Source organism: Pecten maximus, chromosome 19 (assembly GCF_902652985.1).
Source record: "Pecten maximus chromosome 19, xPecMax1.1, whole genome shotgun sequence".
NCBI lineage: Eukaryota > Metazoa > Mollusca > Bivalvia > Pectinida > Pectinidae > Pecten > Pecten maximus.
In genome coordinates, this window is record NC_047033.1 from 13,437,033 (window position 1) to 13,581,211 (window position 144,179).

General features: G+C 35.7%; 4 protein-coding genes and 1 long non-coding RNA gene across 5 annotated transcripts in view; 2 read left to right on the forward strand and 3 right to left on the reverse strand.

Annotated features, from left to right (window-relative positions):
* Positions 1–4,455, forward strand: part of LOC117317543 (beta-1,4-N-acetylgalactosaminyltransferase bre-4-like) — a 13,803-nt gene extending 9,348 nt beyond the window's left edge. Inside the window, exons 3-6 of the mRNA XM_033872358.1 lie at positions 2,123–2,310; positions 2,957–3,079; positions 3,724–3,829; positions 4,046–4,455. Coding sequence (XP_033728249.1) covers positions 2,123–2,310; positions 2,957–3,079; positions 3,724–3,826 — 414 coding nt within the window. The 3' untranslated portion in view covers positions 3,827–3,829; positions 4,046–4,455. The remainder of the gene's footprint in view (positions 1–2,122; positions 2,311–2,956; positions 3,080–3,723; positions 3,830–4,045) is intronic.
* A 19,195-nt stretch (positions 4,456–23,650) lies between these two features.
* Positions 23,651–35,961, reverse strand: LOC117317545. Its single transcript, XR_004530195.1, has 2 exons — positions 35,608–35,961; positions 23,651–26,498 (listed from the first exon to the last, which is right to left on the reverse strand). It is a non-coding gene; the product is annotated as an uncharacterized LOC117317545 (long non-coding RNA).
* Positions 35,962–40,127: 4,166 nt separating this feature from the next.
* On the reverse strand, positions 40,128–40,553 carry LOC117317422 (putative nuclease HARBI1). Its single transcript, XM_033872232.1, has one exon. It carries the CDS (start codon positions 40,551–40,553, stop codon positions 40,128–40,130), a length of 426 nt encoding a protein of 141 aa, XP_033728123.1.
* A 16,548-nt stretch (positions 40,554–57,101) lies between these two features.
* Positions 57,102–67,306, reverse strand: LOC117317917. The gene is made up of 3 exons (XM_033872884.1): positions 66,743–67,306; positions 65,787–65,957; positions 57,102–58,330 (listed from the first exon to the last, which is right to left on the reverse strand). Exons 1-3 carry the CDS (start codon positions 67,086–67,088, stop codon positions 58,104–58,106), a joined length of 744 nt encoding a protein of 247 aa, XP_033728775.1. The 5' UTR covers positions 67,089–67,306; the 3' UTR covers positions 57,102–58,103.
* A 29,198-nt stretch (positions 67,307–96,504) lies between these two features.
* LOC117317888 (nidogen-2-like) lies at positions 96,505–108,161 on the forward strand. The gene is made up of 5 exons (XM_033872857.1): positions 96,505–96,619; positions 101,472–101,537; positions 102,855–102,944; positions 105,747–105,866; positions 107,243–108,161. Exons 1-5 carry the CDS (start codon positions 96,577–96,579, stop codon positions 107,500–107,502), a joined length of 579 nt encoding a protein of 192 aa, XP_033728748.1. The 5' UTR covers positions 96,505–96,576; the 3' UTR covers positions 107,503–108,161.
* The last annotated feature ends 36,018 nt before the right edge of the window (positions 108,162–144,179 follow it).

The following is a 144,179-nucleotide window of genomic DNA, read 5'->3' on the forward strand; positions in this document are numbered from 1 at the left end:
GTCGATGAAGTTTGGTCAAAATTTCAGAAGACTCGGGAACAGGAAAATTGTGATGAAATCGTTAAGTTGCAGAAAGGTTTATTTTTAAGGAAAAATCGAATAATTATAGGATTGTGTTTGTGTTTAAAGGGACAATTTAGTCAAGCATGCTTTTTATAATTCAAGCAGAATCGATAAAACATATACCCAGACTAAATAATCTGCGGTCAACAGTTATCTGCTACGTAGCCAATGTCCATTATGGTCAGTTTAAGTTTTAGGAAAGCCCACGTCAAATATAGCTATGCTCGAAATATAGTGCAACTTGTTGCGCCCTCTGGCGGGAACAGAGTTGGTTGTAAGTGACGACACGGTAGATCCAATGTATACTTATTTCTTTGGATTTCGATTTAACAACATGCGTGGCAAACAGTTGTTACATGTATTATAATTGATAGATTCAATAATGATTTATTGTTTTGACAATTCAAATCGACCAAACACAGGTTTATTCCATGGTCACCGAACGGGAATTCGTGTTCGTGTAATTGTGTACACACATGCATGTATACGGCCGATACGTATGCAGAAAAAAGATTGTATTTTCATTTGTGTACGAATGCAAACAAACGCTAACACCAATCTATTTGATTCATTTCATTCATGATGTAATCAGAACAATACTTATAACAAGTACGAATGGAATTATGATAATGGAAGTTGTACAGAACAAAAATATCGCACTCAACATAACTCCGTAGGCCGATCTAGGTCAAGTCTCGGCAAACCCGCTCGTAACTGTAAGAACTTCTTCATTGTTGTCGCAACCGTTCGAAAAACTTACATATGTTATATTCGTTACCTAACAGTAATTCTCCATATATTTTGTTTATCCATTCACTGTCTACGTTCGGTTCGATACCCGCAACCTATAGTTAAAATATCCGCTAACAGCTTCAAATGAAAACCAATGTTGTTTACAGTCACGATATGGGGCTGTGCTTGCACACATGTATACATAGTGTGTAGAGACGACTTGCTCATTTGCATATTAATCGTATGGTTATACGATTAGGATCCTCCTTACAATTAATTAAAAAAACGCATGAAAAACATAAACTTGTATCAATATATGACCAAGGATAGTTCATAAGGAGAACTGAAGTACACTTTCATGAAATAGTTTGTGAAATGATAAAAAGTAAACAAACTTGACTAAATTGTCCCTTTAATGGTCAAACACAACCGCCATTTTCAGCTCTGTTCATTTAGTCTGCAGTTAAGTTTTAATATTGAGATTAACTTAATAGATAGATGCTGTACAAAATGAAGTTTTGTATTCACAAAATCTTTGAATTTTAGTGCAATTACCAAGTTTTGTTTCAAATTCTTTTATGGAAGGGAACACCTCCTTCCGATTACTGTACATATTTTGCTTTATGCCCATCGTAGAGGTAGATCGATATACAGTTTATATTTTTTCAATGAATGCAAACAGTTTACTTTAGTAAGTTCAACAAAGCGGGTGACGTCAAAACGATGCGATAAACAATAGCCCTTCCCTGAGCGAACCTGAATGGGTTGTTTCCCTTTGATGAATGGTCATCATTTAGCAAGTTGCAAATAATCAAAATAAAGTATCTATGAAGTGTTTCAAGTATTGCGCATATGCTCTTTTGTATATCATAATATACTTTTTAAAGTTTGGAAGCTATTTCGAGCAAACATACTTGTTTCATGTTTTATGCTTGTGGTGTTAATAAAATTGTATCACACAAACAACTATTTCTCGACACAATGTATTTTGTTGAAATCTGGAAAACGGATACACATAATATCATCACTGTCACGGCGGCATGGTATAAGGACAGAAGCCTTTCTTTGGATGAGCTTTCTATATTTTCTTTCTGCTGTGTTAAGCCAAATTTCTGTATGAAGTTGATTATGTTGGAAACAAGAAGTCTCAAGGAGTAACCACTCTGCGGTTAAACATTTAAGATTCATGACACAGATTTACAGACTTACCATATACTTTGATACCTTGGAATACTGTTACTTATTAACCATCAATTAATACTTCATCTTTGTTAAAATGTTATTTATAAAGTCTTGTTATTCCAATATCCATCATCTTGCATTTCAGGCTGGGGACAACACATTCAACAGAGGACTTCTAATGAACATAGGTTTTGTCGAGGCATTACACTCTTATAACTTCACGTGCTTTGTGTTCCATGATGTTGATCTGATCCCTGAAGATGACCGAATATACTATGGCTGTGGTACAGGTCCACGCCACCTATCGGCGGCTATCGACAAATTCAGCTATAGGTAAGATACGTATAATTTGACCGAGTAATACATATTTTAACCATATTGATTCAAAAGGAACTGACTAAATTATCACAAAATCAGCAGTCATCGATAGAAAGTACATAGGTATTACATAGAAATGTATTTACTGACAAAATGTGCCACAACACAAAAAAAAAAAAAAAAAAAAACAATTTCAATAACGACAACAATACAACGGCATAATACAGAATGAATCACTATCTGAAAAATGGATGGCATTACCTATTGTACACAATTGCATAAACACTCGTACAGAAGTGGCGTAACCTCTTAATTAAATATTTACATATATGTGGTTTGATATAGTTTTAAAAGAACACGAAGAAGAGACACTGTCAAACCTCTCAAGTGTTATTTAAAGAAGATGTCATTCCATCAAATCTCTTTTATTTCTATATTTTAACCTTTTTTCTCCACTCTTAGTTTCCGTATGTCCCCTCTTCATTTCCACACCTTTCATCCAAACTTCACGGATGAGTTCTCGAAGGATAAAGCAGCCTCAGGGTACAGTTTCATAGACATTATTCATCAATCTATATTCATATTATTAAAGGTATGTTTTAAAAAATATTTTTTATATCTTGTAAAGTACATGTATTGCAAACTGTGCTTTCACTTTCAGGCTTCCGTATCCATCTATTGCTGGCGGCGTTACTCAATTACGACGGACTGATTTTGAAAAAATAAATGGTTTCTCAAACTTGTTCTTTGGATGGGGAGGGGAAGATGATGATCTCTCAACCAGGTATACCGAATGGAAATTTAATAACTGATATGATGTTTTGCTTCACTTTTCACGTCTAAAACTATGTTAAACTCGTCTTTAAGTGTGTCATCTATGTGCATTGTCTATGGAATAGCTTAGCAAATCACATCACATTGGATACTCTGATAATACAGCAGTATCTTGATAATTTATATATTATTTGAACTTTGTATTGGTATACAAGTCATTGGTTTGATAGCATTGTGTTATTTATATTTGTATCTCTGTTTTCTGCCACAGTAAGACCCTCGCGCGTTATAGAAGTTGACGTAACTTGTTTCGTAATTGTTATAAAATGAATAAGGTTTACATAGAATTTATGAATATTTCTCAATGTGTTAGCTTTCAATCTGCCTCACACGGATGTATGAACGATATGTGTTGTAATTGTCACCGGAAAAATGTTTTCTATCACTCAGTCTCTAGTATAGTGTGATGCTGGGAGAAAAAATCACTTATGATTCAGGGACATTATTAACCGAACCATATCTGAAAGCATGAAACAAGGTCAAAAGTGGCATATTGGATATGTAGTATTGGATATGTGAATGTGACTTTTTAACTAAATTGCACTTTAGATGAAATGTTAATTTCAATTATTAAATGTCTTTGGTTATCTGCAGGATGAGAGCAGCCTCTTTGAAGATGCAGCGATACAGTATGACGATTTCCCGTTACAAAATGATAAAACATCAACAAGAAAAGAGCAACCCGACCCAATCCTAACAGGTAAATTACTGGAAGCAATATTAGCTTAAGTATATTTTGACAGTCGGATATACACTTCTATTCCATCGGCGAAAATTGTATGGTCGTTATAGCTCCGTTTTTTCCTTTTTTGTTTTTTTTTTGTTTTTTTTGTTTTGTTTTGTTTGTTTTTTGTTTTTTTTTTTTGTTTTTTTTGCCTACATGTACTAATACATTTTTTTATATATTTAATTTCAGGATGAAATTATTAAGCAACTCCGGCAGCAGAATGACTACAGACGGAATTAATAGCCTGAAATATCACGTGTTAAGCAAACGCGAGACAAAACTCTATACCAATGTCAAAGTCGAGGTTAATCAAACAGAGTACGGACTCTAAATATAAACAGAGGAAACTTCTATACAAATGTCAAAGCTGAGGTGAATCAAACAGTATAACACAGACAGAGCGTTACTATATTTGAAATCAAAACATGATGGTGTACATTTAAAAGAAAAATAATCTTGATAGTAATGTAATATATGAGATATGCACATTTGTGATATACCATGCGGTAGGTGAGACGGTCTTAGACTCAGTGTAATGTCGTGTTATAGACTTGATAATTAAAGATTTTTTTTTTTTATATATCAAAAAAAAAAAAAAAGAAAAACAGTAAGCAAATGTGAAATTATGAGCAAAATAGTAAGGAATGTTTACGCATGTGACATCTTTTATGTCAGAATAATAATTAGTAGAGTCTTCTTAATATTCTTTTCTATGTTGTCATGGTTCGCGATAATGAGGGCAAATGCAGTATGTGGACAGTGAAAGGAAGGTCGCTAACAAACACGTCTGAATTGTTTACATGTCCTTTAAACAGTGTAGAGATCATTAGGAAATCTGTAATACCTTACAGTATGTCGAGTGCTTTTAATATTTTAAATTCAATATTGATTTGTAGGTTCCAATCGATTTGTGATGATATCTACTGTATAGTTAATTACATCAGCGGGGGTTTAATTTCTCTATATTTGTGGTCAAAAAGTATAGATATCACTGCTAAATGTTTACAATGCGTGGATGCGCGAAATTTAAAATACGCGAACTGGGTAGTATTGGGACCACCGCGAAATATCAGCCCCGTGAAATCTAACGACTACATTGTATACAGGTAACAGTCATTTCTTCATTGAATCCACTAAAATTTTCATTTAAGCATTGATGTCATTTTTTTTAGTTTCATCGGGGTATGAAACTAAAAAATAATTGACATCAACGCTTATAATTAATTCTTGAAAATGATTTTCTAATTTAAAACATTTTCTCAAATCAATACGCAACGTCAATTGTGGTATTGTGACGTCACATTTTTCGCGCCATTCTCGGAATTTCTTTCATAGAAGAATGACAAGAATTTTTCGACCAATCACATTTGAGTATTTACCATGAAAACAAAGAAAAATTAATTATATATCAATCCGAGTAATATTTACGTTATTTTTATTAGAAGTTTTTGTCAACATTCGATAATTTTAGATTAAATACAATACTGAAAATGTGTTTTGAAAATGTGTTTGTTGGTAATTATTTAAATTAGGAGTATGTATTAAGGTTTGTACGTCATCAGCCATGTCCCATAACACTGTCGTCTTATTTATGTGTTTATCTATCCATTCATTAATTTATTCATTTATGTTTTGTAGTAAAGCTACTAGAATGATAATCAGTTAGAAACAACATTAAACCCATATAAATTACACACTAAAGAGTCAAAGGTAAATTCGAACAATAATTTCAATGAAATCACTTGCTCGATCCAATTTTATTCCCATTCTGAAATCTTATTTTGTCCTTATCAGATTGGACCACAAATAGGAAAAATGATTATTTGAAAAACCAACAACCTGTTATTAAAGCGATTGTCAGAATTAAATATAATTGATATTATTAACAATATTGTATATTTAATTAATAACATAAGTCACCTGCTTATATATATAAATATATATAAGTAGGAGATAAGTGAGAGAAGGGCGTGTGTGAGTGTATAGAAAACTGGAACTAATTATAGAATTTCCTGAGTTTAATATATCCAACAGGTAATGTATGACTGTATTTATTTATTACATTTTCACATAACTGGTCAGTTCTGCCTGTCATGCTATACGGCAATGTCTAAAATATCAAGATTTACAAGATTTTTTTACAAGATTTTATTGGTTCACTCATGACATATATACATATGTAACAAGAGGTCATAAAGGGGAAAAAGAGAACTATTGGATGGACAAAGTAATCAATAGACAAATCAAGATAAATCATACAAATCATGAATTATTCTAATGTTCTTTACATACTTAAAAGCTTAATTACTCTTTGGATAAAACGACTTACTTTTACTTAACAAACCTGAATTACATATAGAGAACATTCCTTTCATTTTGCCACAATTAGGATTAATATAATAATATTTTGGTATATAAATTGCTCGTAGTGCTACAACAGAATCATTTTTACAGACATATAGATAGTGGCACTCATCACCAACACAGTTTGTACAGAGAGGACATAACCTTTCCTCGCGAGGAACGTTATTCCATCTCCCTGTCTCTATAGGAAATTTTAAATTAGAAGTTCTAAATTTACACAAATATCTTCGGTCGTTATGATTCAATTTCAATAGGTAATGTCTAAAATATCGTAGGACACATATGTAATAACACTATTGGGATGTTATAATGAGTAGGGGCCGCGGTGGCCGAGTGGTTAAGGTGTCCCGACACTTTAACACTAGCCCTTCACCTCTGGGTTGCGAGTTCGAAACCTACGTGGGGCAGTTGCCAGGTACTGACCGTAGGGCGGTGGTTTTTCTCCGGGACTCCGGCTTTCCTCCACCACCAAAACCTGGCACGTCCTTAAATGACCCTGGCTGTTAATAGGACGTTAAACAAAAACAAACCAAATAATGAATATGTCGCATGCTTGTCTGGGGTAGATGGAAAGGTCCAATCCCAGCCGGATTTCATCTGTCTTTTACAGAAAAAATACTTTTTTCTTATATTCTCTTAAATAGACGCTAAGTGATAAATGTAATATTACACTCGTGGCTAAGTCATAAAAATGTATCAAACTTATTTAATAGTTTGATGTGACACTAGCCGTAATGCTCGTGGCATATTGAATTATTTAACTCGTTTAATAAGTTCCATCTGTCATGGCCACTCATGTAAGATCATCTTGATATGTTATATGTGTAATGCTAAATATAAAAAAAAAAAAAAATTATTTGGACATATTCTATTTCCTTGTACAATTTGGCGTTGGGCGTTGTTTTATGCTTATTGTCTAGCGCTTCCAATTTCACCAACCTAGACAATGACACCCAGGTGCAAAGCAATGATACGATATAATGTTGACTTTTTAAAGGAAACTTGCATCATACAGATGTTGTGTCCTTTTAGGACTCGTTTGAGACAGTAGAGACACCAAACAACTGTGACGTCCTTCTGGGCCTCGTCAGTGATGTTAGGAATATCTTTGTTATTTCGTCCTTCTAGAGCTCGGCAGTAATGTTATGGACACAATACTACGGTATTGCCCTCCTTCTAGACTTCTTCAGTGATGCTAGAGACATCATATAGATCACCCAACCTTCCAGGTCTCGTCAGTGACATTAGGGCTCACAATTATGTAAATAAATATGAAATTGAACAGCCATAAATATAGACGTGAGTAAAGGAGACATCACAAGAATAAAATGTAACAAACCACCTCAGATGGACAGGGAAGTTAGAAAGGAGAAGAATAATCAATTCATCAATATCAGTAGTGTACCTAAGTTTACAATCAACTAATAGGCCATTAATTCAGTGGTGCGAGACCTATACTACCATCTGGATGATACTATGGTAACACCCTAGAGTGTAGGGGAAACTAGTGATCAATAGATTATGTTCTGCTTCTGTGAAAGTCGTCAATAACGGGACGGAAGGAAGTTAAGCGTAACGTTTGCGTTCTGTTTTACTGACGGAGCGTTTAAATATTTATTATGACCAGGCAGCAGGGTGGAACATTTAAATCAATTCAGTGTGTTTCTAAATGTAGCACATCACATAGGACTGCATGATACATAAATACACATTACAATTCATTGGAACAGATGACGGAGAACAACCGAAATAATTATAATTCATACCATCATACACACGTACATGTAGATATTTACTAATTTCTTAAAGTTTTAACATTTTTACTTGCAAATAATTCAGTTAACTTGAATACAGAGGGGAGCCGATAAAAATACGGCTTGGTAAAATCAACGGTACATAATTATGTAAAATGGGTTTCAACTTTTCTTCTATTACATAATAAACACAGTCTTTTGACTGTGTAAGATACAACTGCAATTCAGATCGATCTACAATATGCTGATATAGAATACATATAGAAGAATTTTCGAAATCGTTTCTCAAGTCTTGGATAAAAATATGTACAACTTTAGTGTAAAAAATGCTTTTCCTTTGGTACACAGCTAGTCAACACGAAACTACTTAACTCTTGCCTTACATGATACATGAAATTCATTTACCAAGTACATTTTTTTCAAGACCAATAAGTGTACTTTGTCTAACCGTAGTACCGGACAAATCCGAAAAACTTCACGCCTTTAGTTCAGTAAACGTGAAATGTGTTATAAATATGTGTATATTTAAACTATTCAAAATAACAGTAAATTCATTATTATAATTCAACATGAGACCAAATTGTAACAGGATTGATCTAAGGGTCAATGGGTTTAACTTAGTAATTCAAACATTCTTCTGTGTAAATCCTTTAACTTTTTTCTGAAGACAACTTTTTTTCTGAGTTTACCTCTTAATCCCTTCTTTTCCCATTGTTGTTTTTGTTGGTGTTTATTCACTTTAAGCCTTACGGCTCATAAGGATACATATACATAATAACATAATATATAATCAATCATATGAAATACTACATAATTCTATCATCAAATAATAAACATGATCTTGTACATTTCATGGACAATATAGATGTTCGAAAACAATTAAAGGTACAAGATAAGGAAATTAAAAACGTAGAGCATGTTTGGAAGGTCTTGTATGTCTTTTGAAAACAGTACAGTGTCGTCTACATACATTAAAATGAACAGGTTAATCAACTGCAGCTCATAGCTTTGACAATAAGAATTAGAAACTTCGATTCTATAACATTAATGAATAAAGAAAACAAAATCAAGGACAAAGAATCCCCTTGTAATAATCCGACATGTAGGTCAAACATTGCGGATAACTTACCATTAAGCTCAACACAAGATTTAACGTTATCGTATATGAATCTAATAATATCTAACAAACGACCTCTGACCCCTGCTTTCCATAATTTGAGCCACATTCTATGAGATATACTATCAAATGCCTTTTTGTAATTAACAAACACACAATAACGTCTTTTATTATTTTGTTAAGTCTCGGTAATCAAGGCATTCAAAAAAATGCGTCTCTAGTCCCACATTTAGGCCGAAACCTTGAATGGGGGTCGACAAGCGATTATTGGTGTGAAGTGAAAGTGAAACTTTTCAAGAGAGAAGTTAAAAGCTATATAACTTGTGATAGTGATAATGTAACGTGCCGGCGGGAGTCCTTACCAAGTTTTACTTGGGTCTCCTTATAAACGTACAGTAGCAATCACAGGGGCTTGGCACGATTTTCCAAATGATAGTCTATATATATATGTATATAGTATCAAGGGTAGTAACTACAAAGAGGGGGAAGACCAACGTATTTTAAAAAAAAATAATTTGTCGTATTCTGCGGGTCAAAAATCTTAGTGACACATACATTACCTTAAAGAGAAATGTTTTATCTTTCCAATGAGTGTTCGATGAACAAAATTGGCCAAGTATTATCCAAGTTATGACCTGACGAATTCGGAAATAGATGCTGAAATGGCTAGGTCGGAATCTCCCTGTCCGGTTGAATAGTCGCCTCGCCTCTAATGGGTACCTCAATAACCATTCAGAAATCGAAAAATCGACGCTTGCAGCGGTATACAGTAACCATAACTATGTCAATATAGGATGTCGGTTGGTTATGTTATCCGTCATGTGCCGTAGCCAATTCTATATTACATCACCGAGCTTACCGTCTTCAAAAAGAACGGCCATCTTTCCCTTCATTCGGAACGCTTCTTGGCTGTACGACCACTGTAACGACATAAACAAAGTCACGAAAGGTTAGGGAAAGATGGCCGTTCTTTTTGAAGACGGTAAGCTCGGTGATGTAATATGGAATTGGCTACGGTGTTGGTACACATGTATACGTTCCAGTAACCTGATGACAGTCTAATTCGTGATTCACTTTTCTTTTTGTTCGTCCAGATTTCAGTAAACTGACAAAAGTTAATCAATAAATAAGCATTTTGTTCTACCTTTGTGACAATTAATTCATTATTTAGAAAACGATACGATAGTGACGTTCTGTGTGAATCAATTTATGCCCCTCCCCCCTTTCCACTTATCGAAAATCTTATTCTCGAAAGATTGCAAAATTTGCTATAATCATTTAATCATTTCATTTTTCCGAAATTTTGTTCCGAAATTTTGGACCCCAGACCCCTCGCCAAAAAAAATTCGGCTCCCGCCTATGGCGCACGCATTACCACATTACCCACTGTCATATACGGTGCATGATTATAAATCATCGTTCATCGACGAAACTCTTCAAATAATCGTAAATTAGATGAAACTCATCAGCGAGCCGAAGCATTTTCCGGACAAAATGCATGCGGAGATGACCCCCAAAAGTACACCTGACGACTGACGATCATATAATCGCATGACCTTTGAACACCGTATGTAAATGAAGAATCTGGACAGGCTCAGGGAGCAGTTTGAGAAATGGCGTTCTGAGCGAGGAATTCGGCGATGTTTTCACGGATTATTGTGTTTTGGATGTAACAATTCGTATTGAGTGGCACGGTAGGTTAAAGATGAATGTTTTCTGATGACGGTCGCATATAGAGTGCGCCGTGTCAGTTAGAATAAAAGTGTTTTTTAGTCGATTGAAGTGTAGTGGTCTGCCGTTTCGCTCGTGGCGGAGTTTTCGGCCTTGAGCTTAACAGATTACACATACCACTGTCAAATAAAAAAAAATGAAAATCACATATTCTATGCAAGCGTCTGTGCATTAGACTGGCTCCCTGTCTCTAGAATATTAAAATTATAAATAAAATTGACCTTTATGATTTTGGTCACTAGGATATGTCTGATTCTAGTTTCAAACTAGGGGGAGATAATCTAGTATTAAATTTAGTGGAGTAGTTCTAACAAAAAACTTGGGGGCTGGTGACCAGTCTAAGTGTGCATGTACAACGCTAGTTGACCTAACACCACTAGCCCTTCCAACGACCTAATACTCTGAGCAACTAACGGCTACAAATGTAGTCGCGACTCACTTGAGCTCTAAGCTGTGAAGCTTCGACGATAGTCAAGCCTTGTCTGTCTCCGTCTACAATTAACTAACTCTTCTTTCTTTCCGTCCTCCATTTGACAGTGGAACGAACTTAGTCCTGAAATCAGAGATAGTGTGTTGTATCCACCCTTGAAAATTCCGTTAAAAACAGTACAATATTTCCAACTTATTATCTTTTTCGGTGACAGAAAATAAAATGTATTGCTTGACAGAACAAAAACTAAAGTCTGCACACTTACATATTGTAACAATGACCTATATAGAGTCAAATTGATTTATCACAGTTGCTGCCAACGTGATCAGCAATTCTGTGTTGTATCCTGGCCATCCAGATTTCAACTTCATTTGTGCCCGCATATTAACAGATCATCATGCCTTTTCAAAGCTAACGAGATATCCAGAAGGATATAATAATGCAAATAGTTTTCTTGTGTGTTTCCTTAGTGTTTTACTGTCTTGATACAGACCTCTCAGGGTCTCTTACTTTGTGTTTAGAGATAGACACAAAGATATTTGCATATTAAAAGTTTCATCAAAATATCTATATCATCATTTGAAAAACGAGAGATTGAAGATACATTCCAAATACAGCCATATCAATAACATTGTATTTGTTAATGGCGATTTCGAGATACTGACTACCTGCATTTATTGTTTTAAATGACAAAATTACTGGTCATGAAATTTATTGAAATTTTCACTAGATTAAGCAAACATATTGTGTCAAAAAATTGCAAAATATTTTGGGTGCACAAGAACCTGAAGTGGGTGCATTATGTTCATAAACAATTAAAAACAGCTAAAAAATCGCCTCAATATTTTGACAAATTTTATCTGAATATTTGTGCTATTTTCTTAATTTTTTTTGTGCGATATCTAGCTGCATATGTAGGATCAAAATTTGCATTAAATCATCCTCTTTAGAAAATTAGATTTATTTGACTAAAAACTATTGTTTTGCTAGTGTTTGGATGAAAAGGTGAACCAAGCCATATCCCACTGATGGACAAGTTTAGTTTGGCTATAACACAGGACCCTTAGACCTTTTTATTCAAAGTGTTCAATCTAGGGGTGCAAAAATAACATCTGGTTTTGGTCAAATTGGTTCGCGGGCAAAATTCTACATGGTTCCTGAAAGAGGTCTTTTCAGGACTGTCACTAAATATTTTTAGTGCAGTTTTTATTTTAGTGATAGAGCTTTGTTTGACACCATTTCCATGTTTGTTTGTGGCAGGACATATGGTGTTATAAGACTTGAGTAGCACTATTTTGAAATATTCCGGATTTACCCATAATATAGTGGGCTGGTCAAACTTAAATAGAAATATCTTTAGTAAATGCAGGCCGCGAGGTACTTTCAAGCCAACAGTAGGTTCTGCTTGAATAGTTCTACAACATGAAATAAAAACCAGATCTTTTTGCAAAGTTTTAAAATGTTTTTATTTTTATTTTTTCTTTGGTAGAATAAAGGGGGATATCAATTGTGGTCTGATGCTATAAAAATGTTTGATTGCTACGGACCCAAGAGAGACAACCAACATCTTTAAAGAAGGGGCATAACTCGTACATCCCAAATCCATTTTAGAAACCTAGCTACATCATGTATAAAGTCTGTAACCTGTATAGTTCTTTTCCTGAACGAAATCCTCGACGGAAAGGACTGATTACACTTTTTAACTCATACTTAAATGAAATATGATGTTATACAACATAAAACAAATCAATGTCTAAGTTTCTAAAAAAAAACACCTTTTATCACTTCTAAATTAATTCTTGTCTATCTTCGCAGTGCAATATTGTAATGACTTAAGAGTAATTTTGAGTGAGAACATATATTTGTATTAGGAGAGATCAAAGCTATGTTCTTCAGTTTAAAAGTATACCGTAAACTAATTAATTATTGCGAATTCCGCGGGAGATTAGAATTCGTAAAAATTAATCACCGCGAAATAGTCTCACTCACAGTAGGCCTTTTATGACTGTAAATCGCGAAATTGAATAGTCACGAAAAGATCGTTAGGCATGAAAACGCGATCTTCGATCAAGTTGCTGCACAATTAAGTTTAAAGTATCCAATTGTCCATCTCTCTAGGGACGTGTTCGTCTGATATAGATAATATTTTATTATTTGTCCAATTGTGAATTACTATTCATTTATTTATCAAAATACAATTTTTAGTTACATGGTTAAATGATGACGTGTTTTATAATAAATCGATCTCGTAATTATGCCCAATATTGATATAATAATTAAGATACCGAAAAACATTCAAAATCGTAGTGTCTTACTCTTTTACAAATAAGAATAAGGATAAGTTCGACGAAACTTAAGTTACGTCATTATAATCACAAATTACCGAGAAGAATTAAAAAAAAAAAAAAAAAAAAAAAACATTTGGATACAGATAGGAAGGTTGTCGTCTAATTGACGAGTCAAACTAATCATACCTGGAGTAATCCATTAATTTATGTATCTTAAAATATTGATTGACGTAATTTTCGTGTATCTGGAATTACATTTGAACATCTGTATTGTACCTTATTCAGTTTCAAGACTTTAGGATTTGTTAAATCTCCTTGGGGACGCATTTCAGACTGTTGCGGTTACAAGTATAGAGTAAATGTACATGTATATACATATTATGAATATGACTACAATTTCCGGATACAATTCAATTAAATATATGAAAAGCCTCTGTTTAGCAAGATATGGTGTATATGCGAAGGATGTTTGAAATATTCATATTAATCAATGCGGTGCTACCATTGACGGGCCTTTAAATCATACTGATGGTGATTTTTGTCACTCATTTTCCTTTCACGTCTTTGTTTAAAAATCCAATTTCGTATAAATAATAAAACAACAATAATAGAAAGTTCTTTCGTTTCCGTTGATAGCATTGTTATAATTTCGTCTTCGTCGCCACATTGGGCTATCGACCAATACTACGTAGTTTCGATCAACTCGCACGCCTAATTTGGCCCTAAACCAGAATATGTACTGTACAACTCTTATATTATCTATCTGTGATTTTCTATCAGATTTCTGTACATTTTTGTATGTCGTATTATCAACATTGACGTATTTTCTTGTTATCTCACATTCAATTTCGATACGAGTATTATTCCAACAGCTTTTACTTTATTTCTTTCAAAGTCAAGAACCTGATTATCACTGAGCCTGGTGATTGGTCATTTCCGGCGAAAGTTAAAAAAAAAAACATGAATAGGCCCGCATATTCAAGGCACGGTGTACTACAATGAGGGTCTTATAGGGCATCGAATAGACAAGAGGCTGGCTACTCAAGAGCACGTATGATCTTTACTGGGTATGATACCAGAATCCATTTAGAATCTACATGAATATCGGTTTATTCATAGAATCAATAAATTGAAGAAAAAAAATCCTGACCTACCGCTTTAGACCAGTTCAAAATCAAATCACATGCATATCGATTTCAACTTTTCAATACATCGCTCAATAATTTTAACTTTCTTGATTCAGTTTCGTCTGAAAGGTGGCCCTTATCATAAACAAACAAAAAATATAATTAATTACGACGGAAATTAAAGCGAATAAGCGACTGTAGATTTGTTATTTATTAAAGCGACTATATCTGTAGATTTTTTTTATTTATTAAAACGACTATTTCTGTAAATTTCTTATTTATTAAAACGACTATAACTGAAGATTTCATACTCATTAAAACGACTATAACTGAAGATTTCATACTCATTAAAACGACTATAACTGAAGATTTCATACTCATTAAAGCGACTATAACTGAAGATTTCATACTCATTAAAGCGACTACATCTTTAAATTTATTATTCATTAAAGCGACTACATCTGTAGATTGCATACTCAATATGCAGGTTCCATATTCCTTAAAGCGACTATATCTGTAATTTTTTATATTCATTAAACGGCGATTTCTTCTTATTAAAACAATGTAGCGAAATGAGTTTAAGAAAAAGCATAAAACAGAAAGTATATGTTTTTTTCGAGTTTTAAAGACAGCTTCCCTCGGACGATGTTTGTAAAGAATGGAGACTCGAGGTTGGGAAGACGAGTCCTTGCATAGCGTTCTGCTTACCAACGATAATAAATACATAATTGTAGGACCAACCGAATCGTAATGGTATTCTCCTCACTAATTTAAATATTCATACAACACAGTTGCTGACACTTTTGATTTTCGTCTTAGTTAGATGAAATATTTTAACATTTCCCAACAGTGATTTTTAAAGTTATACTCAATTTGATATACAATATAATTTTTTGAGATAGATATATTTAAAATAAACAATCTCGTCTAAGTTCGTAGCCCGGATGTTGCTGTAGTTATAGATTGTATTTTTTAAATAACATATAGATTTTAACTGGAAAGCATTTGATTCACAATTTGTCTGGATTGTCTATTTGAATTCAACAACGACACGAACTTGTAGCTCTAACCAAAACATTTTATATATCGACATGTTGGGTAGCATGGGTAGCACAATTGTACTGTATTGATTGCAGCTACGGCATCTATAATAACCATTCTGAAAGGACGACATTTTTTTTTTTGTCGTATACAATAGCAATGACCTCACAATTGTCTACACAGGGGGTCAACCCAGTGATGATTAAATCTATACCAGCAACTTTCGTTTCATTTCACAAATCGATATTCTATGTGCGCAAAGATTAATGTTAATGGATACAATTCAGGAAAAGTCATCCATGCATAAAACAATAGGTGGTGAAAAACTACCTTGACGACGGGACTACCTTACATACGATCAATATCATTCTTATTCCAGCACCGCTCTCATAATTCATAAAAATCAATACTATACTATGAAGAACATTCAGTTTATCGCATGGCATTCTTTTTGGCGAATGTCACATTACCGCGATACGTCTAATTATCATCAACAACTACGTGTACGTACATTGTTGTTTAAGAGCGACACCGGATATTGGTATTACACGATACAGTTTATCTCTTTTTTTCAAAATTGCACAAGGAATATTAAGTCAATGATAGTATAACTGCGCCAACAGATCAGGTCTAAAATATCAATTAAATATCAATTAAACATCAAACAGCATTGTTTTCATCTAATGCAGTGTGCGTTCATGTAATCGAAACAGAATGTAGTTCAATGCTTATATCTACATTTCCACATATAACTAGTAAAAAAATAAACGACCATGCGAACGCAGAATTTACAAAAACCCCGTCAATAATTCAGGACAGGACAGCTGATCAGCACGTAAATTATTCCGTCAATCTTTTTAGACATAGTTCTTAGAAAAAACTTACAGCAAACAAAGGGTTTTTAAGATGAAGAGGAAATCTTATTGCATTTATTTTTTCGTTTCATAGATTAATACAGTATCAACATACCAAAAAAAACGGCAACATTATTTTCATCAAGTCCATTTAAATGAAATATTTATGACGTATCGTGGCGGAGGAAAGTCACCAAAATTCAGAAGTAATTTGGCTACCGCGAAAACACGTGTTGACGTGCTGCTACTTATTGAATAAGAATGTGCAGTTGTTGAATGTTAAACTTGCGAAGAAAACAAGAGTTGACATGGTATAACTTAACTGTTGTATGCTGATGGACTAGGTCTAAAAATGGCGGACAGCGAGTTACTCATGCCTTGTTTTGTGAAGACACCATGGACCTATTGTACGGTCTGAAAGATGACTCATTTTGGTAGTCTGACATAAACAGGATATCTCTGGTTTGAAAATCCTCGTGGTCAAGATGTTCCACGGCAGTAACCCGAAAGCAGTGGGATGTGTATTTCTTCTCGACGCCCGCGGATTTTCTGTCAGCTGAGCCATTGCTATTTATACTCGTTTCAGTTCATGGTCTCATGAACTGAATCAGACTTTTTGATAAAATCCAATTGTTGCCTTGCTATCAACATTCTATCTGATCTATATATATAAATATATATATATATATATCTACAGGAATTTGAATCTTGTAAGTCAAGCAAAAATCATATTTCTTCATACTTTATCAGGCCGAAATAAGCGATACTTACCTGAGCGCTAAACATATAAGAAGTAGTCATGAAGCATGTTTGGTTATGATACCAGTGAATCGCAGACCACAGGGGCCGCGGTGGCCGAGTGGTTAAGGTTTACCAACAATTTATCACTAGCCCTCCACCTCTGAGTTACGAGTTCGAAACCTACGTGAGGCAGTTGCTAGGTACTGATCGTAGGCCGGTGGTTTTTCTCCGGGTACTCCGGCTTTCCTCCACCTCCAAAACCTGGCACGTCCTTAAATGACCCTGGCTGTTAATAGGACGTTAAATAAAAACAAACCAAACGCAGAGCAACGCTATTGATTATAGCAGGGAGATAACTCTTCTTAAATTGATGAAAAAAACCCACAATGATGTGTTGTATTATTTTTATTTTTATTGCATGGTAAGGTCAAGCTGTTCCCCCATAATCTACTATTTATCATAATATCATGATCATTTCCTGCAAAAATTGTTTATGTTTTGTTGTTGTTTTGTTTTTTGTTTTTGATTTTTTTGTTTTTTGTTTTTTGGCTTTTGTATAAATTCCCATATTTGTGAAATTATTCTTCCTTGTAGGTAAAGTTTTTTAATTAGATTAGCATTCTCCTTGTAAACACCACTGTATACTAACTCAGTACTGACGGAGAATTAAAGAATTGTGGTATTTTTTCATCATTCCTTTGAAATAGTCGGATTTTTTTTATATCATGTTCTGTCCATAAAGTCTAGATATCGAGAAAATCAGCATGAAAAGGCATTTTTCACCAAAGCGAATGGTGGTCCAAAGATCATTCATTTTAATTAACATGTCAATCGGTTTATTATTTCCTGATCATCTCTCGCATAATAATCAGGATAAGAGAAAATTTCTTTCGTTTTTACTTTTCACATTATAACAGACGACGTTTCCGTGCGGAAATAAGGTAGATCATATGCGGTTGTGTGCCGCTATCGTATCATATAATACATAGCTCATTCTTTAAACAATTTACCCATTGAGGACTGATATATAATGCATTAGCTGATTAAACAAAGTCTAGACTGCACACGGACGAAATGAACTCTATTGTTTGAATGCCCACTGCACCTATTTTATCTGAATTTATACGAAACTAATCGCACCGCACAATTTGGAGCTATTTTATACGAAACTAACTACACCAGGTAAACCTGGACACAATTATCGCATGTCACACGTCACGATTAAATCTAATTTGTAACACAAGAAGGAAGTTGAAACGCATTATTACATTGCATCTACAGGTATTCATAACAATCAAAAGTTCATCAAGTGCAGAAACCTAAATAAGTTACACGCGAAATATCTGAAATATCAATATATGAAATCTAAATGTAAACACAAACCTCCATAACTCTTCGCGTTATTGATATCAAAGGAGATATTTAAATGTGTTATTGATATTTGTTCAGACGTAACAAAGCTGCTGCGTTTGCAGGCATCGGTAACGTATTTGGATCAAACTAGATGTCAAATCAGATGTGTGTACAATGTATATACACACGGGATTGGTATTGTTAACTTTATTTATTTTACAACAATTGTTTAATTATATAGATCACGCTTGTTGGCCCGGACGGAAGCACACGAGGAGTGTTACTGCGGGAGGAAACCGGAGTACCCGGGCAATCTTCATGTGGTTGGGCAGGTGACCCCATACATTTTCACGTCTAATCGGAGAACCGATACCCGGTCGCCTTGGTAATATGCAAGTGTGTTACCACTGTCCCACCCGAACATCCACGCTTGATATTGATATGTGCGTGTGTAAAAAACGGAAGAGGATAAAGTGAAGAGAAATGTTGTCTAGATTTATAGATTGTAGTTCCATATGTCATGAACGTACAGATTATTTTGGCTGATTTATCAGATAGCCGATGGAAAATTTCAATAGGCTGTCAAGTGCATTTGCTATTTATTTATTTTTGTTTTTTCAGTGTTTTCAAAAATACATGTAATATGTTAAATTACAAACCCATGTGTTCAAAGATGTGAAATGATTTTTAAGACTTTGAATATAATGCTGTTACATGCATGGCAAACTAAGTCAAATAAATATACATTTTTTAGGTACGCCGAGATTAGTAATTTACATATACATTGTAGTTTGATGAACAAGTTCTGTGTTGCGTTTAATGGAAACTTCTGAGTAGCGAATATACTAAGATTTGTATTACAATATTTAAATAATCAACAAATGTATATTTATATACATAAAATAGTTACACAACAGACGAAGGAAGACAACTTTATGTCCCGTGCCCTGACAGGGCCTCGAACTCACGATCTACGGCACTCACAGCCAGAAGTACCCGTATGTACATGTAGCTTATATCGCTGGGCCACATCGGAGTTGTTGGTTTTTTTTTTGTTTTTTTTTTTGTAGAAAGTACGTAATCCATATGTTAATTATTCAAGAAAAAATCTGCATAGCTTAAACCACATTTTGGTAAGAGACCTGTGACAGCAGCTGATTTGCTGATTTAGTTGTGAGTTCTAAAACGAAGAAAAATGACTTATTTTGATTTTGGCTATAGCTTATTTGTTGTGGTCATATATTGTAGGAGAGGTGTAATTTTGTACCGGCTCAGCGATTGGCTAGGCTCGAACAACCCAGGTGTAGTCCTTTGATTTTAAAATGGCGATCGCCGAGCGGAATTAGTCTCGTTCAACAAGACCCTTGCATTGTTACATGTGCATGCTACAAGAGATCCTGACCAAAGTCTTCATGCTGCCTTGTTTAGTCAGGACGAGGTTTTCCAGATTCTTTGAAAGCATTCGATTGGTCAATAATACACACACCATTTTTTTCAAAATGGCTGCGCCAATTGAGGAAATGTTGCCGTATTATCAATTGATTGTTAAAACCACTAAAGAAGTATTGTATATATTTTGAACTACTTTTAGACAAGCTAGGTGTTTGGGAGAAGTGTCAATCGGATACGGGTATCCTTGATAAAGTCTTTTCTTCTGTAATTATACTTGAAGTTACGACCAGCATTGACAACACCAATCTTTCCAATTATTTCACCGTTAATGTTCGAGCAAATCCAGCTCGTGAAGATGAATACTATCGGAACTTAGACAAAGAACTTGTGTGCTGAAAGCTTCTTCCAAACAAAGTGCCCAGTTCCTTACTCCATGTACCTCATCAGCAAAAGATCAAGAAATTATAATACACAATGGTCAAACTATATCAAAAATATATTTTTGACGAACGTAATTTATTATATGATTTTGAAAACCAGGAATTTACTAGTATATGTTGCTTTAAAAATACTGTTTTTGATACCCTAAAAACATGTTCATTTGTAATTGGAAAACTGTTCTATTCTCCGAAAGGGGCCAATTACAGAATTTATAAGCATCACTTAGTTCGTAAAAAATATCTACTTGACCTCCCTCCAAAGCTAGCTAATTCCTATTGTAAATTTCGAACTTGTAATGTTAAATTACCAATTGAATACGGAAGGTAGAATAACATCCCAAGAGAAAATAGAATCTGTAGTCTTTGCAACCTGAACGAAATAGGAGACGAATTCCATTATTTATTTAATTGTAGCGATCAACAAATAGCATTAAACAGGAAAAAATATTTATCTAGATACTATTATGAAAGTCCCAGTACATCCAAGTTTAATACCCTTTTGGATGTTGTAGTAGATGATGAATTGAAATCACTTGTGAAATTAATTATGCAAATAAGTATACGACTCAACACTATTTGAAATACATGTATATTCTCTTGCTTAACAAAATGTATCCATGTATTATATCATATGTCCTGTACAATTTTGTATATATCTCATTCTCTACACTTTATATGTTAATGAGAATAAAATCTTGTCATTGTCATTGCATGTCGTGCAAACCCCAGGTGCAACAATATAGAAGACACGCGCGCGCATGCTCCTGCAACTCGGGCTCGAGTCCGGCACTAAAGTATGAAAACTTGACAGCAAGTATCTTTTGGAAGAAGTATGGCGACCACTCTGAGTTTGTATACGCACCATGGTCGGCACACTGCCATCAATAATGATTGTGTAGTCGACACTGTTCATCGAAATGCGTCTGTGTAGCTACGCGTAATCTTCAACTGATATACAACCTTGGTTGATGTTGCTCAGATCTTCTGACAGCGATGGAAACTTCAAGTGACGTCATCCCTATGTTGCCAAGAGTCACTCCTTTTGTCCAGTTTTACAGTTTTAACAATAATCATGGAGATATTTTTTTAAACACTTTCATCTTTGAGGTAAAATCTGATGCTCCTGTTGACCCTCACTATCTAATGGCCGTTTGTATTTATCGCACAAGGCTGCAACAAGACGTTCACAATCACCTATTCGCGAGTAAAGTACGATGTTTGACATATAACCTGTTGTTAACTGACTGACCGATTCATCTCACTTTTATAACAAGGTATTTCTAGGAAAAAAACTCAACTTTAACAACATCTGTAACCTGATTATATCCCTTTGTCTCTCATCACACGTGTCCTATTTTGACTGCGATGTCTGATTAGTACCTTTAATCATGACGTTTATTCTGTTCACCAAACCGTTCGCTTTATCTGTTCAGGTACTACATTTTTGCGAATCCTACATGCTTAGATTAAAATATTAACCGGAAAATTACAAATTAAATAAGCGACAATATTGACCCGGTCGACTGGCTTACCTGTTGTGTTCCTAACTCGACAGTGGTAATTAACAGCAGACTTTTGATCGTGGAAATATCAGGCCCCGTCCCTCTACTTCCGTTTGAACATAAAAATCAATACGCCACTCCCGCGGTGATCGATAACCTGTCTGTTGTTGATCTATCCCTGCGCTGTTCCACTTCTATGTTACATTTAACGGGACAGCCATAGTCAGACGCATTAAGGTTGTCACATAGGGGCGAAGAACTTAATTAATGCATGAATATATAACAATAGTACACAATCCGCGATTTCAATGCCACAGAGTTCAATCAGAAATCGTCGGGATTTTCCGTAAATAAAAACATACTTTTTGTCGATTACGGAAATTGCCGAGGATTTCCGACTTTTCAATAGTGATTTTAAAGAGTAAAAGACCGAGCTGCAACATAGTCGTCTGATCCAGTACAGTCGAACGATCCACTATTCAACTCCACCATCCCTATCTCATACCCCATCCCCACCCTAACACTACCCTACCCAGCATCCCTAACCCAGGGCTACTGTAAGAGAAATATAATCATAATATACACAGGATAGGTAATGATAAGATCAAAATATGTCGCATGACTGAACTCCCCACAGAGCACGCTAGATCACAAAACAACAAATGTTTCCCGCTTTTGTGTAAATCGATAACACCATAATACGTACATGATGTAGGTGTTTTCACTATATAATTGATACCTACACTGTAGGCAATTAATTATTGAAGGCATGTTGTTGACTGTCAAAACAAAACAGTAGTAATAACTTGTACTACATAGCTACAATCAATCGGGGACATCGACAGTTTTCATCAACGAGAAAATCACTCGTCACATCTCGTCAGATTCCGTACCTGTACATCAAAGACTTCATGAACCGGAATCACCCGAGTTAAGCCGAGTGACTAGGAAGTATATATCCGGTTACGGAAAATGTCACTGATTTCCGATTATGTTCTATAATGTTCCAAATCTCTCTATGGGTTTGAATATAAAACAGACGATTGGACAACACATACAGAGTATATGTCGTACTTGTAGGAATACAGACGAGTGGACAACAGATACAGATATAATGTCGTAGGAATACAGACGACTGGACAACAGATACAGATATAATGTAGAGATACGGACGATTGGACAACAGATACAAATATAATGTCGTAGGAATACAGACGAGTGGACAACAGATACAGATATAATGTCGTAGAGATACAGACGACTGGACAACACATACAGATATAATGTCGTAGGAATACAGACGAGTGGACAACAGATACAGATATAATGTCGTAGGAATACAGACGAGTGGACAACAGATACAGATATAATGTCGTAGAGATACAGACGACTGGACAACACATACAGATATAATGTCGTAGGAATACAGATGACTGGACAACACATACAGATATAATGTCGTAGGAATACAGACGAGTGGACAACAGATACAGATATAATGTCGTAGAGATACAGACGACTGGACAACACATACAGATATAATGTCGTAGGAATACAGACGATTGGACAACACATACAGAGTATATGTCGTACTTGTAAAATGTAGGATAAGTCACAAGTACGAAGCAACTATATCTGACATAAATGTAAACAGACATAATATGATTGATTAACCTTTTATTAGAATATTCTTAAAAATAAATATCAACGAGAATTTACAACAAGAAATAGAACTCGAAGATAAGAATACAGATTGTTCCTCTCTTTCCTTTTCGTTCATATTAAACAGGGGTACAACTATATCCATACTCACTCTTACTTAAAAATAACACTTAAAGCCTCTCTATATTTTGGTTAAAAATTAAAAAAAAAATGTTTTAAAACATATGATATCTAACCTGTTGTTGATATCATCTGATATCTATACCGTAGTTATTCATAATAACAATTAAAATCTGAGAAACAACCCCCTGATTATGGGAAAACTTTGATGCGGTGCTCAACTCTCTATACATAAATGAGACGAGGAGAATATGTCATGCACGCATGCGAGAACTGGTTTGTTTTGAAGAAAGGTGGGGATATACATTCACGTTCTATTTTTAGATGTTAATGAATTGAATTGTATACTTCACTTATGAGTTGAAGAGAGTTACATTTTATATCTACAAACAAAACAAAGAGAGGCTTTAACATTGCGGAGTTCGATACAAAACCTACAAAGTACAAACCTACGGAGTACTACGGACTACGATAAATATAACTTCAAGATGATAAAATATGATATACATATGTTTATATAAAGTTGTAAAATCTACAAGCTACACTGTACCTCACTAAGTTTTCTCGAATGTTGAGAGCGTGTACGAAATATCATTTTTCTCAACTTAACTTGTATGTACATAACGCTGACTTATTGGGTACCCGCTTATGTACTCCACAAAGGTGATTGATGGGGTTGATGTGTGTGGCATGGGAACAGCTACCCCCTTAACCCGCCACCAAAGACATAAACCTTCCAAGTCTGGCTCTAATCGACTCAAATTGTCGGTGGACCGATAAACAAAACAATACCATAGCTTCTTATTTATACCAGCTCGGATATTTGAAAGAAAACGTTTTTGGCGAGCTTGGTGTAAGCAGACACTATTCCTTGACAGTTGTGGTTACTTGTAAAAAATATTCCAGAATTATATGACCATGTGTTCCTGGAGAGTAAGCGTTTTTATTGTATCGAAAGGCATCATCTGAACAGCCTGGCGCTATCTACATGATCACGTGATCTAACATTATGCAAGCTCTAACGCGACCCTAGCAGACACATGAATGCCTTCTCCAAGCGTGTATATGGGAATGAAGATTATAAGCAAATATATACAAATAGATATCTACTCATATATCATATATCCATTACTAATTTGCATATACATACAGTCCAAGTCGTATCATATTATATTGGATTGAAGATCGTACCGAGGAGCGTTCTTCATTCAGAATCACTATCACTTATTTATTCAGCAAATGCCCCGGGGAAGTCTAAAGATAATTTACTGAAATGTATCGTCGTCCACGCTCTGTACAAAAGGAGGAAAATAGTGCAAAGTGAGATAGACTGTAGCAATCGTAACATTTCGGCCATTTCCGTTAAGGCTTCGATTCCGAATCATGGCGGAAATAGCCGAGATGTTTCAATTGAGACTGTGTGTGACATAGGCCTACAATACTACTACCCTGTTGCAGACGAAATTCGTCTTGTGATAATACTTAAATTTGTATTTATTAGGTCACGTGACCATCCTGACACATGCGAAACCATGTTCGATCCCTTGCAGTGCAAACACGTGTACATTTGTATATACATAAAGCGGACATGCACGAGTGCCAGGGAATGCAAAATGCACAGCTTATACTTGAACTCAAGAAAGATAAACTATTTACCACAGTCAAATCAGCAGCATGAACTTGATTTAATCAAGGTACATGTATTACCCATAATGCATTTGAAATAAGCACGTTTTTGAGATTTTTAAAATCTCGTTAAGATTTCCCAAATCCCAACCATCCCTCCAATTGTACAGTGAGATGTAGATGATAGTAACCCATCAAATAATGTGTACACGTCAGGCAAATATGTGCACACGGTATAATTAAGTAGATGTATATCCATATTGCGATTATTATGTAACATGTTTTGAATACTGACTTTGTAACAATTTTTATACACATAAAGTTAAAACAGACGTAAACAATTATCTTGGAATCATGTGTACATGTCATGCAAAAATGTACACGGCACCAAATTAATGTATATCAGTTGTATATTAAAACTGACACTTGACAATGTAGGCCACAGTTAAGAAATATACCGGCATGCAGTTCATTGTAACACATTAGCACGACTTCCGGTGTCAGTTTGTAGATACATCCAAGAATAAAGGAACATCATAATGCAACATAATTATCCCGACAACACTGTATTGCAAAGAAAGTCCGTGGATCACATACCAATTATTTAGATTCCATCCGATTGTAAGAATGTAGAAATACAATATCAAAATAAAATATATATAAATCGCAAATATGGTTCCATCATATTATGAGCTTCTACCAAATGCTCAGTAAAGAATAACACTTCGTAACAATTCTTTTAGACATTCTTTCTATTTACTCTTAGACTTTGGTCCCACTTTGTTCCCTTTGCTATCTTCAAAGTAGATGGAGTGTATTTTGCCATTAGGCCAATCTTCTACGGTATTTTTCCCGTTTGAATTCGCATCTTCCTCCGCCTCCCCCTGGGTGTCAAACCAAGGCCCTTGCATAAGTTGCTTTTGAAAACATCCATTTTCTCTAAAGGAAAAGTCAATAACCCATCTGTATCCATCATTCCCCTTCCCTTTCACACTCATATTGGTACTGTTATCGGATGGTAATCCGCAACAAACGCAGCACTGCAATTAAGTCTTCTCCAAATATCGTGTTTGGTTCCCTCGTCAGAATATCACGTCTCTCTGTAACATAAAAAGGTAAGAATGTTAACTACACGTGTGTACCTCGAGCATGTCTTATCTCTTTCTAAACCACGACATTTCTTTAAAATATCTAACGCCATAACAACTATTTGTGTGTAGATATAGATGCGTAATCATCATGTATGTATCCACAACCATGAGGTGTACTTTCATTATTGTGAAATAATCATTGGAAAAGCAAATTAATGCGCAACTGGTATGCTAACATCATAACGGTAGAGGTACAGGTGGTATTTTATCAGGTTTGTTGTTCCAGTTGTATATAGTGCAAATTAAATGAAAATATAAACTTCATTTATTTTACAACAATTGTGAAACAAGTTATATCAACTTATATAAATCACGCTTGTTAGCCCGGATGAAAGCGCGCGAGTGGTCTTAATGTGGGAGGAAACCGGAGTACCGGGGGGGGGGGGGGGGGGGGGGGGGGGGGGGGGGACCACGTGGTCGGACAGGTGACCCGATACCTATTCACGTCCAGCTAGCTATACAGGTGAGGGTAATCGTGTTACTACTGTGTCACCTGAACAACCAATTACAACTTAATACACTTTATACGATCGAACTCTAATTGTTAACACCCGTTCCTACATTCGGGCATTTTTTCATGTGCGAAACTTACATCAGGTGTATCAATCCAGTCTTTCTATCATATATTGTAATTGCAATCATTGATACTATAAACGGTATGGCCGTAAGGTGTGACGATCAATGAGAATCTGAAGTAAAACTTGTTACATCATCTACATGCCGATTCCAGCTCACAATATATGTAATGTATATACCACACCGACATCTTTGCGTTTCCATCTCTATATACAGTACATGCGAAGTACACGTTCGATTTGATGAAACGGGTACATGTAAGTATCGTGTTACATACTGGATAAAACAATGCTACAATTCCGATATCGTCGCTTTGGAGATATTGGCAACACAAATTAAAAATGCTATTTAAAAACTTACTTGAAACATTAATATATATATATATGTATGAAGAAACATCGAAGTATTGAAATAAACTGCTAGTTTACATACCAAAACACGACGAAAATCCGAGGTGTAATGCGTCCAGGTACAAATGCGGAGTGATACAGAAATTTAACTCAGTTACTTATACCACGGCCACAGGTATATTACTACACACAAGCTATGTTCGATTGTCGTTATTAACCTGTTAGTGAACGGATATGAAATTCATTAAATAATTAATATTTTCAATCGATAGCATCTAGGTCATGTGACCAGTGTTGACTGGTTTAACAATGTGGGACATTGGCGTAAGTATTGACATCCAGAAACCATTTTAGTTTTGCCCATACAACACAATGGCCATGTTCTGTTAGCCCGTAGAAATGATTCGATTCATTGAATTGTGGTAATTACCTTTGTATATGAATGTGTGTAATGTAATACAGGTACAATACCTGTACGTACTGTTCGCATGTGTACATTTCTACTTACCTTAATTTACAAATACGTGTGACTATATTGTACAACGTAGAGGGTGGGAGGAGTTACAGTATTATATCAAATACTTGTTACCCAGATCGCACACAAAGAAAAACACAGCCACATATGTATTCTGACTAGTATGCGGATAACTTTATGAATAATTTAACAATGAAACTTGATAATTGATTTAATAATGCAATAATATGTATTTTTTAATAATAGTCACATTGACCTTGACCTCAACAGTTATATAACTATGAAACTTGATAACTTATTTAACAATGAAATAATATGTATTTCAAAAAGAGTAACATCGACGGAAGCACCTTAAACTCGATTTAAATGAATATGTGGATTGCTATATGTGTTTCCCTATGAAGGTTAAAGGTCACCTTTATAGGACAATAGCGTTGAATTTCAAGCACGTGCAGATATCTACAAAAGTAGTCAGGTAATATAATTGGTAATGTACCAAAATGTTTCACCAATAATTTGCTTTTGATGCTAAATCAGTTTCTTTTATAGAGTTACTTTGTGGTAAGATGTAGCATGGAATAATTCTAAGTCACACAAATAATCAAACCTAAAAAATAGCCATGCTGTTATGCTCACAAGTGTCTTCAGCACGGGGTAGGAGCATTTGTTTGACCGGATTTCACTTCATGTACACGTAGAAATGCAAATGGCGGCTGTGAATAATATTGCACAAATATGGCATAAAGGGAGGCATTTCAATCAATAAAAAAGTTCATTAATCATACTTTTAAGACATCTGATCATACATGTAGTAACAAGGACGTTTTAAAGACAAATTGTTACACCGGCCCCCAGACCCCCCCGCAAAAAAAATTCGGGTCGCGCCTACGGCGCTCGCATTACCACTACATTACTGGAGCCCCCCTCCCTTCCAAATTCCTGGATCCGCGCCTGGTTATTTTGTGCAATATGTGTGCATTATCAGGATATTTTGTTGTTTACAAACAACTTAACAATTTACCCGACAACAGCAAGGCCTAAGGTATGCCATGATACATGCTAAAATGTATCAAGTTACTCCACTTTAATTGCACCATAGTAGGAATGTATGGGGTTATATCACTCATTTATAGTGATTTGATATTCAGATCACCCCGAGACAGAAATGTCAGATAAGTTCTAAAATAGTAATAGTGACACTGGCTGCGATATTTTTACCTTGAACGCCATATTTCGAGGACATGAAACAGGAAGAGTTCAATACAATATATCGTCAGGAAACAGCATTGTTTACCGACACTACGGACTTACGCCCACATATATGTTTGTTTTATCTGTTATACCCGTACACGGGCTCTAAGAATGTGGATCCATACACAGGGCCTGGGAATTGGTTATAATTTGTATGTGAATTTGGAATTTCACTAGTGTGTTTAGCATATTTTCCGACGGTTCGGGGGACTACATGAAATTTCTGTAAAAATGACACCATTCGGAGTTCATTATGAGAACTTAGAGGCCTAATAAACCGAGGCGTGTCATCGCTACCAGATTTTATTCTACCCTTGGAAAAGTCTGAAAATGTGCTATATACACACGGGACAATCCGAATACACATCGACTCTAACAAATCATCAAGTCCCTGTGGATGTAGATGTCACGTACACGGACCTCGTTGTATCTTATAATGGTTTATCCTGTATCTATTTTACTCTCCTTCTGCTATAAATAATTTCCATACATGTATCTATCATACAAAATTGATGTAAAAAGTATCAAGCAGTCACACCCAGGACACCTTTTCCACCTACTCACAAATAATGCAGTCTTATCAATATCCCATGGCTTTTTTCAACTACAAAGGACAAAAATAAGAGAGCTTTTCTTGTGGAATCATATACATTGTAGATGTTTTTCATTATACTCGCTAGTATACCAGTTTCTTGCTGCTGTCATGCCCTAGTTCTTTCTTGGAGGACATGACATCGATGGAATTCGATGGTATTGTACTTTGCTTTTATTAAGATAGGCATGACCGGTGTAACCGATAAAGCAGGAACCGTGTTGTTAAAGTATCCATGTAATCTTGTCCTTATCAAATTGGAATCGTTTTTGTATATCGTTTGTACTTCAATTTTCTTATAACTACACTTTTATGATATTGTCACCATATTAAGTTACTAGAACGAATTAAAGTGTGATCTGAAAGACTTCAAATACCACCAACCATTCATTGTATGTCGCATATACCGTGATGTCATTATGGTACGAATTATACCAATATTTCACCTTAATGGCACCAGACTTGGCCAAATTCTCCATGTTAGTTAAGAATGGAATGTAATTTTCTAAATTTTATCTATTCCAAATTGAGAAACATTATCGATAGTCATCTATGTTCATACATGCAAGCAAATGAAACAAACGAACATTATCTATTACATTGTTGTCTATTTTAGCTACTACGTACTCGCACGTTAAACAGAATCAACTACCCGCTTTCGATAGATTTTCTTTGCTGATTTCAGTTATTAAGCCATGATGTTCAAATTGAATTATGATATTAAAATAATTTCAGGAAATGGATTTATATAAGTTACTACAACTTGCTTCCTGATCCTATCTTTCGTACTGTACTTTGTGTTGTTATAAAGTTAATATCAGGTTATGAATGAAATAACGTTTATATTAATGGTACGTAGTCATTAGGACGGTTCGCCGTCTGGTGACTGTTCCACCTAAAGGATCGCGTTGTGGTAAAATAGTTTACATGTATTTAAGTTTCAATCGAATTAGATATCTTTATAAGACAGCAACCGAAGCAGGAATGTAAATATTGGACAGCCTGGCTATGGTATGTATATAGCTGTGTTCACGACAGACATACACGCAGCTCTTCATGTGGTATAAGTCTGTCTGCAAATCCGTCTTTTATATTAGCTATAGATATTAACACAAAAATGCTTAATCATTGCTGTGTTTTAATTCCGTAAAATGACAAACGTTATAGTCTATATGAATTATGAATACTAAAGATTAAACTGATTTGGTCTAGATTAATCAAGCCACCGGATTTGTGCCGCTACAACACGTATTTACAAGCAACTTGTGTCGTCTGAAAGCCGCTACCCAGGCCTAGGGGATTTTCAGTAATAGGGAGAAAGGTTACATAAGCTATGCTGGCTGTGTGTAAACATGCCGTGGTATAGATATACATGTAGGATACCACATACGTTTGAGTTCCATATGACCTTTGTAAGAGTTTGACGAGTTAAAAATTGTCTCACTTACTACATGTACGTTCGACTAATGAATCTTATCACATTGGGAAACGAAATCGGTCCCACGTAATCACGTGGTCATTGTATTCGATGTAACGTTGAAGAGATATCGTATTATACTTATATTAGGAACGACAGAAAAATCAAAATTAGCCCCTTTGAACACAAGAAAAAAAAAACTTGCAAAACTACGTTCTCCAGATTTATAAAGCAAGCCCGAGAATTCCTTAGTAAAACGAATGTAATATTTTTGTTTGTCACATAGCTTAGATGCTTTGCAAACATCCGCGAACAAAATATGTTTTCAAAATCTAAAATGACGTTTTTTTTCCTTCCCAGTCCTCTTTCTTTGAATCTACCGTAAAATATAGCTCCACCATGTGCTAAATACACAGTACATTTTAGCTTGTGTTAAACAAGATGGGTGTAATTTATGTTGTGACAGATTATTTTACTGCTTATTAAAACAAGCAAGAGGTTTGGGCACAAGTTATGGCAACTTATAGATCCCCTCTCCTTCACAATCAGAAATCTATTTCAGTAATGAGGCAGCAACACTAGACATATATGTATATTATATGCAATGAAACTAATCTGGAAACCAGGTGAGTGAAAGAAGAGAAAGATTAAAAGTGCAGAAAAATGGCAATGATATCATCAAGCCTTGTTTATCATTTACAGCAATATATATATCATGATAAAAATACCCTTGTATTTCTCAAGCATCGTACAATAAAACATATTTTTTTATCTACAAATGACATGTACGTGAACTTACTCTTATTGATTTATGTGTCGTCATTAAAATAACGACACAGGACCAATGATGAGTCATACATTTTTATCGCTTTTGTCCCAGTACATCAATATTCCTTAACTGAACGAAATTTCATAACTTATTAAATTATCCATAAAAAGGCATTACAGAATTTCAGGGAAGTTCCCCTCAAAGGGTTTTCCTTAGATCCAATAATTCTTTCCAATCGAAAATTTTAAGTGAAGGAATATTGTAACTGGTGCCGCCTTGTGTTGATAAAATATTAAAGGATTCCGAAAAATTGAAATTTTACAAAACTACCAAAATCTGACAAAGATAAATGCATCGCTTACCTGTCGAATGGGCTAAAGATTGTATTCTATCCAGATGTACAATGTATATAAACAGGTGTTTACCAAAATCAGTCACACGTGTATCTGAGCGATAGGTTTAAACCTACGTCACACATTAATACAGCTTATATGTCACTTAGAAATTCGAACCTATAGAAATCGACCATAGGAGCGAATCTGTAAAGGTCTGGTTAGCTTAAAGACTAGGGATAATTGAACGCTAATATAATCTGCTATTTAAGACTGGTTAAAAACAACACTTACCTACCCCCCCCCCCCCCCCCCCCCCCCCCCCCCCCCCCCCTTTTTTTATTTTTTTTTTTTTTTTTGTGAAATTTAAGAATTTTATGAAATTATCTTTTTATGTATAATTGGCCCGGTAAAATTTAGAATTTTTATTTTGTAAAATTTAAAACTTTTTTTTCATTATGAACGTTTTATGGAATTTTGTGTTTATAAAATCTCTGCTAGATATCGTGAAGCTTGACGTGTTTTCTACGCTTGTTCCCGGTCCGATGTTTACGTAACGAATTACGACACACTGACCTTCCGTCTTCGCGATATTATCACACGGCCATTGATACCACAAAGCAAACATGTTTGGTTCATGTTTTGTTCGATACACAGCTGACATGTCCATGACCCCAATCAATAGATTTGTTAAAAAAACGAGCTAGTCATGTGATTTCCAGTCAATAAGTCTACGGTTTCTAAAATGTTTTACGGCCTTTTCAAAATTTAAGCTTTCCGTAATCCGGCCCATGTATTAGGAGATTAGACGGGCTGTTTTACATAAAATGTACCAACCAGCATTGTTAGCTTCTGTAAACATACGCGCGCATATTATTTAGTTACCAACGTGTCGCAGTGTTAGTTAAGATACCGTTTACAATTCCAATCCAGTTAGTATAACAAATAATATCCAAAAAGAATACTATTTAGGATTTTAAAATTTCGTATAAAAAATTGGAATTATGCATGTCGAAGATCAATGCTTTCTAAAGCGGACGTATCATCGAAAAATCAAATACAGGACATTTGTCACAAGCTACGATAAAATCAATTTCGTGTGTTTACTCCGTGTCAATACAATGGATGGGACAAACGTAATCTACGTGTCGCTGGCTCATCAGCTATTTGTGTACCATATCGGGTATCTCCGACACGAAGGGAAGGAAATACCACCGCCAGTCACAAACGTACCCGGCGACAGTACTACAGGGCATATAACAGGAAGTACAGGTGGTGGGGCGCTCGCGTTTTCACTGCTAGGACTACTCCAATAATATTAGAGGTTTACACGACAGGAAACTTTTGACAGGCTGTCATGTAACCTCTAATCACCACCGCACATAAAACCTGTTGCTGTGACCCACCTAATTAAAGTCGTTTAAAAGTTATCTTTATTCATATTTCATATGATCTGACCTACCTTATTCTATTTATCTATCATAAATACACATAGTCACACAACGTGTGTCCATATCTATATCCAAGATCAGTGATTATTAGCCTCTTTTGTCGTTTAAGCGTAGGTCCCATTTGTATATACCGCCATACTTGTTTTGATTGTGACCTCTCGAGGTTATTTCCGGTTTATCCAAATATGGAGTTGAAATAGACGAAACAAACGAAACGCTGTGAAAATATTACGCTACGTTTTCCGTTTTATGTGCATTCCGTATTTTATAATAACCGGAACAGCAAAGTTGTTTTAGTGACCCAATATTTAACACAGTAGGTTGCAAGTGAATTATTGTGGATATAATTATATTTAAGAGGTGTCCATCAACAGTTTGTGCATAAATGGATTGATACTTCATCAACAAGTAAGCGTACACATATTTGTTAACAAGAATTATTGTTTTAGATGGTTTATGACACCTTTTCGTCGCGCCCTAGAATCAGGGCGCTGGCAGCTACAAGAAAAACACGCTGAGGGGATATGAGGTCGCAATATCCACCAATGTAATCAGGTGGAATAAGACCTCATATACGTATAGGAGTATGCTAGGACATGAGTTCGATTTCCCGGCTGAGGAAGAGAAGTGTTTATGTAGCCTGGTAAATACTAGCCGCAATATACCGCTCGGCTAGAGAGATATCTTTAGCTCGATTGCTTGAGCCTAAGACTAGTAAGCCAGAGGTACCGGGGTCGATTCCTGTTTACACATTTAGATACACACACAAAAATTAAAAAAAGAGCAACTAATTTTCTCCGATGGCTGCATATTTGATATATTTGTATAGGGTTGTACGGTGGGCAGAGTATACGTACACAATCTATGAAAACTTCTGATGAATAAAGAATGTAAAACAGTTAAAACTACGTCATTCAGCTGTTTCATCCTCCTAGGACTAGCGATGGTATCGAGTTATTGGTAGGATATTGGATAATTTTAAAAGAAGGCAGGGAAAATCCACCAGTTTTCCACCAAAACATTTAGAGACAAATGTATCTGCTAAATGGAATATAACATCATTGTTCGGGTAATATCTGTATCAAACCAGTTTGAAATTTTTACACGAAACTCTTTAAACGCTCGATTCAAACACAATTTAACAATCCAGTTCTCAGTAATACGTTATTTCTGAATTAATGTCAACAGTTTGTTTAATGGCACATACATTTTACTTACACCAGAAACCAATGTAACCCCAATGAATTCCATTTGGGAGATGGACGGCAGTCCCATTTCTGTTCCGTAAAGGACACTTTGGTGGAGCAATGACTGGTTTGCTAGATGCACCTTAATTGTATTTTTAATATTCACCAATTCTTTATTATAATGTTCCTTTCATCACGAGACATCAGTCTGGTTATCCCGCGGACCGGTAGAGTACTATTGTTAACGTTATCTTCAGATAGCTTCCGCTATTGCGAAACCTCTGAACCCTAACAAATCCTCAAAAACAAATCCGGGTAATGTAGACGAGATAACGTCATCATTCATTAACGAATTACAGAAAAAAAAATGTTTTGAACTTCCGCCTTATCGTCTGTTTACGTATACCCATTAACGAGATCATGTCCCCATAGATGTTGATAGGACGCTAACTAATGTAAAATAAAAACCAAATCCGCAGAACAGATCCGGATGTATGAACTACGCCTACTAAATTGACACGATGAGCATCGCTAAACCATGTTTGTGATATTGTAGCATTGATTTATATATTGTTAAAAAAAAGAAATAAAAGCATGAAATGGTATTCAGACAACAATGTAAATACATAAAATAATATTAATACGAATCGTATCTCACCTTCAACAACGACCGGACACTCTGTTTGCTCTCTCGACAGCAATCTTTATCGCAAGCAATTAATCTACAACAATAATTAGCTGGCGGTCCTGCTCCCTCTAGTTCACTTCTAAAAACTAAAGTTACAGTCCGCGGCTGTATGCTTATTGATCAAACCACGTGAATATACGGGTATCGATCAGGTTCTTTGAAGACGCTTGACACCAACGAGTCTCTTATACATGCATATGTCAACCCGCTTTAACGGCTCTGACGCATCTTTTGTTTAGATTCCGGCAACGTAAAACGTGTATATTCCTGCCATCTCCTGTTTTAGAAATATCTACATATGCTGAGCCGACTGTCATTAATGTGGAATCGAATATCCCGGAATTACCCTGGTTCTCCACTTCGCCGTCATCCGGGTACAGTTAATTGATCGGCAAGAGAAAATCGTTCACGCGTAAGCCTGACCGACTTAAAACATTCTCGAAAAAAAAAATGTTTGAAGTTTAATATTGGTTATGGAATACATAGTTTAATTAAACTGTAGTTACATGGGATCTTTAAAATTACATCTTTATTTGAATAATAGTGGCTATGAAACTGATACCAATCTAGCTATTTGCATTTCCACAGGGGCCTGACGATCGATGAGTCGAGTCGCACTCGCCTATTAAACGTTCGTCAAGATAAATATAAAACCAATCAGCCATACTGCCGTTACAATAAATTCCCCAACGCGGTCACTGATTGACCTGGGACGCCATCAAGGTGTGTGAACGTACATATGAATGTTTGGTACACTTATAGCAGTGTCTCTGGTTAATTTGACAGATTTACATGTAAAAGAGGCAAACGGTTATACGGTCTGGTTAGCTTTGACAGAGTTAAGGGACGGTACACGGTTATACGGTCTGGTTAGCTTTGACAGAGTTAAGGGACGGTACATGGTTATACGGTCTGGTTAGCTTTGACAGAGTTAAGGGACAGTACACGGTTATACGGTCTGGTTAGCTTTGAGAGAATTAGGGGACGGTACACGGTTATACGGTCTGGTTAGCTTTGACAGAGTTAAGGGACGGTACACGGTTATAAGGTCTGGTTAGCTTTGGCAGAGTTAATGGACAGTACACGGTTATACGGTCTGGTTAGCTTTGACAGAGTTAAGGGACGGTACACGGTTATACGGTCTGGTTACCTTTGACAGAGTTAAGACACAGTACACGGTTATACGGTCTGGTTAGCTTTGACAGAGTTAAGGGACAGTACACGGTTATACGGTCTGGTTAGCTTTGACAGAGTTAAGGGACGGTACATGGTTATACGTTATAATTAGCTTTGACAGAGTTAAGGGACAGTACACGGTTATACGGTATGGTTAGCTTTGACAGAGTTAAGGGCCGGTACACGGTTATACGGTCTGGTTACCTTTGACAGAGTTAAGGGACGGTACATGGTTATACGTTATAATTAGCTTTGACAGAGTTAAGGGACAGTACACGGCTACACGGTCTGGTTAGCTTTGACAGAGTTAAGGGACGGTACACGGTTATACGGTCTGGTTAGCTTTGATAGAGTTAAGGGACGGTACACGGTTATACGGTCTGGTTAGTTGTGACAGAGTTAAGGGACAGTACACGGTTATACGGTCTGATTAGCTTTGATAGAGTTAAGGGACGGTACACGGTTATACGGTCTGGTTAGCTTTGACAGAGTTAAGGGACGGTACACGGTTATACGGTCTGGTTAGCTTTGACAGAGTTAAGGGACAGTACACGGTTATACGGTCTGATTAGCTTTGATAGAGTTAAGGGACGGTACACGGTTATACGGTCTGGTTAGCTTTGACAGAGTTAAGGGACGGTACACGGTTATACGGTCTGATTAGCTTTGATATAGTTAAGGGACGGTACACGGTTATACGGTCTGGTTAGCTTTGACAGAGTTAAGGGACGGTACACGGTTATACGGTCTGGTTAGTTGTGACAGAGTTAAGGGACGGTACACGGTTATACGGTAAGGTTAGCTTTGACAGAGTTAAGGGACTGTACAAGGTTATACGGTCTGATTAGCTTTGACAGAGTTAAGGGACAGTACACGGTTATACGGTCTGGTTAGCTTTGACAGAGTTAAGGGACGGTACATGGTTATACGTTATAATTAGCTTTGACAGAGTTAAGGGACAGTACACGGTTATACGGTATGGTTAGCTTTGACAGAGTTAAGGGACGGTACATGGTTATACGTTATAATTAGCTTTGACAGAGTTAAGGGACAGTACACGGCTACACGGTCTGGTTAGCTTTGACAGAGTTAAGGGACGGTACACGGTTATACGGTCTGGTTAGCTTTGATAGAGTTAAGGGACGGTACACGGTTATACGGTCTGGTTAGTTGTGACAGAGTTAAGGGACAGTACACGGTTATACGGTCTGATTAGCTTTGATAGAGTTAAGGGACGGTACACGGTTATACGGTCTGGTTAGCTTTGACAGAGTTAAGGGACGGTACACGGTTATACGGTCTGGTTAGCTTTGACAGAGTTAAGGGACGGTACATGGTTATACGTTATAATTAGCTTTGATAGAGTTAAGGGACGGTACACGGTTATACGGTCTGGTTAGCTTTGACAGAGTTAAGGGACGGTACACGGTTATACGGTCTGATTAGCTTTGATATAGTTAAGGGACGGTACACGGTTATACGGTCTGGTTAGCTTTGACAGAGTTAAGGGACGGTACACGGTTATACGGTCTGGTTAGTTGTGACAGAGTTAAGGGACGGTACACGGTTATACGGTAAGGTTAGCTTTGACAGAGTTAAGGGACTGTACAAGGTTATACGGTCTGATTAGCTTTGATAGAGTTAAGGGACGGTACACGGTTATACGGTATGGTTAGCTTTGACAGAGTTAAGGGACGGTACACGGTTATACGGTATGGTTAGCTTTGACAGAGTTAAGGGACGGTACACGGTTATACGGTATGGTTAGCTTTGACAGAGTTAAGGGACGGTACACGGTTTTTACGGTCTGGTTAGCTTCGACAGAGTTAAGGGACGGTACACGGTTATACGGTCTGGTTAGCTTCGACAGAGTTAAGGGACGGTGCACGGTTATGGCGTCGATGAAGTAGAAAGCGATCCCCTTCCGGAACAGTAGATTCTCTATTTGAATTTGAGGTATCTGTACTTTAACTACAGATATCTAATTATTTAATTACTTTTTAATAGAGGTGTCTCTATTTAAATACAGATACCATTATTTGAAATTCTACCATGTTTGCTATGCAACGCCAGTTTTGATTGGTTTAAAACCATGTATTATTTTCCAATAACCCACGCTCGTGCCAATAATACACGCTCGTGAGTCACAGCTGTTACAATTTTATATACCTAATATTCACCCGTTTTATAAAAGGTTACTATAGCCGAGTGGGCTAATGGATTAGTCTTTCAATAAATTTTTATCAAGACGCGAGTTCGAATCCTACGGAGGCCCCACCTTTTTCTTTTTCTTTTTTTTATCCTTTTTTTTTTTAAATATTCAAAATCAATGCCATATGATAGATGCTCTTGATCGTAGTACTGTATTGCCTGTATATTTCATCAACAAATAATGCAATACTCAAGAAATAAATTACAAGGACTCGGATATTTTGCAATTTTAATTAATAACTCAGGCCTGCGGCCTTCGTTATTAATTAATTGCAAAATATCCTCGTCCTCGTTGTATATCCTGCAACAATACACGAATCATCGTTAATTATTTCTTAATTAAGATATATCTATTTAATTACTGATATCTAAATCAAATAAGTAAAAACCCAAACTACTTACCATACAATTCCTATAATTGCTTTTTTCTTCTCAGACGAAGTTGTTCTTTTTTTTTACCTCAGTATGATTGCAGTGCTCGAGCAATGTGAAAAATTTGAATGCAACAGGTTGCATTTGAAATAAGGGAAAGTCCATAGGTTGAGTGAGAGGTATGAAGATGTGAATACACCTTAATTGTTCTATTAATCAAAATTATACAGCGTGCTTATCAATGAAATATTTCATACAATCTGATAAACTGTTCTTCAGCTTTCATGGGATCACAGTCTTTGAAATGTGTATGCATAATTGCCTTTAAAATTTGTGTTGTGTTGTGATAAATCAAGATACTGTGATAATCTGTGATATTTGTTGGAATGTGTATTTGTGTTTCAGGGATCTGTAATGTTTAAGTTATTTTTAAAGTTAATTGATATAAATTTGACATGTGTATCAAGCATCTGAACAAAACATTCACTTGAAAATTGTTGATGTTTTTTTTATTATCATTAAAAACTAAAAAGCTTGTTGGTGTTATTTCTTCCACGGGCTTGTTAGAACATGTTGTCGTTATTTTCAGCGAGTTAGTATGACCCGCGTCATGTGTGACGTCATTTCCGATACATTGAAGTTATAGACTGGAATCTAATTTGAGGACGCTGATATGCTTATCTAATAAGACATGTTAATTTTATCTACAAAACAGACAGTTACAATACTGACTAACCTGCAATTGCCCCAAACTCTTGCTTTGTTCTGTTTCCGTTTTCTCCTCTCGGGAATGTAACAAAATTACGGATGCTTCTTGCAAGGGCACCGACAACTCGCCGCACAACTCTACTGACTGTCGGCTGAGAAATCTTAACAGAGTCGCCTATCAATTGTTGGAAGGATCCTGTCGCCAAGAACCTCAAACAAATAAGGACTTGCAACAGGGGTGGGAGGGACACGCTTCTGAGCGTTCCATGGGAAATGGAATCCGCCACCAGACCAACGATATATACGATGGTGTCCGGCCGAAATCGAAAACGCCGGAACACTTCTTCATCTGAAAGGAACTCTGGGGGGTTCTGGCGATCCATTATAAGCCCTGGCCTTGGTATGACCACTTCTCTCATTTCTCTATTTACAAAAAGTCCTGCCGCCATGGTGAAGAAAGGTATGCTGAGCATGGGCAATACCATACTCAAGAAATCTTGAGAACGTGCTCAAATCTTGAGCACAGATTTTTTCATGAATACGACTTGAGCATGAGAACAAAATCCGTGAGTACAAAACTTTATTTTGAGCACAAACTCTTGAGTTTGAGCATGAGTACAGTTTCCTGAATTCGGGCCCAGGTGTTATTATCTGTATACTTTATGAGGAGTTTCTATTGTAATCTAAATCAGTTTTATATACCCCCTCCCCCCCCCCCCCCCCCCCCCCCTCCTCTCTCTCTCTCTCTCTCTCTCTATCGATTTTAAGTTAGAATTACGGTTTCCTATGCATGTATGAACCCTGTTTTGTTATAATGATTGTGAAACTCTATTGCCTAACATGTTCCTCGCGATCTCATTGTAAAACGTCAATTATGTCTTTTGTTCGCCGCTGATTTATTTATTTTTTTTTTTGTCGTGATTTCGGACGATAACAAAATGCACTTGCTGGATATCCGTGTTGACGTTTGATTCTAATTGGTCAGCATTGTGCTAGGAACCGAGTTTATCGTATAATTTGTTTTCAAAAATCGGTATGCAATGCAGAAATACACAGTTGTGTTTGATTTATGAACTTGTTTACAATAAATGCTGACCTAGATAATTCCCTACAGTGTTATCTTGAAAATTACAATATGCCTCGCGCTTCAGAAGTTGTCCCATGAAACGAAAGAAAAAATAAATAAAAACTAATCTAAACTAATTATGTAGTGACTCATAGAGTCAGTAAAGTTAGGTGGCACGTTCCTGTCACGCACGCGGAGAAATATCGTTTTAAAACGTTCAAAGCAATAGGTATCTTACAGTGTAAAATGGGTTTTAAATTACATCAGGCATGACTTCATTAAAACAGCCTGTTAAATATTTCAACCTGAACCAACAGTTAGGTCGGAGTGTAGTAACAATTAATTTTTATTGACTTCGAAAACATGGAGATAGTTACGGTATGGACACAGCATAGCAAACGTTGAAATAAAAGATAACTCCATATCCATGTTTGATAACTTCTACTTAGATTCTATAGTTGTGCAATACAATACAATACAATACAATACAATACAATACAATACAATACAATACAATGCAATGCAATACAATACAATACAAATACAATACAATACAAATACAAATACAATACCATACAATACAATACAATACAATACAATACAAATACAATACAATGCAATACGATACGATACGATACTATACAATACAATACAAAACAATAACATACAATACAATACAATACAATACAATACAATACATAGAGAATTATACATACCTTTTACCATATCGGACCCAATATTGGCCCCTCGACCCCAATATTGGGGTCTCAGGGCCAATATTGGGTCCGATATTCTATTTATTGTATTCTTAGTAATACATCACAGAAAATTAGTTAAAATAACATTTATAACTTCACAAGAATAATCCAATTCATTTTTTTAAATCTAGCCATTTAGTCCCTTTAATGTACAGAGTATTGAAAATAAACATCATTTATACTATCAAAGATCAAGAGTAAGCATTAATAACATTTCAATCAGTCCGAATCACTGTCAATAATTATCCTTGCTCTTTTCCTAGTACTAGTACTTGTTTCCTGATCATATTGCTTAGAGTTAGAGCAGAAATTAAATATCACATTTCCCGTTATACTTGCCCAAATCAAAATTGATTTTGCAAATTCAACATTCTTTGCCTCTTAATCCTGAACAGGATATCATCTTGAATGACTTCGTGTATTGAAATGTTGAGGTTATCAGTTTCCTCTCTAAGCATATGTTCTTTTTCAGCTAAATAATCCAGCTCGACAATTCTTGCTGTGAGTGAATTCAAAATCTCCTCTCTAGTGTCTGCATTACGTCGTCTTCTAGACGCCATGTTGTTTGTTTTGTTTCGCTGGCAACACAGGGGCTACGTCAAACCCTGAGAGACCCGAATGGTTTGATGAGAAACAAAACCTAGAGGGGTTCCGCATAGAGGGCCAATACGGGGTTTGGGGTGCATTACTGAATCAAGAATGCATGGGTGAAGATTACGGGTCGGGCGATTTGGCGCAATTATGTATATGCAAAAAAAAAACTGTATTTATTACTAAGTATACAATAAAATACAATATTTACATCTTTCCCTTCTTAGTGGATTAATAAGCGCGGAAATTGGTAACACAATCATGACGTCGTGTCTTTGTGACGTTACGAAACGTCAGCTATACGGCGCCATTTTGAAAGGACTGATCGACGCAATTTTGACGTTTTCTCCTGTCATCCTCTGACATCTATGCAGAAAGTTTACGTCAAGTGAGTGTTTAAAGTAAACTAAACATTCGACCACGTCACTATTAAACGCTGTGCTTGACAACCATAGTTAATCCGAGACGGATATTGTGGATTGTAGATATTTTATGATATAATATAATTACATGTTATCTAAAACGTTAAACGTATTAAAACATGTTTAGTTTTTTCTTTTAATTTTTACTGATGTCTTTATCATCTAGGACCTAGTGCATATGTGTTACGACTATGAATACTGGGAATTATGGATTGTGAAACATAGAACTTGGGACGATAGAGCATGGACCTGAACAGGAGGTGCTTTGCGCAGGTGTAGAGAAACTGTATTATAACTATCACTCATGACCTAGGACGCCAACTGTGCCCACGACGTTCCTAGACAGCACTTGACATGATTCACAGGCAGTGGTAAACACTATAGATTCACTGGAACTACATTATCTTAGCAACCACGGCTTCCGTTCTTACCAAAGCGACAACACATACAAATTTTTTTTTTCTTCGCACGGTATTTCAACGATTGTTTGATGTACATTGTAAATATAAGGATCGTATGTATCTCAGTTTGACTGCGTGCTCAATAGAACATGTTCGATGCCAACTGCTGACATGCGACCGTATACGCAGTCAAAATGAGGTACAATCCTCAAATACAATGCACAAAATGATATATATTGTATATTACTGTGCATGTCATACAATGTAATTACAATACAATACACTCTTTGTTTGTTTGCTGGGATAATTGCCCCGTGAACAGCAAGGGGGATTTTTAGGCGGGGTCTCCTTGAAGTAGTAGGCGACACCCTTATATTCTAAATGCCCGTTAGTCCGTACATGCTATAGTCCGAAGACTCGATAGTCCGAAAATAGGTAAATATTAGTAATGTTAATAACTAGATTTTAAGTCAGCATTACTCGAAAGGGCAAACATTTACGAGACGTTTTATTACAACAGTACTTGTTATTTATGTAATAATAAACTCGACAGGAGATATGCAATAACTTAAAATTATATCCGTCCTAAACTACTCAGGTATACGATTTAGAGTCGAAATGAATATTTCTTCATTTAACCGAAGGAAATGTCAGCACAATTTCCGGGTTACACCGGATTACATTTCCGCAGTACGCCCGCCCGTAGATATTAACAAACACGACATTGACTTTGACGTCATTCCATTAAAGATTAAGGAAATCTTTATCGGATTGACGCTTGGTGCTCATAGAAGGAAATAAAGTAATTGGAAGGGGATTAACAACGCTGATCTGTATCGTTACCTTTTACGTGGAAGACGCCAATATATAATACGTATCATGGGAATTTCAATAGTAGATTAGAAGTGTGTTATATGCAGGTACAGTTTCCGAAGCATTGCGGACTGCATTGGAATTGTCTTTTTTCCCTTTTTTTCCTGTTTTGAATCTATACACAGTTTCTAGCATCCATTTTCTGTATGGAATATGAGTAAAGATTTCTCCGGTTACAAGTCCGGTTCCCTGCCATAGTGGGACTTCTCGCCCGCTTCCATCAGGGCTGACGAAAGTGATTAATTAAAGTTCTCCCCTGCTTTATTGTCCTCCTAAAGTTAGGATTTATGGTGGATGGCATTTCATATTATAGTTTTACTTGTATATTAACGAAAAATATTTCTTGTATTTAATATGTCTATTGATATGACTGTTTTACTTATGTGTATAATGTAAAAGCTTACTTACATGTCCATGGGGCGTTTTATTAGTAAGAAACCCCCATCTTTTTTGGTTTGTAAACAAATAACTGGCATTTTTAATAAATGCTCATTTTTCGACAACCAAAGTGTTTGTTGTTTTATTGCCAAAAAACATAGCAGAGTAGTTGTGGGATTAATGTATGTTCCAACGTGCAAAATACGATGGTATAACTGATTTTGTAATAGTTGTTCAATGTCAATCGTGCAACTCTGTTTTCCGAAATAAAACATTATCAATGTGTTGTTGTTTGTTTGTTTCTTTGTTTTTGTTGATGTTGTTGTTTTTTTCTTTTTTTCGGTTTTTTTTTTTTTTTTTTTTTTTAATTCGCTTATGGCAATGAATTTCCATTGGTAATTGGTAGTTTCTTGTATTGATATCCGCTTACTAACATGCTTCCTAATATCTGGTGAAACTGGGTCTGCCGATGGCACGACGTTCCCAGGTCATAATACGAATATATATTACTGTAGGCGGGAAAATGGAAGGAAATCTATTTAACGGTCATGAACAAATCAGTTGAAATTTTCATCCTGAAGGCGTAATATTTCGGTATGGTAAGATGTACAATATTATATATAATATGTATCAAGGTATACAAATTTTAAAAAAATCTAAATAATCAAGAATAAATGTGTGACAACGGTTTGAGACAAGGAGGAAATGTATCTCCCTTTCTTTTTAGCCTGTGTCTAAATGATATCGAAGAATGTATGATACAAGATAATGTTAAAGGTGCAGAGTGTCTCAATGATAAATTTGAATCCGAACTTTTAACAAATATTCGACTTTTTATCCTCCTTTATGCAGACGACATCATATTATTTTCAGATAATCCAGATGATTTAAAATATCAACTGAATATTTTTAGCGATTATTGTAAAATACGGAAGTTAAAAGTAAATATTGGTTAAACAAAATGCATGTTTTTTTTTTTTTTTTTTTTTCAAAGGTAGATTTGTAAATAGAAATGTTTGCAATTTAGAGATGCTGAAAACATAGAATATATAGGAAAACTATACGTACCTGGGGACTGTTCACGCGCACGTGCTCTTTTAATGATGCTAAAAACCATATAAAAAAAGCCAAAATTGCTATGTATTACATTTTAAAAGTAGACAGAAAGCTTTAATCAATTAAATGTACATGTACATATGGAATCTTCGATGAAATAGTAAAACCTATCCTCCTATATGGATGTGAAGTGTGTGGTTACATAAATATCAAAACTGTTGAATGTTTCCATCTGACATCTTGTAAATTACTGATGGGTTTAAAAAAAAAAGTACATCTAATTGTATGATTATTCGGAAACTTGGAATATGGGGGTTTCAGTAGAAGTAAAATCAAAAATAATAGGTTATTGGTCACGAAAGCTCAATCGAAAAGAAGTAAATTGAATTATATCATGTTTTTGATGTTGAAAATAAAACAATTCATTAGTTGAGATTGATATAAACTGTTTTAAATGAATGTGGATTGACGAATATATGGAATTCCAAATTCCTGGGAATAGGTAACTCACCATGGGTAAAATTATCTCTAAAACAAATATTACATGACCAGTTTATACAAGAATTTACCAGTGAAGTTTTTATTTCCCTCTAAATCTATTTGTTATACATGTAGAATATATAGAAATAATTGTGATTTTGAAAATTATTTAGAATTATTAAATGGCAATGGGCGAAGGATATTGTGTAAATAGGACTTGTGATCATAAATTTATAGTAGAGACTGGAAGATGGCAAAATATAAAATATCAAAATACATGTATGATTTGTCATTACAATACACATCAGGCGCGGATCCAGGAATTTGGAAAATGGGAGGGGGGGGGGGGGGGGGGGTGTTATAGCAAACATTTAATCTTGTGCAGAGAAATGAAATGAAGTTTGTTTTGTTAAAGTTTGGTAAAAACTGAAAAGAGAGAGTATATCAGTAATAATGCAGTAACATTATGTAATTGGTTTTTCGCGCCATGTTTCTTGTCCCGGAAACTTCCTGCATTTTCTAAACTGAAACTACATGGAACAGATGACTGACAAAATATCCGGAATAACTATAATTCATTCATCCATTCATAAGATATATAATTATCATAATCAAAATTGATTAATAAAATGCTACCTATAATTATCATTCGCTGTTTAGGAATATCAAATACAACAATATCTGTCACTCTCCAGTCTCCCTGACTCCACGGTATCCCGATGCCAGTATATTGGTCAGTTTTATAACTTATACATGTAGAAGTTGACAGAGGGTTCTCTAAAATGACAAGATTTCAACAAGTCCAATACTTTGATTATTTCACATGTTTCATACCTCTGAATAGGAAATTAACTGAACCAACCAGTTGCGACGAGGTATTTGTCCTTCGATTCTATGGAATCATGAATATTTCATTTGAAACGTAGCACTTACTTTATGAGTTTTATTTATGTACCGTGACATCCACACAGATATAACTGTATTGGTAAATTATCACATCTTCTTTTTATTCGCGCGTGAATATAATCAGTCATACTCCGCTGAATCTGTCAATGATATAAAATATATATATGTGCTCAAATAGGAGACTGACGTAAACAGAATCGGGTTTCATCCCGTCTCTACAATGGCGACTTTGAAGAAACCTGATATTTTTCTGCATCCTTTGTGATGTTCTGATCCCCTAGGCACCATCCATCCATCCATCCATCCATCCATCCATCATCCATCCATCCATCCATCCAGCCAGCCAGCCAGCCAGCCAGCCATCCATCCATCCATCCATCCATCTCCATCCATCCATCCATCCATTCATCCATCCATCCATCCATCCATCCATCTCCATCCATCCATCCATCCATCCATCCATCCATCATCCATTTTTAAAGCAATCAGTAATACTGAGGATTGAGGACCATACTTGAAAATATTGTACATGTACATTTAGTTATTTCACACAGAAATAAATAAAATCAAATTAAATTAACTGCGTCATAATAGTTTATGGCATATATCTACTTGAAGTATTCCGAATGCTTATACTACTGGTGTATTATTGTATTAAAAAGGATATCGAACGGATGTGCCGAAACAGTAAATGGAACACTAATGGCACATTAAATACGTATTTATTTGTATAAAACGTCTAAATACAGCAAATAACACGATTAGAAACATCTCGTAAGCCACCTCCTATGTACGGAACATAAACAAGCAGCGACTTATTAGCATTTTCGGAAATGACATGCTGAATAATAGATGGTGAACGTGCAGGTGCGATAAGCAATGGCAATTAATGTGGACATTTCTCCTAGGTTTTCTGTTGTTAGTGAGTGTAAACAAGATCTCATTAAGGAAAGATTGACTAATGATGCATACAGGCTCTATATAGAAGAATATTTATTTTAAATATTAATTTCGTAAAGATTTCTGCATATCAGTGATGCTAGGGGCCAATCATATAGGGATCCATAGCAAACTGTATACAATACTAATTCTACATACAACTGTATATGTTCGTTAATATATAGTAGTAATGCAATGTGATGAAAGGAATAGAAATTTGAGGACCAAATAAATATCAAATAAATGTTCACGATTTTTGAAGTTTGTATATTGAAAACTATATTGATTCCGACGGTGACATAATGAAAGAGTAGATTGAGCCCGAAGAAGTGACACAATAAATATATATTGACGCCGACGGAGTGAGACATTGGATTGAGCCCGAAGGAGTGACACATTAGATCGATGCCGACGGAGTGACACAATAAATGTGACATTATATTAACGCCGACTGAGTGAGACATTAGATTGACGCCGACTGAGTGAGACAGTGGATTGACGCCGACTGAGTGAGACATTAGATTGACGCCGACTGAGTGAGACATTAGATTGACGCCGACTAAGTGAGACAGTGAATTGACGCCGACGGAGTGAGACAGTAGATTGCCGCCGACTGAGTGAGACATTAGATTGACGCCGACTGAGTGAGACATTAGATTGACGCCGACTGAGTGAGACATTATACTGACGCCGACGGAGTGAGACAGAAGATTGATGCCGACAGAGTGAGAGAGTAGATTAATGCCGACGGAGTGAGACAGTAGGTTGACGCCGACGGAGTGATACAGTAGGTTGACGCTGACAAGTGATACAGTAGATTGACGCCGACGGAGTGATTCAGTAGATTGATGTCGACGGAGTGAGACAGTAGATTGACGCCGACGGAGTGATTCAGTAGATTGATGTCGACGGAGTGAGACAGTAGATTGACGCCGACGGAGTTAGACAGTAGATTGCCTCCAACGGAGTAAGACAGAACATTGATGCCGACAGAGTGAGAGAGTAGATTAATGCCGACGGAGTGAGACAGTAGGTTGACGCCGACGGAGTGATACAGTAGGTTGACGCTGACAAGTGATACAGTAGATTGACGCCGACGGAGTGAGAGAGTAGATTGATGTCGACGGAGTGAGACAATTGATTGATGCCGACGGAGTGAGACAGTAGATTGATGCCGACGGAGTGAGAGAGTGGATTGATGCCGACGGAGTGAGACAGTAGATTGACGCCGACGGAGTGAGACAGTAGATAGATGTCGACGGAGTGAGACAGTAGATTGATGCCGATGGAGTGAGACAGTTGATTGATGCCGACGGAGTGAGACAGTAGATTGCTGCCGACGGAGTGAGAGAGTAGATTGATGTCGACGGAGTGAGACAATTGATTGATGCCGACGGAGTGAGACAGTAGATTGATGCCGACGGAGTGAGAGAGTGGATTGATGCCGACGGAGTGAGACAGTAGATTGACGCCGACGGAGTGAGACAGTAGATTGATGTCGACGGAGTGAGACAGTAGATTGATGCCGACGGAGTGAGACAGTTGATTGATGCCGACGGAGTGAGACAGTAGATTGATGCCGACGGAGTGAGACAGTAGATTGATGCCGACGGAGTTAGACAGTAGATTGACGCCGACGGAGTGAGACAGAAGATTGTTGCCGACAGAGTGAGAGAGTAAATTGACGCCGACGGAGTAAGACAGAAGATTGACGCCGACGTAGTTAGACAGTAGATTGACGCCGACGGAGTGAGACAGAAGATTGTTGCCGACAGAGTGAGAGAGTAAATTGACGCCGACGGAGTGAGACAGTAGATTGACGCCGACGGAGTAAGACAGTGGATTGCTGCCGACGGAGTGAGACAGTAGGTTGACGCCGACGGAGTGATTCAGTAGATTGGCGTCGACGGAGTGACACAGTTGATTGATGCCGACGGAGTGAGACAGTAGATTGACGCCGACGGAGTGATCAAGTAGATTTACATCGACGGAGTAACACAGTAGGTTAACGTCGCTATAGTGACATAGTAAAGCTACACCGACGGTGTAACACATTAGGTTAACGTCGCTATAGTGACATAGTAGATATACGCCGACGGAGTAACACAGTAGCTTAACGTCGCTATAGTGACATAGTACAGTTACGCCGACGGTGTAACAAGTAGGTTAACGTCGCTATAGTGACATAGTAGATTAACGCCGACGGAGTAACAATGCAGGTTAACGTCGCTATAGTGCCATAGTAAAGTTACGCCCAAGGGATAACACAGTAGGTTAACGTCGCTATAGTGACGTAGTAGATTTACGCTGACGGAGTAACACAGTAGGTTAACGTCGCTATAGTGACATACTAGATATACGCTGACGGAGTAACACGTACAGTAGGTTAACGTCGCTATAGTGACATTGTAGATTAACGCCGACAGAGTAACACAGTAGGTTAACGTCGCTATAGTGATATAGTAGATATACGCCGACGGAGTAATACAGTAGGTTAACGTCGCTATAGTGACATTGTAGATTAACGCCGACGGAGTAACACAGTAGGTTAACGTCGCTATAGTGACATTGTAGATTAACGCCGACGGAGTAACACAGTAGGTTAACGTCGCTATAGTGACATAGTAGATGTTTGTCGACAGAGTAACACAGTAGGTTAACGTCGCTATAGTGACATAGTAGATTAACGCCGACGGAGTAACACAGTAGGTTAACGTCGCTATAGTGACATAGTAGATTTGACCCGATGGAGTCACACAGTAGGTTAACGTCGCTATAGTGACATAGTAGATTAATGCCGACGGAGTAACACAGTAGGTTAACGTCGCTATAGTGACATAGTAGATTTAACCCGATGGAGTCACACAGTAGGTTAACATCGCTAAAGTGACGAGAACTATATCGATGAAATTGTAAATATACGTAATTGTTAACATTAATTCAATTTGAAAAATATCAACATATAAAATGTCACATGTGATATCAATATATAAAATGTCACATGTGATATCAATATATGAAATGTCACCTGTGATATCAACATATGAAATGTCACGTGATAAATATATAAAATGTCACATGTGATATCAACATATAAAATGTCACGTGATATCAATATAAAAAAAGTCACATGTGAAATAAATATATAAAATGTCACATGTGATATCAACATATAAAATGTCACATGTGATATCAACATATAAAATGTCACGTGATATCAACATATAAAATGTCACATGTGAAATCAATATATAAAATGTCATGTGATATCAACATATAAAATATCACATGTGAAATCAACATATAAAATGTCACGTGATATCAACATATAAAATGTCACGTGATATCAACATATAAAATGTCACATGTGATATCAACATATAAAATGTCACGTGATATCAACCTATGAAATGTCACATGTGATATCAACATATAAAATGTCACATGTGATATCAACATATAAAATGTCACGTGATATCAACCTATGAAATGTCACATGTGATATCAACATATAAAATGTCACATGTGAAATCAATATATAAAATGTCATGTGATATCAACATATAAAATATCACATGTGAAATCAACATATAAAATGTCACGTGATATCAATATATAAAATGTCATGTGATATCAACATATAAAATATCACATGTGAAATCAACATATAAAATGTCACGTGATATCAACATATAAAATGTCACGTGATATCAACATATAAAATGTCACATGTGATATCAACATATAAAATGTCACGTGATATCAACCTATGAAATGTCACATGTGATATCAACATATAAAATGTCACATGTGATATCAACATATAAAATGTCACGTGATATCAACCTATGAAATGTCACATGTGATATCAACATATAAAATGTCACATGTGAAATCAATATATAAAATGTCATGTGATATCAACATATAAAATATCACATGTGAAATCAACATATAAAATGTCACGTGATATCAATATATAAAATGTCACATGTGATATCAACATATGAAATGTCACATGTGATATCAACATATAAAATGTCACGTGATATCAACATATAAAATGTAACATGTGATATCAACATATAGAATGTCACGTGATATCAACATATAAAATGTCACATGTGATATCAACATATAAAATGTCACGTGATATCAACATATAAAATGTCACATGCGATATCAACACATAAAATGTCATGTGATATCAACGTATAAAATGTAACATGTGATATCAACATATATAATGTCACGTGATATCAACATATAAAATGTCACATGTGATATCAACATATAAAATGTCACATGTAATATCAACATATAAAATGTCACATGTGATAACAACATATAAAATGTCACATGTGATATCAACATATGAAATGTCACGTGTGATATCAACATATAAAATGTCATGTGATATCAACATATAAAATGTAACATGTGATATCAACATATAGAATGTCACGTGATATCAACATATAAAATGTCACATGTGATATCAACATATAAAATGTCATGTGATATCAACATATAAAATGTAACATGTGATATCAACATATAGAATGTCACGTGATATCAACATATAAAATGTCACGTGATATCAACATATAAAATGTCACATGTTATATCAATATATAAAATGTCACATGTGATATCAATTTAGAAAATGTCACATGTGATATCAACATATAAAATGTCACATGTGATATCAACATATAAAATGTCACGTGATATCAACATATAAAATGTCACGTGATATCAACATATAAAATGTCACGTGATATCAACATATAAAATGTCACATGTGATATCAACATATAAAATGTCACCTGATATCAACGCATAAAATGTCACATGTGATATCAACATATAAAATGTCACGTGATATCAACCTATGAAATGTCACATGTGATATCAACCTATGAAATGTCACATGTGATATCAACATATAAAATGTCACAAGCGATATCAACATATAAAATGTCACATGTGATATCAACATATGAAATGTCACATGTGATATCAACATATAAAATGTCACGTGATATCAACATATAAAATGTAACATGTGATATCAACATATAAAATGTCACGTGATATCAACATATAAAATGTCACATGTGATATCAACATATAAAATGTCACATGTGATATCAACATATAAAATGTCACATGTGATATCAACATATAAAATGTCACGTGATATCAACATATAAAATGTCACGTGATATCAACATATAAAACGTCACGTGATATCAACGTATAAAATGTCACATGTGATATCAACGTATAAAATGTCACACGTGATATCAACATATGAAATGTCACATGTGATATCAACATATAAAATGTCACGTGATATCAACATATAAAATGTCACATGTGATATCAACATATAAAATGTCACGTGATATCAACATATAAAATGTCACGTGATATCAACATATGATATGTAACATGTGTTAGACTGCTTTCTTGTCTATCTTTGGATAAGGTTAAAAATGAAAATAAACACGAATTCAATGTAGCTAGTATTTTTTCTTGAATAAAACATTTCAATTTGTTTTAGATTTTGTATTGTTTATAAAGGCTAGACAAGGTTAGTTAAGATACCTGCGAGAAAAAATAAGAAATTCATTATAAAAAACATATAAATGAAATGTTAAAAAATCAGCCATGCTTTGTGATATGCAGATTGCATTGCTGTTGAGATGTATGCTGAAAGGATCGATACAGAGTAAGGATACCGCCACCAGACGTCGATTCGATACAAGACTATACACCAGTTCTTATCTACCAATAGAATCTATTGTAATATAATGATCAATTATATATACAGTAGCACGGTAACTAAGGGAACAGCTATCAACAAACCATTGGTAATTGTTGGAATGTGATAAGGAGAGAATTACTTCCGAACCAGTCATTATCTAAAAAAAAAAAAAAAACATTTGTCATGCGATATGAGATGTGACTGGTCGATAGTTTCATAAGAGAAGAATTCTCAAGTATCATGCTATTTGAGTCTACACAAGATATCAATACCGCTGTCTAATGAGGCGAGGGACACTGCAACAACTCTCAACAATCGTTCAGTCGAGTGGCACATAAAATAGTTGTTAACTTACTCAAGATGGATGTTATCATAGCGTCACTATACAAGTACATACTTCATTATAGCGTCATTATACAAGTAGATATTTCATGATAGAGTCAACATACAAGTACATACTTCATTAAAGTGTCAATATACAAGTACATACTTCATTATAGCGTCACTATACAAGTACACACTTTATCATAGCGTCAACAACAAGTACATACTTTATCATAGCGTCAACATACAAGTACATACTTCATTATAGCGTCAATATACAAGTTCATACTTCATCATAACGTCAACATACAAGTACGCACTTCATCATAGCGTCAACATGCAAGTACACACTTTATCATAACGTCAATAACCATGTACACACTTTAGCATAGCGTCACTATACAAGTACATATTTCATCATAGCGTCCCTACACCAAGTACATACTTTATCATAGCGTCAAGAAACAAGTAAACCCTTTATCATAGCGTCATCATGCAAGTACACACTTTATTATTGCGTCACTATACAAGGACACACTTTATCATAGCATCAACAGTAAACTAGAGGCAGGCAGGTACTGTTCATATTTTACCATAGCGTCGAATAGAGCACCTTACCGTTGTGTCAATTTATTAACTTTATCGCAGATTCAACATTAACATAAACAATTGAAGTATATGATTTTTTACAAGAACCTGCACTACGAGCAGTATGCAAATTAAACGTTTATGAACACCAAATCAAAGTATATAGACAGATAATACATTGTTGAGACAGAAATAAAGCCATAGATATCGCCAACACACTGAAGTAACATTGGTCTCGGTTCGATATGTTCATTATGCCAAAGGCCTGATTAAACGACGTTCTAGACTCTAAATAACGCGATCAGATTTTCACACGTTATTTTGTTTTCTACAGTGTTAAACCAGTTTTTCTTCAATTTAAACTGCCGTCGAAGACGAGAAAAAGAAATTATTAATTGCGAATTTATTCGTTTATAGTTTTTTCACTCAGACTATAGAAGGGAGGCAATCAAATGTTCAGGTGGACCGTATATGTATCATTAGCTGTATTATCTCTCGTAAGCATATTTTTCAACAGGGGTCAACTTAGGCTCCATCTTTACACTGAATAACGCGTGAAAATATATAAATATAATTTCTATTATGATAAATATGATGTCATTTCTTCAGCAGGCCATCCTCCAGTTGGAAAACGGACCACCCACAACGCACCTTGCGCTTAATATTGATCTCAGTATTTTGTTCTTAATTGTAAAGGAGTTATTTCCCTTCCCTCGATATGTTCATGAAGGCACTGGAAAAAATGTCCGGAATTTCAAGGTTTCGGTGGGTTTGCCACCTTGGAGTTTTCACCATGGTTTTTTTTTCAGAACAGGGATTTTTATAAAAATCTTTTTTTTTTAAAAAAAGGAAGAATAACGAAGTGTTATAGAATAAATTCTTTTTGAAATTGGACAGGCCGGGTTACTTCACTGGTTGAATTATACAATTGACAGCCCCGTGTAAAACCTTTCATTTTGTTACTTGTTACTAGATATGGAGGACCGCGGTGGCCGAGTGGTTAAGGTGTCCCAACACTTTATCACTAGCCCTCCACCTCTGTGTTGCGAGTTTGAAACCAACTTGGGCTGTTGCCAGGTACTGACCGTAGGCTGGTGTTTTTTCTCCGTGTACTCCGGCTTTTCTCACTCACGTCATTATATTACCCTGTTGATAATAGGACATTAAGCAAAATTAACCAAACCGATTTGTTAGGCTGAGCCCATCAAATCAAATTTGGATTCTGTTTTAATTTTTTGGGGGCAAATCTGGAAATTGTGATAATTTGATGTGTGATTTTCAACTGCACGATGAAACAGAACTGGGTACTGTACATGATAAATTTCATGGGGCTAAAATTTCGCGGTTGTTGATAACAGGAAATACTTCTTTATATTTGTTTGTATGACTAGATATTCGCTTGCTATCTTTATTTTCTTGTTATATTTAATGACTATCTTGAAATTTTTGAAATTAAAAAGGTACACACGTTATCATACTCTATTGTCCTGTGGTCACTTCCCTGTTCTCAGTTTGAAAACATGACATTATTAGGATTTGATCTTGATGTTCAATATCATGTACATAACTTTTGATTTATTTAGAGTAGCCTAGTAGGAATATGTCAGTATCCTGTTTCTTTGTGAGTAGTTGGTGTTGAAGATGCATTCCACTATCGTATTATTTGTCCAAAGTTCGTTAATCAGAAACGATTTATGTTTAAAACCTTTCATAATTTGAATGGAGACTTCAATTTAAAAGATATTTTGTGGTGAAAAGGTGACAGTTATACAGTACATTCCAAACAAACACCGATACTGTCAAATATGTAGAAACGTTTTTACTTACAACACAGCGTATCGATACTACCTGAATAAACCCTTCACAACTGGCATAGACTCTGTACTCTTTCCACTTCCCTTCCTACATCCAATCGATTTTCTCCTTATATCATTTCTAAAATTGATTTAAAAAAAAATACATCTGCTATTTTCATCTTGTTTTGGCAAAAGATTTAACAGTAATGTGTATTCAGGTGAGAGAAATTCCCAGAGTTTTATTTGTGGGCTGGGCAATACACTTTTGGTTTGTTTTTGTTTAACGCCATATTAACAGCCAGGATCATTTAAGGACGTGCTAGGTTTTGGAGGTGAAGGAAAGCCGGAGTACCCGGAGAAAAACCACCGGCCTACGGTCAGTACCTGGCAACTGCCCCACCTAGGTTTCGAACTCGGCCACCGCGGCCCCTACAATACACGCATACATGTATGTAAAATATATAGAAAAAAAACATTCTAGCCTGTTTTTTGTCAGGGGAAGTTAGTTAAGTGTGTAATTTGTTGAAAATTAAGGTGAATTTTTGGTGCTGAATTCAACACAAGATGGTGGCCCCAATAATGGCATATGAAAAAAAGTTCAAATTGGTAGAATTAAAAAAAAAAGTTTATTTACAGATTTGCGAGATGACATTCTTCAAAATAAGGGCTAGTAGACCAGTGTTTAAAAAAAACTCCACTTAAGCAGGACAGTGATAAACGTTAACATTATCGTCTATTGGAAATCATATTGTTCCGTGGTTCTGTTAATACGTTTTTTTATATATATAATCGGAAACAACACATTGTAATATCAGAGATATCATCGGATAATTGACTGTCATTTTGACTGTAAAAAATATATTTATTGACAATGTTTAGAATTAATAGCATAAGAACAGCGTGCCACAACTTCAGTATCGGGTCCCTCGTTCCGTAATTATGTTCGATGTAAATTCAAGGAATCAAACAATATTCGCCGCTGTCAACAAAGTAAACAACCCAAGTGTCATTATCACGGAAATCATCAATGTCCGGCGACTTACAATCGGGCGTTTCTTTAGTAAATGTGACTCGACAGTTTATAAAATGCTGTCAAGTTGTTTAAATAATAGTCAAAGAGCCTGCAACGCCACATGAAACTCTTCACTTCTTTTCATATAAACATGTTTTCGACGAAAAGTATGATGACTGCTCCTCTCGTACCATGCTTCGATCGTTACCTTAACCGGAAGTTGCTTTAATCCAGGCGCCACTATCGCCGTACTAGGGGCGATAACTCAAATAAAGCTATGTGGATAGGTCTATAGTAAGCGCTCGAAGTAGGCCCTCGTACATGCGGTTGTCGTCATCCTTAGACGAACGTTTGAACAATACAAACGAGTTTGTCACTGCATTGCCTGATTAGGGAGATAACAGCTGTCATAAAAGGTAATTTGGGGTTACTGGTAAGTATAATAGTATTGACTTAGCCTTCACGAGTTATCGCCCTTGATGTGAAACTCTCTAATATCTTCGGTAATGAAGTTAGTCCTAGTCCGCCATTCAAAGAGTCGGGTTGTTTGTTTTGAGTTCTCTACAGTAAGTGCTAGCTTTATCAGCTATAACACTATCAGTTTACATTTTTACTATAAATTTACGGCGCCCCATTTTAAGGACGGCGGATCTCGCATATAATTCCAGCCGTCCATTCCACTGGGTAGTCATGCCATTCCCAGCCATGGTAAGGTTTGGTTCCTATGCAGTGGCCAAAGTTATCCGGTTCTCCGCCGTCCCAGTACGTGTACGTCAGCTCCATGCCAGTTTTCCCTAGCTTCCACACAGATAGGTGACTATCCAGGAAAGCGTCGAAGAAAGTCCCATCGATGTTTTCGCTCACTGTTAAATCAAAAAGAAAATTAAAGGCCGAATTAAAAATGATAAGCGCTGACTGACAGGTAGCCACAGAATATATAAAATGGTCCGCATAGTATTCAGAAATCCGTATAATTATCACTAGAACCTGAAAAATGATAGGAACGTCCTAATAATGGTAACTTAAACGACTCAGAATAACACGAGATAGAATGTTCACGTTAAATTATCAATTAAAAATTAAAGAAATTTGTTTGTTTATTTATAAAAAATATACAACATTTCATTCTTGTTTTAAGTCGACCATAATTACTCTTTTTCAGAGATGAAACAGCTGTAATATAGGTAAATAACCAGGGGGTCCACTTACAGAATGGATAACTAATACAACATAAGTACATGTATAAAATATAACGGCTGTGTGAAGTTAGCTCAACATACGACATACGACATACGACATTCAAAACTTCATATCTTGTGTTTTTACCAGCCAACGAGGTAACTTTTGAATGTTCAGCGGCTAAACATACGACATAGGACTTTCAGATTTTGACTGTTCAGCCGCTGAACATACGACATACGACATTCAGAATTTGAATGTTCAGCCGCTGAACATACGACATACGACATTCAAAACTTCATATCTTGTGTTTTTACCAGCCAACGAGGTAGCTTTTGAATGTTCAGCGGCTGAACATACGACATACGACATTCTAATATTGAATGTTCAGCCGCTGAACATACGACATACGACATTCAAAACTTCATATCTTGTGTTTTTACCAGCCAACGAGGTAACTTTTGAATGTTCAGCCGCTGAACATACGACATACGACATTCTAATATTGTATGTTCAGCCGCTGAACATACGACATACGACATTCAAAACTTCATATCTTGTGTTTTTACCAGCCAACGAGGTAACTTTTGAATGTTCAGCGGCTGAACATACGACATACGACATTCAAATATTGAATGTTCAGCCGCTGAACATACGACATACGACATTCAAAACTTCATATCTTGTGTTTTTTCGTATGTCGTATGTTCAGCGGCTAAACATTCAAAATTTGAATGTCGTATGTCGTATGTCGAGTCGCTGAACATTCAAAATTTGAATGTCGTATGTCGTATGTCGAGCCGCTGAACATTCAAAATCAAAATCTGAATGTCGTATGTCGTATGTTCAGCGGCTGAACATTCAAAATCTGAATGCCGTATGTCGTTTGTTGAGCCGCTGAACATTCAAAAGTTACCTCGTTGGCTGGTAAAAACACAAGATATGAAGATTTGAATGTCGTATGTCGTATGTTCAGCGGCTGAACATTCAAAATCTGAATGTCGTATGTCGTATGTTCAGCGGCTGAACATTCAAAATTTGAATGTCGTATGTCGTATGTCGGGCCGCTGAACATTCAAAATCAAAATCTGAATGTCGTATGTCGTATGTCGTATGTTCAGTTGCTGAACATTCAAAATTTGAATGTCGTATGTCGTATGTCGAGCCGCTGAACATTCAAAATCAAAATCTGAATGTCGCATGTCGTATGTTCAGCGGCTAAACATTCAAAATTTGAATGTCGTATGTCGTATGTCGAGTCGCTGAACATTCAAAATTTGAATGTCGTATGTCGTATGTCGAGCCGCTGAACATTCAAAATCAAAATCTGAATGTCGTATGTCGTATGTTCAGCGGCTGAACATTCAAAATCTGAATGCCGTATGTCGTTTGTTGAGCCGCTGAACATTCAAAAGTTACCTCGTTGGCTGGTAAAAACACAAGATATGAAGATTTGAATGTCGTATGTCGTATGTTCAGCGGCTGAACATTCAAAATCTGAATGTCGTATGTCGTATGTTCAGCGGCTGAACATTCAAAATTTGAATGTCGTATGTCGTATGTCGGGCCGCTGAACATTCAAAATCAAAATCTGAATGTCGTATGTCGTATGTCGTATGTTCAGTTGCTGAACATTCAAAATTTGAATGTCGTATGTCGTATGTCGAGCCGCTGAGCATTCAAAATCAAAATCTGAATGTCGCATGTCGTTTGTTCAGCGGCTGAACATTCAAAATCTGAATGTCGTAGGTCGTATGTTGAGCCGCTAAACATTCAAAAGTTACCTCGATGGCTGGCAAAAACACAAGATATGAAGATTTGAATGTCGTATGTTGTATGTTCAGCGGCTGAACATTCAAAATCTGAATGTCGTATGTTCAGCGGCTGAACATTCAAAATCTGAATGTCGTTTGTCGAGCCGCTGAACATTCAAAATCAAAATCTGAATGTCGTATGTCGTATGTTCAGTGGCTGAACATTCAAAATTTGAATGTCGTATGTCGTATGTCGAGTCGCTGAACATTCAAAATCAAAATCTGAATGTCGTATGTCGTATGTTCAGCGGCTGAACATTCAAAATCTGAATGTCGTATGTCGTATGTTCAGCCGCTGAACATTCAAAAGTTACCTCGTTGGCTGGTAAAAACACAAGATATGAAGTTTTGAATGTCGTTTGTCGTATGTCGTATGTTAAGCTAACTTCACACAGCCAAATATAACAGCCAGTTATGCATGTAACACATACTTATGTATACTAAATATTGAACTATAGTGGAACATAGTAGTGCTTAGTCGTACTTTGAACATAGCGAGAGACAAATAAAACACATCATAGTCTGGAACAGGATCAAAGAGTTTAAATTACATTTAATCCTGTTTCAAACACTATATTTTCTGACCTGGTACTAAAAACACATTTGCTCAGCTAGATTATGGCACTTGAATACATTTTAAATAATCTCCGTAAAGTAAACAGCTGTTATTGGGATTTTCCTCAATATGAATACAATCAATACAATACGACTATTGTTCTATGGTTAAATGGCATCAGTACCAAAGTATGAGATTTGTAATAGGTCAAACAAAATAACAGTTAAAGCAAGCCTTCGAACGATCATGGATTTACATATTGATACAATCTGTTCCGAACAATAAATTGTTGCTAATAGTTACACACGTTGTAATGTTAATACCATCGACAGCATACATCCCAAACGTTATAAATGAAGGTCCGGGCATAAGTGCTTAATGTTAACCACGGCATGCTATATGTGACCAGCATTGTCACTGTCGGCCATCGTGCTGGCAATGATGGGGTACGTGCATTTGCTTGTCACCATTTTTTTCACGAATTTGGGCTTGAATCGTTGGTAACGATTGTCAAAGGTATTGTTTGTCAGCGCTGTCATTTCCGAGACTGTCAACTCCCTGACACAGAGAGCCATAAGCCTGAAATTCTTGACATAACACATTAAGTTACATACTAAAAGCGGTTTTGTATAAACATTGCACTTCCCGTCTTCTTTAAACTAAAGTTTCCTCTGCATTTAGTGGTCGGGGTAACGCAGATGTCTAAGATTTTGCCGTCATAATTTCGTTTCCACTCATATATATGCTACACGGGATACGGATATAGTATGTACATGTACCAGTATATTAATAGATAAGATATCGGACTAATTGTGGTACGTTTGACTCATTAAAAAAATCGCGACAACAGTAGATCTAGAATTGAAAAGCATTGCCTTAGTCCAATTTTGATCTTACAATCACGAAAAAAAAGTGATTTCACATCATATGAGGTTGTCTGGTTATCGTCCTTGGTCAACTAGCACGCCGAGTTGTTCTAAAAAGTCATTTATAACGCACTTCACAACGCCAAATACTGCTACATGATTACCGACGGGGGCATCCGTGTTACTCCCAACACATATACTCCTCTATAAGAATTTGATAGTTTTGTGAATAAGAATGAAATTGACTTTGCTTTTGTTTAGTTACACCATTAAAATATGAAGATTGAACACCCTACTTTATATAAAACAACAAAACAGTTTATTAAAGCGTGCCTGAACAAAGTGAATCACTTATTTTTAAAGATTAATAGAATGTATTACCGCTGTGTTTTGTGGACAGGGATATCTCAACACTTTCGCCAGCGGTGTTTAAGGGCCTCAATGCCACTTTTATAGGACTCCCTTTCTTAGCTGTTCAGAAGGAACCATCCACTGCATGTATAACGTCATCATCGGACTAAAAGTGGGTGCCTGAAATACTGTAGCTGTTTTCAGTTTTGGAAATAGATGAAAACATGATGGAGCAAGATCAGGTGAATAAGACGGATGCTCAATCAATTTAAAGCCACAATCGTCAATGGCAGCCATGGCAATAACAGACTTGTGAACAGCAGCATTGTTCTGATGGAATAACACACCTTTAGTGAGCTTTCCGCTAAGTTTAATATTTTCCCGTAACTGCTTCAGAAGTGAAGCGTAGTGTGTGCCATTGATTGTTTGTCACTTTACCTTTGGGAGATACTATAAAGCAGAATACCATTCGCATCCCAGAAAACCGAGGCCATAACCTGCCCAGCTGATGGAACAGTCTTTGCCTTCATTGGCAGAGGAGAGCCAGGGTGCTTTCATTGTTTCGATTGTTGTTTGACCACTGGGGTAAAATGATGGACCCATGTGTCATCCATAGTGACAAATCTGTGAAAAAGTGGGAAGAATCTTCCTAAAAACGGTTAATATTAGCATGCGATGATATGAGCATGGTGTGCTTTTGATCAACTGTCAGAAGTCTTGGTACCCTTCGGGCCGAAAGCTTTCTCATTGCGAGATCCTCGGTCGGAATGGAATGTACTCCTTCCTGTGAAATACTAATGGCTATATATCTTTCTGTGGCTCGTCGGCGACATGCCTTCCAGGAGGGGGTCATCATCAATGCTCTGTCGGCCACGCTTAGATTCCGCCACCGACCTTTACACTGTAGCATATGAAGGGGCATTTTCCCCTAGTGTAGCTACCATATCATTATGGATATCCTTATGTGTTAAAAAAATTATGAAGATATTGGATCACTCCTCCTTCACCGATTTTGTCCATTTTGCAAAAACCGCTTATCTTGTTTACTTTAGAGTGCTACCTCGTCGATATAAACTAACCAAATGAGACAAGTCCTTGGATACACTGTCCTATATAGTCAGAGAAAAGTGGGACTTAAAAAGGACATAACTGAGTGCCTCCATCAATATGAGGCTCACAACATATCAATCAGTCCTCGTATGTCTTTAGCCGACGCATGATGCTGAAGACGTAACAGGCATATACATGTAGAATCTCTACTGTAGACACCTGGAGACGTTTGGATACAGTGTCAAACAATCTAGACGCCGATGAATAGGCCTACATTGATTACAGGTTAATGTAGGCTTTGATAGGATACCATGCACAGGAATTCCAACATATTCATATCATATTATTATAACAATAGATCTATTTGTTTGAACATTATCTAATAAAAAAAAAGAGTTATCTTGACAAAATGACAAATGAGTCCCGACAACGAGAACTGAGTGCATCGTCATGAATGGCACATGAACATAAAAACCGGTATGCTTAACATGTGTGTAAATCATTCCGCGGTGTTGATAACAAAAATAATAAAATGCGTAGTACAAGTATCGAAATGAATATTTATTACAATTCTGATAATATTTTCATGTGTATATTTCATACATAAAAACTCAATCAATGCATGAGTGCATCATTTACGAATGATATTACATTGTACTTCGAACTACATTTTTTGCACATATGCAGGCCTCGAGCTCACAGTTAGGCGAATGTCACCTGGTTTAAAAGTTCACTCAGAGTCTGAATACAAAATTTTCGGTCGCTTGGCTTTAGGAGCTTGTATTGGAGCGTTATTATTAATGGTGATGTTAAGTGTCCCGCCAGTTATAGTAGCACCTTGGAAAATGTTAGGGATTTCATATTCCGTGGATTTCGTACGAGATTTACACAAGGAAATGTTGTGCGCGGAGGACACATGTGTAATATTTGCTCGATTGTCCGAGGTAGATGCTCTAATGTCAATTTCATGTTGGTCCGCAGTTTTGACGGGGCGGTCAATTGATGATAGAATAGATGACATAGTTTGTTTTTGATTATTTCCGGTCACTGTGATTGCCTGTTCGTCAGGGACCTTTTCATCGAGTAGTTTTTTGATACGTGGGTTTTCGTACACTAGTGGTAGTTAGCCTTTTCCCCACAACGTTGTTATGGGAGCCACTGGTCAGAATACCACTTTTTGTAGCCATACTTTTCATGAGTTTGTATAAAATTCATTTCGGCCGACGGGTGCCCTGAGAAATCATTGGTCGTTCTGATGAGGTGTTTTGGTGTGTGTGACAGTGCCCAGGTAGAAGGGGTGTTCGTCGTAACAGAAATCGGTCGGTCTTTTTTCTTTATATATCTTGTGCGTAGCTACGGGGCACCTGTCGCTGTTAGGTTCGGCATACATGATAGGTTTTGAACACCTTGTGTTAGTAGTGTCTATTCCTGTCCTAGTTTTGGTTTGTCTTTCATTGAAATGTAAAAAAAAATCCCTGTTAAGTTCTTGATCATGTCAAAGTTGAATATCTCCCCAACACAGTTGTCGGTGTACTTCCCCTCTCCTCATTCCAAGATGCAGCCTATAATTAAACCAAAGTGTGTTGAGTAACGCCTCGGGAGTGTCGATACCTAATTGTTTCCATTCATATAGCATGTTTATTTCTGAATCTGAAATGGCGTCTGCGGGGATGGGTTTATTCCCAAATCCTTTCTGATATTAAGCTATAGCCGTAATGATGCCGTTTTAGGTATCGTTCCAACGATCCAAGAATACCCCTGAGATCGCGTGGCTGGTAATCGCTACCATCTTTTTGTCGTACACACAACATAAATTTGGACAGGAATTTGTCGAGTTGTTGGGCAGGTATTTGCTGTATTTGTCTGGATTCATTCTCACTACGTAAAAAACTCTCAAACAGTTTGATGTGACATCAAGTTTTCTTTTTAGTATTGGCGTTTTCGTTTGCATCACGGAATTGTCTGACGTCATCGACGTTCATTTTCACAAATCGACTGGGTGTAGGAGTTGTTGTCTGTTTAGTCTATATATATGGTTTGAAATGAGGGGAGACTCGACAAGTACAGAATTTTCAACAATTTCGTTCAATAAAGCTTGTGTTTCTGCGTTTGTAATTTCTTGCAAGTGTTTTCCAATATCAAAGTCTAGCAGATCGAACTCGTCGTCTGCTAGCCCTTTCACAAGTTCGTGTTTAGCCGCTGTTAAAATCGTTCCAGCGCAAAATAACTGTACCTTGTACATGTACATTCAATATGTTCCATTGGGTTTACATATGTCAACAATTGTTCAATTTTCACCATTCTTACCGACAGTAACATGTCAAAGGTCACCAAATATGAAGTGCGTTGCTTATGACGTAATAGTGCGTGTGAGCTGTCTTTTCCCTACCCCGGGAAAAGACAAGGTTATCTTTTCCATACCTAAAATAAAACGGGAATGCACCTGTGAAGTATGGGAGAATTATGTATCTTACATATGCAAAAGTGTGAGAATGATATTTACCGCATAAGTCGTGCGTCCAATCCTGCTTAGCCTGGCTGTCCACCGTCAGTAAATTTGCAGAAAAATTGGAACAAATTGCTATCGCGTCGGGACACGTATGGCTTCCTGGAGGAATGTAGTAGCATATGTCCAGTATCCGGTTGTGAACAAAATTTTCTTGCGAGCAGAAATCTATTAAATAGGAAATGGCTAGAACATGAACACAGCAAATCACAAGGGTTAGCTTGCCGGGAAACATGTCACAAGGGACAATTAATTGTTACAATAGCTAAAAACAATTTGACCAGTGTAAAATTAAGATACTATCTATCGTATAGTTTGATTACAATCTTCTTTACAAATTATTAAAATCAAATCCACTTTCTCATCACCTATCCGGCATCCTTTCCTATTTTTTCTTACGTTTGCTAAATCTATTCATTTTTATATCGTTATTTATTTTTAAGAGTGGTATTGCAGAACAAGGGGAAACAACCAATTCATGTCTGCTGACTGAAATAATTTTTGTTTTGATTTCTTTTTTAAATGCAAAATCATCAAAGCGCCTTGGAGATCACTTTCTCATCACACATCACACCTCTATGGCAAACTATCGGAATAATGCCATTTTTTTCAGCGTAGGCAACACCAAAGTAAATACTAGTATGCTCAAGTACAATGTAACTTGTTTATTTATTCATCAACTTGAAATAGCGGGGTTTTTCAAGTATGGAACAAATCTATCTAATTAGCAATTGTATTTCTAATTGTCGAACGGTATTTTAATATCATCTTTAAGTTTCATTGAATTGTGTAATTCCACTGAAGTAAATTTACCCCAAAAGTACATTTACATTAAACATATCACGTCAAGAAAATATCTCGTCAAGAAAAAAAAAGAAGCAAAAAGATTCATTTTAGTTGAGAGACTATGAAATCGGTCGTAAATTTTCTTTTAGCTAAATAGTGAATCTTACCTTCCTGCATGGAATAATATTCCCATCCACTTTCAGTGACTCCTCCGGAACCGGAAACTATTACATCGTGTAGACGACATTTCTTTTGGCCACTATGGTAACCAACCGAATCACAATTTAAGTCACTCAAACACTCACCCATGCATGCAATTTTCATTATATTCGTAAATTCTGCGATCAGGTCTGTGTTAATTCGCTTGTTGGTAAATACAGATTCCAGAGACGTGAATGTTGCTGATTTCATCGAATCATCTTCAACAGGAAGTGAAGACATGTGGGAGACAACAACAAAACCTGCTAACAGAACAATGAACCTATTCACGGCATTGGCGTCTATAAAAAGCATTACGTCCAACGTTATTTAGCCCGAATCTTTGGCAGTCCAATACTGAAAATAACGATATTTTACTGAACTTGAAGGACTAATTCACCTTTCCGTTCAGATTATGACATTTCGTCTGCAAATCCTGACTTTCCGTCGTCACCATATTGGTACAACACTTTAAGCCATTTTTTCATGGTCTCTGTTTGAGATATTTTATTTACGAGTAGAAACACCATTACAAGAGCATACCGTCTCTGAATGACAAAACTTCCACAAAGAATTGATTCAGACACAACCCTCTATCTTCCGATACATTCATTTGACATCAAACCGAGATGGTTTTCATATCTAACATTAGTTGTGATTGTGACAGATTTTAAAATATGGATCACCCTATTATGAAAACACTCAATTTCACCACAGTTGAGTGTATACTATTCGTATCTGTTACCATTGTTTCTACGAACACGTACAAATGTATATAGACCATTGTACATCATTTAGATTGTTTGTTTGCAAGAGGACGTTCAACTTCCGTTCTCCAAACCCATTTTATTGACCATCCTGAAAGAGGGGCATTAAACTGGCAGTGGTATTGATTTAACATATTGTAGAGAAGACGGGTGTATAGGTTCACCAGTCTTCCCTGGGAGACTATTAGGGGTGAAGGGGGGGAGCTATGTAAGCTTAAATGACACTTTCATGTAAAATTCTTCTTTATGAAAGAAGCCGAATCACATTGATGTAAAATTCACTTGAAGTTAAATACTGTAATAATTAGTAAAAGGGAACCTTGAATCAGCATGCGACAGCCTTTTACATTGTACCCGAACTTCACCCAGATCAGTCATGTCAGTAAAGCGCATGCGCGTCATCCGCGTGTTTAATGTAAAAAAAACCGTGACTGAAGATGTAATAAGAGCCACGACTGTTACAGAGTCTGTTACAAAACGCAGGAAAAGCAATAGGTACTGCACAACTGTTTCGTAAGGCTTGAGAAGCAGCAGTAAAGGTAGACAGCATCTAAGGGTCATCTATATAGCAAAATATTGTTGAATTTCAAACACGAATAAATATATAAACAAATTGCAGAAAAAATGGTCATGTTATATAACAAAATGTTTGTTAGAGCATATTATTTCTGACAATTATCAAGAATTTGCGGTAGATGATGTCAGTTTCTTCTATAGAGCTACTTTGTGGTAAGATGTAGCGTGGAATAATTCTGAGTCACAAAAATGACCCAACCTGAAAAATTGGCGAGCTATCATGCTCACAAGTGTCTATAGCACAGGGTAGGGGAATTTGTTCGGCCGGATTCGACTTCATGTACGGATAGACGCTTATATTGTTTTGACCTTGAAATGCATATGGCGGCTGTAAATAATATTACATAAATATGGCAAAAAGCTAGGCATTTTGATAAAAATGTTCCTATCATACTTTGAAGACATCTGATCATATTATGGAAAACCTCAAAAGGTTAAATTGTTGAGTTTGTGGGCTCTTTCTGAAATAGGCATATTTTACTCCAAATTCAAAAGTTTTCTAAAAGCAGTCTTCTTGCCGTGTCTAGTTCTTTATAGTGTATAATAAGAGCCTTTTTTATGTTTTAAATACCTCCTTATATGCTATATTTGTGTGATATTATGCAAGACCACCATTTGCATTTCAAGGTCAAAATAAGAAGTGCTTATACATATTATGAAGTTAAATCTGGTCTAACAAATGCTCCTTTTTTGTTCTTTAGACACTACAAAACAAAAAGACATGGCTATTCCGTGTGCAATATATGCTATACAAATGAGCTTAGTATGTCCACCGTTCCTGCTAAATGTGTACTTAAAAGTAGATCATTGTCTATTTTCTTTTTTATTTACGCCATTGTTTTTGTAGTGCTATACTGTACCTTCATACCGAATTTCATCAAAATCGACCGACTCCTAATTTTCGACCAATCATAAGTCATCTCTACGGTGGCCATTTTGTTTTTAATTTCATTTTCTCTCACCATTAAGTACTTCTAAATAATTATCCCTTTCACAAGCTTCCATTTAATTTCATTAAATAGTAACATAGTTATAGCCAGTGCAATTTTATTATTTTAGCCAATCAGAGGCATTGACGGCCATTTCGGATGTTTTACTTGAAAAACAAAAGTAAAATGCACAACCTCACTACATACTTAGTTTGTATGCAAAGGCTCGTGAGGTTTCTCCTTGCAGTTTCTGAGAAAAGGCGCGCACAAAACGGCGGGGAATAATAATAACAAGAGCATCATTGGATACGACCCCGTGATCCGGAAGGGTTTAATTTTCCTGATTTACCGACTACACCCGTCATATAATTCATATTCTAACCAAAGTTATGTCACATCCTTAAAATGACGATCATCATGCTGATGAATGAATCATTAGCTGACATGTTTTGCAATGAAGGTTTTTTTCTGTTATAATCAAAATTCCGGATGGATTTATTAATTCGACACTAGACCATTTAGCTTATGCCTATCACATATTTTGATGTGTTTAGATATATTAAGGTGTATTTTAAAATGTGTTACATGATATTTTTCCTGATCTAATTGTCTGCTTTGGCGACCAGAAGAAGTACAATTGGTAATGTATATAATAATAATTCATTTCGATGAAATATATGATGTTTGAAGTTGAGATAATTAAATATTTCATATATGTTACGAACATAGCGCAACAATCTTTTTAGGGTATACGATTAAGGTAATATACGTTTAGACACTGTACCTTTTCCCAAGACTTATACCATTTCTTCTTATGTATGACGTTGTAAGATTGCGTATTGATTGTAGAACAATGACAATATCCAATATTGGACGCGCCTATTGCTATTTTCACCGAAAGCTTTTAAGAAAATAAACAACACACATATGATTGTTTAAACCTATCTTATATGCCAATCAATCTGCACCGTCCAGGAAACACGTTTATTTGTTTGTTAAATATTACAATGAATCCCATCTTTATTCTCCATACTTTTATTGTTTGAACACGAACTATAAATGAGACAAAACAAAATAAATGAAATATACCTTCTGTTAATTGTGTGGTATTTAAGCCAATAATTCCTTTATTGATCTTCTACCTTAAACGGTGTTATGGATTTGTTCATGCTGATCTACAGTGCAAACTAACCCCCGATATTAATGTTTATAACATGGTGTAGTATAGTTGGAAATATTCACATGGGTTTAATTGGCTATATTTGCGGTCATTAAATACAGCGCGAAGATTAGAAGCTAGCGCATATTTACATAAACACTTCAATTATAAACTTGAAAAGTGTACTGCTATCTGCAAGGTGTTGTTGCAAAATCTAATACATTGTACTCACGAACTATTTTCAACTGGAATAAGAAGAAAATTTACAAGGTACATGATAGGACTTTTTAAAAGAGCTCAAATAAGATTAAGAGTGTATAACATATTGAAATAAGACATTGTTTAAGACTAATACTACATTGTATGAATTAATTCGGTGGTCTCCGATGATCACTTTTGGTCCTTAGCATCACTGACGAGCCTATAGGGACCAACCAACCAATTGTTTTCCCGTAGACTATGGTGTTAACGTTTTGGAGTATTTCATTCAAATTCTTGTAATATGACAATTATAGTTTATAACAAAAGTTTAGGGTCTGATATAACACCTAATCAAAAAAAAGTTGGGTCCTTTAGCTCAAATTTTCTTCAGGGAAGCAATTTTGAAAATGGCCGAATTTCGCAGTAAAAATTCTAAAAAATCTTAAATGTTTACCTGTTGATTATTATTATCTGAACTTTTGGGAAAAAAATCAATCGCAATTACGAAATTTGTATCAGCATTTCTTATTGATAGTTGCCTATCAGGCTACATATCTATTTTCTCGCTTCATAACATATTGGACCAATCAGTGGCTGCCAGACATTTTATCCTTGGCTCAACTTTCTATACACAAGGGCTGTTTCAAAAATCTATTTTTTCAATTGGTTGGTTGTTCCCTTATAGGGACGAAACAGCTGCGTGGTTCAGCATGATTTATTTTTGCTTTACTGCATCCGACTCTCAATTTGTATCTTCTGTCCAATCCTTCTCGTACGATTCAGGAACAGTAGTTGCCGTATTGCCGTAAGCGAAGTGCATAAATTTATCATGTGCTGGGTACGAACACCCTGCAACCTGGTATATTTTAATCCATTCGACAAACGTTATGTCTTCCTTTTCGACTACATCACTATATTACAGTATGTCTACATTTTTTCCTTCAGCCAACTTTATTGAAACATCCGGTAAAACACAATGCTAGAAATATTTTTTGGTGAATCATACAACTCATACTTATTTGTATATAAAATTACGTTTCATGCGTGTAGGGGAAATGTTGTTCCAATCATATTTACGTGATTATTATTATAATATTCCCTCTATCTCGTGTATTGACGTCGTCGGTAAGTGTGGAAGACGAGGATGGGATGTAACAAAGAGGCAGTTGTCAGACACAGCATGAAGACTTTTACCTGTTAAGTGAAAGAACATATTAAAAGGTAGGTGATTGCATATTTTACATTCTAGTAACATGATCAATATAAAACTCAAATGGTTGTACAAAAGACACAAGGTATTAGTATGTACATTAATATACCAATAGCGTTAGATATAGTGGATTCAAGTTAAATTGATTTGTACCAGACAGTTGTTCCGTTCTTCAAGGAAGTGACTAAAATAGGTCGTAAGAAATGTAAAACAATAAAGATATGGAATATCCCAATAATTGATAATTTTCATGATTTCAATATTGGATTTAGAAGGGTATAATGCTTATAGGGACCAACCAACCAATTGTGTTTCCATAGACTTTAGTGTTAACGTTTTGGGGTATATCATTAAAGTTCTTGAATTCAATACGGCAATTATGATTTATAACAAAAGTTTAGGGTCTCATATAACACGTAATCAAACAAAAAAGTTGGGTCCTTCAGCTCAAATTTTTTTCTAGGGCAGCCATTTTGAAAATGGCTGAATTTCGCAGTAAAAGTTCTCAAAAATCTGAAATGTTTACCTGTTAATTATTATGACCTGAACTTTTGGGAAACAATTCAATCAGACTTACGAAATTTATGTCAACATTTCTTATGGACAGTTACCTATCAGGCCAAATATCTATGTTGTTACTTCATAACATACTGGCCAATCAGTGGCTGCCAGACATTTTATCCCTGGCTCAACTTTCTATACACAGGGGTATGTTTCAAAAAATCTATTTTTTCAATTGGTTGGTTGTTCCCTTACAAACCTACATCACAGCTGTCTCAATGATATGGGTTTGATTGTTGACGGGTTTCGACTGAAGACGGACATATTACAACAAATAACTTACATGTGTTGTTGCTCCATCGTATCCGTCTGTCCATGCGAAAAGGCCATACTGAGTCAAAGAGAGAATTCCGGAAACGGAAACAATCACTCCATATACAATGCTGATATACTTCATAGGAAATCTAAAATCCAGAGAGAGCGGAAGTATTAAACCTGTTCTTCATAAAAATTAAATATCAACTTTATTGCGAAACAAGTCATATCACGATATATTAATCACACTTGTTGACCCGCTTGGACGCGAGCAAAGAATCTTAGTTTGGGAGGAAACCGGAGTACCCGAGGAAACCCACATGGTCGGACAAGTGACCCGTTTCACGTCTGATCGGAGAATAAAACCCTGACCGCTTAGGTGTAAACAACAATGTTATCACTTTGCTAACTGACCACGTTCCTCAATCTGGCATGCGGGTAGGTCCCAAATTATTTTTATTCACAATCATAGCGAATGTTATTTCTCTTGAAAGTTTCTTTTAAGATATTATGCATTCTGTAATTGGATTAGCGCAAAAGGGTGGTTAAAATTTTGAATCAGTTTTTTGAGTAGCCTAAATGTCTCGGCAAAGGTCAGAAGGTCTGTAATTGCATCAGCAAAGGAAATGTCTTTCCACAAGGAACACATATACTTTATTAATTTGTAACTGTCCACGGACGACACCAACGATAGGATTATAGCAGTAGCTCCCATGGAATTCGTCCTTGCAAGCTTGAAAGGGGAAGGGCATATGCCAGTTATTCTATAACATAAAGTTTTAAATCTTAACTTACGTGATCCTAACGTACTCGACATTGACAACAAAAATGAAAGATCGGAGAAACGTCAATACGATCGAATCTGCATACAGAGCTGTTGCCGTGGTTACAAATTCTAGAGCAGATAGCAGAATGCTAAAACATGACGTCATCACAATCGGTATCACTGTTCCCAAAACACCTGGAATTAATGACACAGTAACATAAAAATATCTTATAAATATATATAAATAAATATTCGATTAGTCTCTCAAAACAATAACTGTAAAATTTGTATATATAAAGTAGTTTTTTGTCTTAAACATAAAAGTATGGGTTTCCAGAGTGGCATTAAAAGCCAGTATATTGTAGTTTCCATGCTTATGCTAGCTTTTGGGATTCTACAATCGCAACTTTCCATTAAATTCCAGTCATGTGCGTTAACAAGGACGTTGCACCCTTTTTGTGTAAAAATGCAAAAGATGGATGATATTAGAGAAAATGTCTTTACATTCCTAAAAAAACAAAACAAAAAAAACAAAAAAAAACAAAAAACAAAAAAAGACACAACTCTGCATAGTGTTCAATCCATTGCCAAAAGATGGTAATTATTAAAATTGTGCAAAAAGAACGGATCCTCGCTGAGGATGATATGACGCACTTTCTAAGAATGGAAAAGATAACACAAAAACTTATTTGCCTCAATGACGAGTTAAGTGAACAGATTTTGTATACAGTGTCTTTAATACATAAGGTATTGTATTTACCCTTTAAATATCCATTGATTAAAATAATTTATGTCTAAAGTATTGGTGAACTAATTTTGTTGCTATCCAGCTATAGAATGCTGCACAATTGATATATTTTACATTATATATTGAAGTATGACTAATTTTTCATATAAGTTTTTCTTAAACCTTTTGTAACTTTTGGGTGCAATGCCGCACCGTTAATAGTATATGATACTGGCTTTATGGGAGATATCCCTATGGCTCTATGTCTAGTACATGTAGGACACCGAAAGTAGTTAATCGGATTGATAGTTCTTTCAATCGTTCGCTCGCTGTGTTTATCGCTGGTATCCTTGTAGTAGTTGCTACACACATAACATACGAGAGGCTTATCGCATGCCGTCCAGCGCAATAAAGGGAAAGTGTCTTGCCCAAGAACACAACCACGACGGCGCAGACTAGTTCGGTTCTCAACTTCCTGAAAAGCCTAAACCAAAACGGGATGGGTGTCGAACCACGTAACTTGGATCATCACCTGATGTCATATGGCACTTTAACCGACTGAGCTACTGCGATTAATAGTAGTTAATAGTAGTTGTATATACACATCGTACATCATACCTAACCTATCCTTTTGTCGAACCCATTAATCATTACCTGTAAACAACTTCTCCGTTGCCTGCGTTGTGTATCCAGCGATGAATGATGAAACCAGACCTCCAAGCAGTGTGTAGGTAAGAACATCAGTGAAATAGCTTACTGAAATTAATAACAATATCAACAGCTTCAAATCAATGAGTTAGGACAGTCATCATTACAGTTATAAAGGTTTAAGGTATCATTCAGTAAGCAATTGTATATCTAAAGACCTTTTATAATTATGGCAACGGAAATATATATATAAGTGTTTGTAGTACCATTTGTTTTGACCTATTTGTGTTTCCGATTTCGCCTTCTTTGTTTTTTAATATAAGTCCTTATCATCACTGACAAGACTTCGAGAGACGAACTGGCTCTAGCATTTTTAACTCCCAATTGGTATTGAAATGTGCGAATATATGTCATATAGTCCTTTCTCAGCGTAAATGAGGTTTCATTTCTGTTATTTACTATTCATGTTGGTCAAAATATTTTTAACAACTCAATGTTCGTTCCAAAATAACATTGAAAACTTATATAAAGAAATGGTAATGCCAAGAAAATATCTATTGCTATGATTCCTCCAATGTAAATCTACGGAAACTGAAGACGATCAATATGACATGTCTATGTTTATTTCTTCTTCTTTTTTCAAATTCTAAAACAATTTTGACATTAATAAAGGTTTGCAGGAGAGATTTACAAATACATATTCAAAATTCAACAATTAAATTACTTAAGCAATACATGTCCCCTACCGGCCCCTGCCAAATCTAATACGAGTGACTGACCTTGACCCAAAAACCCTGAAACTTTATTGATATAAAGAACATATGGGTTATAATCTATTATGAAGAAATATTAAAGCACAATAGCATGCAGTTTTGCATTGAATTTAATCCTAATATCAGATACATTTCAATGTTTATGTGTATACATATAGGTCGGACCGTCCTATAAAAGGGTTGAATGATGTCTTGAAGCCATGTGAGTGCTTAACACGATTTTGTTCACATAATCAATACATATCAATTAATGTTACATTGAAACATTTTGTAACAACCGTGAAAAAAAACGGTATTCAGATTATTACAATTAAGAATTTGCTCTTTTTTTCTTAGTTTGGAGAACGTGTTCTGTAAATCCAAAATCTTACCTTTACTGTTGTCCTGAAGAATCAGGCCCATAAATCTATTTGCAGATCCAATGAAGTAATTCAATTTTAACAGGACAATACTAAACCAGGCAGTATGAGACATGAAGAGACGGTGACATAGTATTTCACTAATAGTCATATTCAACATTTCCCCGGAAATTGGATTTTGGCCACCGGAAGTAAGATCTTCTTCATTCTCATTATCTTTAAATAAACATAAATAAACCATTTATCAACGATATTGATCTGATATACTGTATAGTTGGTATGTATCTATTAGGTGAGACTATCTAAAAAAAATCATTGGAGTAAAATCTTTCTATAACATTTGCATTTATCTGTATGCCAACACTGGAACAGTGGAATGGTCGTATGTGTTAAGATTACAGTATCGGGTAAGGCCGTATCGCACATACAAAAAAATGTCAGGAAGATGAAGTATTACATATTGAAATAAATATTCTCACTAATATCACCATGGTTTGATTTGTGCTGAACCAATTTCATATCCTCCGTCGCCATTTCTTTCGACTTGAGGTTGTTTCGGTGTTTGTTTAAATCTTCCAAAAGACTCCCTTCATTGCTTCCGTCACTTTTAATATCAATGTTGGTATCAGAAACTTCACTTTGTTGTGGGGTTTCTTTTCGGATGGAGAAGTGTGCGCACCCCTGCCACCATGACAAACAGGATGGTAAGGCCAAAAAGGGAGATTTTCTTATCGATCCCAGCTTCATACAAGCTCTTAAAAACAAAGTGATAGTCAGTTGCTTAGTTAGTTAGTTAGTTTAATTTTTCGTTAGGAAGTCTTAAAGACCTATCAACACTATAAAGGTCATTGGGCCCAGCAAATGTCAGCAAAATGGTTAAAATAAACTTAATCAAACATACGAAATATGAAAAGTGGCGGGTTGAGAGAGATAAGTTTACGACACGAAAGGTAAAATTCATTTATTTTATTGGATCTTGCCAGTCTCGCTTACAATTAATATTACAAAAAGTGTAATAGTTTTGCGTGAACTGATTATAGCCAGGGACCAGCAGTTCCGTCTTATTCTCGAGTCATTCAGACAGACCAGATTATGTTACTACATGTACCGCAACATTCCATCCACGCGGAATCACTATTTCGAACTATCTTTATTGCATGTATATTTGAACGTATGGAAGAACGGATGTTAGGGTCAAGTATTTATATGGATAAACCTATAAGAAGCTAGATTATTACTAATCGTTTACAAGTGGTAAGAAATGTTCAGGAACACTTACCTTAACTATCATCATTGTCAGAACAGACGAGTCGAGACAGCCATTGATCAATCCGACATAGATTGAGGACCCTCTCGATAGCAAAGGAATCACCTTAAACGTACACATAACATATCCGTTCTTCCTTGCTTAATCACTATTCCTTAGCTTATGTCAGATCCTTAACTAAAACGTTTTCATATGAACGCATCATTGGATTTAAGATACAAAAAATCTTAGTTGAGGAGCTTTCTTTATATTTTGCTTTCCCAAAGGAAATCTTAAACTGAAGAAATTTCATATAGGGAATGTTGATAAACTGGGCCTAGTTTTGCATGTGGGTTAATGTCGCAACTATAACTAAACAAAACAAAAATCGTTCTGTTTTTAAATAAATTCATTATTCAATTTATTTCCCCGTCAGTTTTGCTTGCTTTTTCGACCGGATTTTAATGCTAGGTGTCCAACGTCCTTATCGGGAAGTTTTCGTCGGCCCTTGTGTTCTCGCGTGGTCACGTTACCGGTACGAAGGCCAACATTAACACTTGGTCGGTAAACATGGGCAAAAGCATCCGCCGACTAACGTATTGTGCCGTACAAATGTGATAAACTTGTTCATCGTATTTTCTTCTATTCATTCACATACAGTTACATAACAGCCTTATAAACTGGTATTAATTGACGAAGTGGCGGTTAATTGACTACTTTTTTCAATAATTTTGACGATGTTTGTCATTTTCGTAATAATGTAAACACTTTTCTCAGAAACCGATGCAGCACTTTCGATATAGCGCTTACCTCTTTAAGATATCATTTGAAATTAGAACAGTTATAGCTCATCTAATAATACAACATTTGATACTATTTCATCTAAGTACCTTAACTTTCAAGTTGATGTAAACGTTGAGTAGTTATACTGTACCTTATCATTGATTTCAAAAGTTAGTAGTAGCATGGTAAAATCAATACCTGCATATAATTAGATATGAGTAAAGCCTGGCCAGTCACGCCCGTAAGTAGTATTCCTGGTAGAGAAAGCCAAGGCGCCCCTAAATATCAACCATTATATAGATTTCAGCAGAAGATAATGTTACATATAATAATGAAAGTAATAGAAACAGAATAGTAATTAAAGAGAAACCGCGACATCCAAAATTAATTTGACAACACCTTCCTCAATATCGAGAGGAATACAATAGACAGTCATTCACAAAAATGATTATATCCGGTAGCGTATGCAGCAGAGTTTATCATCCTTAATACTAGCTGAGTACGCTATGGAAGGCTTTATATTACAGTATTTATTCCCTTCTAGGTGAATAAGCCTTGTCCCAAACAGAATTTGTCGGCGGACCGAGCCCTAAAAAGCAGAATATCAATTATAAAGGAACAATTCTAACTTATTTGATACAACAAGGCCAACATTTGGACAAATAGAAAATGATATGCAATCCGGCTTTGATTAGGAAATTATTATTTACTTCGACGTTTACCACTTACAAGAAACGCATATATCAATTACCTGGTGATGTGAACGCGAAGCATAAAAGTCCAGCGAATCCCAAAACCCTGTAGACAAACAAGAACCGTTAACTATAACCTAGAAGAGGTATGTTTGATTTTGTCTTGAGATTGGGAAAGTTTTGTATCGCTTTACGTCACAATATGGTGATTGAAGAAAACCGGAGAAGTTTATAATATTCATGAAGGAGCAGTAAAATTCATAAGAAAACTGTTTTCACTAAAAGGTAGAGATCCTTAATTCGTCTCAAATTAAATTCGGAACGCTATACATTGGTTTCAACATCTACTACACTTAGTAATTGCAAAAAAAAACCACATAGGTTACAACAACTGTTACACATTTCTTGTACAATATATGTTGTGACGTAGTGCACAATTATATCAATAGGCTATGATACAACAGGGATCTAATCCGGAATGCTATAGGACTGACCCAGCCGTCACAACACATATTATTTACAACATATGTTGTTACATAGTACACATTTATACCGAAATCCTATACTAAATATAGCACGTATTGAATCTAGAACGCTATATGACTATTACAGAATCTTTTACAACAGATGTTGTGACGTAGTACACAATTATTCAAGTAACGTATACTAAATGCAACATGGATCTAATCCGGAACACAACATGCCTGATTTACCATTATCACTTACATGTATAGCGTTCGTATCCTTGTGATGCCAAAGGTCATGTGTAGTTGTCCACTGAGAAAGGTCAAGGCTAAATAAATAGCAACTCCAATCGAGAAGATAAGATTGAGTCGTTCATCCTGGGGGAAGCAGTCAATATTTGTGGTATTTCCATTTTCTGAGCTGATGTTACATGGGAGGACATTATCTTTCAGAACACAAAGATCTGCGAACACGCCCTCTTGTTTAAGGATAAAAACAAATGCAAACCATCCAAAATGTATTCCACCAAATAGAAGGATTTCCAATAAGCTAAATCCAACAAGTGCGGCGACCCTTGTGTTACCTGTATTCATTTTGAATTTGTGGAGACACTTGCCTGTGTCCAATATACATATGTATGTTATGCTAATGGGAATGAAAAAAATCTGAGATCATGTTCAAGCATTATCAAACTCAATAAAAGTTTGACACCAGTCATCGACGAACAAGTGCTTTCTTTAGTTTTAGTACTAGTTGACGTCCTATCAGCAGCTATGGTCAATTAATTCATATCACGGCACTACATTTAAAGATTCCTTGACAAGATGTGATCGCCCCTCATTCAACACTAGGTGACATACGCTTATCTTATATAGTATATACTTAGATATGATCTTGCCATAGTGAATTAATCAACAGAACCTTGATCAAAGGGTTATTATTCCATCAATATCTTAGCAAAAATATATGATTGTCATCCCACCCATAAAAGAGCGACACATCACTAAAAATAGCTTAATACTCATCACTCCCTAATAAGTCTCATATCGGCTACAACGCTAAACACTCATCACTAAAATCAGTTACAACGCTAAATACTCATCACTAAAATCAGCTCCAATTCTAAATTCTCATCACTTAAAAATTTCTTCCGCTAAAGTTTTAGCAATTCTTGACACATATACAGCATTATCTTTAAAAAAATTATCACTTAAATACAATAGTTCGTTTTTTTTTTGTTTTTTTTTTTGTTTTGTTTTGTTGTTGATTTATTTCTGTGCTTTGTATTTGTTTTTTGTTTTTGTTTTTGTTTTGTTTTTTTCGGAACATTAATCACTCAAATACAGTGGCCTATTTGTACAATGCTTAAACAGCGGTTTCCATGACAAACACGCGCGTCTCAGTCTCAAATGCAACTGTCTCCTCAGCTACATTACTTCGTACCTCTGGCAATGCTTTGCTTGCTTGTTTACTGGGTTTATCTCCCATGTGAAAGACGGTCATTTTGAGGCATGATCTCCTTGTTGTAGTTGACGACTACTTCACTGAGCAACATAAGGGAGGCCCGTCACATGCCATTCAAAGCAATTAGGGTAAAGTGTATAGCCAAAGGAGACAATTACAAATGCCCAAACTGGCCCTTTTCTCAACCTCTAAGAAACACAAAGCACATGGTAGTGAGTCGATTAAAGCACCTCACGATTGAAACAATGTGGGTATTAAATCATTTGCTACCACAGTTCAAAAATCTTTACCTTTGATCGTCATCTTTTCTTAACGTTTGATTGTCATTTGTCTTTTCTTCTGATTGTTACCTTTTCTTTACTTTTCATCGTCATCTTTTCTTTACATTTGATCGCTAAATTTTCTTAACCTTTAATCGTCATCTTTTCTTTACCTTTGATTGTCATCTTTTATTTACCTTTGATCGTCATCTTTTCTTTACTTTTGATCGTCATCTTTTCTTTACATTTGTTCGCTAACTTTCCTTTACATTTGATCGCCATCCTTTCTTTATCTTTGATCGTCATTTTTTTCATTACTCTTGATCTTTACCTTTTCTTTAAATTTGATCGTCATTTTTCATTTCTTCTGATTGTTACCTTTTCTTTACTTTTTATCGTCATCTTTTCTTTACATTTGACCGCTATCTTTTCTTAACCTTTGATCGTCATCTTTTCTTTACTTTTGATCGTCATCTTTTTTTTACTTTTGATCGTTACCCTTTCCTTTACATTTGATAGCCATCCTTTCTTTATCTTTGATCGTCATTTTTTTCATTACTCTTGATCTTTACCTTTTCTTTACGTTTGATCGCCATCTTTTCTTTATTACTGATTGTTACCTTTTCTTTTACTTTGATCGTCATCTTATTTTACATTTGATCGTCATCTTATTTTCCCTTTGATCGTTGTCCTTTCGTTCCCTTTGCTCGTCATCTTTTTTCTTCACCTTTGCTCGTCATAATTTCTTTCCCTTCCTGTCTGTTCTTTTTGTCTGTGCTTTTTTCTGAAGGTGATTCTTTGACAACTCTACTTAAATCCACTTGGAATCTATTGTTGCGCCGTCTTATGATAAATTATAACTATGACTCAAGACAGTGTGTAGACAGTGTGTAGACAGTGTTTGTATTCTTAAATCCTCGTACACAGAAGACTACGTCCAATGTTTAGGAAGTATCCATTTATCATACTGGGGAGGGATCATTGCCTCATCATTAAAGCCATTGTGTAATCGATAAATCATGCATGTATCTGTTTACCTACATGTGTGTATCATCAAGTGAATAAAAGAAGAGGCCCACAGGTCCTGTATCACTCACCTAGATAGTTCACCACATTTGACAAACACTTTTCCAGTTAAGGATCTAAAATTGGTTTAATTGGTATATAAAAAGCATAGATTTGTTTTAAAGAAGGCAAATATGAGCGATAGTCATTGCTCTGTTTCAGAAAAGAAGTCGTTTATATCAATATAGCTTAATTGGCCCTTTTGGCGCTGACCTTAGGTCCCGGGGGTCAGCCTCACCATTTGTACAACTTTGAATCTCAACCCCATAGTGATGCTACAAGGCAAATATAAACGGTATCAATTGCTCGGTTAGAGAGAAGTCGTTTACATCAATATAGTTAACTTGACCCATTTTGGTCCCCGAGAGGTCAGCCCCACCATTCCTACACTTTTGAATCCACATCCCATAAGGATGCTTCAGACCAAATTTGGTCAAATTCCAGTAAGCGTTTGTGAAGAAGTCAATTGTTGACGGACGGATTACGGACGACAGACGCCACGGTATGGCATAAGCTCAACTTGCTCCTTCGGACCAAGTGAACTAAAAATAAATATCCCTATGTTAGCATACGCAATGGAGTTGGGTTTTTTTTCTTCAAAGAATAGGCTTTTCTTACACGGCCGAATACTATCCAAACTGACATCTTCTTAAAACCATGCATACATATAATATGCTACGATTATCTAAATAAATAACTATATTATTCACACTTCATATTTCAGAAGACTTTATTAAAACAAGTTCTAGCTACGGTAATCAATTAATACCTCATAAAACCAAATGCCATGGTTGTTAGGTATGTCAGACAACGTATGCTTATTTGCATATAAAATTACGTTTCATGCCTGTAGAGGAAATACAGTTTCAATCATTTTTAATGCATATACTTGTCTTTGCCCTCTAGCATGTATAACGACGGCGTCGGTGGGTGTGGAAGACGAGGATGGGATGAAACAAGGAGACAATTGTTAGACACAGCATGAAGACTTTCACCTGTTAAGTGAAAGAACCGATATCATAGTTGATAATTGCATATTTTACATTCTAGTAACATTATCAATATAAAACTAATGACACAATATATAATCACATCCATAAATTTGGTTTGGTTTGGTTTATTTGTTTAACGTCCTAATAGCAGCTAAGGTCATTTAAGGAAGCCAGCAACAAAGCTAAATCGAGGTTATGGGTTGCATTGCTTCGACTGAAGACGGAAATATTAAAACAAAGAACTTACATGTGTTGTTGCTCCATCGTATCTGTCTGTCCATGCGAAAAGGCCATATTGAGTCAAAGAGAGAATTCCGGAAATGGAAACAATCACTCCATATACAATGCTGATATATTTCATAGGAAATCTAAAATCAAGAGAAAAGGCAATATTAGAACTGTTCGTCAGACAAATCAAAACATGAATTGATTACAAAACAAGTTATATCAACTTATATATCACTCGTGTTGGTCCGTATTGAAGCGATCAAGGGGGCTTTAGTGTTGGAGGAAAGCGGAGTACGCATAGAAAACCAACGTGATCCGACAATTGACCCGTTTCACGTCCGATCTGGGAATGAAACACTGGCCTCTTAGGTGTAATCAATAGTGTTATCATATGATAGATAATATATAACAACCAATACGGCATTTCAGAGTGTGACACCAAGTTCATCATACAGTACCTCATACCGTCGCCTTCACTTGTTAAATTCTATTTTATTTTTACCATCTCGACACATTATTTGCCTAAAACATAATAGAACTAAGATTGTATGCAACGTAAATCTAAAATGATTATATATTCAAATGTGAAGAGACAAGAACAATATAAACAAGATATCAAAGCTCGCGTTGTCGGTTGAAATTCAGAAAAAGTTCTAGGTCAAAGGTCTTCGTCGAGGTCATCAGGTCTGCGAATGTAATACCAACGGGAAGGTCTTGTAACAACGAACAAAATTGTGCAATACCTATGCAGTATCCTCATTAGTATTGACACAACACTGTTTTATAATAAAAACATTGACCTACCTGTCTACGGAGACGGATAACTAAGGTAAAGCGATAACTTATCTTGACATCATCCTAGCGTGCTGAAAACGTGATAGGGACATGCGAGTTATTCTATAAAATCACATTATAAATCATCTTCACAAACTTACGTGATTCTAGAGTACTCGACATTGACAACAAAAATGAAAGATCGGAGAAACGTGAATACGATCGAATCTGCATACAGAGCTGTTGCCGTGGTTACAAATTCCAGAGCAGATAGCAGAATACTCAAACAGGACGCCATCACAAGGGGTATGACTGTACCTAAAATACCTGGAATTAATAATACGAAAATAGATTAACAATAGATACAGTCGAATCTGTCCAAACGACCATCTCTATTTAGCGACCCTCTGTTCTAAGCGACCATTTCAATTCCTCCCGAGCGTTTTCGCTATATATTTTAACTCTATTAAGCGACCCTCTCTTTACGCGACCAGCGACCACAATTTTTCGTTCCCGTGATAAAAATAACTCTCCAATAAGCGACCAGAAGTCTCCAAAATGCCTTACATAACCATTTTCGCCTTAATAACACCCAAGTATTTTTACTTTTCGTGGAAAAGGACAGTAGATGAGGCGAAGTGACCGTCTGGAATTCTGACGATTTTCAGACGTTTTATATACGATATATCAATTTGCATGCGAAATATAACAATGAAAGAATGCATAAACAGTTAACTTACTGTTAAATCGTGATTTGTTATCTTTTTTGAGACATTAAAACAGATATTTGCCAGAGAAAAAGTCGCCGTTTTTAAAGTAGGAAATGCAGGAATGTAAATAATAATCGGAGCGGAAATCCGGACCAAGATTTCAGGAATTAAAAAAATATATATAAATAATTTGAAAGTAATCTAATTAACCAATGAAATATATTTCTCATGTTAAATCGATGTATTTTGCTATGCTGAAAGAATTTTAAAAAATACATATAGTGGTGAAAAATGAGCACAGTAATAATTATTAAAAAAAAAATACACAAAAAAAAAAAAAAAAAAAAATTGTTTTGTTTTTTTCAAAGTGGTGGTTCATTTTTTTTATATATATTATAAATCATTATTGCCAATTTATAAAGCGAATAAAAAGCTTATGAACATTTATTAAATTTAAGATACCATCTCTATTAAGAGATCACTCTCCATTAAGAGACCGTTTTTCAACTTCCCTTGAGTGGTCGCTTAATACAGATTCGACTGTATTTGAAAAGTTTTTAAAGCAGCATACTTTTATTTTTTGATACTTTAGTAGAATTAGTTTTGTCTTTTTGGCCTAAATAACTGATTCGATGTCGTTTCTGTGCTTATGCCAGCTTTTGCGATTCTACATTAGCAAGTATCCATGAAATTCCCATAATCTGTGTAAACAAGGATGTAGCGCCCTTTTTGTGAAACAAAAAGGCAAAAGATTGATGAGACTTGAGAAACTGTCCAAAAAATATTTCTTCGGGAAAAACATGTTCTAAACACTAAAAATATGCCATTCCATTGTTGTCTGTTAATTGAAACATCACATACACAAAAACTAAGAAACGCTTCACAGTTGATCTATTTTATATTATATATTAAATGGCCTGAGTCAGAAATCAAATATGGCCACCATCCCATTTCATTATTTCTTAAACCTCCTCTGAATTTGGGTGCAATTGCGTGCAATTGTCCAAGGGTATGTGATAACATTAATAGTGTAGGTTACTGGCTACTTGGATGCATCCCTATGGTTGTGTGTCTAGTAGGACACTGGCAGTAGTCATCATGTATGGGATAAATAGTTCATCCGGTCGTTTGCTGGGTTTATCGCCTTGTAAATAGCCAAGGTCATTTGGATGCGAGGTCTCCTTGTAGTAGAAGTGACCACCACACTGAGCAATATAAGGAAGGCCAGTCGCATACCATTCAGAGTATTTAATGTAAAGTATCTTAACCAAGGACAAAAACCGCACCAGCACAGACTGGCCTATTTCTCTACTTCCTCATAAACACTAACCAACAGGAGCGTCGAACCATGCAGCTCGAATCAACATCAACAGAATCAGCATCAACAGAATCAAGATCAACAGAATCAACAGGCTATGTAGTCGTTACTTTAACCGACTGAGTTACCGTAATCACTAGTAGGAGAACGGTCGAGTTGTATACATCGTACATAATTAACCCATCTTTTGGTGTTAGCATAAAGCAATACCTGAAGACAACTTCTCCGTTGCCTGCGTTGTGTATCCGGCGATGAATGATGAAACAAAACCTCCAAGCATAGTGTAGGTAAGAACATCACTGAAACAGCTCACTGAAATTAACATAAGCAGCAGCTTCACAATACTGATTTAGTCATTATTACAGGAATATAAGTTTCAGATTAAATTAAATTGATATAAAGATCTTTTATAATTATGGCAACGATTTATATATATATATATATATATTTCTCTCGGTACAACTACGACAGGAAATTCAAATCTTTATCTTCGGATCACCAACACATAGTGTATATGATGCATTGTGCTAATAAATAGATATAGCTTAGAAACACAAATGACGAAGGAAGACAACTTTTTGACTCGTGCCCTGACCGGGCCTCGAACTCACGATCTACGGCACCCGATACCCTGACATATATATCTATATATTAGCACAATGCATCATATACACTATGTGTTGGTGATCCGAAGATAAAGATTTGAATTTCCTGTCGTAGTTGTACCGAGAGAAATATATATAATATATGTACAATTCGAATCCATGTATGTAAATACATTGCGATCCAGGTATTCTATATCATCTCATAGACGACTTCCACAATGATCATGTCAGGGTATCGGGCCTACCATCACTGCGCCATTGAAACGTTCTTTTTAAGAACGCCGATGTGGCGCAGCGGTATAGGCTGCGGATATTTCTGGCTAGGCGATTGGGTGCCGTAGATCGTGAGTTCGAGGCCCGGTCAGGGCACGAGTCAAAAAGTTGTCTTCCTTCGTCATTTGTGTTTCTAAGCTATATATATATATATATATATATATATATATATGGGGCAAAGAAGTAATTCCAACAGTGTAAACAATAAGGTTTGTTAAATTTTCGAGGCAATCCGCCCCTTTATCAAAACACAAAAAATTACAAATACAATCACATAATATATATAAGAAGTACTGGAAATACAATAAAATACAATAAGAATAATGTTTTAGTAACTGGAGAAACCACAATGAACCCTTCGGCAAACGTGGGCCGAAGGCGGATACTAGCGTGACTGCATCATGTTCAACACTAGAACGCTATGCGACCAACGGCAGAGATATTTTGAATTCCCCCGCACGTGAAAGTATATCGAAGAGTTCAAAGACGATTCGTCCCTAAATACTGCTAGTGGACGACATTGCATTCATATAAAATATGTTGAATATCAGTTAAAAAGTTTAAGCCGTAAGTAAATATATCAGTTAAAATGTATAGTGACGTCATACATTTATGACGTCACGTCGACAATTTTAAAAAATAAACATTCTGAAGAGTCACCTAGACGTGACGAAAGCGCTAGCTGCTGTGTCGTGTTTTTATTCTTTTTAAATGTATATATATATATATATTTATATATATGATCGTAGTGACAGTTGTTTTGACCTATTTTGTGTTTCCGACGTCGCCTCCTTTGTTTCAACTAAAGTCCTTATCAACACTGAGGGACGAAACAGATATACTGTATCTCACTCTCAATTAGTATTGGAAGCTGATAATATATTTCATACAATCAAGTATCAGCCTAAATGATGTTTCTTTTCTGTTCTTTACTATTCCCGCTGGTCAAGAAATATTTAACAATTGAAAGCCCATTACAAAATAACAGTGACAAGCTATATACATAACTGGTGATGCCTTGAAACAAATTAATGCCATAACTTCTCCATTGTTTATCTGTGTGTGTATCGACGAGAACTGAAGACGATCAATATAATCCACATTATACTATTACAGAAAGAAACGGTGACGTTTTACAAGGAACCGTTAAATTACAATACTCTTGAGTAATAAAATACGTGTCAATCTTTATCCTTTGTTTTCAAATAATGACTCACAGTACCATAATGAATATCCTAACTGTTGTCTTTGACTCATGGGAAATTGAAACATTCTGTCACAACAATGAGTTTGAAACGGTATGCAGATTATCCTAATTATACATTTTCTTTTTTGGTTTGACGAACATGTCCATCTAAGCGATTACCTCTGTTGTTATCCTGAAGAATCTGGCCCATAAACCTATTAGCTGATCCAAGGAAGTAACTGAACTTTAAATGAACAATACTAAACCAGACCACATGAGAAATGAAGAGGCGGTGACAAAATACTCCACCAACAGTCATGTTCAACATTTCACCGGAAGTGGAGTTTGCGTCACCGGAAGCAAGCTCTTCTTTATTTTCTTTATCTTCAAAGAAACATATCAAACAGAAGTTTTACAAAGATTTGCGTTAGCGGAAGTAAGCTCTTCTATATTTTCTTTGTCTTCAATCAAACTTATCAAACAAACTCATGACCTATGTATCTACATGTACAACATTTATCTTATATACTGTATAGTTGTTATGAATATTTTGTGAGACTATCACAGCAAAAATGCTTTTGGAGTAAAATCTTTTTCATTAAATCTTGCATTTATCTGATTGTCCACAACGAAAAAAGTAAAGTTCGTATTCAGTTTCCAGTATCTTACGAGATCGTATCGCATTTACGTACAATTTTCAGAAAAAAAGAAGTACTATAGATATTGAAATAAACCTTCTTACTCGTATCACCATTGTTTGGTTTGTGTTGACCTAGTTTCATATCATCCGTTGCCATTTCCTTAGACTTGAGGTTGTTTCCGCGTTTGTTTAAATCTTCCAAAAGGTTCTCTCCTATGCCTTCATTTCTTTTAATATCCATGTTAGTATGAGAAACATCCCTTTGCTGTGCCTTTTTTGGATGAAGAAGTGTGCGAACTCCTGCTACCATGACAAACAGGATGGTGAAACCAAGCAATGTTATTTTCTGATCGATTCCATCTTCATACAATCTCTTAAAATAAAATATCAGTTAGTTAGGAAGATAGTTATGAATTTTAACGGATTGTTAACAGTATAAAGGTCTTTCCATTCATGGCTGACAAGCTGAAATTGCTTTGTTTGATATGATACTGCAGAGAATATTGTTTGTGTTCTTACCTGTTTTACTTACATCTAATATTGCTTACGGCTATATATTCAAATTTGTAATCGTTTTGCATGAACTGATTATAGCCGTGGATAGGCAGTGTTTTTCACAGACCAATCAGACAGACTGGGTCATGCACTACATGCAAATGGACTTTAACAGCATGGAATGCATGGTTCAAAAACATTTCATCCTCGCTGAGAAAATATTTCGAGCAATCTGCATTGCAAGTATATTTGAACGCATGACATAACTGATGTAAGGATCACGTTTCTATATGGATAAATCCGATAAGAAGCTAGATTATTACTAATCCTAAACAAGTGATAAGAGAAGTTTACTTATACTTACCTTAACTATCATCATTGTTAACACAGACGAGCCGTGACTGCCATTGATCAATCCGACATAAATTGAGGACCCTCTCGATAGCAAAGGAATCACCTTAAACGTATACAAAACATGCCTGTTTTTTGACGAGATCTTGCATAACACATATGTAAAGATATCAACTCTTGACCACCACACAAACTGCTTTATCACACGGTTTTTTTTTGTTGTTTTTTTATCATTATCATTATTTTTTTTTGTACATCTGGCGCTGGCTTCATCACCGTTCTTTGATTTAGTCATCTCCTTAGCTAAAAAAATTCATAGGAAAGCTTTATTGGATTTAAGATAAAAGTCTTTGCCTAAGAATTTTCTTTAAATTCTTCTATCCAATGGTACAGTTCGGACATTTCAAGGGATGTCCTCCAGTACAAGAGTGGTGTTATTTCCCAGCTCTGGGCACAAGAAATAAAGTTGTTAGTTATGCAGTAGCTGAAACACAGATTTTTTTTCTCAACAAGCTGGTTTTGTGGCGGAGTTTGGCAACCCCCCACAGGCTTTTGTGGTAATTGACTACCATTGTCATTTTGAGATGTTTATTTTTAGACGTTTTTTAATGATTGTGTTATGCTATGTTAATTTTGTATTGTTAAATTGTAATATGTTTAGACTTTATATTAAATGTCACCATATGACATGTATGGTGGCCATTATCAATCTATACATTCTCTTTGTTGTCTGTGACAGGACCCAAGATGCATAAAGGGCAGCTAAGCACTTAGCTTAATTTATGCATCGGAAGGCCTGCACATTTCCTAATTTCCGTATAAGTTTTGCTAGAAATTATACACGAGTTATTTCCCTTTAATGCCCCTGTGGAGCAGCAAAGAATTATGGGTAGCAGCCTTTGATGCGCGCCATTAAAAAAATGTTACACTGTTTTGAAATTGGAAGTGTCAACTATTTCAGAAGTTTTTAACAGGTCTTCTCGCTTAACCCACCCACTTCCTTCCCTGAATCTTTTATCTTCTTATTTTATGTTTACTATATTGGATTGATGTTTAACATGCCTGATGTAAGGCGGAGTTTGGCAACCCCTACACAGGCTTTTGTGGTAATTGACTACCATTGTCATTTTGAGATGTTTATTTTTAGACGTTTTTTAATGATTGTGTTATGCTATGTTAATTTTGTATTGTTAAATTGTAATATGTTTAGAATGTATATTAAATGTCACCATATGCCATGTAGTGTGGTCATTTTCAATCTATATATTCTCTTTGTTGTCTGTGACAGGACCGAAGATACATAAATATATATATATATATGTAATTAAGCTTATATTGAATCGTGAGTCAACGGTTTCCCTTACCCCATAATACTATTATAATACACTTCTATTGAACATATTATTCATAAAATACCTATAAAGGCATGCTGGGTGACACCTCATACAGCATGTTGTACACACACAAAAGTTTCACCACCCAAAGTCGAGGTAAATTAATAATTGAATATATTGTTCATGGGGAATTTTTAAACGTTTCAGATGGAATTCTGAATGTTAACCCTTATACGAGGGTATCCTTTTATATCTCTATCTGATAATCATTGTTCTGTATATTTGGTATTTTTACGGAGATACAATTTGGTTACTTATAGTCAGCAAAATTAGTCGGTAAAACTAACCCAGGATACGATCCGTTAACTACGCTTAAAATTAACGTAAGGTTTGAATTATAAGTTAAGTAACTCTGAAACCTCGCTAAAATATCATTTGAAATAAAACGTTCAGAGCTCATTAGAAATGTAAATGCAATAATACTACATTCGCTACTATGTTATTAAAGTACCAAACTGTCATGCTTATGTAAAAGTGAGAGTTAGTTATATCTTTACATTGATTTAAAACGTTAGTAATAGCATGGTTAAAATCTATACCTGCATATAGTTAGATATCAGTAAAGCCTGACCAGCCACGCCCATAAGTATTATTCCTGGAAGAGGAAGCCATTGGGCCCCTGCAGAACAGCCAAAATGAACATCAATTTACCATACTATACGATAGTCTTTAACAGACAATAATGTTAATAATAAAAGTAATAGAAAGCCATAATGAACATAAATTTACCATACTATACAATAGTCTTTAACAGACGATAATGTTAAAAAAAGTAATATAAAACAAAAGAGTGATTAAACAGAAACTGTGGACATAGAAAACGAATTTAGAAAGGGAAGTGTGGTGCAGCTCCACCACAACAACATAATAAATATCGAGAAGAGAACGAGATACAACGGGAAATTATTCCCAAACAGTGACGTGATAGTGTTTGTCGGCAAACAGTGCCTTCTAAAACATAATATCAAATACTTTTATAACAAATATAGTTCAAAATCAGATTTGATAAAACATGACCAAGATTTGGACATGGAGAAAATTATAATTTCCTTCGGCGTTGTCCACTTCTAAGTAACGCATATATCAATTACCTGGTGATGTGAACGCGAAGCATAAAAGTCCAGCGACTCCCAAAACCCTGTAGACAAACAAGAACCGTTAACTATAACATATAAGAGTTATGTTTTATTTTGTCTTGAGAATGGTTAGTTGTTTTTTTTCGATTTTCGACATTTTGGCCACTATATGGTGATTGAAGGAAACCGGAGAAAATTAGAGTATTTATTAACGTGGAAATGCAGTAAAGTTCACAAGAAAACATTTTAACTGAAAAGTTAAGGATGTATTGATCAAGCAGCCTAAGAATTAAGGCCGTCTTAAATCGATTGCGTTGCATTGGTTAGTATTTTCAAGAAATATCGCGACGCAGAATAAAGCAATGCAATTAACTTCTACTAAATACAACACAACATGTGATCAAATCCGGACTATTACACATCGGTTACAACAGCTGTGGTGACGTAGTCCACAACAACACCAACAGTGTATGTTAAATATAACACGGATTAAATTCGGAACAATCTACGACTGCTACATCAGCTACTCCGCATATTATTTACAACATAAATTATGACGTAGTACACACTTATATAAATAACATAAACTAAAGACAACGCGGATAAAATCCGAAACACTATACGACAGTTACAGCAACGACTACGCATATTATGTACAACAGATGTTGTGACGTAGTACACAACTATACCAATAGTGTATACTTAATACAACCATGGTTAAATCCTTGTTACAGCAACTACTACACAAATTATTTACAACAGATGATATTATGTATTACACATTTATACCAATATCCTATACTAAATATAACATAACACGGATTGAATCCGGAACGCTATACGACTGTTCAGCAGCTTTTACACTTAATATCAACAACTGATGTTGTGACGTACATTTTTAGTACACAATTATACAAAAAAAAACGTATACTAAATACAACATGGATCTAATCCGGAACACAACATGCCTGATTAACCAATATCACTTACATGTATAGCGTCCGTATCCTTGTGATGCCAAAGGTCATGTGCAGTTGTCCACTGAGAAAAGTTAAGGCTAAAAAAACAGCAACTCCAATTGAGAAGATAAGATTGAGTCGTTCACCCTGGGGGAAGCAGTCAATATTTGTGATAGTTCCATTTTCTGAGCTGATGTTAGATGGGAGGACATTATCTTTCAGAACACAAAGATCTTGGAACACGCCCTCTTGTTTAAGGATAAAAACAAATGCAAACCATCCGAAATGTATTCCACCAAATAGAAGGATTTCCAATAAGCTTAATCCAACAAGTGCGGCGACCCTTGTGTTACCTGTATTCATTTTGATTGTGTGGAGACATATGTCAATGTTAAATATATATATTATGCTAATGACAATGAAAATACTGACGTCAAATCTGAAATCATGTTTAAGCATTATTGACCCCATCACAGTTTGACAACAATCATAGACGAACTAGTACATAGTCTTTAGATTGCCTATGCATGTTATGCATTTCAAAACTCCACACTCACCCGTTTGAGTCTGTTTTATTCGGGGTAGGAGTTGAATTTTACACTGTGTAGACACTTTCGAACAACATCGACGCCATCATTTTTTTGTTTTTTTTTGTTTTTTTTTGTTCCAATGTTTTATCGGATATCAACATGTTTTTGTCAAACCTCAAAGTTTATATTACAGTATAGGACTACGGTTCTTAACTGTAACTTAGTCACCAAAATTGCAAATGCTATAATTCTTAAGTCGCAAGAAAATTTGTTGAAAACGAGCGCCTGTGCACCGCCAAATTATGGCATCCATGTATGTTTTACGATCGTTGTTAAATAATATGTTTGTTCCTCAGTGAAAGCCAATAATTTACATATTGCTCAAATGTTATTCCATTCTCTGTGAACCATGCGGTTGCTGTTATTCAATATTACTATAGGTCGTCTGCAGTGATTTGTACCCGACGAGATAGAGTAAATGCCGGCACGACACAAGTCCGGAAAATAAGTTCCGCCATAGAACTGATGATGATTAGATACAGCCATGAGAAATAAAATTAAGCTAGTTTTAGGACTTTTTTTTCATTTTAATCGAAATATTACTAGTGTGTACAATGGATATTTTGTATTAGATAATACACAAATGGATTGGCACAAATAATAACAAGTCATAGTGACCCTATTCTCAATTATTTTGTTATAAATTGAATGACAGCGACATATATAGTATTAATTGCCATCCAATTATAAATTGGCCTATAAAGAAAACACAGAACAAAGCAAAATACGAAAGACAAAAGAGATGATAATGAAATGACAGAGCGTATATTTTGTGGACTCCCACTAAATAATATACGAGATTTGATATCTGATTACATTAGAATCGAACTTAACAATTCAATGCAATCGTCTCAAGACCCATTTGGGTTTATGCACATATACTTCAACAGAACAAATATTTCAATATTCTTATTCTGTTATTTCATTATATATATATGTATTTTATAGATAAATAGAGATATCTTTACATATTTATATGTGGGATTGGAAAACAAAATTAAAACTGAGATCAATTCCGTTCCAACACAGATACTGAATTCATCGGGTAAAACCCCACACAGCTTGTCATGATTGAAGTGAATATTTTACTGGGGTTTACATGAAGATTTTTTCAAGGCAATTTTCCCTGAAATTGACATGAAATTGAAATTGACATGAAATTGACATGAAATTGGCATGAAAATTTCATCTCAATTCTGTTGACGATTTTTTCGGGTCAAATTAACCTGAGATTGACCTGAATAGTTCTTCATGAGAAACTGACCCCACTTCCAGGCCAATTTCAGGTCACTACATTGTACTCATGATATATAACCTACAGGTGTTCTAGAGATCGGTGTACCCTCTCAGGTTAAATAAATGTGTTTATTCAGGATCATGTACGTGTGTTTTAACGATATCCCTTAGGTTCATTATTCAATCCAATGTGACTTTAGCGGCGTGAAAATGAAAACATACTCCAGTGCCAAGCTATAAAACAAAGTATTTCGGGTTAGCTTTCACTATACAGTTATAATAAGAAGGAACAATGTTAAATTTTCTACCCGTGTCGGGCTTTGAACTCGGAACTAACGCATTCAAGGCAAACTTCCTGCTAGTCTGAGCTAGCAAGATAACCGTTACACCTCCACCTAAACAGTATTCTCTCCTTTACAAAGGTTTTGCCCCCGATGACAACCAAAACAAGGTTATTTAGCTCTAATGAAGCCTCTCAATCCCCTGTAGCTTTTACCTGGAATGGTCAACCTATGAAGTGTATCAGGAAGGTGTAATGACAAAAAACGTATCCGTGCCGGGCTTCAAACTTGCGACCTTTTACTCTCATTGAAAACATCCTCCCAAAGCTATAGGGAAATTCCCTTGTATGAGCTAGTAAAGTGATTTTATACATCTTCGTTAAAACATGTTTTATATATTGTCGTTTAATGTAGTTTAACCTCGATGCCGGTATTTCATGGGTTGTTATATTACACAAGATATGAGACCAAGTGCAACAAAACATATCAACAGTTGCCAGTACCGAGGTCGAAATAATTTATCGTCCTGTCTTTCAAGAACAACTACTGTATTTAAAACTGCTAATTCAGTATATATAGAACCAAGTTCGTCACTTACATAACGAATATGACTTGTCAGCGATGTATAAGGGACATCAGGCAACTGTTTCGTTCTTCTTTGACTGGTCACTGATGTCAGGGACATCTTCTGTTTCGTCTATAGAAGATACGTCAGTGATGCCATGGACATCATACAGCTGTTTCATCCTTCCATGACTCGTCAGTAACTCTAAGGGCATAAGGCGATTATTTGGGGCGGTTAAATTCGTGACCAGTCAAAAGAAATATCAAAATCTAAGGATGGGTCACGTAGACAGGTCCATCAAATAAATATAGAAGTAATTTAACCTGGTAGTTTCATCAAATTCCTATTGATGAATATTGATAACTTTAAATATTTTAACACTAAATGCACATCGATTCCGTTGTGCGAGGACAAATTACTCATGGTGTTTTGAAAAAACTATCTATAAAATCTCCTCCGCCATTGTCTTTACCATTGTACCAGTACTTACAATCACTACGACACTCAAAATCGTAAAAACTTATCAAAACTGATATAAAATCGTTATCAAAAATTATCAGTATAAAGGACTGAAAAATAAAAAAATCTTTACTCATAGGAAGTCTATGAACCCCCTTAATCTGGATAGATTTCTCATTTTTGGCAAATTAATATTTCCTTTAAATTTTGATGGAAAACTATATAAAACAGAAATCTAGATTTTAACTAAAGGGGTATATATGTAGAAATATGCATTCCTGAAACCAAATGAATTTTCAGACAGCCTGCGATTATTAGCACGTGTTTACTGAGGTGTGTCAAGCCAAGTAAGAAGACGATTTATTTGTGATGTACGAACTTATTATACCACGTTTGTATACTAGTAAGACAGAATACAATCACTATTACATGTACGTGTATTTTGTACGTAAGAAAGAAAAATGACGATTGTATTAGGCTCTCGGCACACCTAACTTTTAAGTGTATCCAAATTGACTAACGACACTATTCTATTATGTACAGACAATTATCTTTCAATTGTAAATTAACAACATATTTGAGTTTCTAGCAATACACAACTACTACATGCCGGGAGCTATTAACAAAGTGCGTAATTGTGTGGTCAACCTCCCGTGTATTAGATATTAAGTTATTTACATGAGTAGAATACACCCACGTTTTGTATATAAACTGATATAGTCTATTTAGATTCTAGGGCGGCAGCGCCATATTGAGGACGATATCATGACGATTTTTACAGTTTGGTTGATCCTTGCAACGGTAATAAGTAAGTAATGTACAAATATTTATGCATCGCGCCTTTCTAACAGTCGCTTCAAAGTCTTTCTCACTAAATAATTATCAGGAATTATGGTTTATTACCGTAAGTACAATGTGTTTAAGTTCATCTCCAAAATTGTCTGTTATCAATAAAGACGTATCTCATCCTGACTACATCTATATACATGTATATAAATAGCTGCTTTGAGTGTGATTTTAAATTTTCAATGCGAAAATAATAACAATTTTGCTAACAACATTTATCTATTACATAATATGGCCAAACAAAGCTGTCTATAAGATAACATTTATCCTGCTAAATCTTTGTAGTTAACTAAAGGTTATCCATATTAATATTTGGAGCTAGCTAACTAAAGTATATCCTACTAAGTTTTTGAAGCTGACTAAACAAATAAGGAACTTAAAGTTATTGTACAAAAACATGGATATGATTAACTATATTCCACGTGACTTATCTCTAAAAGAAGTATAAACTTTCCTAATCATCAGTATAATATCACTAAATGTCTATAATACAGTGAACAATACGAAATTGTCTGTCAATTTATCCATATCTTCTAAATGAACCGTGACATTGTCGTCTGACTATCAATTCATCAAAAGCTGACGATATTTATTTTCGAGACTGGTTCTTTTGCAAGACCCTATGTTTGGATATAACGGTTATCGATAGCCTCGAAAACAAAAAACATGGGCGTCTAAAACTATTCGACCGTCACACAGATATAAAATTATTTCCCAAAATATGAACTAGAAAATGTATATCTAAATTTGAAAATTACTCTTTTTCTCTAATTTTTCAGGTTTAAGTTTCACGAAAATAATTTGATTGGGGTGACTCCCTTTATTTAGTATTAGAAAGCATTTACCGCAAAGACGTATTTTGTATCAGAAAATAAAACTGAAAGACCATGAATGAATTCATTATTCAATGTTCAATGTATCTTTATTTGTATGATATCACCTTTATAAATAATATATATCATTATTCCATTTTTGTGATTATATCACTATATGTTGTATATCCATATGCTATTGTTAAATGGTACATGTATATATATAGAGGATATCTAACAGTGTTTTCAGTAATACCAAATATATATTTCACGAGTGGGGCTAATATTTTGATATTTTTCACGAGTGCGCAGCACGAGTGAAAAATATCTAAATATTAGCCACACGAGTGAAATATATTTGGTATTACTGAAGACACTGTTAGATATTCTGTTTATTACATTTTTTATCAACGAAAAACCTACCCCGTATGCTAACTAGGCCTACAGCGATCATTTGTAAACAAAAAATGTAGTTCCCCCTGTCCAGGTGCTGAGATATATGTCGGGCTTTCTGATTGGTCAATTATTTTGGTATTTTCTAATCATTAATTTGATTGGTCAAATCAGCAAAAGTGATATTTTTCACTAGTGATAAATATGATATTTTTCACTAGTGAAAAATATCACTTTTATAGAATGAATAATTTTTGATATTTCACTGGTAAAAATGTAATAAATATTAATATTTCATCGTCATATCCCATACATTAATATATTATCATCAGTATATGTCGTTTATTACATAATTATTTCGGCTCAATCAAATTCTCTTCATGACTAATTGTATCACGTATGCAGTATTTGGAAAACAATGAACATACACTTAAAATGTGTACAACTATAATTCAGTGAAAGTGATAGGGCGCTGTAAGCGCAAAAATTAGATCACCGCAAACAATGTACGATTACAGGAACATTTTACTATCATCTAAGTATTGAACTAGCAAGAAATATGCTGTTTGTCTGTAAAAGCTCTGTAACTAAAATAGACAATACACACCATATCACGACAGTTGAATACTTGTAATAGATCCTTGCCTTAACGACAATAATGAAATATGGGATGAATAACTGGAACAGCCTGTTGTCAAGTACAGATAGGTGAATAAAATAAGACATGTAAATAATAAAGATACAATTTACTTTCTAGTTTGTTATCATTATTTATTATTATCATTAGCAGTACCATGTTATTCATTTCTATGTGTTTTTTTTTTAAATATTTGATGAATATTTTCGAATTCAATTTTGTTTTAATTTTCAATGGGAAAAAAATGCGCTGATGCAACTTCATTTACACCGTCGAGGTACCGAGTCATTTTTGTGATTGAACGTATAGTTTGTCACTTTGAATTTGCAAAGACGCACCGTGAACAAATTCATGTACGGCGAAGAGAATTGATGTCAGTTTGAAGTTGCTCAAACATCCGGATTTGTAAACGTTAAGACAAGAACGAGATCCGATTGGCCATGGCTATAGAGATAAACGTTGCTGATATGGTCGGAACACAAGGAAGATCTTGTTTGTATGACTTTGCATTTGCTTAAGTTGTATGTTTAATCAGTGACTAAAACGTATGCAAAGTCATACGATAGTCCAGGGGATACGGTCTCATTATACGACCAGCCTACCAAGTGTTTCGTATGTTAACGCTATGTGTCGCGTCTCAAAATCTCGATCATCCATTATTCAAGCATAATATGACTGTTAATAAACAAATAAATCTGTATATTGCATTTTGAATTTTGTATCAGATCAGGATCGGTCCACAGCCGATCACGTGTCACTCCATTTATCATCGAATTATATTCTGCAACAGTAGTAAAACATTGCTGCAGGCACGCGTGATTGTTTCGTGAGGTCGCGTAATTCGGCCAATCAGATTTTCGGACATATGTCAGCCATTTTTGCAATAAGATGCAATTTAGATGGCATGAGCTCATAACTTTTTCAGTTGATTTGCTTGCAAAACGTCTATGATAGATTTTTAGCTCACCTGGTCCGAAGGACCAAGGTGAGCTTATGCCATACCGTTGCGTCCGTCGTCTGTCCGTCCGTCCGTCCGTCCGTCAACAATTGACTTCTTCTTCATAACCGCTAATCAGAATTTGATGAAATTTTGTCAGAAGCATCCCTATGGGGTGTGAACTCAAAATTGTATAAATGGAGGGGCTGACCCCCCAGGGGCTTGAGAGGCGGGGCCAAAAGGGGTCAATTTTGCTATATTAATATAAACGACTTCTTCTCTGAAACCAAGCAATGGATATCGCTCCTATTTGCCTGGTAGCATCACTATGGGGTGAGGATTCAAAATTGTACAAATGATGGGGCTGACCCCCTGGGGGCCTGAGGGGCGGGGCCAAAAGGGGTCAATTTGGCTATATTAATATGAACGACTTCTTCTCTGAAACCAAGCAATGGATATCACTCATATTTGCCTGGTAGCATCACTATGGGGTGGTAATTCAAAATTATACAAATGATGGGGCTGACCCCCTGGGGGCCTGAGGGGCGGGGCCAAATGTGGTCAATTTGGCTATATTGATATAAACGATTTCTTCTCTGAAACTGAGCAATGTATATTGCTTATATTTGCCTGGTACCATCACTATTGAATGTGGATTCAAAACTGTACAAATGACTGGGCTGACCCCCCAGGGGCCTGAGGGGCGTGGCCAAATGCGGTCAATTGGGCTATATTGATATAAACGACTTCTTCTCTGAAACTCAGCAATGGATATTACTCATATTTGCCTAGTAGCATCACTATGGGGTGGTAATTCAAAATTGTACAAATGGTGAGGCTGACCCCACAGGCACCTGAGGGGCGGGGCCAAGAGAGGTCAATTTGGCTAAATTGATATGAACAACTTCTCTGAAATCAAGCAATAGATATTGCTCGTATTTGACTGTGAGCATCCCTTTGGGGTCAGGGTTCAAAATTGTACAAATGGTGGGGCCGACCACCCTGGGTGCTGAGGGGCGGGGCCAAAAGGGGTCAATTTGGCTAAATTGATAGGAACAATTTCTCCTCTGAAACCAAGCAATAGATTTTGCTCATATTTGACTGTGAGCATCCCTTTGGGGCCGGGATTCAAAATTGTACAAATGGTGGGGCCGACCTACCTGAGGCCTGAGGGGCGGGGCCAAAAGTGGTCATTTTGGCAGAATTGATATAAACAACTTCTCCTCTGAAACTAAGCAATGGATATCACTCACATTTGTATGGTAGCATGGTCATGGGGTGGGGATTCAAAATTGTACAAATTTTGGGGTTGAAATTTTATAACGGAAGGAACTGACCCCGGCGTGCAGAAGGCGGGGTCAAAAGGGGTCAATTTGTTTAAACAAATTCTTTTCTGAAACTAAGCAATGGATATCGCTCACATTTGTGTGGTAGCATCCGGGGTTGCACCAAAATCAAATATATTTCATGGATTAATGCATTTTTCAGCATAAAAATATCACGTACCCATATAAAATGCCTATGATATATTGACATAGCAATAACAGTGACAAATATACTTAATCATCATTCTTGTTTCATATCTAATGAAATCCAGGTGAGCGATACAGGCCCTCTGGGCCTCTTGTTTTAATTTATTGTAAATATTGTGCATGAAAATGTCGACCACTTTGAAGAAGATTCTTGTAACTCAAAGTGTCATCGACCTTAGATAGAGTCTTTTATCATTATCATTATTACTATTATAAAAGTTATAAAAGCAGTTATGGTATTTTACCTCGATCGATATGATGGTTTATGAATCTCAGCTACCCAATATCAGCCTTAGCCTCCTGCCTCCGTTGATATTGGTTATCTTTGTTCCATAAATCATCATATCTATCAAAAAACAAATTGCTATAATTGTATAACATTCATATCAATAAAATGGCGTCACGATATGGGTATCTCTCATATATATAATATTCAATTGGATAACAATGATGTTTGCGACAACTCATTCGTATCTTTAAAACTATAAATTTTGTTTTCGCAGCAAGAGTTGTAGCAGTTCCACGTTTATCTACAACTTCAGCTACAACTACACCCACTGTCACTGTCGGTAAGTAGTCGTAGCGTCGCCTTATTTAAGCAACAATTACCAGTCTCTTTGTATTTGTCAGTCATTGTCACAGAACAGAATAGGGTAGAAAAATACAAAGAATACCGAGAACGTAATTAGAATGAGGGTAAAATACGAACAGAATACAGAGTTGCTTTAGAATCCTTATACAAGTACCAGACTAAGACCAGGTCTCGCTTGAACAAAACATCTTAAACTGAGATTTGAACACAAATTGAGTTTTCAACTCAAACTCAATCTCAAATCTAAATATTTTCTCATCTTGGCTTTTACAAAGTTCTTACCCAAAAAATCTCAAATGAGAAAAAATTCAAGGATTTGAAGTCGATTTCAGTTTGGGATTTGCTCAGTTTGCAAGCGGCCAGGTGTTCCGGAAGTGTTAGCGTATTCTGCTTTATCGACGAAACCACCAAACAAATCCGGGTCAAATCCAGGTCAAATCCGGGTCAAATCCAGGTCTAGCTAAATGCTCAAAATGAGAACTAGGATGGTTGCAACGGAACCCTTAGGAATATGAACAAACAGTACACGTCTGACTCCATATCTCACACGAAATGGAATATTACCTAATGAGACCATGATTATATCTTATACGGAAATATTTACTAATGAGACAATCATCATATCTCACACGGAAATAGAATATTTACTAATGAGACAATCATCATATCTCACACGGAAATAGAATATTTACTAATGAGACAATCATCATATCACGGAAATAGAATATTTACTAATGAGACAATCATCATATCACGGAAATAGAATATTTACTAATGAGACAATCATCATATCACGGAAATAGAATATTTACTAATGAGACAATCATCATGTCTTACACGGAAATAGAATATTTACTAATGAGACAATCATCAGATCTCACACGGAAATAGAATATTTACTAATGAGACAATCATCATATCTCACACGGAAATAGAATATTTACTAATGAGACAATCATCATGTCTTACACGGAAATAGAATATTTACCGATGAGACAATCATCATGTCTTACACGGAAATAGAATATTTACTAATGAGACAATCATCAGATCTCACACGGAAATAGAATATTTACTAATGAGACAATCATCATATCACGGAAATAGAATATTTACTAATGAGACAATCATCAGATCTCACACGGAAATAGAATAATTATATACTCACAAAACATAGTTAACGTTTGGTAATAATCTAAAAAGAAATCTCCCAATGCATTTCGCTTGTGAATTTTTACTAGTTCCGGTTCCAGTTCAAGTTCCAGTACTTTAAATGTTCTTTTTTTTAATACAGATCCATGTCAGTCTTGCCACAAAAATGCTGTCTGTCCTCAGAACGTTTGCCAATGTAAGAGAGGATTCGTTGGGAATGGCTTCTACTGCGGTCAGTATGTTAAGTTAAACTATATACTTGTTACGGTTGTAAATGTTTTGGCTATAAATGGTGATCAATTTTAAAATATGGCTATAACGTTATGATTTTGGGGATATATTTCCTAGAATCCACTACAATGTCATGCATGCTAAGTGCTTAATACTTTTGATTTGTAACTTGTACGCATTCCATTTTTAAGCAATATTTCTAAAAAAAATAAATAAATAAATAAAATGTTGATATTTGTAAAGGTCGATATAATTCTCGAACTTCCTTTGCCGATTCCCACACTTTTGAAGATGGACGAAATATATGTAGAAAGTATCAGATCACTTTTCGGCATCTTTACATACTTAATTCAAATGGTAAGGTGTAACTCACTTGTGTATGTTTTTTACAATACATGTCGTAATACATTAGTGCAACCCTGGAAGGGGAACATATTTATCTACGGACATTGAGGACTGCAAAGAAACATAAGATATCAACATCTTTCAAAACAAATTTTGAGAAAGTTACAGTAAAGCTGGAAATGTAAATGCAATATATAGGTATTTGTCCTTCAAGAGTTTGTCCGTGATGGTAAGGACCTAAAATGACCATAGGAGGCGAGCAATAATAATGTTTCAGCGGAAATTTCAAAATCTGGAAAGGAAAGTGGAACATAATTCTTAATACTTTCATTTTTAAAGTGTACCCTGAACGAAAAATTATATTTAAATATGTTATTGGTATTGATGAATAAACAAGAATGCAGAAAACCGTATCAAAATCGGCCGACCCATTACCGAGTAATTGCGATTTTTTTCGAAAACACACCTGAAGCCCAAAGCCGAATACCCCGTTTTGGTGACCTCTGACCTGCGACTTTAATTTAAAAGAACGTTAAATGTTTGTATCGGATACGTATCATTATTCAAATGAAGTAAAACGTAACAAACACGTCGCGATAACCCTCGGGCCAATTCCACCAGTAGTGTCTACCACCTGCAATTACAAAGGAATTTACAGAAACACAAAGTATTATAACCTTTCAAAACAAATCCATAGTTCGATACAGTAGAACCAAATGGATGCAGTCGCACTGCACAGCTGTTTCGTCCTTTAATTAGGACTTACGTGACTGTACAGTAATACTGACTCCAATAAACTCATAAATAAGCGCTTCTGACCATGTTTATTTAGTCCAAGCTTAGTTATCAAGTCAGTAATATCGTCGATTGAGTGTGGGTTTTTTTTTTTTTTTTAATTTGAGTAAGATTATAATACAAAGAAAGAGGATGGTTTATAGATATGCAATATTTATTTCATGTTTAATGTTGCATTACAATATGACTAACAAAGCCCCTTTAAGCAATTAAAATGCATAATGGGATATATGTCCATTATGGGGCAATGACCACACACTGCCGCGCTCCTTCACTTACTATTAAACCTATATAATTGTTTACTCGACTTCTCTGCAGGTTAATGGATGCCTAGGGTCTATAACAGAATAACTAGTAGATCATGTTAATGATAAATTAGCTTAATGTATATTTGATATAGTAGCTGGATTTCTAGGTTTCCCGTCATGCTCTTCTTTCCGAATTCTCTGTTATTCTCTCTTTTATGTATTGTCTTATTATCATATTGAACAAATAAATACTGCGTAAGCCAAACATCCGCTGTATTTTGCTTGAAAGTTATCAACAACATCGAATACAATCATATCAACTGGAACCATTCTTTATCGAATCAACTGCAATACAAAATTTAACAACTGAGAAGTCATCATGCTCGACTTACAACTTAGTTAGCTTTCAAAGTTGATTACGTTTTAAGTATAGCGCAAGGTACCTGCTGGCGTAGTCCCTTATACCGTATATTATTTATGTTTCGAGTGGGATTTTTTTTACTTATATACAAAAGGAGTGTCAATCGCAACTTCAGATCCTTTGCGATTATTTGGACGAAAATAACATCATTGAATGGCGACCAAGCTATCGGCTCAACATATAGGAGTCTTACGGAGTCTTTGACTCTAATAGCTCACCAATCGCGTTTTTAATGTAATTTCTGGGTCAGCGTTCGCAAAATCATGAAAACGTCCGAAAAGGTAAGTTTGTGAAATAAAATATTGCCGAAATATCGGTAATTTACAATACATTGCCTCGTTTAGAATGAGGTAACTTCCCAAGTAAATACCTGGTTGCTTGAAACATGATAATGACATTAATACATATCTTTTGACAAAATCGTGATTTTAGCTTAAATTCCCAACACGAGGGCACGATACGCATACAAATACAGATATGCATGAAGACCTCTCGAAAAGTACAACGAAAAGAAGAACAAGTGTCTGGAAAATAACAAAGTTAACGGAAATATCAGCGGTGCTATAATTCAAATTCAAAATCAAATAAATGATTATTAAGAAAAATATAGAACTGGAAAAGTGTAAGAACAATAAGACCAGGCGCTCATGTATAGTAAGCGTGTCCTGCTTCAGCTCCGAATCCCGACATGCCAATACAGGATATACCAATACAGGACATACCGGCAAATCACAATCTTAAATGAGAGAGGGGTGACAACAGAAAAAATGGTCATATCGATATACATCGGACAAGACATGATATCGCAAAAGGAAATGGAACTGTTCCTAACGAGCTCAATGCGTGAATGTAAACCAAATGCAGTTTGGATATGTTTTACTAGAAAAATGAAATTAATAAGAAAAGGGTACTTGCAGTTACCGGTATATATGTTTCGTAGCATCATTAATTTTCCATTGCATTTTTCATAATTTCGTTTATTTATTAATTTTAGAAATCAATGAATGTATGTCACGGAACAATCCATGCGATTTAAATGCAGACTGCTATAAATCTGTTGGGTCCTACAACTGTCTGTGTCGACCTGGCTTCGAGGGAGACGGATTTACCTGCAGTAAGTACTATAAACCATTTTTTTTTTTATAAATTTAGAACCATTTAAACAAATTCAGGATTTTTGTATTAATATATTGGTAAAATTAAGAAATATATTATGTGTATCATCATTTAAAAGTTTTGATAAAAATAAATAGAAAATGAATTGAATTTGCTTTACTTCACTTTAAAATGTCTTAATCTTACAGTTTAAGAAAATGAGTTAGACTGGTCTCCTCACTGCTTTAAAACCTAAATTATGGAATACGACATTAAATCATGGAGACAGAATCACGGAAAACATTATTAATTGAAACCAGAAGTGATCATGTGTAGATGAACAAGAACAAAAATAGAATATAATGAATTCTACAGTCAGTTTCCATCCAACAGACAAGAAAAACCGCAATTGATTGGTCATTAGAAAAATAGTACAAATATACTAACAATATACCTGGATTCTCTTTCGTATGTAATGCACTGAACTCCAGCATACCTTACTAAATATTTCACTTTTATATCTAATGACGCAAATGAGATATGCATGTTGTCATTGACTGTGGATGAGGTGAATAAGTGACTCCGAGTGTGATGACACAATTGATTGTGGATGACGTCAAGCCAATGAGTTATTCCGGTTGTCATTATACAATTGATTGTGAATGACAACAATGAGAGATCCCGACTATCAACACAATTGACTATAGATGACGCAAATCAGTGATTATGGGTAGGATTGCACAATTGATTGTGGATAACGTCAAGCCAAAGAGTGATTCCGACTGTCATTTCACAATTAATTGTGGATGACGCCAATGAGTGATTCCGGGTGTGATGACATAATTGATTGTGGATGACGTCAAGCCAATGAGTGATCCCGGCTGTCATTACACAATTGATTGTGGATGACGTCAAGCCAATCAGTGATCCCGGCTGTCATTACAAAATTGATTGTGGATGAAGTCAAGCCAATCAGTGATCCCGGCTGTCATAACACAATTGATTGTGGATGACGTCAAGCCAATCAGTGATCCCGGCTGTCATTACACAATTGATTGTGGATGACGTCAAGCCAATCAGTGATCCCGGTTGTCATTACAAAATTGATTGTGGATGAAGTCAAGCCAATCAGTGATCACGGCTGTCATTACAAACTTGATTATAGATGACGCCAATGAGTGATTCCGGGTTTGATTACACAAATGATTGTGGATGACGTCAATTGCGACTGTCTTCACACAGATTATTGTGGTTGAGGCAAAAAAAGAGATGCCGTCATTTGTCACTAACAAATTGTCAAATTGTCGCCAGAATTAAAACAGAGCACGATTGCCCCTACAAGGTCGGAAATATTAATTGACATAAAAGTACGTTTGCCTGTCTTATGTATTACAGGGCCTTCAGTTCAACCGCCAAACCCAAATCCGGGTATACAACGTTCCTCTGACACTATGATGAGAGGAACTAGCTACCGGTCAATTCAACACGAGCTTATTCCGCTTCTCCGCCCAGACCCATCGCCGACGCCTTATCCAACGACAGTATCTACATATTCAACAACTGGGAACCCAACCTCTACAACTACAGCTAAGTTTCCAACCTCTACAACCACAACTGGGAAGCCAACCACTACAACCAACATATGGCCACCCTAACTTTAAGAACGACTGAAACAGCAAGGATCACAGATAAATCTTCCGCATGAAAGTCTTGACAGCTTTGACTGAAAACGCTCGAATCATAAAGCAGTGAAATCATCGTTTAAAGATTTGAAACTGGAAAAATAATCAAGAAAGTTTTATTGAAATATTGTAGCAAAATGAAAATACAAGTATTAAGATATAGTATATAACAATCATTATCAACTTAGCTTACATGCAGCTGTTAATCAAATTTTCATCAAAAGAAACTATTTCTGATACGTCAGTGTATGGTATAATATAAAATGTATCAATACCTAGAGGAATTTCGTGTTGGGATTGTGATCTTTAAATAGTAATAACTAATCACTATATGCTACAAAATACATATGTAGAGGATATTGATTTTTTTCCCCATTTAATATAACATACATTTCACGAGTATGACAGAATATCGATATATTCTGTCATACGAGTGAAAGATATGTTATAGTAAACGGGAAACGATTCAATTTTCTTTTGATTGCATTTTATATACCTAAAAACAAAATTTAAAAAAACGAAAAATTGAGTGTCAAAAAGAGTGGGATTTCAGTGGAAATATAAGTTTTATTAGTTTGATATCTTTCTGTATTTCACTGGCAAAAATGCAATAAAGTATTTTATTACAACAATGAGTCTTAATATTGCATATCGAAGTACCATAAAACACAGTAGTCATTTAAGGTTTTCTGGCACTTGCATTTTAAATTTTCTGTTTAATCATTGCTTAAGCCAACAGCATCTCCGTTGGTGCGAAATTAATATGTCAACATAATGGAATAAATATTGTTATCACCAAACTGGCCCGTTCTATCTTGTAAAATGACCATGTACCAAATCCGTTAAGATGCCATTGTTATTAAATCATTGTGTCTTCATGAATAATCTATGACGTCGCAATGGATATAAGACGTAATATGATGGTCTTACCAGAGAATTAAATACCGTCAGCGTCGATATTCGCATTTAATTCAACGATTAATCACTTGTTAGAGTATATGTATCATCAATAAAAATGCAAAGTTGGTGACATATAAATAGAATGACGACGACTATGAATATAAAGCTGTCATCAAAATTTGATTTTTATTGACAATTAATACAACCTAACAAGCATGTAATTGTTATATACATTTATTAATGTTTTAACGTTTCTTTCTTTTATAAATTCCTGCTTCATTTTCATCAATTTCTCTGTATATTAATAGGAAAAATAACGTCTTTTAATCCGATTCATTTCTGAAAAAAATGACGTCATAGTTAGGAAATTATTCTCACTCAGAATCATTGCTACGCTTGATTCATCAGTAGTGCATTGCAAGGCATTTCAGTGACATCGGTCAAAATCACGAAACCATCACGTCATGTGATCAAGAATGCCTATATGCTTATAAATGCAGCCATATTAACATTGTAATGGGTGACTGCGGCGCTGAATGTAAATATATAGAAATAAATCTGTAAGTTTTTACTTATATTTTCATAATTTGTACTTGTTGTGTGAAAAAGGAAAAACAGGAAAAACGACCGATTTACACAGAGATTTTTGTAAATATAAAATGAAATAACAAATCAGACCATAGCAAGTTGTTCAAATGAGAATTATTATGCTAACCGCTGAATACATAGCAACAGACAATACCAATTCTAAAAGAAAAACAGTTATTCTATCACAAGAAAAATAAAATCAGAGCAATACACAAACTTATATATGGACTTTCATAGAGAACAAGTACAGGGAAATAAGACCAGGTGTTCTGGAAGGTTAACGTCAGCTGATTCATCGACTACGTCGAGTCTTGGTTCAGGTACATTCTCAAAATATATTTATATAAACAAGCACTGAACAGGTCTGAGACCATATCTCACAATGAAAGACACAAACATATATATATCAAATTTTATAGATTTAAGGCTGGTCGCAAAGTTACCAGGAGACTAGGTTATCGCTCCTGCCAACTTCAAAGTTAAATGGTATGCGCCTGTTGAAATGTCAGAAAAAACCATATCATGCACCAGATAATGAAATTTGAAGCATGTTACATACATGAACGATACGGATACCATCACATGACATGCAGGTGAGGACTGTTCTAAATCATCTCTCTTTAGTGCTGCATGTCCGATGTTTTCCTGTTTTTGTTTTCTATAAAAACACAATCTTACCATAGAGACATTTGTCTCCCTACACTGTCAGAGACCTATCTGTGTATGTCACATTAGGGTTATCTTGGTGGTCGGGTGGTAGCAGTAGTAATAAACTTGCCTTTCATTACGGCGGCTGGGGTTAGATTCCAATGTGAAAGGATAAAGGGTCACATGTCCGATCACATGGGTTTTCTCTGGGCATTTTCGTTTCCTCCAAGAGTAATACCCCTCGCGCGCTTCCATCCGATTAAGGGTCATCTATACAGCAGAATAATGTTGAATTTCAAACACGAATAAATATCTATGCACAAAAATAGTCATGTAATATACCAAAATGTTTGTTTGGACATGTAGTGTCTTAAAATCACAAATAATTTGTTGTAGATGCTAACAATTTCTTATATAGAGTTACTTTGTGGTAAGTTGTAGCATGGAATAATTCTAAGTCACAAAAATAACCAAACCTGAAAAATAGCCCAGCTGTCATGCTCACAAGTGTCTATAGCACAGGGTAGGAGCATTTGTTTGACCGGATTTGACTTTATGTAGGTATAAACACATATTTTGTTTTGACCTTGAAATGCAAATGGCGGCTGTGGATGATATTACACAAATATGGCATAAAGGGAGGCACTTCAGCCATTAAAAATGCTCCTATATCATACATTTAAGACATCTGATTATAGTAAGAATGACCTTTTTAAGACAAATTGTCAAACTGATGAGTTTTTGGCCTTTTTCAGAAATATATATCTTTTACCCCAAACTCAACGGATGAACATTTTTTTTTATAAAAACAGTCTTCCTGCCATGTCTAGAGTTCTCTATAGTATCTAATATGAGCATTTTTGACGTTTGAAATACCTTCTTCTATGCCATAATTGTGTGATATTATTCACAACCGCCATTTGCATTTCAAGGTCTAAATAAAATCAGTGTTAATACATATCATAAAGTCCAATCTAGTCAAACCAATGCTCCTATTTTGTGCTTTAGACCCTTTTGAGCAAAACTGTCTTGCACAATAAATGCGATACAAATGAGTTAATTATGTCCCCCTGAAACATGCATTTTTGTCATGTTTTGTTGAAATTTACGAACTACTGAACAAATTAAATGTCAACAGCAAGGCCCACAGTTTGACATGATACATATCAAAATTTTATCAAGTTACTTCTATTAAATTGCACCCTAGTCGGGATGCATAGCCTTGTAAAATATCAACTGTTTTGCCTGGTATTAAGTTGATATAACTTGTTCTGCCTTTGTTTGAAAATAAATAAAGTTGACTTTTGTCACAATTAGCAACGTCGATATCCTTCGTTTGGTTGGCTGCCTCCAACTTCGACCACATCTGTTAGTTTTATCCAAGACAGAACACATTCTCGTAAGTGGGCATTTAAGCATAACACATATACCCACATATATACCAGTTTAGTAGTTTAGTATTCACCACATACCTCTTGAATTTTATATTATACTACAGATACCAATCAGATTCCTAAAGAGTCTTGCAATATTGAATGTATACGTGGAGCTTTTGAAGATCAAACAACATAATCAAAACAATGGGGATAGCAAGTATTGCCGCTCCCATCGTACCGATTGCCTTCGATGAAATGCGGCTGTCACTGGCGCAAGTCTTCTTCCGAATTGTAACTAAAATATAAAACATAGCTTTACTCCATAAACACATGGCGATGCTGATGACAATGACCATTATATAATAAATTTCACCTGAAATGTATTAGTAATTATAGTCGACACCAAATACAGCCTCAATACTAAAATCCATATCTGCATTTGCAAGAATGAAGCAAATAGTGTTAAAACGGTTTATTGAAAAAAAATTATATGAGTTGATATAGCTTATTTTGAAATTGTAATGCAAATAGCGACCCAATTTTGAATACTCATCATCATCATCAGCAGCAGCAGCAGCAGCAGCATCATCATCATCATCATCATCATCATCATCATCATGCATCAATGCAAAAATAATCCCCATGACCTGTAGATTTCATTAACAACGAAAAACAAGATTGCTGTTCAACGTGTAGAACCAAGCATAATGGAATGAAAGCTACAATGTATATACTTCTAACTTTTCTCCAATACTGTATTATCAATACGGACCTGACAGTGTCGTTTTGTTTAATAAAAGGTCTGCCTTCAACTGTCTGATAAGGAGTTCTAATTCCACATCGGTCAAGTTTACAATCGGCTTCAGTTGGACGCATGGGCAGCATACGGACAGGGCTTGAGCGTTCAAACGAGGGTGATTAATTCCTGTAAAGAGAATGCAGATATGATTTTAAATATCACAGGAATAATTTGCAGATATACCGATATTTTTCTGACAGAACAAAATATCTTTCAGACATAGAAAAAATTCAGACCGACTAATAATTTTCGGACAGACCGATATATCTTTCGCAGTTTTATATTACATTAATACAACGTATTCAGCCGAATTCAGCTTCACTGCATATGTATCTGTACATACATGTATATACTACAGCGTGTATGTACATATCAAAGTTTTTAATATCCATTAACTATATACGTTACATGTTGTTTCTTTGTCGAATAAATCTGTTACTGTCTAATTGTTAATTCAGGATATATCCTGCAGTGTTGATATGTTTCAATAGCGCTATTTGTATTATCAAACAAAATATCATAGTCATTAGATGTACGTCATCCTCTGTGATCAAACCTTTAACATTTTCAGGTGTAGAATAAATTCGCGAAAAATAAATGCATTGGAAATCACATCAATAAAAAAGGACGGTTTGTGTCAATATTTTTTAAATCCTATGTGCTTCCCATTTCAGGGAAAACCGCTGAACTACAGGTTTAAAAAACATAGACTGCCGACTCGAAACGACGCCATAATTTAACAATAACTCAAAATCGATAAAACGAACGCAAAACATCGTTAAATATAAACTTGCATTGAGACCCTTGAAAAATAAAATAATAAAAAAAGAAAGATAATAAGACTAGGTACTCCGGAGGAGTAAGCGTCTTTTGATGATTAATGTGTTTATATTTATAATAGAGAGCGTCGATTGATTTGTTAACTGCAATATACATGTTAACCTTATTGGTGAATACATACCAGACGTAGTATTATGGGATATGTGTGATGTGGCAGTGCTCGTTCTGACTGTTGTTGGTGGTATTGACATGGTTGATAGTGGTGTTTGAGTACTAGTATCCATTGTAGTGGAAGTAACTATGGTGGTGGAGGTGGTTGGAGAAGCTGAACAGCCTGGTACAGTTCCTTGAATAAAGACATGGTTTGTGTCATGCATGTCGATTTTACGTTGTTTGATAGAATTATTGAAATGTTGACAGGTTCAAATTGGTTAGCGTTCATAAAAAGAATAAGGAAAGAATTGCATCATGTCAAATGTAATAATTTGTAAATCACAAAATGCTAATTTAATATAATATATATTAGGGTCGTTTATCCAACAGGTTGACAAGTACATATTTAACCTGAACAGTGTATTGCTGGATGAAGGAGAACTCTAGCTAGTAATAATAGCTACCATCTAAAATGTTTTGATGCATTCATGAGAATAGATTTAAGTCCGATTTGGTAATAAAAATGTATGGGAAATTAATTATGCACGTGATCAAAACATAAAAATTGATTTTTTGAATTTTCTTTTCATACATATAAAAATGGTCGATTACAATTATACTAAATGAAAGTACGGACGAATCAGTGTAATGTTATTGTTCCGCTCTCTTTCCTGAATTGAATATTTGTCATACATGTATATTGTGCTTGAAAATATATTTGTAAACGTAGATATTTTAGCGGTAATCTTTCAGCTAATTAGATTAGGCTATCTACAATGTTTGATATAACAGTCACTGTCGGTGCGCTTAATCATCATTTAGCTGGCAAATTTTAATGAGCTCTTGCACTAAAATTTGAACACGCTAAAATAAGTTCGTTTACAGTATCATACATCAGCTAATATCATACTATAATAGTGAAATTGGGGATTCAACTGGGCTTCAATTCATTTGAAAAAAAAATAAATGAACATTTTCTGTAAGTTAAAATATCCGTAAATAAACTTTGAACAAAAAATGAAAAGTTAACTTTGAAGTGCATCCTATTATATATGATGGGTCAAGGTTAAGTGTATTATATGAAAGCCAGATGACAGATGACTTACCCGTGTTTTCTATATCGGCTGATATTTCATCGTACTTAAAACCCTGGCAAGGAAATATGAACGATCTGCATGTTGTTGTGTGGACGAAGGTGAGCTTAAATGGGACATGTAACCATCACAGAAACATTGGATATGAAAGAATCCTTCATGTTAACAGCTATAATAACATCAAAGACAACGGTCACAATAACGAAACAGTATTTCATGTTAACAGGCATAACCATATCAAAGAATACCGACATAATAACGAAATCATGATTCGGAATCAAAATCGATTAAAAAAAGAGCAAAATAAAAGCGTAATGTAGAATTGTATGGAGACTCATGCAAAAGGTTAAAAGACAAGGTGGTCCGGAAGAGTAAGCGCTCCTGTTTCAACCAACACACACCAAAAAGTAGGTCAAATAAAACTTATATGCTTACATTTATCATATATATAACATTTAAAACATATATATTTAAAAAAAAAAAAAAAAAACACAATATTGCAGATATATTGATATATTGGCATTTTGCGTTTTCTCCGGGTATATACTATGCCCACACAAATTGAAAAAACGAATATTCCATTAGATTTTCGAAACATCCTTGAGAAACCTTAAAGATTGGTTTGACGAGATGATTTGTGAACACGCCGATTGGACAGGGCATGTGCAAGCCAGTTGGGGAAATAGTAGTATGACGACATATCTACACTATCAATAGATTTAATGGTCTTGTTAAATAGTAGTAAATTTTGTGGAAATCTGGTAAAATACTGGACAAATATTTCAGGACCAACGGGCTGGGTATTTGTACACGGTGTGTAATGCATGAAATAAATTCCTTGGTGTACACTGTATGTTGTGTGAAATAGAAAAGTAAAGTTATTGTGTGTTGGGTGACATAGATAAGTAAATATATGTCATGATTTCTGTTTACACGCAGATTGCCAAGAAATCATGTTTCTCAAAGTTATATATAATACCAGATGATGTGACATGACGACGACGTTAAATATCTAATCAATTAATCCAATTAGTTGTTGAATCAATGATGTAAGTCTAATGTTAGTCAAACCATTAATTCCAACAAAGGTAGAAAAATCAAGATTACATACCGATGAAAGATAAACAAATAAAAAGAGAAAGTGACGTTAAAATCACAGTGATTCATTTTGCCAGTTTTTTTAGGACACCATTTCCCTTCAACTTACCCGTTTGCAGTCCCAATAATCATCTTCCGCACTTGACAAACTGTACCTGACAAGTTCAGTGAGAGGTATAATCAAATGAAAACTGACGTTCTCATTTAAGGCAAAACTGTTACGAAAAGTTGTCGTATGACAAACGCCAATGTTATCCCTATAACGCAAGGGTACAATTCACCTCAGCATCACCGTACTTTCTACCTCCGGTCGCTATGTCTACAAACCACGTATCCTCTGGAAAATGAAAAGTAGATAATAACAATATTGACAGAAATCATGATAAGACAGCAGATAACAAACACGAGAGGTACGACTTCTTATATACTTTACTGGTATCACGGTTACTAGAGAGGTGATAATCTATTGCACACGGGATAGAGAAGAACAGCCAGCACGAGATATGATACCAATAGTGTACATCATCATTTTATGTAGCGTAACCGAATCACAAATTGATAACGTAATCAGTTTGTGTGCACATTTTATGGGACATTGATGGTGGCGCGATGAAAAATTTCACAACACATTGTAATTTATTGCCTTTTAAGTATGTGTGAAAATTAATCAAACGTTGGCCTGTACCGGGTATAGGGACATCTCAACACTCGTGTAAAGGTTTGCCTGACCAGTACTCGGCAAACATCGTTTAGTCTTGCACCAAAGGGGACTACATTTGAATAATCTTCGAGCTGTCTGTATTTGTGTACGTTACGTCATAATACATATTTCAAGATCAAGCGAATTGGAATATTTGAGTTAAGTCGCTATGTGTTGCATGCAATGATTAGTGAAACATATCACGAGATTTACGTTCGACACTCAGTTGGTCAAGAAATAGTTTTCACAGTGTGAAATTAAAAAAATCTGGATCATTGAATCAATGATTGTGATTTATCGATAAACTTTATATTACAGTTTTGTATACAAATGCACGTCCTTGAAGATTTTCTAGTCTCTAATGCTACATAGGTATAAGCCCCTTCTTAGCAGGGAGAGAAATATTGCTGTCTTTTCCGGCACTTAGAAGTATAGCTTATATGTATTTTTATCTGAAAACTTCACGTCTTACAATGGAAAGACGCCATCGCTTTACTGTAGTGTTTTATCAGGACAATTAGGTAGTGTCATCACATTAATGAGTCATCAATGACGTTGTTCACTATCATAGCCAATGGCCATCTAACGACATGTAACTGGGGTGGGAGTGATAAGTCAACCATGTAGTATGTAGATGAAGATTAATAGAATCCTAGGGCATGCCGAGTGTTTGGTAGCTTAACAATCTTAACCCAAGGGTCTCTCTTCAGTCCCAAGGGGTGAATGATAATGTTTTCTTTACCCCGGTTACCTCTTATGTATACATATGATATTAACGTTATATCAAAAAAAACGACAAGGTTGACGTGACGTCAATGGATTATTGATGTGACGTAAAACAATTGTTGAAAAGAGCACGAATAGATTATATTACCCTAGGGTGACATATAGAGGTTCCTCAATAGGTGACTGTTGTTCATTATGTTTATCTAACCTTCGTTAGTTAAATTAATAAACAACCATCACTCGCTGAGGAACATGTTTGCCCCATAGCTTATTTTCCTACAAATGTACCGAGTTCAAATTCTAAAATTCACCTGTTGGGAATATAATAGTCTTGTTGTCTTCATTTCCAAGATAACAGAAACACTCAAAGGTAAAGTGATGTGGTGAGCTTTCCATTGTCAGCTGAAACAGAAAAGGTGAAAAACCAACACGGAATATCAACTTAGTAAAAAAAAAAACATCATTGTTATTCAAAATCGATATAACTAGTGTAAAATATGGACAAAATCAAGATTTCTATTTAGACTCTTAAACGTATGTCCGGAGACTAAGACCAAGTGTTCCAAAAGAGTAAACGTCTTCTGCTTCGTCCGCGTTAAGTCATACTTCTCGAAATAAGAACTAAGGTGATGACATCGGAACTACTTTACTACGCATACATGTATCAACAAGCACCCAACATGTCTGACTTCATATCGCATCAGACAGTGATGTCAACCATAGAAATTACAGATAAAACAGTCAATTTGGTATTTCTCACATGAAACAAATCGGGTTTCTTTAGATGACAGTTCCATAACTTTTCAGAACGTTTTGTGCTTTGAAAAAGTAGAGAGAGTAAAAGCCAGATATACCGATGAAACCTTTAGTAAATCTAAACATTGATTGTCTCTGTAACTAGAACCGAGTTTGGAGAGGATTATGAGACGATAATTCATCATCTTCACAACTTTTTCTATTGGTTGTTAGATTTCATGTATAACATGTTCAGTTAAACTTGAATATATTTGTGTACACAAGCATTTAAAATATCGTGTATTGTAGTTAGAACAAATGCAATTATAAAACAATATTGTCGTTTCCAGAAAGAATGAGTTGATTCTCCAGCTTTGTCACCTATGAAGTCACTCCCACTGGGAAATTGTTCTCATTATACACCCAGCTGTTACGAATTAAAACCAGAAATCCTTACTTACAGCAGACGTCAATGTACATGTTAACACTATAAATATAGGTATATGTTGTACATTGTACATATCACCGTAGCTTGAGTTGATAAAAATAAGAAGATAACGTTTTAAAAAATCGTTAAAATTACTGTGTGAAATGCTTTTAATTTTCCACATTGCTCTTCAGTATTTGTTTTGAAAAGCTGATTTAAAAGTGGGTTATTTTGCTTAAACTTTAACTTATCACGGACAAAGATTGTGTAAAATATTCTTGAACGGCCTTTATCTGATTATTATTGGTTATTTAGGGAAGCAGCTCATCAGATTGGTCCGAACGTCTAGGGTAAACAGTTTTGACATTTTATCAATTTAACATAAAATAAAACTGTTTAATGTTTTATTACATCCTGCCTGATTGATTATAATAAGCACTGATAGAGTACAAAGTAAAACAAATCATTCATACTTCCAACAGTTTCCAAACAAGGTTCGATTCAGTAATGATACTCCAAACATCTATTTTTACTGGTCTGGTGATGTCAGGGATGCTGACGTTAGCTACAGCAGATGATCCTCCATTTGTCTCCGTCTCCATTGCCATAGTAACATTTGGTGTAGTGGCATCACTGGTTCTACCTCGTTCGAAAAAGGTCACAAATATGTCGCTATTTGGGAAGGGAATCGTTCTGCCAGAACAAGTTATACTAATCCTCCAATGAACAGCTGCAAAGGTAGCAGATTTTTAATTTAATTGGTTCGTTCGTTATTTTAATATAGCGTTATAGAGACCCTTTGTTGATTAGGAAATTAATTGGCAACTTGCCATTCTGGTCACTTTGATATCTTTTATCATTTGAATGTAACAGAGCGCATGATTAATTGAAAATGCTACACCTCCGACAATTTTTTTTTTTTTTTTATCAATTAACACGAATTGACTCTTATGTATTTTCATTCCGCAAAAGAAGTTACAGTAAAACTTGTTTATAACGAACTCCAAGGGACCTGGAAATTTAATTCGTTATACAAGTAGTTCGTTGTCTAGGTAGAACGAATGGAAATAAAAATTGATACAAACGCAGTTATACGTGTTTAGTGAATAGTATTTTTCCAGATACGGTTAACCTAAGGTCAGTTCGTAACGGTGGAAAGTTCTTACAAATATTCTCTCTGATAAAAAGGACAATACTTTTCTAGCAAATATTTGTGCGAACTCTGATCGTTTATAACTGACCCTATTTCGGATTGTCCGAACTTATCAAATGAAGAACGTAAAGTAATTTTTTTTCAGCAAACTCCATTAAAAGCTCGCGGTAATCGGCGCCGCCTCAAAATGTCATTTATTGTCAGTAAATAACAATGTATTACACTCTGTAGAAGGTGTAGCATCTTTAAATTTGAATCACTGCCTCCGCTAGGGATCTAACCCGGGACCTCTGGCTTAATAGTCTTTCGCTTATCCGATCGAGATAAAGAGAAGGTCTCTCTAGCCGATCGGTATATTGCGGCTAATATTTACTAAGGTTTCATGATTTATTTTTAATTTTCAACACAATTAAATAATAAAGCATGTATTACAATATGCAATTGTGAAAGTATTATTCAATATTAAGACATGGATAAATTACATATACGACCACAATTAAGTGAACACATACAAGACAATGAGGTCATAATTTGAAATAAAGATTTGATAATGGAAAATACAATGTAAAATTGTCTTTTCTTTCCTTTGTTATACGTTTAACTGTCATGAATTATTGTTAAAAGAATAATTAATTAATTTCATAATAAAAAAAATGATCAACTACGAACTGCCGAATAGGTCATTCCACATGGATATTCGTACTGCTGTTAAATGTGTTGTATTAAGTTATTTATGTCTAATCATTTACAGTAATGTATAGTTTTAATTTTAACAGGTATATATTTTAAGTGAAACATAAAATATCTTTAACTGGATAAAATAATTGCAACATTGAAAACATCTATTTATTTTAACTCGAAGACCCCGTTTTACTCGAATCAATTCTCCACGTAAGATATAACATAATTCAGATATATCGTAACAAACCTTGAAACTGTACATGTATGTAAACTACATCTTCATAAAACACAAATGTATTTCAAATGGAGATGTAAGTGATAGTTCATAAGGACCGTTGACGACTATTATCAAAACAAAGCAGTTGCATGGTGTCCCTAATATCACAGACGAGTCATATTAGGGCGAAACAGCGGTATGGTGTCCCTAATATCACAAACGATTCATATTAGGGCGAAAGACTGGTATGATGTCCCTAACATCACTTACGAGTCCTAACAGGACAAAACAGATGTATGATGTCCCTAACATCACTTACGGGTCATATCAGGGCGAAACAACTGGATGATGTCACTAACATCACTGACGAGTCTTAACAGGACGGAACAGCTGCATGGTGTCCCTAATATCACTGACGAATCTTATCAGGACAAAACACCTGTGTGGTGTTCCTGACATTACTTACTAGTTCTAGAATGACGAGACAGCATTATGAAGTCCCTAACATCACTTACGGGTCCTATAGAGACGAAGAAGCTGAATGATATTTTTTTATATATCTTATTTGGTAAACAATGTCAATATTCGTATCAATAGATTGCTGATTATTTGTATGTTATTACTACAATTTATCTCAGTTGATAGAAAATGAAATAGAATATTCCGATACAACGATATATATATACACTTTACATCATAACCCGGAATCAAACACAGAATACATGGTGAAAGTCGCAATAAACAATGGGGGAAAAAATGTATTTAGTTAAACAATATACTAAATAAATGTTATACCTTCAAATAACAATGGTCAATCTACACTGTAGATGGAAAACGACTTTTAAAGTCGATTATTGTTTATATCTATCTTTGATATGCGCCACCTACATTAAATTGATACCAATATGACATTTGATATAATAGTACTGACGTCAACGATCTCGTTCTTAAACTATTGCTTTAGTACTGTAGTAAATCGTCCGAGTGACGGAAGGGAAAATAAAAGTTCAAGTCAAGTTAAGATCAACTACGTCTTGTATAAATAATCTCAAATTTGAATAAACTCTAGCAAATATAAATAAAATCTAGCAAAATATAAACAAACTCTAATAAATATCAATTAACTTTAGAAAATATGGGGGGGGGGATAAAACAAATACAGTCAAACCTGCTCTAACGGCCACCTTGAATAAGCGGTCACCTCCGTTAAGCGGCCAGTTTGTGATCCGCCCGATGGAAAACACTATATAATGAACCTTAAATAAGCGGTCACCTGTCTAACGCGGCCAACGGCCACAAAAATCTGCCCAGAGTCGTTGTATCGTCCTGTATTATGCGGCCATTTTGACCGGAGGTAGACATTCGCGATGATCACATGGCCAGGTATTTTATCAAATTCATCAAAACTTTTATCTTTGTTGGTTTTCATTTCAAAATACACTGTACACGGTATATTGTTATCAATATCAATAAGTGCATTATAATATGATACCTTCAATAACATGTTGAAAAAAGAATTGGGCAACAGGCCGTTTCTGGCCAATCTGGTTTTAGCAGCCACCTGTCTTAAGCAGCCAATATCTGTCGGTCCCTTGGGTGACCGCTTAATACAGGTTTGACTGTATTAACAAATATCTAGTAATAATAAATCAACTCTGGCAAATATTAATAAACCCTAGCAAATATAGATAAACTATATCAAATATAATTGACTTCTAGTAAATATAAATAAACCCTAGAAAATAAAAACTCACTCTAGCAAAATATAAATGTAAGGACTTTCGGTTTTAATCTCTGTAGGATAAGAGAAGTATTAAATTGTTAAATACTTACCCACTGTGGTATATACAAAAGCTATCAGTATTACTAATCCTTCTGCCATGGTTGTTGCGGATACCCGACGTAAGTTCAACGCTTTATATATATACTGTAAGAAAATCTCACAAAGCATAAGCTAAACTCTACTGTGAACAAACAGCGACGTCATAGTCTGAAGCTTGTTTGAAAAAAAACCCCACAAAACATCAGTTGAAAGAATACAGTCCATTTAACAAATGAACTTATCAATTATTCAGTAAAAAGAACGTGTTACTAGTTAATTCATTACTGTTTCCAGTAAACATCAATTCCCATATCCTGACAGACTTTATACTAATTAGCTTAACTATCATGATGTTTCTTCGGAAAATATTGAAGTCTTTAGGTAGCCCTGAAAATATACAACAAATGTAAATGTTATAGTCATCGTAAATATCACCATGGTTATCAAATGCTCTTTATAATTTAAAAAAAAACCGCACAAGTGAGTAGTTATTTTGATTATTTTGGTTTAGCACTAGATCTAATGTACATTGTTGTATACTTAATTATGACGCTTTCTCTCGTGGGAAATATGGTCTTTGTGTTTTTCAAGGCTCTCCATGCAGATATAATTTGTTTTCCCTTTTTGCAATCAATAAATCAATTAATCAATCCATCAATCAACTCTTATATTCCTTAATTCAATTCTGAGATACATAATTTTTTTTTTTTTTTTTTTTGTAGTTAGCACTCAGAGTTAAAAACCAGAATGAACAATATACAGTCAGTTGTATCCGGTAGTTAACACCCAGAGCTAAAATCCAATATCCTCGATATGGGGTATATATCGAGGATATTCATATATTGATAATGGATTTTAACTCTGGGTGTTAACAACCAGATGTATGTGCCTATGGCATCACTGGTGATTACATGAACATAACTACACAACGGATCATAAATAACAATGGTATGTTCTGTACATATACAAGGTATGTTCATATTGACACAATGATAAAAGGCAGTTGCTTCCATACGCCTATAACACCAGTGGGTGTAGGAGTAAAAACATGGCGGCCGACAACATCACTTATGCTTTTCGCGCATATGACGTCACTCGATTTCGTACAAGGTAGTTCACAGGGAAATGGTTTTGCTATAGTTTATCAATTTTAAAATGCATTTTGTATGTTTAACGTTAAATATACGAAATCAGCCGTTAAAGGAAATGAAAAGTTTGGGTTATTGTACTCTTCCATGCACTATGTTTCTTTTTTTAGGCTGAACTTTTAGTCATGTAAAATTTTAAAAAAAAATTTAAAAAAAAAGACGGTATTTTTATTAGTTCAGTTTTCAAAGTTGACAGAAATCGTAAGGCAATGGAAGTATAAGTATTGAATAACGGATTTTCCTGTTGCATTTGCCCAACATATATCTTGCTGGCATATAGACTGTAATAGCCTAGATATGTGCAAAAATCTTTGTCCATCAAACCTATTGAGAAATATCATCTCTCAGTAAGCCTAAGCTACATGTGCATTAAACATTACTGTTAGCGACATTATCTTTGAACAAAAGCTGAACTCAGGATTGAATTGATCACATAACTAGAAATTTTAAACATATCTGAATGTATATACGTGTAGTAACACTTCCTGTTTGTTATTTATTTGATTCTTTTGTATATATATATATATATATATAACATTATTTATTCATTTATTCATTTATTTATCATTTATTTTTCCAGTCTTAGTAATTTGCATGTATTTAATTAATCGATATAGTGTTAGAATTACGATGAGTTTTATTAATATGTCGGTATTGTCTGTTACTTTTATATTGTAACATGACACCATTGTTCTGTCGGGAAATTTTGAAGAAACATGTTCATTCTATTTTACAATTGATATTGCATATTTGTGTAATATAATTCATAGCTACCATTTTGATTTCAAGGTCAAAACGACATGTTTATTTTGTACAGTATACGTGATTCATGATAGCTTGCTGAGCTCTCCTGGAACTTGCATTTTTACGCATGTTTTGCTGAAATTAACAAGCAGCTTTACAAATACAAATAACATGTAAACAGCAAGACGTATGGTTATTTCTGTTCCATTGCACAACGTCCTTGATCTCTAGGCTTGTAAATTATCACTTGAATTGCTATTTAAATGAAACGTTTACAAAAAATTCTTCAAACAAACATGTGTGCAATTCATAGCCATTCAAGACGGCAACCGTGATCGATAATGGACTGACATTAGAATGATGTCGTGAGTGCAGTCATGCGTGAGCTTCAGACCATATATGGGCTCGAGACGCGAAGGCGGCAGGGGACGACGTCTATTTCCTCCAACATCCAAAGAAACATTAGTTCCCTTAGGTGCATCATAACAAAACCTCTACTGATCTTATGTTGATTGTTGACCTTGTAAACGACATTGTCTAAGTCCGTGATTCAGCTTATTTTCATTTTTTGTTTTAAGATTCGAACTTAATTCTTAAAATAAAGATTTGTTTCTCTGTCAGATGTCTTCCCACTATGCCAACATATCATACTTTAACATTGGTGCGCTGTACTCATAGGTTTGTCTAATCGGAATATCTAACATTCAGTTTGATTCCCTAAAAGGATATCAATTTTACGGTTTCTTAATGAATGCTCTTTGTCTAGCTCATACATCTTACCAGTGCTAATTCAACCAAACATGGAACATCATGTCATTGTAGTGCATGTATGAATATCTCATTGTTCCAAATAGATTCAATTTCGTTTTATTTTCTGAGTGTTTAACTGTATTTGTTAAAACGTCACCTTTTTTATGTTGTGTTTGAATTAATAGGAATACACTTGTTTAATTGGATGCAAGTGTTAAAAATCCATTGAACTGTTCAGGATTAATTAAGTAACTTAACGATAAGCAACGAAAATCTATTTTCTTGTGATAGATGCATGTAGTTGTATGTAACCCAAGATAAAGCGTTTTAACCGCGCCAACACGCCAAAGGGCTAACACGCCAACACGTCACAACACGTCAAAACGCCAGCACGTCACAACGCCAGCACGTCACAACGCCAGCACGTCACAACGTCAACACGTCACAACGCCAACACGTCACAACGCCAACACGTCACAACGTCAACACGTCACAACGCCAACACGTCACAACGCCAACACGTCACAACGCAAACACGTCAAAACGCCAACACGTCACAACGCCAACACGTCACAACGCCAACACGTCACAACGCCAACACGTCACAATGCCAACTCGTCACAACGCCAACATGTCACAACGCAAAAACGTCACAACGCCAACACGTCAAAACGCCAACACGTCACAACGCCAACACGTCACAACGCCAACACGTCACAACGCCTACACGTCACAACGCCAACACGTCACAACGCCAACACGTCACAACGCCAACACGTCACAACGTCAACACGTCATAACGCCAACACGTCACAACGCCAACACGTCAAAACGCCAACACGTCACAACGCCAACACGTCACAACGCCAACACGTCACAACGTCAACACGTCACAACGCCAACTCGTCACAACGCCAACACGTCACAACGCAAACACGTCACAACGCAAACACGTCACAACGTCAACACGTCACAACGCCAACACGTCAAAACGCCAACACGTCACAACGCCAACACGTCACAACGCCAACACGCCAACATGTCATAACGCCAACACGCAAACACGTCAAAATATTTACATTTACACTGCAGTTCCACTATATAACTTTACCAAGCTCACTTGGAAGTTATGTGTCCCTAACTTCCAAATCTTTATTATGACGTCATTATTATAGTAACGTCGGCGATAGCGAAAGATGGCTGTTGAAAAGGCTGTTCCGTCTTTGACGACAATAATTTGTTTATTCATTATCAGAGTAAAATTCCTGGATATAGTCTTTCAAATTCGTTGTCAAATGTAAATATAAGCATTGAACTGCTTTCATTTGGAAGTTATGGGTTGATGAATGCCAACTGGACAAAGGCAAATTCAACATGAAGCGCTAGCGCGCTTCATTAAATGTACTGAAGTTACTCAATACAGTACTGGAATTTAGGATGTACTGAAAATACTCAATATCTTGATTTTAACTATGCTTAAAATATTAAATATATGATTTCCCACATATTCCCATTTCATTGAACCGTGTTTGTCGGTGGATTTATACCTTGTATATATTCAGCAGATTATGCTGTTATTTCGTGCAGGTAAACTTAGGTAACATTATGAAAGAATCCTCTGTAGGTGGTATAAGCTGCTGGCTACTGAAGCGCGCCTGTCAATCACATGTGGTACCAACACAACAATGTCTTTGTTTTAGTAGCAAATAAATGAAAGCATGACTTCCAGAAGCGACAGGTATATCTGCGGTGTCTGATTTGTGCCATTTTGTAATTTTTTTCGCCCAAAAAAGACAAAATCAAATATTTTAATTCTCGTCCTTTCATCTTTTCGCCCCGAAAGACGCAACATATTAAGCTTATTTTCGTCTCTACAGGGAAATATGGGGAAAGAACGAAGCGGCACAAATCAGCCACAGTACATATATTTATTCTCATTGGATTTAGCAGTTTTTTCGTTGGTTGGAAAGTTTCGTTACTTTCCAACCAACCGTCGATAAGTAGATATATATTTCGTTAAGGCTTGAGAATCAATACATTAGGAAGAGACACACACGTTAAGCTATATTTCAAGATAGCGCTTTATCATTTTAGGAGTAACAAAACAACACGTGGGTTTTGGTTTTAGTAACATACATTCATACATTTCTCATAGAAACAATCAACAGATTACATATTCAAGAACTCCAACATAAATATACATGTTGTCTACAAAACGTACAAAAAGAAGACAGGCTATTAAGTGTCCCATTTATAATATATATAATTATATATGTATATGTGTAAGGGGGCATTCACTGGTGTCTTATGTCCTCGACGATATATATATATGATAACTTAGCGAGTTTTCAAATCTGTAATGAAGGTATGTCCATGTTAGGCCTATCTAACGATAAATCGAGTACATTGTACAATCAAAATGGTATTTTTTGACAGAAAAAAAAAAATCTATGTCCATCATTTTTGTCAATTAAGGTAAGATCGATTCGTTTTCAATTGATCTAATTTATAATTGTTAACATTGTAAATGTTAATTGTAACCACGTGTCTGACGTCACGCCGATCTATTTATATCCTTTAACAGAGATATCACGAGACAAGTATCATTATTATGAGCGAATTATAGCATATTACTTCTGCTTTAATGGGCTTAATGTCCCCGCAGCGGCCATAGTAAGGTAAGGACGGTTATAAAGGAGACACCAACAGCTAGGGTTATACTGTATTAGGACGGATGTCAAGGAGACACAGACTGCTAGGATTATACTGTATTAGGACGGATGACAAGGAGACCTCGACAACCAGGGTTGCACTGTATGAGGGCGGATGTGAAGGAGACACCAACAGCTCGGGTCATACTGTATGAGGGCGGATGTCAAGGAGACATCAACAGCTAGGGCCATACCGTATAAGGACGGATGACAAGGAGACACCAACAGCTAGGGTCATACTGTATGAGGGCGGATGTCAAGGAGACACCAACAGGCAGGGTCATAGTGTATGAGGGCGGATATCAAGGAGACACCAATAGCTAGGGTCATACTGTATGAGGGCGTATGTCAAGGAGACATCAACAGCTAGGGTTATACTGTATGAGGGCGGATGTCAAGGAGACACCAACAGCTAGGGTTATACTGTATGAGGGCGGATGACAAGGAGACACCAACAGCTAGGGTCATACTGTATGAGGGCGGATGTCAAGGAGACACCAACAGCTAGGATCATACTGTATGAGGGCGGATGTCAAGGAGACATCAACAGCTAGGGGCATACTGTATGAGGGCGGATGTCAAGGACACCAACAGCTAGGGTCATACAGTTTGAGGGCGGATGTCAAGGAGACACCAACAGCTAGGGTCATACAGTTTGAGGGCGGATGTCAAGGATACACCAACAGCTAGGGTCATACAGTTTGAGGGCGGATGTCAAGGAGACACCAACAGCTAGGGTCATACTGTATGAGGGCGGATGTCAAGGAGACACCAACAGCTAGGGTCATACTGTATCAGGACGGATGTCAAGGAGACACCAACAGCTAGGGTCATACTGTATGAGGACGGATGTCAAGGATACACCAACAGCTAGGGTCATACTGTATGAGGGCGTATGTCAAGGAGACACCATAAGCCAGGATCATACTGTATGAGGGAGGATGACAAGGAGACACCAACAGCTAGGGTCATACTGTATGAGGGCGTATGTCAAGGAGACACCAACAGCTAGGGTCATACTGTATTAGGACGGATGTCAAGGAGACACCAACAGCTAGTGCCATACTGTATGATGGCGGATATCAAAGAGACACTAACAGGCAGGGTCATAGTGTATGAGGGCGGATATCAAGGAGACACCAATAGCTAGGGTCATACTGTTTGAGGGCGGATGACAAGGAGACACCAACAGCTAGGGTTATACTGTATTAGGAAGGATGTCAAGGAGACACCAACAGCTAGGGTCATACAGTTTGAGGGCGGATGACAAGGAGACACCAACAGCTAGGGTCACACTGTATGATGGCGGATGTGAAGGAGACACCTACTGTCCAGGTCAAACTTTATGGGGAAGGATTTAAAGGAGACAGGAACAGTCAGGATGATATCAGGACGGATATCAAGGAGACGCCAACAGCCAGTGATATAAGAGAACGGGTGTCGCGAATACGCAAACAGCCAAGGTCACTTTAACGACATGTATAGAGGAGATACCAACAGCCAGGGTCATACATGTATAAGAAGGGATGTCAAGAATTCACAAACAGACCAGGTTACATTTTTGTATATGAGGATGGGTGTCGTGGAAACACCAATAGTCAGGATCATATGAAAACTTATATCAGACAGACATTATGAATCAGGATCATATGAAAACGTTGTTCTAAAAATCATCAATCGATTTTTAGCAAGCTGGTTGTTGGGTTTGTTGAATGTTTTAAAAATGAAATATAAAAATACAAATTCCATTTTGATTATTCTTTTATTAATAAAATTCAAATTGGAAATTTTGAATCTAAAACATTATGATCTGAAATTTATCGCAGTTACAATCGCAAAATTTTAGAGATGATAAAGTCGAAACGTGCTTGAACTAAATCCTTCATCCTGTTGATTTAAAATATTATATACATAACCCCAATACTGCCGCAAAGAATACATGTTTCAGAGAGGAGTTTAAAAAGACATAAAATATGATACATCGGGCGATACGTACAGAAAAACCGGCCGGTACTCTAATATATAAGGCGATGACTATTACATATGGGGCTATGAGTACAACATATGGGGCTATAAGTACAACATACCGGGCGATAAGTACAACATACCGGGCGATAAGTACAACATACCGGGCGATAAGTACAACATATGGGGCGATAAATACAACATATGGGGCGATAAGTACAACATATGGGGCGATAAGTACAACATATGGGGTGATATGTACAACATACCGGGCAATAAGTACAACATATGGGGCGATAAGTACAACATATGGGGCGATCAGTACAACATATGGGGCGATAAGTACAACATACCGGGCGATAAATACAACATATGGGGCGATAAGTACAACATACCGGACGATAAGTACAACATATGGGGCGATAAATACAACATATGGGGTGATATGTACAACATACCGGGCAATAAGTACAACATATGGGGTTATATGTACAACATATGGGGCGATAAGTACAACATATGGGGCGATAAGTACAACATACCGGGCGATAAATACAACATATGGGGCGATAAGTACAACATACCGGACGATAAGTACAACATATGGGGCGATAAATACAACATACCGGGCGATAAATACAACATATGGGGCTATAAGTACAACATATGGGTGATATGTACAACATATGGGGCGATAAGTACAACATACCGGGCGATAAGTACAACGTATGGGGTTATGAGTACAACATATGGGGCGATAAGTACAACATATGGGGCGATAAGTACAACATATGGGTGATATGTACAACATATGGGGCGATAAGTACAACATACCGTGCGATAAGTACAACATACGGGGCGATAAGTACAACATATGGGGCGATAAGTACAACATATGGGTGGTACAACATATGGGGCGATAAATACAACATACGGGGCGATAAGTACAACATACGGGGCGATAAGTACAACATACCGGGCGATAAGTACAACATATGGGGCGATAAGTACAACATATGGGGCGATAAGTACAACATATGGGTGATATGTACAACATATGGGGCGATTTTACAACATAGGGGGCGATAAGTACAACATACCGGGCGATAAGTACAACGTATGGGGCGATAAGTACAACATATGGGTGATATGAACAACATAGGGGGCGATTTTACAACATAGGGGGCGATATGTACAACATATGGGTGATATGTACAACATATGGGTGATATGTACAACATATGGGCTATAAGTACAACATGTGGGGCGATAAGTACATCACATAGCTTTTTTATAACAAAAATGATTTAGTCGTACGAACGAAATAAAAAAATTCTATCTAGTTTTTTATTAGGATTGGTATCAACTGAAATTATTTCGGCAGTCGTCACTGCTCTTCTAACACTTCTTCTGGACGTTACCATTCGGAACTTATCGGGTAACGAGTAACTTCACTTTCGGAAAGTGTCACGTGTTGCATCAGACTAACAAAGAATTTTCGAACATTGATGAAGTCGGCTCAGATCCAAAGTCATTATCAGAACAATTGGACAAGCGATTAAAAATCCCCCCAGCACACCAATGGCCTTCGAGGAGGGTCGGTTGTCAACGGCGCTAGTTTTCCTCCTTATGTAAGCTGAAAGTCAAAAGATTCACGGTTTCAACTTTTAACAGCATGTAAATGACATTTATGAACGTTTTGATACACATTGATTAACTCTTATTAATACTTAAAGAGTGTGAAGATTGTTTACTTTTTAATAACACTACTATGGTAGCTATCCATAATAACACTGTAATTATGAGTTAACTAATATACTCTTTTTATATGCTATTGTTTAATTTGATTGTTATATTTAATGAGACAGATTTGAATATTAAAAAGAAAAAAAAATATGCAAGAGTTGTCTCCCATTATGATACTTCCTTGAACACTTATAACGGCTTTGTGATGGGTGTTATGACACTTAAAATCAGGTATTTGTATATTTTGTATTTCTGAACAGTTGATATAGTTCATTCACAATTTTACAACTTGGATCGGACAATACACACGTTTAACAACTTACAATCTGTCTTCTCCTGTTATGACATATTGACAAGTAAAGACATGTTTAGTCAATGATAGGAAACAACAGTTATATTCATATGTATACCTGAGAGCGTTATTTGCTTGACTGCAAGTTCTGCTTTCAGCGCCTTGACGACGGATTGTAGTTCAGCAGTTGTCAAATTGACGACAGGTTTCTCTGGCACACAAAGGCAGCAAGACGAACCAGTTTGAGCTTCCAAGAAAAAGCAAATTTGATTGAGAAACTTTTAAAGCAATATCGACAATTTATCTATTCATTTGTTCAAATGCTTCAACAAATCTTAAAGATCCTGGCTGTTAATAAGACGTTAAACAAAATAAACCATAAAAAAAATATTAAAGAATGATGGTTCTGATATGTGCGCGATACCGACATACATGTAGACTGCAGCACTAGCCACTACGCCACAATGACGTCATTAAAAAGATTTTCTATTCCACCCCAATTAATGCTCTCGAAATCATAATAGGGACAGTCGTTTTTCACTTCTTGTTTTGTTTTGAGTGACAACATCTACTGATAACGCTTATAAATTAGGACGTGTTGGTTTATATCTACGTGTACAACTGAAAACAATTGATAGCTAGCGAGTGACATTACCGGGTACATTTGCCGTTGAGGTGTTGCTGGTGCTGGTTACGCTAGTGACGGCAGAAGCTGTATCCAGAGTAGGAACGGACCTGGTTGTTGTAGCGGTGGTGGAAGTGGTGGCGGAAGTGGTGGCGGAAGTGGTGGTGGAAGTGGTGGCGGAAGTGGTGGCGGAAGTGGTGGCGGAAGTTGATGCCGATGTACGACCTGAGCTGGTTGTAGTAGGGGTAGTGGTGGTGGTGGTGGCGATAGTGGTGGTGGTGGCGGAAGTTGATGCCGATTTATCACCTGAACTGGTTGTAGTAGGGGTGGTGGTGGTGGTGGCGGCGGAAGTTGTTGCCAAAATACGATCCTTATCCATAGGAACATTCGTAGTGGTTGAAGTGGAAATAATAGACCAAAGACGGCCGATGTTGGTGGTGGTGGCAGAGGAAGTGCTGACCACGTTTGAATCGGTCGTGGTCGTGGCGGCGGTAGTTTCGGAGGTGGAGGTGATCTTTGTTGCATCGTTACTGCAACCAGTTACTGTGCCTTTGATGAAAACATTACATACTGATGATTCTAGTACAAAAAAATCTAAATATTACATAATGTAGCTGGCATTCTAGAAATATTCATGAGTTACACATTGTTCAACTCAATTTTTCTTCAAGGAAAAAAAATCTGCTTACATTCGGTATAATAAATAATGGTTTCTACATTGTCTGTTCTTACATTTGTGCGTACCGTTAATAAACCTGTTAGTTCATCCACAAACCGATGCGGCTGACCTTAGAGGCGTGATCTTCTTGCATGCTTTCTGTTACGTCAATATTAAACCGACATGATTTGCGTACAGACGAATGTCTGATTTTTATTTAAATGACATATCCCTCTTACGGCTTCAATTAATCGATAGGAATCTTAAAATATGAAAGAATTAATAAAAACAAATTACATTGACTTGTTAAACTATTAAAGATAACTTCTTTCCCCTTCCCCCCAAACTACCAAAAAAACAAGGACAAAGAGTTTAAAATACACAAGTGAAAGGAATCTATCCGTCTATACTTTTATGGGACTTACCTTCGATTCCAACGTTATACTCGATAGGCTTTACTTTAACAGCCTGGCAACCAAATTGAAATGACTTGCATGTTGTTTTATGAACGAAGACAATCTAAAACAGATTATATATTTACGTTAATTCTATCATGCATGTGCCAATTTTGGAATTTTCAATTTGATATGTAGAGAGAACGTCACATTTCTGAAATTATTTCAAGTGAGAATGGATCTGTGTTGTTAAAGCATTCATTAAATCTCGCTGTTAATTCTAACACAAAGGAGTAAAAAAAAATACATGTATTGCTACAAGTCCCCATTGGCGTAGAGACAGGGGGGTCTCAACCCCAGGGGAAAATTATGAAAATGCTTACTGCTAGGGTTGTTGTCCCTCTATCTCACCCAAAAGGGGGTAAATGATTATTTTTCTCTTACCCTGTTAACCTTCATATTTACGTTATATTGCCGTTACACCAATGTAGACGTGACGTGGTTGAATTGTCCACGTGATGTCATGGTATTGTTGTCGTGACGTCATTGTATTGTTGCCGTGCCGTCATTGCATTGTTGTCGTGACGTCATTGTATTGTTGCCATGACAACATGCAATGATTGATATCGCGCAAAGAACACGTGTCTCTTGTCTCAACCCTAGGGTTGAGCTAATCTTACACTGGTCAAAGTCTGGATATCGCAGCGTGAGAGAAAAATGAATCTGACACGTGATAGGGAAAGACAGCTGATATACACCATGGCGCTACATGTACTAACAATATCGTATCGTCATCACTTCATGTAGTGTTACAATGTCGCGATTTTATAGCGTCTTCAATTTAGCGAAGGTTTCAAACCACAATTTATTAATTGTTTTAGATAGTTGAGAACAATAATAAAACATGGACCTGTACCGTGGACAGGATTTCTCAACCCTCGTGCAGGAGTTGGACGAGTCAGCACTCGGCAAGCTGCGTGCTTGCAAGCCAAACTCTTACACTCGGATATCTCAACCCTCGTGTGAAGTTTGGCTGGTCAACACTATCATTGTCTATGTGACAGACCTATGTAGGATTATATTAAAGCCTCTCTATGTTTTCGTTACATATAAATTATGACATTTTTTTTAAATATGTTGATTGGTAGAATATAGAACCTACTGATGATATAATGTAAGAATCAATACCGTAGTGATTTTTATAATTGAAATTTAAACCGGGAAACTACCCACTGATTACAAGGAATCTCTTATATGGTGATCCACTCTCTATATGTAAATGAGCCGCATAAAATATGTCACACACGCATTCGTTAACTGACTTTTTTATACGGTGGATTGGCGACCAAAGCCACACACCAGGAGCATAAAGTCGATCAGACGTACTTGTTGCTGCCGAGGAGACAAAAAAAAACGGAGGGAGTGGGAACAATTACCACATCATCTATGACATGACTTACAGAGTCTGTTTGTTTTTGTTTAACGTCCTATTAACAGCCAGGGTCGTTTAAGGACGTGCCAAGTTTTGGAAGTGGAGGAAAGCCGGAGTACCCGGAGAAAAACCACCGGCCTACGGTCAGTACCTGGCAACTGCCCCACGTAGGTTTCGAACTCGCAGCCCAGAGGTGGAGGGCTAGTGATAAAGTGTCGGGACACCTTAACCACTCGACCACCGCGGTCCTGATTTACAGAGCCAGCGTGAGACTGCTAGACAAAATAAAGATGGGTTTAATGTGAAAAGCTACCATGAACTGGTAATGAAACTTATAAGCATTTGATAAACAAGCCATGCTTTTCTGTTTATGGTCCGGGGATGTACTTCGGTGCTGGTAAGGTTGGTTTACGCCATCGTGTTAGATGTTTACATACTTAACTTGTAAATAATTCACGTAAAAAAACAAATAACGAACAAACACAAACTCGGAACTGGACATGGCGACACAGATAAGGGCCGTTTCTGGGTCCGGTTCCGGTTCTGACTAAGAAATGTTTCTGTTTTAAATTGTCAACACAGATTACACAGGTTTACCTGTACGCAGCCCCAACCATCTAATTCCCGTATGTTTCGTAGCATGTAGCCTTTGATGCTGTCCAGGTGAATGGTCATGTTCAAAATTACAGTTTCACCTAATTTGAAATTGCCTTGAAAATGCTCGGTATGTCGAACATTGTTGCTGTCCCACATTGTAAGTTCAAAACTGGATCTAGAATCGTCATATTCCTTAGTTCCGGTTGTTGCCCATACTTGCCACTGATCCTCTGGAATACCCAATACAGGTACATTTAATGTATAAAGAATGTCATACATAATTACTTTTATAAATATATACAGATTTACTCATCAGGTAAAGATCGCATCTGGGAAACTGATATAGAGTGACGTCCTTTTCAAAAGAAGACATTTTTGTTTTTAACTTGAATCCATTTTCGACTTGATCTGTTGATTTAATTTTGTAGCAAATAATGCGACAAAAAAAATGTCCCTTTCCACACCTAGCTTCAGCTCATTCTTTTGCGGTTATACAGTATGACAATTAACACTATAATGTATCCTGAGGTGAATGGTTGGTAGATACCAAAAATCATATAAACGTGTCAACATTCTCAAAAGTCTCAAATATAAACTAGACAGGAGAACATAAAATACTTTGTACGTAGCATTCATCAGATCAATACTAGAGTACGCAGATGTAAAAATGTAGTTTGGAACAATCGTTATAATGCATGTAATATTTAAGTGCGATAGAGGCTGCACGGATTATTACTGGACTTTGGAAAAGAACTAGGATGGAAAACTCTTGAGAAACAATCGCATAAAACATACATTAATGTACGAAATAATACATAATACTACACCTTAATAAATCAGTAATAGGCTCAGTCAATTCATAAATGGTACAAAAAACTCTAAACATGATCTTATCGGACAACGATTGTTCAATCCTCCTTTATGTAGATTTTAATTATTTTTACCATTTTTTCCAAACAATGCTACATGAGTTTCATTCCTTGGACTCTGAAATCCTTAACGCAACATGTTTGAATATGTTACAAAAAAAACCCATTTCCCCCTTCAACTTTGATCAGGGTATTGTTCAAACTACAGATGTATCAGGGAAAAAAGGGAAAAGGAAAGGAAATATACTTCAACTTCGGAACAATGCAAGCAATTTAAATTTTGACAGATATGAAAACCATGTAATTGATTAACAGTTATAAATCTGTAACAGGGTAGAGGAAACATCTTATCACCTTTTAATGGTATTTGTATGAACAACAAAGGCGGGAATGAGAGTTTAAGATAAATAATCTGCAACACTTTATTCTAAAAATACTGAGTCATGGAAATTACGAGCTACCTGGTGGTTTTAATATGATCATTCTGCAGTCTGTTTAAGAACATGTTTAAAATACAAAACGGTTTTTTGATGGGGTTTTTGTTTTTTGTTTTTTTTTTTTTATTTATTTATTTTTTTTTTTTTTTGTTAATTTTTTTTTTGTTTTTTAATAAACAATATCACGAGAAAAAACTTCTCGACCTTCATATGTTTGAAATTACAATTTGTTATGCGTACATTTTGTACCGATGGTAGATATTGTACCGATGGATTAGATTAATTTATAGATTAATTAATATATTTATATCTATATTTGATTAATACATTATTGTACTCATTTCTACATGAGCATATCTACTTATAGATTTAGGATATACATAATGTAAGCTTAAATGAAGTTATTACCTCCCTTTAACCAGTATTAGTATATCAGCACAAATACATCTCTATGGTGAACACGCTATATCATACATGTACAATAATATGTACAGCATGTACAAGCTATATCATACATGTACATGTACAATAATATGTACAACATGTACAAGCTATATCATACATGTACATGTACAATAATATGTACAGCATGTACAAGCTATATCATACATGTACATGTACAATAATATGTACAACATGTACAAGCTATATCATACATGTACATGTACAATAATATGTACAACATGTACAAGCTATATCATACATGTACAATAATATGTACAACATGTACAAGCTATATCATACATGTACATGTACAATAATATGTACAACATGTACAAGCTATATCATACATGTACAATAATATGTACAACATGTACAAGCTATATCATACATGTACAATAATATGTACAACATGTACAAGCTATATCATACATGTACATGTACAATAATATGTACAACATGTACAAGCTATATCATACATGTACAATAATATGTACAACATGTACAAGCTATATCATACATGTACATGTACAATAATATGTACAACATGTACAAGCTATATCATACATGTACATGTACAATAATATGTATAACATGTACAAGCCATATCATACATGTACAAAGTGACAATAATGTAACACGTTGTGTCAGTTTGCTCTAGATATTCAATTTTTAAATCATTTTCTGATATATATCTGGAGAAGATTTATATAGGCTAAGCCAGTATCTGATCCTATTGTTTATTTTTGTACAATATAATTTGTCAAAATTCGATTTACCAGAAATAAAAAGCGATGTTGGATGGATCACATTCAATATGGCTGTGTTACATAGACGTTGATACATCATATTATAATCTGGTTTTACTAATAATTTAAAAGGAGAGGTCGTTTCCCGTTAGGCAGGACAAAGGTTAAAAACATGCCAATGAGCCTCGTACCAATAAGAATGTTAGTGTAACTCCATACTATATATTAACGTCGCGCTTTTAAGAATGATGTTACAAAGCAGCGGGAAAGAAGATTTTCTAATCTAATCGTTGTTATAAATAGGAAAAGTATGGACGATTCATTTAACTGCAAGTTTCTCGTGTTAATATACAAAAACGAATATGATTTATGTATATATATATATATATACCTATATGGCATTAAAAACGACATCCATATGCTTTATATTGGTAAGAAATCGTTTTGTATCCAGTTTATGTAAAGATGATATTGAAAGATTTCATGTTGAATATCAAACATAGTTTACAACAATGGCTGCATTTTTTGAGATAGAGTTCCCTTATTTCTCTAGAAAGTAGGCGTTATTTTGTACGTCATCCTTTAGATATCTTCGAAACATGTCTAAATGTCAAATCTTTAAGCAATTTAAGTAAATCATGCCATTTGATAAAGTGACAATAATGTCAACACGTTGTGTCAACCAAAACAAGCAGCGACACCTGGCGGAGGAGCAGTCTACTGATAATATTAACGATGGTTTACATACTGCATACATAAGGATGCTGTATGAATTGTTGACTCTATTGATCACATCAATATCTCTCGAATCACGAGTGAACAACACAGAATATTATGTCATACTTCACGTAATATGCTCTTACCTGGTGGGTGTTTTGCTTGCAAAACTGTTGTCGAATCAGGTTTTTATTTAAAAATTGTAATGTTTACACAGCAATGCAGCAAAATAACACTCATTATAACTTCACAAATTCAAACAATTGGTTAACAGTAACGATCTATCAAATATTGTGGAGGCGCCAATTCCTCATGTTATTAATCTTTTGAGATTCGCTAATGTTCTTAATGTTGATTGCACCAAAATATCGGAACATTTACAAAGCAGTGCTTTGAATGAATCGATTCCTTCTGCATATTGTGCAAATGGACTTTCATCATCACAGAAAAAATAATAAACTTCACAGGAAAAACAATAAACTTCACAGGAAAAACAATAAACTTCAAAGGAATAACAATAAACTTCACAGGAAAAACAATAAACTTCACCTGTTGCGTTTACGGTTGTCTTTTTGGTGTCAGAATCAATGGAACAGTTACACAAAAATGTAAACTTATCGGTGGAGTTCTTCATCGTCAACTGCAAAAAAAGATATTCAAATTATACACCTTTTCAGAAACTAAGACGAAATTCATCAGTTTGTTCAATGTCTTACCGGGAAAAAAAACGCTTTCTTGCAAAGAACATTCAATTAATCATTTTTAAATCTGAAATTACAACACGATTACATATACTATAAGATGATCTGAAATAAGATGTGTATGCAACCGTTTTGAAATGATTAACTCAAGAATATACGTTTTAGTTTACAAATTATTTGATGGTAATGTGTCCGACGTTTTACATACAGTGTACATGTGTTTGCTATGTACTTATACTTTCCTGTCATTTCATCATAACTTTTTTTAATAGTGTTATCCCTGCTTTACCCACATTTGTATCTTATATTTCATTTGACAGCAAATGGCGTATTCATAGCATTGCACTCCCGTATATAAGACGTTCAATGCAAACAAACAAAAAAGAAAAAACAAAAACACACAAAGAAAAAAAGAAAATAAGTTTAGTTCATCCGCCCGTAAGAAATTCTTCGTGTTTATATTTCTTGAGACGTACCCTTTTCGGTAACCCACAGTACGGGGATATTTGGTACAGAGAATCTCATTCGGCTCTAAAAATAATAAACATCCAAATACCGTCATACAAACTGGAAGATCCCTAGTTTTGAGTCTCATCCAGAAAACAAAATGGCCGCAAGGTGGCTAAATTTGACAGTTGAAGATTATTATTGCAATGACTTGAAAAGCACTGGATGATTTTTCTGAAACATATTGGTCCCTTGTTGTGCTCAATTGGTTTTAAGTCGGACCCCGAAAGCGAAATTTCTGACAGTTGAAGTTTAGCATTGCTATTTCTTATTCACAGAAAGGAAATATCTATCTTACATAGAACAAATAAAGATCATTCAATGGTAGGCACCAAATTTCTCCCTTGGATATTATGTTTTTGTTTTCATGATCTAATTGTTAAATACTTGATTTCCAAACGTTTACAAAAGACCTGGTTGTACATGTAGATGTTTTTAATTTTACACACACAAAGTTCAGCACAAAACAAAATTAAAACATATAATTGGAATGATGAGTAAGCGCACGAACAATTATTGCCATAGAAACCAATGTAGATAAATTACAACTAGCGTAATCTTAATTCAATGGAAAGATTACAGCTAGAAAAAAAAAATTCAATTACTTCTAAAAAAATATGTAAATTTCTAGTGTACTTCAGTGTCTGTACATAGTGTATCGAAACAAGACGCTTATCCTTCTTGGATGTGTTGTGTTATTCTTCTTGCAAATAATTCTTTAAGTTACATTTCATCACCTTTGGGTGAGGTTCATAGTTTAAGATATCTGTTCCCGTAGAATGCGTTTGATATCTTTTGTGATACCACTCTTACCTTCACGAATTTTCGTGACGTGTCCAATGTGCTTCCTTTGCGCCACAAAACAATTTCCTTTGGTCTTGTGATATTAGGGAGACGGACAGTCAAAAAGACCTCCGATTCTGTAGGAGCTGCACTGATGTCCAGACTAGCATTGGCGGCTTCAATGATATTTGAATTGCCGCGCTCGTAGATTGTCACTGTTAATTCGAAGTTCGTGGTTGACCTAGGAGAAACAGTCAACGTCGTGTTGACCTCCCAGTTAACAGCTGAAATACCAATAATGATAATAAATAATTATTTTAAGTGATGACTTTGATATAATTTGTAACGTAAGATCAACATGTCAATGACAGTTTATATGAGGGATATCATATGAAAAGTTTATATTTTTGAGAGCCATGCCAAGCAAAAAATTAAACTTCAATACGAATTTCATCATATCTATTTATTGAACGAAAACAAACTTGAGATAATAAATACCACAAACCTCAAAATTATCTCAAAAATGACACTTGGACAGGTTTTAATGTCAGAACCTGGAGAAAATATTAACATATGCAAAACAGAGCACTGGCGATCTCACTGGCCGGTTGTGAGCTATTTATTATATTGTCTCGCTTATACGGATGTCGTGCTCGGTAAATCCCTGATATTCGGGGTCCTTTAGTCCAAAGGTCCGATCTCCGAAGAAGCAGTCCGTCTAATTATGTTTCTTGTAAGCAAAAGTCTGTAATACCGAAATTAAACGAAACCGTATGTTTACCTTACCATAGACAAAAATAAGGGCAAAATACGAACAAAATAGAGATTTCCATATAATGTAATACCAGGCGTTCCCGAACAGTAACCGGCGTTTGCTTCATCAGGGACAGCTACAATGTACATCGTACTCATTCTGTTCAAATCAATAATGAATTGTCGAGTGACAACGTTATTGTCAGTGTTTTGTTTGTCAAATTTTACAACTCAACGGTATCTCAAAACAAACACTCTACTCTAATTTAGGAATGGACAGTTCTCAGTGTACTATTGACCAATAATTCATTTACATTGAGTAAGAGAGAGAGGACACCGTGTATACGTGTTCGGAAGTGTTTCATGGCCTCTCATCTAATACCTTGAGTTAGGGAAAGCAATTCCGAGTACTTCATCTTGGGAATTCTCAGAGCAAAACAATACGTGTTACTAAACATTAGAATTATTCATGGGTCTTATGGTTTTGTTTTGTTTTTCTTCGCTAAAATGTATATATAAATAGATATAAATGAAAAATGAATAGACATCGTCGGCCATTATTTCAATTTAAACTCATTAATTCTTAATTATGTAGTTAGTTGTGGCACATCGTTCTAGCATTTTTCTTATAAATATATATATGAAGCGTGTCGGGTACACCGTTCAGTAAATCTTGTACAGGCATTTAAGCATTTTTATTTTCATGTCCTAGTTTTGAATTAGAATCACTACTTAGTCATGGAACGCCTCTTTAACTAATAAAAGCAGAAAGAACTGAACAAAACATGTTCAAGTCCAAAATTACTGAGGCAGCATCAAAGTATTTGAAGTTATTTATGTAGATGCTGAACGTTTGCATTATTTCCGTCCCTTAGCCAATAGTCAGAATCGCTCCATAAGTAGTAGCCGACGTTCCCAAGCAATTATTTCATTTTCGCAATGAGGCATATGCGCGAACTAGGGCGTACTTAAACTCCGACGGAACAACGAAGATCATTCGCGCTAGCCAACGAATTCTGTAAAACAAAAACCCAGGACTTTTAGAGGCTTTTTAAGATGAATGGGAGATATTTTCTTTAAAATCTAACATTTTGAACGTACGATTTTAACCAGAAAATCCAGGTCCCGCTATGACTGTTGCTCGATTCAAAATTCAGAAATTAATTTCGTTGACAAGTATTCACAAGTGACACGCGCGCAGATGCTATGATTGCCTGTGAATCGGTTTCGCAATTACTTAACCTAGTATGTGCTTTTGGCTATAATGCTATTTCGATTAAGATATTTAAAGTATTTCGGACTGCTTGCTTTTTAAGGACGTTTCCTCAACACAACTGTTTGATGAAAATATTTACAAGTCTTTAAGTTCATTGATAAACTCCGTGCTTGCTCCAGACAGTGTTTTCAAGGAAACCTTGGTTTGCCTTTACAGAATTATCAATTTCGAATGATAGTTTGTATGATTTATTGCAATATGTAAATACATTTGAAAATGTAGTTTGAATGTTATTTATTTGGGGCCAACTTTCCTCATCACAATGTTGATCTGTTCTGCAGCTTCTCGAAGTGTATATCAAAGTGACGATTAGTCGACTTAATCGAGGCGGCAGAGGAGTTTCCGAAGCGGAAAGCACCAACACCTTTCGGTAGAAAGCTCTAGATATTTCATAGTATTTGCTACTTATATCGCACCTCTGCTTGTTATAATTATATAAGAGTATCACTACTCCGATAACACAAATGAAAAAAAATGAATTTCTTAAGTTAAAAACACCTAACCTGGTCTGACATGGGTCACTCCTGCAATCAAAAAACTTACCAGGAAGAGGGACAGATTGTATTAACAATCCAAAAATGTGATGGGGTCACTGTCACCATAACTAAATTCTAAAAGGTCAAACGCCTTATTCAGAGAAATATCTGAGCTTCACAATAAAGTCATATGGAATCCATGATTTCATCGGATACAGCAAAGAACACAATTACTAGTAAAATAAGTTCTGGTCATATCTAAAAATTTAAACGGACATATTATTGTGGCATAACCTTTTTGAAACGGGACGGGAATCTAGTCCACGACCCCTTTATAAATCCCGGATGTTGAACTCTAATATGTTCAGTCTTCGGAAACCCTACTAACGAAAATTTTTGCACTGTAATATATGTCCCCTCTCAAATCTTACCCCACTAGCCTGAAATTGTCATCGAGGGGAAAACGTCTTCCAGGCCTTAACCCATCTAAGATAACATCAAATCCGGGGTCCTGAAAGAACTAACTACAGAAATAGCACCGATCTTTACTCTAGTGTTTAACAAATCTTTGGTAACAGGTGTAGTCCCTGTGGATTTAAAACTGTCAATATTCCACCAGTTTATAAAAATCCAGAAAAGTACCGGCCTATATCCTTGACTTGTACAATAATAATGTATCTGTACTCTGTGCTCTCCATCACCATGACACATACAGATACAAATAACCACCTGTATCCGTTTCAGCATGCTAGAAACCTTGACGATGGCCAACAACAGACATCCTAATAATGGACGTTACCAAGGATTTTTATAACGTCAGTCATTCACTCCTCAAACATAAGCTACAACATTATGGAATTAGGGGCAATGGTGTCAACTGGATTGAGAGTTTCCTGTGTGGTAGAACCTAAACAGTGTTAATAGTGGGAGATAAATCAGTGTTAATTCTGGAGTACCCCGGTGACTAGTTTCTGGACCTGGTTTATTTCTCTACCATAGAAACGATATCACTGTGGGCCCTGATGCTACAATAAGACTATTTGCAGATGACACAATTGTATACTTGGTTGTCAAGACAAACAGTGACGCAAAGACGGTTCAGAAAGATCTTGACAAATTTTTTACTTTGGGAGCAAAAACGGAAGATTACTTTTCATCCGGGTAAATGCAATTTGTCATCTGTGGCATAAAACAAAACAAAAAAAAACACTTTCCTTAACTACAAATTTCATTGCTGTATATCCAGACATAGTTACCAGCTCCCATTTCAACTGTTCCAAATTCTGGCTACAAAAACAAATTCATTTTTCCAATGCCTACAACCGAGTGAAATAAATTACCACCAGGCACCGTCTCCTGTCAAACCACAGACTCGCCAGACATCATCTCCTGTCCCTTACAGACTCATTTAAATCAGCCATTTACTGGCTTTACCATAACTAAGTAGAGCAAAAATATTTCATATATCTCTTATCTTAATAAATATAGACAAATGTAGATAATAATGATCAATAAAATCTTTCTCCAATTTTACTCCTCTGTGAAATTTCTCCTTTAAATGGTAAAATGTAGTATAACTAACTTTTAGGTCACTTGAGGTCATCTGCCATTTGCATTTTACAATGGGCCCGGCAAAGTAAACACTACCCATGCAATGTTAGTTGAATAGTTACACACGGTACACACGGTCAACAAGCAATCGCAATGACTGTATATGACGCAAACAAATGAATGGTGTCACTAAAAATGAATTCAGAATCGCATACGACATATGCCGATAATGAAAATACAATTGCGCCATACATGTGTCATTTTAGTTATATATAAAATATTCCTATACAACATAAGGCTAAATCAGAATCGCATCTGATACCTGAAATAAAGAGCTGAACACACAATTTGAAGTTAAAAAAACGTATCCTAGAAAGTATACATACATATTTATATATAACTGATTACATGTAGTTATCAATAGCTTTAG

Coding starts and splice junctions, on each gene's coding strand:
- LOC117317917 (XM_033872884.1), bottom strand. CDS start 67,088: ATGCTTTTTATAGACGCCAATGCCGTGAATAGGTTCATTGTTCTGTTA. Junction 65,958..66,742: donor ATATTATTCCATGCAGGAAG/GTAAGATTCACT, acceptor CCTATTTAATAG/ATTTCTGCTCGCAAGAAAAT. Junction 58,331..65,786: donor TTGGACGCACGACTTATGCG/GTAAATATCATT, acceptor TTGATTTAACAG/TGAGCGAAAACATCGATGGG.
- LOC117317888 (XM_033872857.1), top strand. CDS start 96,577: ATGACGATTTTTACAGTTTGGTTGATCCTTGCAACGGTAATAA. Junction 101,538..102,854: donor TACACCCACTGTCACTGTCG/GTAAGTAGTCGT, acceptor TTTTTAATACAG/ATCCATGTCAGTCTTGCCAC. Junction 102,945..105,746: donor TGGGAATGGCTTCTACTGCG/GTCAGTATGTTA, acceptor TATTAATTTTAG/AAATCAATGAATGTATGTCA.
- LOC117317422 (XM_033872232.1), bottom strand. CDS start 40,553: ATGGCGGCAGGACTTTTTGTAAATAGAGAAATGAGAGAAGTGGTCATA.